Source organism: Orcinus orca, chromosome 3 (genome assembly GCF_937001465.1).
Source record: "Orcinus orca chromosome 3, mOrcOrc1.1, whole genome shotgun sequence".
In the NCBI taxonomy this organism is placed as follows: Eukaryota; Metazoa; Chordata; class Mammalia; order Artiodactyla; family Delphinidae; genus Orcinus; species Orcinus orca.
In genome coordinates, this window is record NC_064561.1 from 149,206,740 (window position 1) to 149,321,541 (window position 114,802).

At 38.1% G+C, this 114,802-nt stretch overlaps 4 protein-coding genes, 1 long non-coding RNA gene and 1 pseudogene across 11 annotated transcripts; 4 read left to right on the top strand and 2 right to left on the bottom strand.

Annotated features, from left to right (window-relative positions):
- Positions 1-12,927: 12,927 nt before the first annotated feature.
- PAIP1 (poly(A) binding protein interacting protein 1) lies at positions 12,928-42,438 on the top strand. 4 transcript variants are annotated; one of them, XM_033421167.2, is made up of 11 exons: positions 12,928-13,068; positions 14,407-14,576; positions 20,945-21,130; positions 24,501-24,613; positions 28,364-28,475; positions 30,107-30,232; positions 31,392-31,498; positions 34,373-34,490; positions 35,247-35,301; positions 39,681-39,774; positions 41,237-42,438. In XM_033421167.2, the coding sequence occupies exons 2-11, from the start codon at positions 14,478-14,480 to the stop codon at positions 41,328-41,330; spliced, it is 1,104 nt and encodes a 367-aa protein (XP_033277058.1). In that variant the 5' UTR covers positions 12,928-13,068; positions 14,407-14,477; the 3' UTR covers positions 41,331-42,438. The 4 variants fall into 4 exon arrangements, with proteins under 4 accessions (XP_033277058.1, XP_033277057.1, XP_004265995.1 ...); XM_004265947.3 differs by lacking the exon at positions 12,928-13,068 and adding an exon at positions 13,169-13,818; XM_004265948.4 differs by lacking the exon at positions 12,928-13,068 and adding an exon at positions 13,178-13,572.
- On the top strand, positions 31,660-34,366 carry LOC105747801 (phosphoglycerate mutase 1-like; annotated as a pseudogene).
- A 4,900-nt stretch (positions 42,439-47,338) lies between the features above and the next one.
- On the top strand, positions 47,339-79,637 carry C3H5orf34 (chromosome 3 C5orf34 homolog). The gene is made up of 13 exons (XM_004265949.3): positions 47,339-47,458; positions 50,963-51,196; positions 51,349-51,438; positions 53,761-54,404; positions 56,492-56,593; positions 60,096-60,219; positions 65,738-65,829; positions 67,007-67,076; positions 67,729-67,899; positions 69,562-69,656; positions 71,007-71,105; positions 74,129-74,169; positions 79,235-79,637. Exons 2-13 carry the CDS (start codon positions 51,002-51,004, stop codon positions 79,426-79,428), a joined length of 1,917 nt encoding a protein of 638 aa, XP_004265997.1. The 5' UTR covers positions 47,339-47,458; positions 50,963-51,001; the 3' UTR covers positions 79,429-79,637.
- On the bottom strand, positions 47,452-72,148 carry LOC125963925 (uncharacterized). 2 transcript variants are annotated; one of them, XR_007476376.1, is made up of 3 exons: positions 71,947-72,148; positions 71,721-71,805; positions 47,452-49,467 (listed from the first exon to the last, which is right to left on the bottom strand). It is a non-coding gene; the product is annotated as an uncharacterized LOC125963925 (long non-coding RNA). The 2 variants fall into 2 exon arrangements; XR_007476375.1 differs by lacking the exon at positions 47,452-49,467 and adding an exon at positions 54,194-54,328.
- Positions 79,638-81,370: 1,733 nt separating the features above from the next.
- Positions 81,371-112,658, top strand: TMEM267 (transmembrane protein 267). 3 transcript variants are annotated; one of them, XM_004265950.3, is made up of 3 exons: positions 81,371-81,528; positions 93,556-93,943; positions 111,102-112,658. In XM_004265950.3, exons 2-3 carry the CDS (start codon positions 93,632-93,634, stop codon positions 111,435-111,437), a joined length of 648 nt encoding a protein of 215 aa, XP_004265998.2. In that variant the 5' UTR covers positions 81,371-81,528; positions 93,556-93,631; the 3' UTR covers positions 111,438-112,658. The 3 variants fall into 3 exon arrangements, with proteins under 3 accessions (XP_004265998.2, XP_033277064.2, XP_033277062.2); XM_033421173.2 differs by lacking the exon at positions 81,371-81,528 and adding an exon at positions 81,651-84,590; XM_033421171.2 differs by lacking the exon at positions 81,371-81,528 and adding an exon at positions 92,420-92,816.
- LOC101283721 (kinetochore protein Spc25-like) lies at positions 88,795-89,987 on the bottom strand (the record flags this gene model as incomplete). Its single annotated transcript, XM_033421142.2, is given in 2 exon segments — positions 88,795-89,402; positions 89,404-89,987. Coding segments are annotated over 2 exon segments (753 nt in total), but the record flags the coding sequence as incomplete, so codon positions are not given.
- Positions 112,659-114,802: the final 2,144 nt, after the last annotated feature.

The following is a 114,802-nucleotide window of genomic DNA, read 5'->3' on the forward strand; positions in this document are numbered from 1 at the left end:
GCTCCTTTCACAATATACCTAAGTCACATCATTATGGTGTACCCCTTAAACATATGCATTGCTGTGTGTCAACTATATCTCAATAAAACTGGGGAAAAAACTAAGGTAGGTTTAAAACACGTGTTGGAGGGTGGAGCAGGGGTTTGCTTCTTTTCTCTCCCAAGGCTTAAACAGTGGTTCCCAGCTGGGGACAATTTTATCCCACAGTGTCAGGAGACATTTTGGTCATCACAGCTGGAAAGGGGAGGCATCTAATGGGTAGAGGCCAGGGATGCTGCTAAACACCCTATATTACACAGGATAGCCCCTTACAACAAAGAATTATCTGGCCCCAAACTTCAACAGTGCTAAGACTGAGAAACCCTGGCTTAAATAAATGCTCAATGGCTTATTTAATTTGATTTAATTTGTGATTATGTGACTGGACAGGAAATCCAACGATGATATATCGATTTTCACTTTTTCTGTTAAATAGTAAGTATATGGTAATTTTATTTTTTTCATTAATTTATTTATTTTATTTTATTTATTTTTGGCTGCATTGGGTCCTTGTTGCTGCGCACAGGTTTTCTCTAGTTGCGGCGAGCGGGGGCTACTCTTTGTTGCGGCGCGTGGGCTTCTCATTGCAGTGGCTTCTCTAGTTGCGGAGCACGGGCTCTAGGCACGCGGGCTTCAGTAGTTGTGGCTCGTGGGCTCAGTTGCTCCGCGGCATGGAGGATCTTCCAGGACCAGGGGTCAAACCCATGTGCCCTGCATTGGCAGGCAGATTCTTAACCACTGCACCACCAGGGAAGCCCAGTGTATGGTAATGTTAAAAATTCATTCTGCTCATTTGTCCAACATAATTTGAGTGCATTGCTCCAGATGAAAACATTTGTCATTTGGAGGATTCTGTTTTAGGCTTTAAGCTCCTACATAATAATAACAATATGGTCATAGGAATTACCAAAGAAAATAGGAGTATTTCCAAAAGTTTGTTTTAAGTTAGTTGCTTCTGAATCTTAGACGCTGTCTTGTATAAAATTTTTGCAAAGATTTTGTATCCCCTATTAGGTGGTGAGGACTTTGTCCATTTTGATATCTGCTCCTTCCTCCTTGGCCTTCTCAGCCTTCAACCCCACTTAGAACAGTACTTCTCACATATATGCAAGTTTTCTTTACAGATTGTTCTGTGATTGGACATTTTAATTTTAAATATATTTTTAAAGCAAGATACACATCAAAACTTAAACCCTCTAAAATTTAGGAGACTTTGTACACACAAATGCTTAAAGATATTATTTAATATTTAGTCCTAATCTATCCAAAGCAAAAAAGATTTAAATCTTTAGAAGAGTGTGACACACCATTAGAGTCAACTTTGAAGCCTCAAACCACAGAGGTGTCCAATAGCCAAAAATCAAAATGTGGGCTAAGCCTGAGAAAATGTGTGATCAGAAACCGAACTCTAAAGATAACATGTTACCAAAACCCTGCATCTAGTTAAAACCAGGCCAGAGAACAGGTCAATTTAATGTGTTTTCATTGTGGTTATTACTTTAAACAGTTATCAGCAGTTTGTTTTTTCAAACTTCCCTTTTATAAGTAATTATAAAAAGTAAACAACTCCAATGAGGTGATATGCTTAGACTCTGGGGATTTTTAATTATACAGACACTTGACAGGTTTTGAAGCAACCATCACGAACCTCAGTCTCAGCCCTCTTCTCTCAGGCAGACCAATCAGAAGTGTGTTTGATTGTAGGAAGCAAATATTAACTGACTGAATGAACTTACACTAATCAACATTAATTGGAAGAGGATAGAGGAGAACTGACAATAAGCAGCCAGCACAAAGTTAAATAATTGGCAATTTAAGTTAAGTAAAACAAGTTTGCATTGAGAACTGTAAGCATCTAAAACACCAGCTCTAAGCACACCTTTGTTCTCTCCATGTAGTAAGTGCCAGTGATAAAAATCTATGTTTTTTTTAATGAATACAAAAAATTATATTTAATGATATCTTTGTGGGCCTGGGGAAATGGTGAGGGGTAGGAGCTATATTAATATCCTAGGGCTGCCGTAACAAATTACCACAACCTGGGTGTCTTAAAAATGACAGAAATATACTCTCTCATAGTTCTGGAGGCCAGAAGTGTGAAATCAAAGTGTCAGCAGGGTTGATTCCCCTGGAGGCTCTGAGGGAGAAAATATCCCATACCTCTCTCCTAGCTTGCAGAGAAAGCTTCTGGTTGTCAGCGATCCCTGGTGTTCCTTGGCTTGTAGACACATCACTCCAATCTCTGCCTCCTCTTCACATTGCTGCCTTCTCTGTGTGTCTCTGTGCCCAAATCTCCCTCTTCTTCCTCTTACGAAAACATCAGTCAGTGGATTTAATGTCCACCCTGAATCCAGGATGAGATCCTTAACTAATTACGTCTGCAAAGACTGTATTTTCAAATAAGTGTAGTCACAAATTTTGGGGACACACTGTTCAACCCACTACAGGGGCAGTCTGTGTGTTTAAGGGTACAAAATGTAAAGACGGGTTTTTGTTGTTTTTTTAACATGGGTAGATTTACTAGCTCTTGAGTTTAAAGTGAAAGTTCAAATTATTTGGGGGAAATTCAGGTGAAAGTTGTTTTGTATTAATAATTAGAAGAATTTTCCTATAAACTTCTTTGCTTTTTTAATACTCAACCTAATTGAATTTTTTCTTCAATTTTTAAAAAAATATAACTATATATTACACAGTTACCATTGTCAAACTACTTGATCATAAACTCCATAACAGCAGTTAACATGTTTATGCTTAACTTTTTATTTATTTTATTTTTTTAACATCTTTATTGGAGTATAATTACTTTACAATGGTGTGTTAGTTTCTGCTTTATAACAAAGTGAGTCAGCTATACATATACATACACCCCCATATCTCCTCCCTCTTGCATGTCCCTCCCACCCTCCCTATCCCATCCCTCTAGGTGGTCACAAAGCACCGAGCTGATCTCCCTGTGCTATCTGGCTGCTTCCCACTACCTATCTATTTTACATTTGGTAGTATATATAAGTACATGCCACTCTCTTACTTCATCCCATCTTACCCTTCCCTCTCCCCATGTCCTCAAGTCCATTCTCTATGTCTGTGTCTTTATTCCTGTCCTTTCCCTAGGTTCTTCAGAACCATTTTTTTTTTCTTTTTAGATTCCATATATATGTGTTAGCATACGGTATTTGTTTTTCTCTTTCTGACTTACTTCACTCTGTATGACAGACTTTAGGTCCATCCATCTCATTACAAATAACTCAATTTCATTTCTTTTAATGGCTGAGTAATATTCCATTGTATATATGTGCCACATCTTCTTTATCCATTCATCTGTCGATGGACACTTAGGTTGCTTCCATGTCCTGACTATTGTAAATAGAGCTGCAATGAACATTGTGGAACATGATTCTTTTTGAATTATGATTTTCTCAGGGTATATGCCCAGTAGTGGGATTGCTGGGTCTTATGGTAGTTGTATTTTTAGGTTTTTAAGGAACTTCCATACTGCTCTCCATAGTGGCTGTATCAATTCACATTCCCACCAACAGTGCAAGAGGGTTCCCTTTTCTTCACACCCTCTCCAGCATTTATTGTTTGTAGATTTTTTGATGATGGCCATTCTGACTGGTGTGAGGTGATACCTCATTGTAGTTTTGATTTGCATTTCTCTAATGATTAGTAATGCTGAGCATCCTTTTTGTTGGCAATCTGTATATCTTCTTTGGAGAAATGTCGATTTAGGTCTTCTGCCCATTTTTAGATTGGGTTGTTTGTTTTTTGATATTGAACTACATGAGCTGCTTGTATATTTTGGAGATTAATCCTCTGTCAGATGCTTCATTTGCAAATATTTTCTCCCATTCTGAGGGTTATCTTTTCATCTTGTTTATGTTTTCCTTTGCTGTGCAAAAGCTTTTAAGTTTCATTAGGTCTCATTTGTTTGTTTTTGTTTTTATCTGCATTACTCTAGGAGGTGGGTCAAAAAGGATCTTGCTGTGATTTATGTCATAGAGTGTCCTGCCTGTGTTTTCCTCTAAGAGTTTTTAGTGTCTGGCCTTACATTTAGGTCTTTAATCCATCTTGAGTTTATTTTTGTGTATGGTGTTAGGGAGTGTTTTAATTTCATTCTTTTATATGTAGTTGTCCAGTTTTCCCAATGCCACTTATTGAAGAGGTTGTCTTTTCTCCATTGTATATTCTTGCCTCCTTTATCAAAAATAAGATGACCATATGTGTGTGAGTTTATCTCTGGGCTTTCTATCCTGTTCCATTGATCTATCTTTCTGTTTTTGTGCCAGTACCATACTGCCTTGATTACTGTAGCTTTGTAGTATAATCTGAAGTCAGGGAGCCTGATTCCTCCAGCTCCATTTTTCTTTCTCAAGGTTGCTTTGGCTATTCGGGGTCTTTTGTGTTTCCATACAAAGTGTGAAAGTTTTTGTTCTAGTTCTGTGAAATATGCCATTGGTAGTTTGATAGGGATTGCATTGAATCTGTAGATTGCTTTGGGTAGTATAGTCATTTTCACAATGCTGATTCTTCCAATCCAAGAACATCGTATATCTCTCCATCTGTTTGTACCATCTTTAATTTCTTTCATCAGTGTCTTATAGTTTTCTGCATACAAATCTTTTGTCTCCTTAGGTAGATTTATTCCTAGGTATTTTATTCTTTTTGTTGCAATGGTAAATGGGAGTGTTTCCTTAATGTCTCTTTCAGATTTTTCATCATCAGTGTATAGGAATGCCAGAGATTTCTGTGTATTAATTTTGTATCCTGCAACTTTACCAAATTCATTGATTAGCTCTAGTAGTTTTCTGTTAACATCTTTAGGATTCTTTATGTATAGTATCATGTCATCTGCAAACAGTGACAGCTTTACTTCTTCTTTTCCAATTTGGATTCCTTTTATTTCTTTTTCTTCTCTGATTGCTGTGGCTAAAACTTCCAAAACTGTGTTGAATAATAGTGGTGAGAGTGGACAACCTTGTCTTGTTCCTGATCTTAGAGGAAATGGTTTCAGTTTTTCACCATTGAGAACGATGTTGGCTGTGGGTTTGTCATATATGGCCTTTATTATGTTGAGGTAAGTTCCCTCTATGCCTACTTTCTGGAGGGATATTATTACTTAACTTTTTAAATGTTGCATTTGATGAAAACTCCAGTTCAAATACTTTTAAAGCAGTTTTGTGAACGTCATCTCTTTGTAGATCTCTTTTTAATGCTAGATGTTACCCATAACAAAAAAGCAAAAACCAGATTCTGGTTTTCATTGGTTTTCATCTTACCACTTTCCTATCTGCTCCTACTTCTTTAACCATTCTTTCTCAGTTCTTTCACTGCTTAAATCTGCAAATGTTCTCTTGGCCCTCTTTCCTTCTAACTCTAATATTGTCTTCCTTCCAGTTTAATGTCAACTGTGCTATCACAACTCCCAGAGCTTAATGTCCAGCCCCAATCTCTCTCCTAACCTCCAAACTCATGCAGCCAACTGCCTGCTGGTCATTTCCACTGAGATATCCACATATATCTTAAACTCAATATGAAAAAATTCTGTCCTGATCTACAAAGGACTTGTATTTAGAATATATAAAGAACTCTCACAACTGGACAGTTAAAAAAAATCCAAATAGAAAATGAGCAAAAGGCATAAAAAAAATTTCACCAAAGAGGGATATAAGCACATGAAAAGATGTTCAACATCATTAGCCATTAAGGAAATGAAAATTAAAACCACAGTGAGGGCTTCCCTGGTGGCGCAGGGGTTGAGAGTCCGCCTGCTGATGCAGGGGACACGGGTTTGTGCCCTGGTCTGGGAAGATCCCACATGCTGCGGAGCAGCTGGGCCCGTGAGCCATGGCCGCTGAGCCCGCGCGTCCGGAGCCTGTGCTCCGCAACAGGAGAGGCCACAACAGCGAGAGGCCCGTGTACCACAAAACAAAACAAAACAAAACAAACAAACAAACAAAAACCACAATGAGACATCACTACACATCTATATGAATGTCTAAAAAAAAAAAGATAGTGACAATACCAAATGCTGGTGATGATGGGGAGAAGCTGGATCACTCACACATCATTAATGACAATGTAAAATGGTACTCATCACTGGAAAACAGTTCAGTGGTTTCTTAAAAAACTAAACTTGCAACTAGCATATGACCCAGAAATTATACTTCTGGGCATTTATCCCAGAGAAATGAAAATTTATGTTCACACAAAAACCTGTACATCAATGTTCATAGTAGCTTCATTCATAATAGTCCAAAACTGGAAACAACCCAAATGTCCTTCAACAGGTTATCCTTACAATGGAATGCTTTTCAGCAATGAAAAGGAATGAAGTATTGATACACACAACAGCTTAGATGAAACTCCAGAGAATTATGTTGAGAGAAAAAAAGTCAGTCTCAAAAGGTTACATACCTGTATGATGCCATTTATAAAACATTCTTGAAATAACAAAATTGTGGAAATAGAGAACAGATTAGAAGTTTCTAGAGTTAAGAAGGAGGGTGGATGTGACTATAAAAGGGCAACAGGAGAGATCCTTATGATGATGAAGATGTTCTGTATCTTGACTGTATCAATGTCAATATCCTGGTTGTGACACTATACTATAGTTTTGCAAAATGCTACCATTGGGGAGAAGTAGGTAAAGAGTACAAATATTCTCTTTGTATTATTTTTTACAACTGCACGTGAATCAACAATTATCTCAAAATAAAATATTTAATTCAAAAAATAAGCCTGGCAGGTGTAGTAAAATATTAATGATAGAATCTAGATGCCAACAGAAAGGGCAATGAGTACACTGTGCCAGAGATAGGGAAGCAGAACATGCCTCATACTTGACATTTATACATTAAACACTGACATTCCTAATTGTTTTTTGAATGCCAAATTTCAACGCTGAAAATAGCATTTCCAGCTATTACATTACCTTCCTGCTGGCCAGCAAGCACTTCAGTTCAATTAGTTGAATTATACAATTAGTAGAATATTGTACGTTGTAACTATTCACCAGAACTTCCTCTAAAATTTTTAACTCTCATGTCTCATGCTTGGACCACCACTTTCTTTCCAACTCCTTTACTTCTTTCTTTTGATCCCCCTTTTCCTTCCAATCTATCACCCTCATCTTCAACCCTTCCTCTAGCTAGCTGAAACCATGAACAGCCTGTCAGCCCCTTCTGCCTTTATTCTTCTGCCTTAACTGCATCATGAAATTACACTCCCACTAACAGGCTTCTCAGTTTCCACATCAGGTTGGGAAGAGTTGCTAGAGAAAAGTCACGTAATTGTTCAGAGTGTTGCCCCTACAAGTCCCTGGTCTCCAACCTCAGGGGGACTTTCGGTACCACCCAGCTATCTTCCTGTGAGCACTCCCCCTTCCTCATCAGCTTCCTCTCCCAGAGCAGCTTTTGCAACTGTTGCCACTCTCCTCAAGTCCCTTCTTTTATGTCTCCCACCCTCAAAGTAAAGACATGTCCTTCTTTTTTGCTGAGAACATGGAGACCGTCTGAAGTTTCCAGCACCTTCCCTCTCCTGCAGTTTATCTGCATTTGCTTCCATTTCTTAGTGACATAGTTTTCTCCCATCTCAAATTATGCCTGCTGCCTGTACTTTGAGTTTATGAACTGCTACCTCCTCTGGTCCTTTAATCTCTCAATTTCCCCCCCTTTTTCCTGATGTGTTCCCTTACCTCATTGTCTTTGGCTAACAAACTAATCTTTCTCCCATTAAAACAAAACAAAACAAACCCATAATAGCAACAAAAACGTCCTTAATACACTTGTCTTGCAAACTTCTCATCTCTCTCCCATTTATTTCACAGTCAAGCTTAGAGCTGTCTATACATCCTAATACTGGCAATTGCTTGCACCCAAATCACTCACAAATCTATATTATTCCAATTGCTAATATCACTGGAATGCCTATTTATTAATTTATAGTGAGAAATATAGCCCAGACAGAATAGAATGTTTGTATCAGTGTCATCCACTTATTCTGGAGATAAAGTATAGCATATTGTCTCAGTTTGTAGACTCTTAATAAAACTGAGTTGCTCATTAACTATGTGATCTTAGGGAAGTTAATTAAAGTCTCTGAATCTCAGTGTTTTTATGTATAAAATGGGGTAAGTAATAGAACCTACCTCATAGGGTTGTTTTGAAGATTAAATGAGATAATTCATGTAAAATGTACTTGGAACAGAGTTGGTGCTAAATATTAGCTATTATTGTTGTTATTTTTCCTCTCAAAATGCAAATTTATCCAGATAGTCAAATTATAGTCAGAAGATGGCTTGGTGAAGGAGGGTGTGGTTCCCAGAGGCGGTTGTTCATTCAGCTCTGTAATGACCTCGGACAGCACACAGCTGCCTAAGTGACTTCGGGGCTCAAACTCAGGGAGGGGGTGTGCTTTCCTGGATTCTTTAGAATCCTACTTTTATTTGACATCTCCACACAATTTGACACTCTTGGGCTTTCCGTCTTTAATCTTCTATTCCTCACTGTCTTCTCACAGTTTTTGTCCTATGTAAACAGAGTAAACAGATTCCTCTTCTTCAACCTAACCATTCAGTTTGGTGCTTCTCTTTCCTCTTCTGCCCTATATACTTTTTCCTAAGTTACCTCATTTCTTCCTGTGGCTTCAGCTATCAAATCTCTAACTCTAGGCAACATCCCTCTGAACTCCAAGTCCATGACTTAACTGTTGACTGAACAATTCCACTTTGACACTCCGGGTGCCAAATGAAATGTCCAAAATGGAATTAGTGAGAGGCCCCTGTTCGGTGAGAGTCTGCTTTCCTCTGGTTTTCTCACTCTTTGGGACTGAGGCACCAAAGCCAGAAACCTGGGAGTCATCCTTATCTCAGGCCTCTCTTTAATGCCTTATACACATCTGTCAGCTTCTTTCTAACATCTCTTGCATTTGGTCCTTCTCTCCAACCCCACAACCATTACCTTAGTAGCCATTATCACTTCTCACCGGAATTTCTGCTACAGCCATCAAACAGGCCTTCCTGCTTCTAGTTTCATACACTTCACAGCTACTAATCTCACACCGCTGAGTATCCTCACACCTAGAACAGTGTCTGGCATTTAGTAGACATGCAATAAATATTTCCTGAAGGAACAAATAAATGAATTCCTATCCTCATGGAGTTATACTCCAGCTAAGAGATCAACATTAAACCAACGTGTTCACTAGATGTTGGGGGAATCCCAGGCAATCTCCTGGCTCTTGAAGATGGAATGGAGCCCTGATCCAGATGGGAGTCAAGTGCTGACTGGCTGGGGCTACATTTCATAGCAGGCCCAAGAGACTAGGAGAGGAAGATAATTCACACAAATGAGACCCAAGAGAACAAACACATCAGTTAATTCTTCTCTCTGTTAATGAGGCCCCCATTAATTTAAAATGATATATAAGTTGCCATGATGATTTGGGCAGGGAAAAGTGAACAGAATTAGCTAGGAAAGAGTTGGGAGTGATGGAATAAAATGAAATAAGGCTTATTTTTTAAACTTTTTACTTGGAGACAATTGTACATTTACATGCAGCGGTAAGAAACAATAGAGAGAGATTTCATTTCCCCTTTACCCAGTTTCCTCTGATGGTAATATCTTACATAACCATGCATTACTATAATACAATATCACATCCAGGAAACTGACAACATACAATACACCCACCTTAGTTTTACATGCACTCATTTGTGTATGTGTGTGTGCACACATGTAGTTAGTTCTATGCAATTTAATCACATGTGTAGATTCGTGTGATCACCACCAGTTAAGATCGGAATAGTTCCATCGCAAGGATTCTTCATACTTTTAATAGCCGCACCTACTTCTCTCCAAACCCCACCCCCTCCTTAATCCCTGGTAACCACTAAACTGTTCTCCATCTTTATAATTTTTTCACCTTTATAATTTTGTCATGTATAAATGGAATCATACAATAACCTTTTTGCTGTGGAGCACAGGCTCCGGACGCGCAGGCCCAGCTGCCATGGCTCGCGGGCCCAGCCACTCCGCACGCGGGATCCTCCCGGATCCTCCTGGGATCCTCCCGGGCCGGGGCACGAACCCGTGTCCCCTGCACCGGCAGGCGGACTCCCAACCACTGCGCCACCAGGGAAGCCCTACAATAACCTTTTGAGATTACTTTCTTTTAACTCAGCATAATTCCCTTGAGAGCCATCAAAGCTGCATTTATCAGTGGTTTTCTTGCTGAATAGTGTTTTATGGTATGAATACCACAGTTAAACCATTCACCCGTTAAAGAATTTATGTTGTTCCCCGTTTGGGCTATTACGAACAAACCTGTTATAAAAATTGGGGTACAGGTTTTTGTGTGAACATAAATCTTCATTTCTCTGGCATAAATGCCTAATTTGGGCTGCTTTAACAAAAATACCACAGACTGGGTGGAAGCACATCACTTAGCTGGTTTCACAGGTTCACAGCTGGAGAGGATCTTCGCCACTTTATAATAAGGATTGCCTTTTCTCCGTTGTCCAAAAACATCTTCATTTCTGTTTGATACCTGATCAGAATCACCTTTAGTGTCCATATTTCTAACAACATTCTGTACATGATTATTTGTATACTCTAAGAAGATGGAAGCTTTCTCTACAGCTCTCCTCTTTTCCTTTCTCAGCCCTGACCAGCATTACCATTAACAACCCCTTCATGGCAATGTTGACTTTTTCTAGCATGCATCAAAAACCACTACCAGCCTATACCCATTAACCAGTTCAAAAGCCTCTTCCACATTTTTAAGGTATTTGTTACAGCTGCACCCCACTTCTGAATATCAGATTCTTTCTCAGGGTTCTTCAGAGAAAGAGAACTAATATATATATATATATATATACATATATATATATATATATGTGTGTGTGTGTGTGATTTACTATGAGGAATTGGCTTATGCGCTCAAGGAGGCTGCAAAGTTCCATGAGTTAATGTCTTCAAGCTGGAAACCCAGGAAAGCTAGTAGTGTAGTTCTAGTCCGAATCTGAAGGCCTGAGAATCAGAGCAACAGTGTAAAACAGTCCATCCATGTTGTCTGCAAGTCCACTTTTCATATATCATGAGAATAGGGCTAAAGTTATATAACAGTTAATAGGGAGAGGCAAAGGACAAGATCTCAATTATCTAACTTATCTAACAAAAGGGACTGTAAAGATACCCTGATGTCACCATGGATGCAGAATAGCCTCAACCTCAGATAAATAAGTCTTAGGTAAGGAAAAGGAGTTAGCCATCATAAAAGTTCTAAGGGGAAATAAAGGGTGGTGAATGCAAACAAAAGCCTGGGACAGGATTGGAGCATCTGCTTTAGTGGAACATACAGGATAACTGTTGTTGAGCGTACAGTTTGTGGGGCTTTCTTATGCAATACAAAAGACTGGGCAAGAAGTGACTGATGACTACCTAAAAAATGGATTTTTATGTTATTAGCATTACCTCATCTAATTTTTAAATTGTAATCTTGTCCTGTCTTTGTAATATATGCTCAGTGCTACAACATACTTACTTTATACATGAGGAAACTGAGGCCCAGAGAAGCTAAATCCCTTACTTACCCAAGACCGCACAGGCATTAAGGGTCTAGGCCAGGATCCAAAGTAAAGCTCTGGCCTACTTTGAACCCTACATTCTTTTTTTTTTTTTCCTTTAGCCGTACGCGGGCCTCTCACTGTTGTGGCCTCTCCTGCCGTGGAGCACAGGCTCCGGACGCGCAGGCCCAGCGGCCATGGCTCAGGGGCCCAGCCACTCTGCGGCATGTGGGATCCTCCTGGACTGGGGCACGAACCCGCGTCCCCTGCATCGGCAGGCGGACTCTCAACCACTGCGCCACCAGGGAAGCCCTGAACCTTACATTCTTTCTCAACACCAAGGAACCACACTTTTTGCTGGCTTCCTTCCCTGACTTCATTATTTTTGCCAACCATCAACAGCATGAATCAGTTATTCACGATTGCCTTCATTAGAGCCATTTTCCTCTTTCAGTTGGGTGAAGATGTCAGTGTTTTCTTCATTAGCAAGAAGAGAAAATGGTTAAAAAGAGTTTTCTTAACTGAAATGATTCTCAAGATGACAATGGTGAAAAACATTAAGGCTTGCTTAAAATACAGGGCTACAATCAATTTGTGGAGATGTTTCAACCTAACAGTAAAGAAATCATTTTTCCCCTCCTTTTCATTACTTATATTCATCCTTCATTTGGCTTTAGTACCATCAGGACTGATTAAAACAATAATTTACACATAAATAATGTCTAGAACTTTGTTGTGCAATGCGGTAGCCACTAGCCACAGGGGGCTATTGAGCACCTGAAATGTGCCTAATCCCAAGTGAGAATTGCAGAAAATGTAAAATACACTTTGGATTTTGATTAGTATGAAAAAAGAGAAACTCTCATTAATATCTTTATATTAATTACATGTTGGAATGATACCATTTGGGATCTACTGGGTTAAGTAAACTATATTATGAAAATTAATTTCACCTGTTTCTTTTCACGCGCGTAATGTGCCTTCTAGAAAATTTATAATTACATAAGTGGCTTGCATTTGTGGTTCGCATTATATTTTGATTGGACAGCACTGGTAAAAGATGAAAAGGAGGAGAGTTTCACTGAAAGGTAGGGTATTTTCTTAAAATTTCTGGAGGGGAAGAGAAAAGGGAAGAGAGTAAAGCTTGGTCACAGTGTGACCTACTGTGATAAATATCTACAGTGAATTGAGATGGGCCGGGGTGGGGGGCATTTTTGATTCTGTTCCTACTCCCCTCCCCGCAGCTCACGTAGCAGGTGGCAGAGCAGCTTCCAGAGCCCCCTTCCCGACTAGTCCTCCGGTCTCGCAGGCGCCGGGTCATTGAACACACCTGCGCGCCCACGGAGGTGCGCGTCCACGAACCCTGGCTCTGGCTCCACGCCCCTCCCCCCGTATTTTTATTTTCCTGGCATCAACCGTCAGTGACTTCTCTCCATAGAACCTCATGTAGGCCGGGCCCGCCAGGGGTAAGCGAGCCCGCCCCGGGAACCGACATGCCCTCGCCCCGAGCCCGGCCCTCGCCCGACATGCCCTCGCCCGGCCGGAGGCGAGGAGGGCTGTCCAGCGGTCTAGCTGCCCCTCTCCCGGCAGCCTGCAGGACCGCGGCCGCCGGCCCGCCGCGAACGGGGCCTCCGGGCCGCGGGGGGCCGCTGTGACCCGCCTTCGCCCCCGACGCGCCGAAGGCGGGGGAGCTGGGTTTTGGGGGAGAATCAGAAAGCGGAGGGTAGCCGTGGGGGCCGGGCGCTCCGGTGCGGCGGCTTTGGCGGGTGCTCAAGCTGCCGTCCGCTCCGCCGAAGCGCGGAGGAGCCGAGCAGGGGCCCGCCGCCCTCCTCCATGAGGCCCCAGTGAGCTCGGCGGCGAGAGCCGGGCTGCGACGCCTCTCCCGGCGTCCTCTTCCGAGCGCAGCGGCGGTGGCCCCCGCAGGAGGAGGAGGAGGAGGAGCATGTCGGACGGTTTCGATCGGGCCCCAGGTGCTGGTCGGGGCCGGAGCCGGGGCCTGGGCCTGGGCCGCGGAGGGGGCGGGCCTGAGGGCGGCGGTTTCCCGAGCGGAACTGGGCCTGCTGAGCGGCCGCGGCACCCGCCGCCGCCGCAGCCCAAAGCCCCGGGCTTCCTGCAGCCGCCGCCGCTGCGCCAGCCCAGGACGGCCCCGCCGCCAGGGGCCCAGTGCGAGGTCCCCGCCGGCCCCCAGAGGCCTCCCCGGCCCGGGGCGCTCCCAGGTACGGAGCCGCTCTAGGGGACCCCGTCCTCCTGGGCCAAACGCTTCCCCACGGCCCTCCGCGCGCGCGCGAGGGCGGCGCTCTGTCTCCTCTTTCCTCCCGGTTCCCCGAAAGCATTCCCCGAGGGACCCGGTTGTTACGGGGTGGGGACGGGCCCGGAACGGGGTTTGGAAGGTGGCCGCTGGAATCCTTTGTGCGCCCGGGCTGGGGGAGGGGTCCGGTGCGCGGTCTCCTGAGTTCTGTTGTCCCGGGAGGAAGTAAAAATCGCCTCCCCCTCCCCAGCCCCCGAGAGGGAGGCCTTAGGCGGGCAACCATCTCTTTTTAACCGACTTTAAAAAGAAAAAAAAAAGGAAAAATAAGCCCTCAAGTGTTTATTAAGGAAGCAGGTCTGTTCATAAATGAGCTAAAGCAAGTCTATTGTTCCTTTTTGTAGGCTCTCTGCGCATATCCTGGCGATAACCTTAAATTTCGTGAGGGTTCTTGTTTGACTTAAAAACCATCCCTGCTCAGATGGCTTCTCAGTGTACAGTAAGTTGTTATACAAGGGAATGAACGCATCTAACACCGATTTTTTTTTTCCTTTCTCAGAACAAACGAGGCCCCTGAGAGCTCCACCTAGTTCGCAGGATAATAGCCCACAGCAGAATTCGGAGTCAACAATGGCTAAACCCCAGGTGGTTGCAGCTCCTGTGTTAATGTCTAAGCTGTCCGTGAACGCCCCTGAATTTTACCCATCAAGTTACTCTTCTAATTATACAGTAAGTACACTTTTACTGCAACTCTAGGTTAATATTATTGGAATAATATGGTTGCATCATTTATCAATATACTGGTGTGCTTTCTGTACCACACATAAAACATTGTATGAATTTATTGAAATCATGAAACAAAATTGATTCAAGAATGTATTTTGTAGTTATTATTTTCAAGATATCAGAATGTAAGCTTAAGAGTAGACAATCTTGTCTATTTTGTTCACTGCTGTATTTCCAGCATCTATAGACCATCTCTAGTCTAATAAATTTAAGGTGGTCAAGGACATCTTCAGTCTATGAAACTAAAGTCTGTGTCCTGACTTTATGGACAACCTATAGAATAGTGGCCTGGCAAAGTTAATTTTTGATTTTAGTAGGACAGCTGAATATTCATTGGTAGCTTTAGGGTAAATTATCAGTGGTTTTGCTGCAGACTAATTCAGGTAGGTTTTTGAATGTTGAGAAATACACATCTGGGCTCTGTTATGTTAAAATAGAAGTGTTTCTGGTTCTAATTAACAGTTATGTAGAAATGTAGGGAGTTTTGATGAAGTGTTTTAAACTTTTGATAAAGTGTTTTAAACTTTCAGAGTCATCTTTGTCAATAACGTAAGAATTTTAGAAATTGATCACACTTAAATGGCAGGAAAAAACACCAAGCACGATTGGGATATATAAAAAGGAATTTGTTGTGCTATGTAAATGCATAGCAATTAATTATAGATAAGTAGGGCAGGGACCATTCTGGATTGAAGAAATGATAATACTTTAGCATAAGTCCTATTTTTCCGGTCTTCATTTTTTGACATGTAATATACAGAATAGTGTACATTAAGTTATCAACACCCCCAAAGCCCGCTCTGTCCCCTTCTAATCATTACTGCTCTCCAAAGGTAACCGCTATTTTGCTTGAACAGTTTTGCCTCTGTTCAAAGTTCATATAAATGGAGTCATATAAAATATATTTTTCTTTCATTCAATATCAAAAGTAATCCATATAGTAGCATGTAATTGGAGGTGACTAATTCTCATAGCATTCCATTGTGTGAATATTTGTCTGTTGATGAGCATTTGGGTAGCTTTCAGTTTGGGGCTTTTACGATTAGGGCTGCTATTCTTGTCCATGCCTTGGTGGACATTTGCCCTTGTTTCTGTTTGGTATATACCTAGGAGTGGAGTTGTTCGGACTCAAGGTAGCCAGCTTTAATAGAGACTGCCAAATATTTTTCCAAAGAGACTGTTCCAATGTATGTGTTGAGTACTGTTTGGTTTCCAGTCGCTTTAATTCCTTGTCAGCACTAGGTATTTGCTATTTAAGTTTAGCCATTCTGGTGGATGGGTGTTAGTTTTTTAATTTGAATGTATCTGATCAACTAATGGTGGCACACCTTTTTTTGTTACTTTTGGGGCGAGGATGGGGGGACTTGACTTTCATATTTGATAGAAAGCATGGGAAAGCTTTATTCCATATTTTAGAAACTTCATGCATCTTAGACTGCATTAAGAAGAACCTTGGGGCTGGAGAGGGGAAAATATAGGCATAGTAGGAAGAGCAATTGATTTGGGGTGGAATGGGCCATCAATCAGGTAAAGTAGAAATGAGAGCAGCTGGATTCTTGCCCCAAAACTGTATTTGGCTTAGAGAAGAAAGGAACCATTGGAGAGCTGTGAGTAGTTGAATAACTCTTAAGGATACTTACCTTAAGAACCACAAATGTTCCTCATTTGTTTGTCTTGCTATTGATTTGGGCTATCTTATGGTGGGAGGGATGCAATTTTTTTTTTTTTTTTTGCAGTTCTTTGCCAACTAGTTTTATACATAGTTCAAGTGATTCCTGAGAGCAGTGTGTTGAGCCATGTTAGTCCACCTCCTTTGAGCCACGGCCATCTTTTAGGTGCTCCTTGGTCTCCTGAGATCCTGCTGCACTCATTTTGCCAGAAAAGATTGCAGACTGGAAGCCTGTGGCTCACGTGTACCCTGCAGGTGTGTCTTTTTTGGCCCTGAGTTTTTTTAAAAGGGGCTTTATAATGTACCAGTACTTAAATTAGGTATTGCAAATCTGAATTTTTTGGTTTCTTTTGAAATCCGTAAGATCTGGCCATACTGGACTGCTTTTTTGGTAGAGCAGAGTTGGCTGGAGCTGAATAGAGGCAGCCCCTTTATATAGAATGTGTAAGCTGTAATTTGCTCACTGGCTTACTTCATTTGCCTATAATCCACCTGGATTCTATAAGCATTCAAGCTTGCTACCCCTGCCCTGATAAATTTTCGGGCCTTACCCTTTTACCCTCTGTCAAAGCTAGGAGTTTTTCTCAATCCAGTTAGTCACAGAACAGCAAAATCCTTGTTTTTCCCAAGTCTTAGGATAAAATCTGGTTATGAGAGAAACTTTTCCTTGTAGTAACCGTAATCCAAAGTCACTCACTCATTAAGAAATAGTTGAGGGCTTCCCTGGTGGCACAGTGGTTAAGAATCTGCCTGCCAATGCAGGGGATGCGGGTTTGAGCCCTGGTCCAGGAAGATCCCGTATGCCGTGGAGCAACTAAGCCCATGTGCCACAACTACTGAGCCTGCGCTCCAGAGCCCGTGAGCCACAACTACTGAAGCCCGCGCGCCTAGAGCCCGTGCTGGGAAACAAAGAGAAGCCTCCACGATGAGAAGCCCATGCACTGCAATGAAGAGTAATCCCCACTCGCCGCAACTAGAGAAAGCCTGCGTGTGGCAATGAAGACCCAACGCAGCCAAAAATAAAATAAAATAAAAGTCGAATGCTTACCACGAGTCAAGGGCTGGGGATACAGCAGTGGATAAAATGGACAAAAATTCTTGTCTTTGTAGAGCCTCTATTCTAGTGGTCTCCTAGCTGGGTTTCCAGAAATTCCTTGAGTCTGCTTTTGTTACACACATGAGAAGCTATTGCCTGGTATCATTGAGCTGGATCTGCTCTCAAGAATGCATGCTTTTTAAATTTTTTCTGATAGTCTTTTGCTGTGCTTTCATAACCCTTCTAAAACTCCAAGCCTTTTATCTTCAATCCTTCCTCTAATCCCACTGCTAGAATTTTACTGCTTACCATGCCTTCTTACCAATGAGTTGCTGTATCCATCTATTACTGGCCATTGCTTCTTCTCAGGTAAGCCATTACATCTTGAATATTTAATCATGGTTCACTTACGAGAACCAAAAATTCCACATAGGAGTTGATAAAGCATTCATTAAGAGACAACCCGCCTCCCCCCCACATGCACAAAAAAATCCCAGCTTTTGCTAAGAACATTCTCCTTCAACTTACTGCCCAGTTTTTCTTCTGCCTTTCAATAGTGATATTCTCCAAAATGAAAAATTATTCACTGTTGGTACTACTTTACTTCTCACTGACCGTTCAAACCTCTGCAGACTGATCCTCTTAATTGTACTGATATTATTTTTGTGACAGATGCTGATGTTGTTTGGGTTTTAAAATCTATCGTCCTCTTAAACCTCATCTACATAGACTTTGTTGACCACAGTATGATCTATAAGGTTTAATTCCCAGTGTGGGTCCTGTTCTAGGTGCCAAGGGTACCTTTTCAGTCTTTCAGGATTTCTTCCTTTTTATAAAAACTGAATATTTAAGATACTAATTTACTCAGGTTTTTTCTCTGTGTGCATAGTTCTGATTCCTAAGACTCTGCAACCATCATTCTCTCAGATTTTAACCAATGACATTATTCTGTAGCATTTGCTATTATGAGCACCTCTCCTCATTTACCTTTTCCTTTGGCTTCTGTGGCAGTACTTCATCCTCCCAACTTTGAGACCATTCCTCCTTCCCTCAGACTGCAGGCTCTGAGGTTCTGTCTTCTGTTTTATTACTTCCCTTAGTGATACTAGAATCCCCTAGAATCTGACCATCACCAACCTGCCTGTTGATAACTCTGGAATCTAATTCTTCCTCTTAACTCCAGGCTTGTGTTTCCATTTGTCTTGACCTTTTCTGAGGATCTCACATTCAAACTCAAGAACGAAAAAGAATTTATCTTTTGCAAACCTCTTCTTATACTTTTATATTCTAACTAGCTGCTCAGGCTAAAAGCTTGTGGTGTATTGACTCACTTTCCTCTTTCACACTCTTGCCCGCTTCCAATCAAGTTAACTAAAATAGTCTCGACTATTCCACCTAAGTGATCATTTCCTTTTATCCCACTGCTTTGGATTAGGTTCTCATCTCTTGACAGTGTATTCAAAGTACCTACTGGGAAGTGAGTTTTCTTTTTTGTTTTTTTTTAATTAATAGACTGTTTTTTAGAGCAGCTTTAGATTCACAGCACAGCTGATTGGAGAGTACGGAGAGTTCCCATATACCCCTATCCCCCCATATGTACCGCCTCCCCCCGGAAGTGAGTTTTCTAGTTGATGTCCCTCCTAACCTCTTGTCACAGAACTCTTTCTAAGAAAAATAAAACTTAAATATTCCTCTGCTTGGAAGCCATTTGACTTCACATTGAAGACTGAAGAAATGTATACTTTAAAAAATCTGGTACTAGAGAACTAATACAAGCTTTAATTCAAACACATTGGAGTGCTCATCTGTTCAGAATACTGTGTCTCCCTTTTTGCTTGAAACAACAGGCCCTGAATCCCCTTTTCAGCTTTTTTCAGAACAGCTCTACTTTCCTCTTTTACTTTCACACTTCAAATTCTCTTAAAAGAGTTATGCTTATTTGGAAAAAAAAAAGACTGAAATCAGTGTTCTAAACTGCATTTTGCCACAATGAATGATGTTTGATAGGAACAGTTAAGAAATCAGTACCATCAACTGGGACCTGTAGACTTCCTGCTTTTCATTGTCATTAATAGTAGGATACTACAAATCTGTAAAACTCTAAACTGTATATCAGAAACTTAAACTAGTTTTTAATTGTAAAATTCACACGTTTGTGGTTAACATTAAGTAATTATTTAATATACATGCATTTATAATGCTTAACTGCTTTCACAATTTCATAATAAAGGGTCTGTATTTATAACATAAATCTTTCCTCACTCCAGATGTAACTACTATTATCCCTTGTCTGTCTTCCCAGAAATTTTTATTGGCTGTAAGTCTCTCTAAAAATTAAATAATACTAAAATATGGTTTTGTGTTCTTTTAATTAAAAGGTTGGGAACTACTTAAAGGTGATAGTGGTATATTTAAAAAAAATTTTATTGGCGTATAGTTAATTTATAATGTTGTGTTAGTTTCAGCAAAGTGAATCAGTTATACATATATTCACTCTTTTTTAGATTCTTTTCCCATGTAGGTCATTACAGAGTATTGAGTAGAGTTCCTTTTGCTATACAGTAGGTCCTTATTAGTTATCTGTTTTATATATAGTAGTGTGTATATGTCAGTCCCATTCTCCCAGTTTATCCCTTCTCCCTCCTTTCCTCCCTGGTAGCCATAAGTTTGTTTTCTACATCTGTGAGTCCATTTCTGTTTTGTAAATATGTTCATTTGTGTCATTTTTTTAGATTCCACATGTAAGTGATATCATATGATCTTTGTCTTTCTCTGTCTGACTGACTTCACTTAGTATGATAATCTCTGGGTCCATCCATGTTGCTACAAATAGCATTATTTCATTCTTTTTTATGACTGAGTAATATTCCGTTGTATATAAGTACCACATCTTCTTTATCCATTCATCTGTCGATGGGCATTTAGGTTGCTTCCGTACCTTGGCTATTGTAAATAATGTTGCTATGAACATTGGGGTGGTAGTGATAGATATTAATTGGAAACTGTTGCTACTATCAAGATTGGCTGGAAACTTGGACATAGCAAGTCTCCTACCACTGTACACTATGATATTTTATAGTCACTTAACTATATATTTATTTCCATGTCCTTGGGGATTGACAGATGACAAACTTCTTTTTTCAATATAGAAATTGTCAAATATCTACAAGGATAGAGAATGGTATAATGAATGCCCATGGCCTCAGTAGTTAGCTACAGGTGGCCATTCTTGTTTCTATATCTCTGGTCCCTCTCCCCCTCCCATTTTGAAACAAATCCTGGATCTTATTGTATCTATAAATCTTAATTTTGATCTTGGTATTATAATGAAATGTTGGTTTAAACTTTATTTCTCAGCTGTCTTGTAAATCTACCAGAGGTGAGAAGACAATTCTCTACCCAGCGAGATGAAGCCCTTCTATTATAACATTTTGGCTATTGGGCAAGGAAGAAGTGGACTTAACTTTTTGAAGAAAATAACACATTTTATCAGGTTAAGGATTCTTAAAAATATAATTTGAGCTAGAGACATCCCAACTCAAAGCTGCTTCATGTTTTTTTAGCCAGTTGCATGGATTAATTTATGTTTAACCTTTTGATCTATAGGAATCCTATGAGGATGGTTGTGAGGATTATCCCACTTTGTCAGAATATGTTCAGGATTTTTTGAATCATCTTACAGAGCAGCCTGGCAGTTTTGAAACTGAAATTGAACAGTTTGCAGAGACACTGAATGGCTGGGTTACAACAGATGATGCTTTGCAAGAACTTGTGGAACTCATCTATCAACAGGTAGGTTGGCTAATAGCATGGGGCAATCACTGGATAGCTTCCTTGATGCCCAAAGGTGGTGGCTGCTCCTTGAGGGAGGCCAGGTACGTGTTCACCAGCCTCCACACTCCTTGACTCTTTATGGTTCATGAGAGCTTTTAAGTCTCTGTTGTACAGAATTTCTGTAATTAGGGATCCAGGACTAGAGCCAGACTGCAAATTTTCCTGTGTAGCCAAGGCTCTGTACAGGCAGTTGGAAGGAGCTTTGGACACTTCTGAGGCCACTACATGAGTATCATGCCTTTTTTCCAAACCCCTGTTTTATAAGGATCTGCCATTATTGGAGTAGGGGAGAAAAAAAGTCATGGGAGAACTTTTTTGCCTCACAAATGATTCTTTATTTAAAAAAAAAAAAAAAAAGGACCACAAAACACCTTGATTTAAGTCTTAACATTTCTGCTTGTCTTTAAAAATTTCAAGGATTTACATCTCAATTCCTTTAAAAAATCTAATGTCAGTCTAGGTTGTTCACACAAAGTTTAGTTTTAATTCTAGCATATTGGTCACTGACACATTAATGCTATTTTAAGGGGGAAAAAATAGACAACACTCAATTTTGAAGACAAATTTAAGGTCAGTGAGGAGGCTGGCCAAAAACAGAGTAGGAGATAAACGCCACCAAAGGTTATATTTCTGTTTCAGTCATTGCTGAAAGAGCAGCTCAAACTGGGAATATATGTGAGGGTGACTTATGATAGCAGGTTGTTTTTTTGTGTGTTTTCTTAATCCTACCTCATGTTTCATTTGACTACTTTTCCAGTTTGTTCTGGATTGTTACTGGACCTCAGTATTACCTGACCAACTCTTAGATTTCTAAAAATGCTTGAGGTTTTAGGAAGATAGATCTGCTCTATTTGTACTGATTCCTACTTTTGCCATCTAAATGGATTAAAAAGGAATATTAGATAAGAAAATGGAAGAATTTTACTGTTTTCTTTTTGCTTTTCTGGCTCTATTTAGCTTCAGCTCTTCAATAGGCTGCTTGATTATAGTTCTTATATCAGAATTATATTATTATAGTTCTTATTATGCTCGTATTATATCAGGGTTGGTTAGAAAGGCTCTAACCTAACAAACTACAATTTCTGTGATTGTCTCAAAGCCAACGCTTCATATATTTTAAGTTCTACCATTCTATGGTCAGTGATATAGATTTACCAACAGTAAAAAAAAAAAAAAAGCAGATTAAACCTACATACTCAATTTTGATTCCTCACCAAATACTACTGTAAAATGACAGTGTGGGGATTTTAGAACACCAAAAGCCCATAAGGACTTATATGGCGAAAGGAGATAGAAGTACCCATTTTGGAGACTAGAACGCAGATGGGTGAGTGGTAACTGACCTGGCGGATTTTTTTAAAAGTTGAATTCCAAGCCAGTGGGGAAAGTCGAGAATCGCCCTGATTTATGATGCAGAATCTCCAAAAAGGTTCTAGGATAAGGATGGAATGAGGCTAAAAAGATTGCTTGAACATCTAAAAAAAATTAGACTGTCTAGATCTTTTTGCACTGAGTAACCAGTTTGAAGTTTTATCATAATCCTTCTTGAAGTTATTGAAGGAGGTACTCCACCAAAAGGAGGATTTAAGGATGAAGACATGGGAACTAGGAAACAGGGAATTTTACAGGAGAAGCTAAGTGAATCATCCAGATGATGGTGAAGGGAGATCCCAAGATAGTAGCCATGCACATAGTAGGCCTAGAGGTACAAGGCTTCACTGGAATCGGGCAGAATGCTCCAGGAGAGACTTCCCTGGTAAGATGAGGACACTCCCTTATGTTTGAAGATATTAAGAAGAAAAAACTAATGAGAAGTCAGTGAGAAATATATTTAAAAAGTAGAAAAAATTAAGTCTAGGGAAAACAAGGTTGTGCAAGAGAGGAGAAATCAGCATAATACATGGTACAACTGTAAAGGGAAACACAAAACTATTTAAAAAAATCATGGTGTATCTACAGTTATACCATAGTGGAATGAAGTAAGGTTAAACAGGGTGAAAAGTAAATGCTTATCTTCCTTCGTGGGGAGCTAGTAAGAAATGGCTAAACTCAAATCATGGAGCATGGAGATACGGAGGTTAAAACCTTTTCAGCTGAAAGAATTGAAAGTGGTTGTCTATGGAAGTAAAATTGAGGTATAGCAGGGAGGCAGGAAACTTTAATGACCAGCCTTGTTGTCTTTAAATTTACTTTAAATTTTAAAAGTAAAGGAAAACAGGCAATGCCAATAATGGGAAAAGTATAAATTTTGAATTTCAAGTCTTTTGGGGTACATACATGAATGTCAGGAGGAATCAGTCTTTCTTCCTTGCTGAGAAATGTACAGGGTCCTGTGTGAGCAAGGAAATAATTAGAAATAAAAAGTTCTAACTATAAAGTACTTACTCCATGCCAGGCAATGCTAAACACTTGACCTGTAGTTAACTCATTTAATCCTCAGTGGTTGCAAGGTATTACTCTTATCCCCATTTTATACATAGCTTAACAGAGGTTAAATGACTTGTCTAAGGTTGCACATGAGTAACTAGACCCAACATAGGATTGGAGGGGCATCAGGCCATTTGTTAGATCTAGACTCTGGTAAACTACTACCTTTGTGAGATTGGCCAAGTCCCTTAACCTCTTAATGTGTGTATTCTACTGTTCTTTAAAAACTGCAGTGAAAGTTAAACTTCCTGAGTACTTCTTTGGCTATGTCACACAGTCTTTGATACTCAGTGTTTTTCCACTGTCTTCTTATTAAAAATAGCTTATTTCTTTTGATTTCCTCTTTTATTACCCCAAGTGTTTGGAGTGTTGTTGAAGTGTTAATCTTTTGCATCAGGTACCATTAATTACCTCTTTAGGAATCAAGAAACTGAAGCTCAGGGAGGTTTAGAGGTATCCAGGGTCACAAAACAGGCCTGGGATTCTTGTTCTGGACTGCTAGATGCCAAAGTTGGTGCCATCCTATTTCTGAGAAATGCCACAGATCATTAGTTTGGCAAATATACTTCATAATTGGCACTATGCAACTGGGTACATGTACATATTTTGTGCAAAAATTAGTTGGTGTAAAGAGAGATTTATCTCTTTGCTTTCTGCTAACCTCGGGTAAATGGTGGGGAGAGCTTACCTTAATGTTTTTCTTTGTACTTATTCTGGTTCTTGGTGTAAGGTTGGGAGGGAGAGTTAATATCCTTATGCCTAACAATTACAAATGACTTGTACATTTTTCTGTACAGTTTTGGGGGCAGGAATGTTTTTCCTCTTTAGAATATTGCTGTTAAGTGTTTGCATTAATAACTTGATGTGTCTGTGTCATATAAAACTTTTTTCTTTTTGAAAGGCCACATCTATCCCAAATTTCTCTTACATGGGAGCTCGCCTCTGTAATTACCTGTCCCATCATCTGACAATTAGCCCACAGAGTGGCAACTTCCGCCAATTGCTACTTCAAAGGTTAGTGTGTATATATGAAATTAAAGGAAAACTACTTCTAAATGTACTAGAATTTGACCATTCTTCTTTGCTAAAGACTGTTCTTTATAGAAAGTTGCAGGGGAGAATAGGGCAGCCATTCTTTTTTTTTTTTCTTTCTTTTTAAAATTTATTTATTTATTTATTTTTGGCTGCATTGGGTCTTCGTTGCTGTGCAGGAGCTTTCTCTAGTTTCAGTGAGCAGGGGCTACTCTTCGTTGTGGTGAGCGGGCTTCTCATTGCAGTGGCTTCTCTTGTTGTGGAGCACGGGCTCTAGGCACGCAGGCTTCAGTAGTTGCAGCTCGTGGGCTCAGTAGTTGTGGCTCGCGGGCTCTAGAGCACAGGCTCAGTAGTTGTGGTGCACAGGCTTAGTTGCTCCGTGACATGTGGGATCTTCCTGGACCAGGGCTCAAACCCGTGTACCCTGCATTGGCAGGTGGATTCTTGGCCACTGCGCCACCAAGGAAACCTGGCAGGTGGATTCTTAACTGCTGCGCCACCAGGGAAGTCCAAGGGCAGACCATTCTTACTTGTATAGTATTAAGTTTATAGTCATGTATATGCCTTTTTCTTATGATGGTCTCTGCCTTTGGTTTTGTGCCTAGAAAGGTCTTTTCCTTTTCCAAGATCTTAAAAATGGTCACTTTACATATTTTTTTAGTACTTTTGGCTTGAGTAAGGATCTAATTTCATTTATTGCCACATGTTTAACCAATTTTTCCCATACCACTTTTTTGAAAGATCCATTCCTTATTAGAACTGCTGCCTTTATCACACTACATCCTTATATTTGCATTGATTCTGGACTTTCATTCTATTCCATTCATTACTTGTTCTCTTCCTGTTTTATTACCAGGCTATTAAAAAACTCTCATTTTTTCACACTAGTCTAGTTAGTTCCCCATTCGTTTGTGTGTCTGTGTGTGTGTGTGTGTGTGTATAGTCTTCTTTGCTATTCTTGCATGCTTATTTTCTCTGAACTTTAGAATCAGCATGTGAAATTACACAAATGTTACTTATTTATGTTTTGGGATGACATTGAATTAATGAGCTAATGTAGGGAAATGAATTTTCTTATAATCTGAGTTGTTTTATTCAATAACAAGGTTGTCTTTGAATTTATTAGAGATTGCCTGTTAGTTCTTTAAAGATACTTTTAATGGTTGCAAAGTATTCCATTGTGTGGTTAAACTGCACTGGAACAGAATAAAGACTCCAAAAGTACACTCCAGAGACACTTGAAAATTAAGCTTTTAACGAAGGTGACACTTCAGATACATAAGTAAAAGACAAATTGTGCTGCTGACATAACTGGCTAGTCATTTGGGAAGAAAAAAAACAAAGATGGGTTCCTGTCTCATTCTTTACACCAAAATATATTTCAGATATAAAACTGAAACAGTAAATACTAGGGGAAAAAATGACAAACAAAAATATTAGGTTGGTAAAGCCATTTTAAGCAAGACATGATACCTACAGGCCCTAAAACAAGAGATTAAACTTAATTTCATATAGATTATAATATTGGAGGGGTCATAAATTTATAAGAAGTGAAGTAAAAATAGGGACATTTGTAACAACATGGCAGTGAGCTCATTTATTTAATATGAAAAGAGGGGCCTCTTAGGAATGAGTAAGAAAAAGGCCAGAAATATTTCTATTTTTAATAGAAGTATTTGGAATGACTCTGGATAGGTGCAGTTTGGAAAAATATAAATGACAAAGTTACAGAAATATCCAACCTTACCTAATCATTAAAGTACAAATTATAGCTTTTGGAAAGATGTGAAAGTTGGCACTTTGAGGAGGTAGGATGGTAGAAAGGCTTGCTTATCTTCCCTTGTGCTACTCACCCCTGGCTCCGCCTTGGAGTTACCTAGAGACTTAAAATGGAGCTAAGCCCCCAGTCTTGGAAATTCTGATATAATTAGACTGAAGGAGAGTGTGGGCATGGTTTATAAATCTCCCCAAGTGATTCTACTATGTAGTCATGGTTGAGAATCACTCTTCTGGCTCTTTTGACTCTGTATCCCCTGTGTGTGCTTCTCTAGTACTAGGATACTGTCAAAGCTATCAACATGGAAAAACACTAATCATATAACAAGTGAAAAGATCATAATTCTGTTAACTTAAAAATGTAGAATACTTTGAAACAGATAGAAGTTACCTTCACAGCAGTTATTTCTGGGCTGCAGTGTCTTTATTCTTTATATTTTTCTGTTTTAACCTTTTTGAAATAGCCATGTATTACTTTTATAATTGAAAGTCTTTAGCTTAAAGTTTTAGAGTCTTTCCTCTCACCTAGATAATCAACCATGTACAAGGGTAGGGATTTGCATTTGTACGTACATTAACATATATTAATATATAATCTAATAGTAATGGCGTTGATAAAACAAAAAGGTCATTTCATCGAAGCTCTTACCTGAAAAGTCATAAAAGGAAAGACAGAAAGGAAAGCAGCCAACAAGGTGCTTGGATAACTGAATTGGCATTAATTAACTGATCCTTTCCATTATTAACCAGTGTTCTATTTATAGATATCCCAACTTTTTTTCTGATGAGGAATTAATATGTATGAGAAGATGACCAATATCTTTCCATGTCTGACTCAAACAGCAGATGTTGCTCATTTAATATAGCTTGTAAGCATTGGCACAATAAGCTAAGCTGGGTTTATGATTGATACATAAACTGAACCAAGGTAAATTCTTGGACAAGAAATGACTTTTTAGGTTCTTTTTGAAAATTTTTTTAAATTGGTACCTCAGGTATGAAAGCCATTAAGCCTTCATAAGCTGCTCCCTTGGTCTTTAAAAGGAGAACTATCAAAATCATTTTTATAAAACGCATGACTTTTCTAGAATGTTCTTACACCTTATCAATAAAAATAAAAAAATCTTAACACCAAAATGGTGAACATTAAAAGTAAATTTTAAAAATCCGTTTTAGTAACAGCTGACACCATAATTCATTGGTATAGACAATGACAGGCTTATTGTGATTATTTTAGATAATAAGAGCTATGTAAGCTCTAAGGTGAATGCACCAAGTCAGGGAGAAATCAAACAAGGGAAAATAAATTGACTCCTTTAGTCTCTATTAGAAACAAAGACCCAGACAAAGACCAGATTAATTGCCTTCTATGTTTCTGTGTGGTTTCAATTGGGGACTTCCTCCTCTTACTTCACTTCTCTGATTCGTATAATAGAAATTCTAAGAATAATGGGCTTAATAAGAATTCATTTTCAGCTTAGTTGGACGTCATCTGTATTTATATATCTTTTTTAAAGCTCTGTTCAAAGTTCGTATTTCAGCAAGAGCAGAATATTTTAGGGATACTTCGCATAAAAACAGTGCTTTCTTAAAAAGCCTATGAGACAATAAATAAGGTGAGGCAGTGAGGGTTTTTGTTTTGTTTTTTAGTGCCAATATACAACGAACCTCATGAAATCTATGTAGCTGTAACTTGTTACAATTTGTTCTAGTAATAGGTTTATTTTCAACTATTCTTATCAGTTTCTTAAAACTAGGAATCTTTGTATGAAAAGATAGTACATATTCTGATTGCTACAATAGACAGGAACACTTTTTATTACAGAAAATCAGAGTGTTGGTGCATTGTACTTGCCTCTGTATTGCTTGTGAACAACCAAACTGACAAATGGTCATCTTGTTTGACTATTTAAAAAACAAAGCAATGTGAGATTACAAAAGGTATGTCTTTATTAGATGTCGGACTGAATATGAAGTTAAAGATCAAGCTGCAAAAGGGGACGAAGTGACTCGAAAACGATTCCATGCATTTGTACTCTTTCTGGGAGAACTTTATCTTAACCTGGAGGTGAGGAGAAATTTTTCTTTTTAGTACTGACAAAGCCTGAGAATATAAATTGATCTCAATAAGGAATTTGTGTTTACTCTTTTATAACATTAAGAGTGAAATGGGAGATAAAGAAAATAGTCTCAGTACCTACTCATGGTAGTATCTGTCCTCAAATGGAACATATGTACCATTTTGTCTTCCTGTTCATGGGCAGTGTTGGGAGATAGTTACTAAGCTATGTACTTTTGGAAAGCCATGGTTTACATGTGATTTCAAGCTTTTGGAATACAGACAGTCACACCTTTTTGAATCCTTGTATCATAAATATTAGCACATTTAGTATGTTGACTTTCAGATGGTGACCCAAAAGCAACTTGCCTTGCAGAGCATAAAACTTTGAAGAGGGGAGAGACTAGAGTTTCTGTGTTTTTTGGGTTTTTTTTTTCACCTAATTCACCTACAGTAGTTCTTTTTGGTCCTATTTTATATATTAATCTTCTATATAGAATGTATTTGTACAAAGTCTACAGCTAAATTGGTGGCATACTTGAGTATATGCTTGTTGGGAGGCAACATTAAGTGCTGAATATTACTTTGTAATGGATTTGCTTGATTTTTTTTTTTTTTTAACTAGTTAGTCCCAGATATCGGTATACCTTCTTAAACTCTGATTTGAGGACTTAGTATTGTAAATACCACTGAAAAGACACACGAATCCACCGTCAAATGTACATCTCAGTCAGTGCATCTAAAAGGTTTTTGTGCAATCTCGTGCCTAATTTACTATCCCTTTTTACCACAGATAACCTTAATTTTTAAAAAAATGTCATGCCGTAATCTTTCTCAGTTTATTTTTGTATAAGCCAAATAAGAACACCAATATAAAATGTACCTTAAATGAATTGTCACTTTAAGAACGCAGTTGAACCTCCTATGTAGAAGTCATGATATGTGTGGTGGGAGTTATAAAGATAAGGCATGGCTCCTGAACCTACAGTTCTTCAAGCCAGAGAGCTGAGATACATGTTGTATTCTGATGCAAGTTAGAGTATTTTTAAATAGTATAAAAAGCAGAAAAAAGCTCTGTGTTCCCAAAAAGGTGTTAATAGGCTAGAGACTGCTTTATGAAGCGGTAATATTAAAGGAGGCTTAAATTATCCTGACCATATATTTTTTTATATATATATAAATTTATTTATTTATTTTTGGCTGTGTTGGGTTTTTGTTGCTGTGCGCGGGCTTTCTCTAGTTGCGGCGAGCGGGGACTACTCTTCGTTGCAGTGCGCGGGCTTCTCATTGTCATGGCTTCTCTTGTTGCAGAGCACAGGCTCTAGGCGTGTGGGCTTTGGTAGCTGTGGTACGTGGGCTCAGTAGTTGTGGCTCGCGGGCTCTAGAGCGCAGGCTCAGTAGTTGTGGAGCATGAGCTTAGTTGCTCCGCGGCATGTGGGACCTTCCCCAGCCAGGGCTCGAACCTGTGTCCCTTGCATTGGCAGGCAGATTCTTAACCACTGCACCACCAGGGAAGACCCTGACCATATGTTTTGTATTGTTTAACTTAAAACACTTATTTTGCCAGCACTTTGTTAGACCATTTGTATATCTGTGTTATATTTTGGCATAGTTGCTTTTCATTTTCTTCTCCCCAAAAGATCAAAGGAACAAATGGGCAGGTTACAAGGGCAGACATTCTTCAGGTCGGTCTTCGGGAGTTGCTGAATGCCCTCTTTTCTAATCCTATGGACGACAACTTAATTTGTGCAGTAAAATTACTGAAGGTAGGTTTTACTTATTTTTTTCTTAAAATGTAACTGTTTCATCCCTTTAGTGTATAATTTAGAGGAAGGAAAGTACATATAATGCACAAATAGATCCAAGAGTTAGTTATTTAAGTTAAATATTGACATTTTACTTTACTCTCAAATTTAATATTGGAAAGGCAATATATACTTATTGTTTAATATAAGAAATTTAAAAGTGAAAAATGGAAGTCCTTCACTCCGCTCCATACGTAAAGTCCCTTTCTTTCCCTTCCTCTATCTGCATGTGTGCTCTCGTAAGATCTTACTCTGATGTGGCTGGCTTTTTCGCCGCCAAATGAAGGTCTTGGATTTTTGCATGGCTCTTTCCTCAGTAGCTTCCCAGTGTTCCATTGTATGCATGCACATTGTTTATGCATTCCATCCTTGAGCAGTTATTTTCAGTTTAGCCACTGTAGCACTGTCAGTAATCTTTCATTGTATCTTTATATATGCAGTTGTTTATGTAACTTAAATTCTTACCCATAGATTTGGTGGCTCAGTGAGCATGTATACCTTAATTTGATAAGTAATGCCAAATTTCCCTTCCAAATGCTGAACCAGAGTGTGTTCCCACCAACAGTGAATGAGTATACCTCTTTTCCCATATCCTTATCAGTGATGGAGAGAATCAATCCTAGGTTTTATTTTGTCATCGTGATGAGTAAAAACAAAAAGCTCATTTTAATTTGCATTTCTGTGACTAAAATCACTAGTGAATTAAAGCCTTTTTTTGTTTGTAAGCCATTTTTTTAGTTTCTGTGAATTACCTGCTTATATCCTTAACTCATTTTTTCCTGATTGTGTTTTTTAAATTCTGAGTTTCTACACTTGTTGGATGTTGCATATTTCAAAAAGTGATATGTTGATTAAAATTTTATAGCCTTGGTCATATAGCAAACATGCCATACAGTCATTGGCATATAAAGCCTATGATTAAACTTCTGCTATAGTTCATTCCTTTTCCCTGTCAAGAAAAAGTATACCGATTCCTGAATATTAGATGGTAGAAAATAATTAGGAATATTTAACTTGCTAAATTCATCTTATTTAAAGAATGCTTGAACTACTACTAATATCTTTTTAGAATTTCCGTACTTTATTGAATTCTTTATTTTACTGATACTTGCTTTTTTAGTTGACAGGGTCAGTTTTAGAAGATGCCTGGAAGGAAAAAGGAAAGACTGATATGGAAGAAGTTATTCAGAGAATTGAAAATGTTGTCCTAGACGCAAATTGCAGCAGGTAGGAAAAGAAGTAATATAGACAGCCAGTAGATCTCAATTCCTTGCTTTTTCTTTGGGGTTGTTTTTAATCTGTTGTGCTTCATCAGAATACTCTTTATAGATCTACAGAAATTTTTTTTTACCTATGGCTTCTGCTCACCTAACCACTTTTCTTCAATTATGCTTATGAATGGAAGAAGTTAAGATATTCCTGGGGGAATATGAGTCCATTAAAAATAAAATGATTAATACTTTTAAGCTCAATAAATATTTGGGTAAAGTACTACTGTAAGTCCAGTTGGAGGTATAAAAGTGTTAGCAGGATCGCACTGCCTTTAAGAACCATATATAGCCACAGTTACATGGAATAAATTTCAAGCCTGTCTTAAAAAAAAAAAAGACAGCAGGAGCCAGGCAGTGGGCTGCGAGCATGTAGACTTCACCTCAGTGCGTAAGAGAGCACGTCAGACCCTCTGGACAGTGCTGGGTGCCGTTGACCAAATGTGGCTCTCAGAGGCGAGGACAGGCTCCTCAGTGGGCGGCAGTGAGGGCTCTGGCCTCAGTAAAGCAGAAACCACTGCCAAGCGCAGCGAGGCCCAGTGAAGATCTGAAGGCGCTCCTCTGAAGTCCCACTACCTCCAGTGGAGCCCAGTCATCCCTTCCACAGCAGCATCAGTGAGAATCGAAGGCATGGAGACCTCACTGCAGATTAGCTACCCTCCCGTGAGAGTCTGAAGGATACTATTACCAGAGCTCTGCCCTTTTGGAAGGAAGAAATAGTTTCCCAGATCAAGAAGGGGAAACGGGTATTGGCTGTAGCCCACGGCACCCGCCTCCAGGGGCATTGTCAAGCAGAGAGGGTCTCCGAAGAGCTTATCATGGAGCTGAGCCTGCTGACCGTGAATTGGACAAGAACATGAAGCCCATCACGCCTGTGCAGTTCCTGGGGGATGAGGAGACTGTGTGTAAAGCCATGGACGCTGTGGCTGCCCAGGGCAAGGCCAAGAAGGGAGGGCGAGCAGCAGACAAACTACTCCCAAGGACACCCTCCCTGCCCATCCCATTCCTCTGCACTTCTCCCCTACACATATCAAACTGACCGCATCTGTAAGTTGTAGATCCAGATGGGGACCAGTGGCTCCCAATTTCATATTAGCCATTTTTTTCTCTTGGACCCACTCCCTTCATGCAGTCTAGTCAGAATGCATCTCTGGGGCATGGTTGTCAGTCCAAGCAAGGGAAGACTTGTCCAAGAGGGTGGACAGGAAGTAATTCGGGGGCGGGGGGTTGCTAATGCTTTGTCTATTACTAAGGATCTGCTTGAGTAAGGGTTGGGGGAACCATGTTAGGCGTGACCAATGAGGGAAAACAAGAGAGCCTATTTATGTTCCCAGGGGCCGGTCCTGTATTATTCTGTAGTCAGGTGACTGGGTGGCTGTAGTCATTCCAGTGGAGAATGAATGTAATATGCGTGGCGATTGAAACAAATATTTCCTCCCTGCCTGCAGAAGATTGGGATCAATCCTGGATGTTTATGTGTTGTATTTACTTTTACAAAAAAGTATATAATTTTTTTTAATTTTTAATTTTTTTAACATCTTTATTGGAGTATAATTGCTTTACAATGTTGTGTTAGTTTCTGCTGTGTTACAAAGTGAGTCAGCTATACGTGTACGTATACCCCCATAACCCCTCCCTCTTGTGTCTCCCTCCCACCCTCCCTATCCCACCCCTCTAGGTGGTCCAAAGCACCGAGCTGATCTCCCTGTGCTATGCAGCTGCTTCCCACTAGCTATCTATTTTACATTTGGTAGTGTATATATATCAATGCTACTCTCTCACTTTGTCCCAGCTTACCCTTCCCCCTCCCCGGGTCCTCAAGTCCATTCTCTACATCTGCGTCTTTATTCTTGTCCTGCCCCTACGTTCATCAGAACTTTTTTTTTTTAGATTCCACATATATGTGTTAGCATATGGTATTTGTCTTTCTCTTTCTGACTTACTTCACTCTGTATGACAGACTCTAGGTCCATCGCCCCACTACAAATAACTCAATTTCGTTTCTTTTTACGTCTGAGTAATATTCCATTGTATATATGTGCCACATCTTCTTTATCCATTCGTCTGTGGACACTTAGGCTGCTTCCATGTCCTGGCTATTGTAAATGGTGCTGCAATGAACATTGTGGTACATGTCTCTTTTTGAATTATGGTTTTCTCAGGGTATATGCCTAGTAGTGGGATTGCTGGGTCATATGGTAATTCTATTTTTAGTTTTTTAAGGAACCTCCATACTGTTCTCCATAGTGGCTGTATCAATTTACATTCCCACCAACAGTGCAGGAGGGTTTCTTTTTCTCCACACCCTCTCCAGCACTTATTGTTTGTAGATTTTAAAATTATATAATTAAAAAAAAAAACCTTCTGGGGTTTCTGATGACTGTTGAAATATTCCCACGTGTGGTCATCAGAAAATGAGCCATTCCTTACACCAACATGGGATAAGCTCCTTGATTTCCAAGGTGTAGGAGTTCATCCTCTCACGTGTTAGAATCCCTCCGCTGCCTTATTATTTTATGGTAGTGAAATGCCTCTTGATCACGTCCAAGTGTGTCTTTCACTGTGCCAGATTTCTGAATCATGTTCCAGTTGCTTGGCCTGCCACTTGGGCCCAGTACGCATTTGAGCATAACTGTACTAGATCCTTTTTTCCAGATCAGTATAGTAAAGGAGGGATGTGCATTTTTTTTAAAAGATAAATTTGTGTTATTAAAGGAAATGTCTAGAATATCAAAGCATGTTAAATTTTTGAAACAACGTTTTAGGCATCTGTGATATATTAGAGCACAATGACACTTGCTCGTTTTAACTCATTTTCAACTTTTGTCTGCAGAGATGTAAAACAGATGCTCTTGAAGCTTGTAGAACTCCGGTCAAGTAACTGGGGTAGAGTCCATGCAACTTCAACATACAGGGAAGCAACACCTGAAAATGATCCTAATTATTTTATGGTATGCCAGTGTTTGCATTTTAAATTTGGTTATTGCTTGAATTCAATTTTGGCAATTTGTAGATAAGTTACATAAACTTATCTCAGAATTTAATACCTAATAACTCTTTTCACTGGCTTAGAGTCACATGGCAGCCATGGAAGGAATCCTCAGTGAAAGGGTAGACTAGACAAAGAGCCATTCAATGGCAAGGGAAATGAATAAGGTTTGACTTGGACTTGGGTGAGTGTAGGGATTCCTCAAAGCAGTTTTTCCAGAGAATTCATGATCAAAGGCCTGCATTTCAAACTTTTACTTGGCATTTTGTAGTAAAGTAAATTAAGAAAACGAAAATGGTTACCAGGCCAGTGATGCCCTGAAGCTCTCGACAGGATCAAACGGAAAGAAACTATGGAGGAATGCTCTTACAATCCAGTCTTGGAAATACTTAAAGAAAAAAATGGTTGCAGGGGGTGGGAACCACAACTAAAAATCAGCTGACACTAAATCACAGTGCACGACGACGCACCAAGTCACCAAGGGTGTGACAGGCGGCAGACGGTGGGGTTAGACCCACAAGAACTTGAGATAATAGAATAGTAATCTGAAGACCATAGACTTTCCCAGTGAAGTGAAAATGGCTGCTAGGAATTTAGTTTTTTGCTTGTTTTTGTATTATCAGGTACAGATGAATGAAATCAGCCATGCTCAATTAATGTGCTTTAAAAAAGCAATTCTGAAATGATAACATGTTTTAATCGCTCTGATTCCTCCTAGAATGAGCCAACATTTTATACATCTGATGGTGTTCCTTTCACTGCCGCTGATCCAGGTATGTTGTCTCAGTCATTTTCCGACCATTTTTTGGTAAGATAGTAAATTACGGAAAACCATACCCTCACTGGCACAAAGTTGTAGCATTTTGAAGAGTTCACATCGTTCTAAAATATAGGGTAAAGGTTTGTCTCACTAGAATATTCTTATAGTTACCACTTGGAACCATTTCACATCGAACATTTGATTCAGTATATAGTGTCTTGTCACCCTAACAGTGAAGGATTGGAAGAATCCCTCAATTAAATGCAAGCATTTTTATTTTATATTTCCTCTAATATTTTGTTTTTATACTCTAAACTTTCAGGTAGTTAAAGCGGAAGGTGTAGTTATACTATATAGTTGACTATATAGTCAGCAGCTTTCATTGGTACAGGTTAATACTTGCAGATACTAAAAATTGTGAATCTTATTAATATTTGGTGGGTCAGTTAATTAAAATCTAAATCTCTGCACACTTCCCTTCCCAGAAAAGAGCCGTTTTATAGAATGAGTGCTTTAATTGTGATCAACAGAACTGCACTGTGAGCAAGAGAACATTTCCCCACTTTGAACAAACTTACAACCAGCTTATCAGAATTTTCCCATTTGTTTCCTCTGGATAGCAGGCACTGACTGTCCTGTGCCTCTAGCACAAAGGGGTAGAAAGAAGAAGCACTTAACTTCTCAATTTTAAATTATGAAATATTCAAAAATATTAAAACCACACACAAAAAAGGGCATATTGATTCACTGTCAAGATTGAACCAATTTCACTTATCAATACATACTTTGGGTCTTTTCAAAGAAATAAAACCCTTTATAGATAGTAATAACCATTCTCTGTTTCTATAATTGATACCTCAGCTTCAAGTCCAGTCCTTCCATAACTTCCCCCCACAGAGGTAATTACCGTCCTGACATTGGTGTCCTTGTGCTGTCTTTTTACTTCATGTATGACTGTAAATGATAGGTGTTGCCATACACAGCAGTATTGACCTAAATGGTGCCTTATTGTGCACATCTTTTTGCAACTTATTTTTTATTCAGTATTTTTGGTGTTCATGTTGATTGATATATATATAGGTTTAGCTCATTCATTTTAAATGCCAAATAATAACCTACTCAGAGTAAACCACAGTTTATGGATCCCCTCCCACTTGTGGATGGTTGGTTGGTTCACACTCGTTACTACCCACAGTGCTGCGCAAACATCTTTAAGAATCTTTGTGCACATGCAGGAACTTCTTTAGGGTAACGAAGTAGAATTGTTACATTATAGGCTATATGCATCTTCAACTTCACTAAATGTTGCTAAACTGCTTTCCATCATGATTATACCACTTAATATTCCCACCAGCAACATGTGAAAGTTCCTATTTCCCATTGTTGGCAACACTTATTGATACCAGACCTATTTTTTTGTCAGTCTGTTTGTATGAAATTGTAAACTGTTATTTCCCTACTAGTGGTAGTGAATTTCTTTTCATGTTTCTATTGACCTCTTGATTTCTTTGTTTGAGCATCACCTGTTTGTGTCCTTTGCCTGTATTTCTGTTGGATCATTTGTCTTTCTCACTGATTTGTAATTACTTACATGGCCTGGAAAGTGATCCTTAGTTTCTCCTAGTATGTGCTGTCTTTCCATTTCATGTGTTGTCACTTAGAAGCTTTGAGTGTTAAAGTCTTGTTTGTGCTCTCTGTGACTTAGTTTCCTTACTATGATCAAATTCCATTGTCTTCTAAACCTTGTTGCTTTTTATATTTAGGTGATTAATCCATCTGGCTAGTTTTTATATGTGGTAAATGGTAGGACTTAAATATTCTATAGTTACTCATCTCAGCAACAGGTCATCCTTCCTCTCTTGGACAAAACGTTCCTCTGTGTACCATGTAACTCCCTGTAGATTTGTGTCTTATTCCTGTGTCCATGAATGTGGATCTTTCTTCTTGTTTGTCTTGACACCAATACTGCATTCTTAATTATTCTTACCTACTGTAAATCTTGCTATGTCTGGTGAGACAAATTTCCCTTCGTCCCTTATTCTTTGAGGCTACCTTGATTCATTTTGGTTCTTCGATCTTCATCTTTGTCCAATCTGTTTTTCCTACTTATTTCTAGTGGCTGTTTTATTTATAGAAATTCAATTTGGTTTTCAAACTGAATTTTGTTTCTGCATTTTGTTCAAAGTATCTTGATCTTAAAGTTTTGAGTCCTTTTTTTCTCATCATTCTAAACATGCTTATTTTTGCTTCATATTTTTGTTTTCTTTTAATTCTAACCCTGTTATTTCTAATTGTCATATACAAAATGCTTTATGTTGTGTTCTTGTTTTGCAGTCTCATATTTAACTGTCTTCCTTAAACTTTTTTTGTGGAAGTGATTTCAAACTTACAGTAAAGTTATAAAAGTAAAAACTGTGCAAAGAACATCCATCTACCTTTTACTCAGATGTACCTTCAACAGTTTACTCCATTTATTATTTGTTCTCTCCACACTCACTTTTTTTTTCTAAATCATTTGAAGTTAAGTTGCATATACTATGGCCCTTCATGACAGCTCCAGCGTTTTAACCGCCTGTTTGTTTTTGTTTATGAAAACTTGTGGCTTGGATTGTAGGAACATCTCTCCAAAGGGGGGTTTATATTTGCTTGTGCCAGGAGCCACAGCGGTAATACTGGCTTGGAACAAGTTTCTATTTTCTTGTCGTAGGGATTCTTTATGTGGATAATAGAAATTTGAAGTGCAGGCCCATTGTTAAAAATTCTCTGGGGAACCAGTTTCTTCAGAGTACTTCTGTCCTCACTCCAAACCCAGGCAGAGACAAGCAAGCTTCTTTGCCATCTCCCTTTGCCACCGAGGTGTTTTTTGTTTTTCCTTGGTTCACCTTTTGCTTGCAATACCAGTTCTTTGAATGTTCAGCCTTTGTGTTGGTGGGATGGACTTGGGGCATGAATTCCATCTCTCTGTTTCACATGGACTCAAGGCCTTGCTTTCTGACCTTCTGTGGGTTTTAAAATCGAAACCCTTTGTTCATAATACCACCTGGTCTATCAGCCTCCCAGCTGCAGTAGTTATGTATGGCTTTCAGTTCCCTTCTCGTTTCTGTCATCTGGTGACTTGATTGTGTGTGTGTGTGTGTGTGTGTGTGTGAACTCATTCGTACATTTAAAAGAATGTTTTATCTGTTGCCTTAAGTATTTGTTGCAGGAAGGTTTTATAGTTAAAATTGTCTCCAAATTGCCAAGATTGGGTATCAAAATATCACTAACCCTTTAAGCTAGAATTAGAGTTTTATAGAGACTGACAATCTTGGAAAAACATGGTCTCTATCGAGTTAAATGTAATTACATCATCCTCTCAAAATTTGAGGTAGCTGTTGTTCATAAGAAACTAATTGTAAGATAACTAGTTTTAATATACACTGACCCATTTTATTATTCAGAGGTAAGGACTTCATACACACATGCTAATCTTAAAAGATACTCGGTAACTCTGCTTAAGACAGTTGGCAGATGGAGAGCTATAATATCACCTGTTATTGCCTTAGAAGAGCCCAACCAAGGGAAAGTTAGTATAGCTGAAACATTTATCAGGTATCTACGTTCCAGCTGTCTCTAAGGAGAGGGAAGAAAAGAAAATCTCCTATGCTCAGAACATTTGCTAGGTTAGCCTCCTCTGATTGAGAAACTTCAAGCAATGATGGCTCTTACCTGCCAGCCAGGTAGCTCACTTTACCTCCTTGGGAAGGAGTAATGGGGGAGCCAGAAACTAGGAGGTTTGATTGAAATCCCTCCTTGTGGAAGGAAAAACAGTAGTATGGAAGAAACATGTTCTTCCCCAACAAGTTAGGACAATATCTTGTCTGATGGAAAGAAGCAGCAGAGAGTGTAAACAGCATGCACACTGGGTGTGAAATGTACTCTGTTATGTTCATAGTGGCTTTGATTTCCATCTTATATTTAGAGGAATATTAAATATACATTTGACCCCTGAACAACACAGGTTTGAACTGCACAGGTCTGTTTATATGTGGATTTTTTCTCTAAATATGTGCTACAGTACTTACACAGGGTTGGTTGAATCGCGAATACAAAGGAAACGTGTGTAAGGAGGGCGGGCTAAGTTATATGTGGATTTTCGATTGTGTGGAGGGTCAGTGACCCTAAAGGGCCAACTGTATAATTTATGAGCGTATTTTAGGGGCGGGGAGAGAGAAAGCAAGCCAATTAGAATATAAGTTTTGTAAAAGATATTCTTAAATATGTAGTTGGAACCTTGCTGTTATTTAAATGTATCTGCTTAAATGAAAAGCCATAATATTAAAAACATTTTTAGGGATAACTGGCCATTTCATATGAATATTTTTCAGCATTAAAATTTTTTATTTTTTGTAGATTACCAAGAGAAATATCAAGAGTTACTTGAAAGAGAAGACTTTTTTCCAGATTATGAAGAAAATGGAACAGATTTATCAGGGGCTGGTGATCCGTAAGTTCTGTTTAGCTGCTTTCTTTTTTGGGGTTTTTTGGGTTGTTTCTTGGGTTTTTTTTATTGGTGGGGGGGTTGTTTTGCTTTGTTTGGCCATGCCGCCTGGCTTGCCAGCATGATCTTAGTTCCCCAACCAGGGATTGAACCCGGCCCCCCTGCAGTGGAAGTGTGGAGTCCTAACCACTGGACTGCCAGGGAATTCTCATCTTTAGCCGCTTTCTTTGTGAAATTTCTGTGGCCACAGTTTGTAGATGGAGTTTAGACTAGAAAAGATGATGAAAGAACGTGCATTTTGATTTAATGGTGTTATAGTGGTATATATGTAGTAGTTATTTACCAAAAATTTTCAGAAAATCATATTAGAGAAAACACCATGGTTCTGAAAATTAAATATAGTTAAGGTGGAAAAACTATTAATGTAGCATATTCAAACAATTAGTTTTTATAAAATAAATACTATTATTATACCTAAGACTTTAAATAAGTAACTAATGCTGTAAGATCTTAGGTAAGTTCTGTGCCTGTTTCTCCATCTATTAAATAGGAATAGTAGACCCCTCCTTGAGTTTTTTTGAGAACTAAATGAGATACATAAATACTGAGACAGCCCCCTGGCACATAGTAAAAGGCTCAAAGCTTAGCTGTTAAACGATTAAAATTAAAACATAGATAATTATATAAAAATGTTTGGACTGATAGACATATATAAATTATAGTCCTGTTCTCATCTCTCAATCTTCATCTGCCATTCTTTGTAATAAAATAAACTTTTACTGTATTACTCATTTATCGTTAGACCGTACTGCATTTTGTATATGGAAGGACCAAGAACTTACGAGGTTTAGTTCCAGTTCTGTTAACAATTCATGTGAATTTGGACATGCTACTTGGATTCTCCTCTTCATAAGTGGAGGGTGGAAATAAATTAAGTCTGTGGCTTCAGTTTTTCTTATCCCATCTCATGTGTTGTAGGTTTAAAAAAAAAAATGAACCACCTTTATTCTGTCTCTAAGTAGTAACATTTTAATTATAAGTCAGTGTAAGATTTTCTAATGTTAACATACTTTTATGTACTAGTTTAATAGAAAAAAATACAGGGATGTGCTTCCAAGCACAATTAGGAAGGTTCAACCCTGCCGAGAGTATACTACTGGAAATTAAAGTTGCCCTTGGCATTGAATTTCAGGTTATCCTCTAAAGTTTTGTTTGGTAAGCATTATATTCTCTTTGCCCTAATGAACTTGTGGCATTTCAACATATGGCCTTGTACTAGAAATGGGAGAGGAAGAAGGAGAAAGACCCATCAGCAATTGGTAGGATTGGCAAGATAGTTTTGTCACATGTTGGTAGAAAGGGTCATGGGGGGGGGGTGAGGAGACACATATTTACTTTCATGGCGTAGTATCTTAGACATTTTCTGAATTAAAAAACATTAAACTTGTCATATATGCTTCTTTCACAGATACTTGGATGATATTGATGATGAGATGGACCCAGAGATAGAAGAAGCTTATGAAAAGTTTTGTTTGGAATCAGAGCGTAAGCGAAAACAGTAAAATTAAATTTCAGCATATCAATTTTATAAAGCAGTTTAGGTTATGGTGATTTAGCAGAACACAGGAAAGCAAGAAAATGTGTCACACTTATACCAAATTAAGGATGTTGAGTTATGTTACTAATGTATGCAACTTTAATTTTGTTTAACACTCTCTGCCAAAATAAACTTTATTCCCTATAACTTAAAATGTGTATATATATATAATAGTTTATTATGTACAGTTAATTCCACTGTTTTGGCTGCAATAAAATCGATTTTGAAAAAAATGAAAAATGTCGAAAGTAAATTTTGCTAGCTGGTTAGAAGCTTATCCTTTAAATTGTACTTTCCTTGAGGGAAAAATTCTTAGCCTGGAAATACATATTACTGCAAAATGTAGCATCCTTTTTTAGATATGAGTATTATAGCTTTCACTTAGTTTTACATTTAGTGTCTCAATGAATTGAGTTTCAAATATGAATCAGAATCATGAATATCTTTAGCACTGAAGTCTTAGAATATATCATTAACAACTGATTCACATATCCAGATGCTATTTGAGACCAAGGGCTTTTAAAATGGCTTAAAAAAAAAAGACTAAGAACTCCCAACTAAACAACCAAGATTCTTCACTGAGGATTTACTGCAATTCTAGAATTGGTTTTTTTCACCTAACCTCACTACCCTAAAGCCTGGAACATTATTCTGCTTTATTTATATGACTTTCTCATTTTTGTTTTATAGCATGAGTTGCATTGACTTTTTTACTAGAGAATTTTACTAGATCTTTGTCACTCAAGTTTTCATCTGCTTTATAATTGCTATACCTTGAGAATCACTTTTCTAATACTTTTATTACTATAATGTGGTACCACCTCAGCCCTACCTAATTAATATTTTTACCAATGTCAAAAATCTTTTTCCAACTAACTAAAAGTAAAACTTAATGTACAAAAGGATTGCTTGTAAATATGCATGTAAATAGTTCTGTTAATAACCCACTGTTTTACATTTGGTACATCTGTGTCTGCCTATACAATCAGCTTTCTCACTTTTCTGCTTGTTTGTTTGGTCTGGATTAAAATTAGACTTTAAAAATAAAATTTAAATAGTTTTGTTTCCTCTAAGTTTTTGGAGTGGTATCCTGGTATTTTAAAGAGTTTCTGTTGAACTTTTTTACATGACATCATAAAGTTCAGATTTGAAATCAGAGAAACTATACTAGGATAGAAGATATTCTTTGAACAAGAGTTTCAATAACATATACATCTACTCAGAAAAAAACCAGCAATTATAAAACATTAAAATTCTTTAGTGTCCTTATTATAAAAGAGAAATATATATGTAATTGGGGCTTTTGGAAATTGTAATAGTCAGAATTCTTTTTTTCAAAATGGCTCCTAACATGGTGGCTAGTACTTTAATCTGCAGTTCTCTAAAGATTGTGCTCACTGTAAGTCTGAGGGATAGGGGGAAGGGGGTGTAGGGAAAGGGGCCCGACATTAGACTGGGGCCAAGAATATGCTAACTGAATATACTTTAAACTTTGCCCAGTCGCTCTGTGCATAACCACCCAGTTTATCTGCTAGCTCATTGTCACCAACTACTGCTGTACTCAAAACAGCTACCAACAGGATCAGTATGTTCCAATTACTAGTGCTACTTAAGTAACCACCCAAACTTAGTGTCTTCAAACAATAAGCGTTTTATTATGCTCATGCTTCTGTGGCTCAGGAATTTGGACAGGGTACAATAGGGGTGGCTTTTCTCTATCCTGCAGTGTTTTGAGGCCTCGGCTGGGAAAACTAAGGACGAGGGGTGGCTCCAACAGCTGGAGGCTCTAATCATCTGGGGTCGTCTTGACTCACATGGCTGATGACCGGGCTGAGATGACTTGAAGCCATCACTCGACCAGACCCACCTACACAAGGCCTGTCCACATGGCTTGGGCTTCTTGCAACATGGCAGCTGGGTGTTGAGGGGCCATTGCAAAAGACCTGGAAGAAGCTGCCTTGGAAGCTGCGTGCAGCATTACTTCTGCTACAGTGTCTTGGTTCTAAGTGAGACGCTTGCTATAAAGCTGTATCAGATAGAAGGCCTTCAAAGAATGTGTGGACATGCTTTAAAGCTGCAACAGTACATACTGAAAGGAAGAGTTGGCCGTGTGCCACGATAGTTGGCCTTTAGGATTGCCATATCTTCAACAGAAATATGGATCAGTAAGTCTTTTGTAACAGGGACTATTAGTACAAATCTTCAATGAGCAAGGACACAAAGGTGCCAGTGAATGTTAGTCTTGTGTCTGGTAACAAAGTGCAAATATTAGTCTGAACCTGGCAGTTGTGTCATCAACTCAGATCCTCTGTATTGCCAGTGCTCTTCAGCCAAAGACTATCAGGACCATACCTGTACCTGAATGTGCTGGGTTTAGCACTTGTTGTCGTGAGGCAGAATTTACACCATGGGGAACTGTGGGGTATGTCAGTAAGAGGGTGTTCAAAAGAACTTATAGGAAAAAAAAAAAAAAAACTTACAGGATTTGGGCTTTGGTTGGATAATTTGGGAGAGGGCCTAAGAAACCGGAGGTACACTAGCTTAGATGCTGTCAGAAAGCAGGGGCAATTCTATGATTAGGTATTTCATTCAATCTTACCTGTAGGGAGGACAGTAGAGTATGGATTAAGTTGTAATTTGTTTAATAAAAAAAATCGTCACATTTATCGAGAGAGGATGCTTGGTGTAAAAGAGTAAAAACCTGTCCAGGACTGAAGGACTGAAAATTAGCCCGTACTGAAAAAGAAGGAAGTAGCCCTGCCTATTAATCAGTCTGGGAGGACAGACACAGGTAAAGCCAGCTGCAAATTTAACAGGAAACATTTTTCCCCAAGGCCATGACCACCTCTTTGTGTGACCGCTGCTCTGTTAACAATGATGTCTCCAGACCTGCTTTGCTATCCTCTCCCATCTTTTACTGGGGATACCCAATTGCTAAACTGCATTCACCTCATGATAACAGCCAGTCCCTCAGTTAAACCCTGCTTCTAATCCTGTGCAGAAACAGCATCCAACCAGGAAGTGGTCTCTCTTCCCTTAGAGCTTCCTCAGAATTCTTCAGCAGGAACCCAAACCTTACAAGAATGACGCCCTCCTCCCCCTGTGGAGAGCACCATTTGTGTTTCCTCTGAAGTGTGCTTCCTTCCTTACATGTCAAATATTTTGTCAGACTACAGGCTTGAGCCTGGTGGTCTTTGGCTGACTAGACTTTAGCAGATGTAAATAATTTAAGGTCATGTATGCTACTGCTGTATTGTGTAAGCCTAGCAAAATGCCAGCCCTGGACGAACTGGACACTGCTGCTGCATCCAAGCATCTGGAGGTCATGTTTCTGGTAGGTTTGTACTGCTATAAATTCATAGTCACCACCTTCATTTAGGCTGTCAGTGCTGCCTGTAATCTTACTATTTCTTCATTCTGTTGTTTAATTCAAACCCTCTCTACTCTGCTTGCCCCTTTATTCCCTAAAGACTTGCTTCACTGGAAAAAAAAAAAGCCACCAGACAAATGTATACAAATGCATCTGCATGTACTTCATTCCTCCTCTTCCTGTATAAGAAGTATCCCTTCACCTATTAAAAACCAGTTATTCAACATGTGCTTGAATCCCATGCCCTCTCACTCTCATGAACTCTATATAGTTACTTGGTCTGTAATTTTTTAAAAAATCTTTCTGCATCGGCCCTTTGCATGAGCTGTTGACCATGCCATTCCTCTCATCAAAAGAAATCTGGCCCTTACATTTCTCTCCAGTTACAGTCCTATCTTTGGTTCCTAGTCAGACTTCTCAAGTGTTTTCCCTTTTTTTTTCCATTTCCTTACCCATTTGCTCTTCAAACCCACTATAGCTTCTGCCACCACTATATACAACAGACCTCATTAGTCAATAATGACGTCCATGTCATTAAGTTGAATAAAGACTTCATTCTTTAGGTTGTTCTCTAGGCAAGACACCAAAATTGAATACACCCAGGCATCTAGAATACAATAGCTTGCTTTCTAGCTTTTGTGCTGTTTCTCAGTGTTTGGGGGGATTCTTTTCCCTTACCTAATCTGTAAGAACTGGTGTTCCTCAAAGCTCAGTCCTAAGCATTCTTTTCTCATGTCACAATATCCTTGGACTATTTCATCTTCTGAAGCTTCAGTTAGCATCTATCACCATTGACCTCCATATTTATTTCTAATCTCCTGATTCTAGACCTTTACTAACTTGTTTCCACTGGGAGGTCTCACAAAATTTGTCATACTATTCCTTAAATTTACTCTTCTTACATTCCCCCCTCGTTGATCGCACTGACACCTACTCACTTTCCCCAATCAGAAACCCCTGGAATTGTTTTTAACTCCTACTCTTAAATCATCCCCAAGACCAAAGAGTTGATCTCCTGAATATTTCTTGGAGCTATGCTCTCCATTCTCACTGTCCAGTCTTGAGTCTGAACTGCCGTCATCTCTCCTTTTGCTCTTTCAAAAGCCTTTTACTGGGCTCCACACGTCTGTTCTCATATCCTACAATCCACTCTCTATTCAGCAGTTCCAGGAATTTTTCTAAAGTACAAAAAGCACCACAAAACCCCTCTGTAGTAGACAGAATTTATATATAGGAGGTTCTTATACACTGGAGGGGGAAAAGGTGGGAGTTGGATAGGACCTAAGTTAGCACTGTGTAATAAAACTGATGTTACAGATCAATGAAAACATGGCTGTCTGAGGATGCCCTTATTACACTTTACATAAGATTGAGGTCAATTTGCATATCAGACTTTTAAAAATGGAGATGAATTTAAGGAGCTATAGTTCAATCCCTTAGTGCTGCCACCTTTTGCTTAAAGCCCTTGTAATAGTTTACCACTGCTATTAAGATAAAGTCCATAATTCATAAATCTGTACTACCTACCTCTATAGCCCAATTTCAGGCTTCTCTCCCCTAGGAAGAGCCTCTCTCTTCTCTTTAATCATTCTTAAACCAAACTGGCTTTTTTTTTCAGCCCTTTTAAGGGGCCAGATCTTTCTTTGGGCCTCAAAGCCTTAACACAAGGCTGTTACCTCTGCTTGAAACACTTTCCCCCTCTACTTGGCTAACACCTACTTAGCCTTTGGATTTCAGTGAAAATATTTCTTCAGTCTAGGTCAGGTCTGCCCACTACATACTCCCACAGACCTCTGTATTTTATCTTAGGAACACTTATCACAACTGTGATCAAATTATTGTCCAGCCGTTTCTTTCCAGTTAATCTCTAGCCCCCATCCTCAACCCTGGGTCTCATTCGCTGCTTTATCCCCAGCACGCCCAGCACGTAAAAGGCTCTCCATAAATACTTGTTTTAATGGAAATAAATAAATATAGCAGACGCGTCCACTCGCCATTGTAGAAAAAGATTTAAAAGGTGCAGAGAAACTGTTGAAAGTCATTTTCTGATACCAAACTAGGAAAAGAAGGTCTCTATCTTTGCCCAATTTTTTTAACAGCTTTATTGACGTATAATTGCTTAGATTATTTAAATAACCATTACTCCACTAAATTATACCTCTGTAGCTATCTCGGATAGACCATCAGAATGCAAGTCCCAACCAGGTTTGAAACAACCAGGTCAGACCAGCTCCTGGTGGGGTACCGGAAGTAAAAACCGGAGAGGAGGGGACCAGCTTCCGGACTGGGAGCCCCCGCCTCCCCTACTTCCGGTCCCGTCCCCCGATGCGAGCGGGGGGCGGGGTCAGGTCGGGACTTCCGGTCTTCATTTGTAAAGTGGGGCGGCTTTTCTAGGATGCGGGAAGGTTTGAATCGCAGTTGTTTGCCTTCGCTTCCTCTCCGGGGTCAGAGCTGTCGATGCTGCTGCCGCTGCTGCTCCGCTCCTCTGACTCGACGAAAGACCGCCAAATACTCTCCCTGTCGCCTTATTCCTCTCGGTTATGATTGTTTTCTTTCATCGAGAAACATAACTTGCTGGTAATTTGTTAAACTCAAAACAAATTCCTCGAGAAGCAGTTGTGGGCGGGCGCAGACGTTTCTACTCCGACCATTTTGGCAAATTAAAAGCACAAGGGCCGTTGATTGTCCTCATTTCCACTTTTCAACTCAGAACTGCTTGCTGTGTGAGTTTAAGATGTTGGTGGTTGTTTTGATGAGGCTTTTTCTGTAACTAGATAGCGCATTTTGAAAAATGAGGTTCCCGTTTATGTCAAGAACAAACTTGTGGCTTTTTGATCGTTAAATGTACTCGGACGTAATGTGCTGGGTAGTGAAAACACAAACAGGAATAAGACAGTAGAGATGAGGCTGGAAATTTAGGTTGGAGCTGGATTATTTTTTTTATGATGCCAGGAACTTTAGACATTTCTACTGTTTCTTGTGTATGCTTGATTATTTAAATAATCTAGACAACAATTATACCCCAATGAGCTGTTAAAAAAAAAAAGAAAACTTGGGTAAAGATAAAGACCTTTTTCCAGTTGTTATCAGAAAATATGTTTTCCAACTGTGTATCTGCACTTGTATTTTCAGAAATAGCAAGTTGATATCATGCATATATATGATACGTATAGCTGCAATATAAATATATTTATTGCTATGAATATTTATTGCCGTTTAACAAGTATGTAGACAAGTGATGTAAAGCGGTTGGTATGGTCGGGTTGTGGAAAGTTACTTGTGAGGGCAGTACTGGAAATGGATTGGAGAGGGGAAAAATTGGAAAAAGGTCCCAGACAGTCTACAGGAATGGAGGGGAAAGTTGAGGCCTGAAATAGGAAAAGGAGGAGCCAGATTTATGGGGGAGACTGACAAAATCAACAGGACTTGTTACTTGGATGTTAAGGGAAACACTGAGAAATCAAATATTGCTAACATTGAGATGCCATTAACTCAAATTGCAAATTCAGGAGGAGCAAGAATTTTAAAATTCACTTATATATTCTTATATATTACTTATATATTTATCATTAAAAAAAATTTATTGCACCCTTATTATTGGCCAAGTATTGTTTTAGGTGCCAGGGATAGAACTGTGAATAAGACAGATGAGGGCCCTGCTCTGATTGAGTTTATGTCCTAGTGGGAAAAGACTAAAAGCAAGTAAATAAATAGAACAGTTTTGATAGTAATAGATATTATGAAGAAAAACGATGAAATGGTTAAAAAGTGATTGGGAGATGGTTGGGAACAACTTTAACTGGTCAAGTTAGGCCTTTGAAGAAGTTAGATATTTGTGCTGAGATATTAACGGTGCCAAAGAACCAGCGATGTGATGAGCCAGGGAAAGGACATGCTAGGCGGAAGGAACAGTGCAAAGGTTCTGACATGTGATACAGCTTTCTTAAAAAAACATTAAAAAGGCCAATGTAGCTAAGTTGTCCTGAACAAGGAGGAGAGGGTTAGGAGATGACATTGGAGAGGTAGAAGATGACATTGGAGAGGTAGATGGGGGCAGGTTGTATGGCTTTTATATGCTGTGGTTAAGAATTTGAGTTTGGGGCTTCCCTGGTGGTGCAGTGGTTAAGAATCCACCTGCCAATGCAGGGGACACGGGTTTGAGCCCTGGTTCGGGAAGATCCCACATGCCAAGGAGCAACTAAGCCCATGCACCGCAACTACTGAGCCTGTGCTCTAGAGTCCGTGAGCCGCAATTACTGAGCCGGTGTGCCACAACTGAAGCCCGCGTGCCTAGAGCCTGTGCTCCGCAACAAGAGAAGCCACCGCAATGAGAAGCCTGCGCACCACAACGAAGAGTAACCCCCGCTCGCTGCAACTAGAGAGAGCCCATGCACAGCAAAGAAGACCCAATGCAGCCAAAAATAAATAAATAAAATAAATTTAAAAAAATTATTCAGGTTTTATCTAAGTGCAAATGTTGGGTTGTAAGTCAAGAAGGGTTAGATCTCATTTTTATTTTAAAAGGTCCCTCTAGCTACCGTTTGTAGACTGGCCTCCAGGGAGTTGAGTGAAAGTGAATTAGGGGGTATTACTGAAGTCTGCTTTTGGTGGGAGTGATTAAGTTCCATTTTAGTCATGTGGAGTTTGATGTATCTGTGGAACAGGGACATGAAGAGAGGTCCTGCAGGCAACTGGAAGCTCTGGAGAGAGGTCAGGTAGATTTGGAAGTTCTCTAGAGAAAGAAAATGATTAAAGTTGTGTGAATTTCCTCAGGAGAGATCATTTAATATTGGTTTAATATTTACTTATATGCTGACATATTCTGCAAAAGATTATAGGCTATATCATATGTAGCTAATTATATACATTGAAAAGGGGTAAGATTTTTTTAAAAAAGCAAGGGTGGGCATAAAAGCAACATGAGTGTATCTAGTAAGAAGAGATGAAATGGGGACTAACTAAGGTCAGGTGCTGATGAATCCTTGATTTGAGAGAATGGTGAAGAAAAGGAATGATTAAACTAAAAAGAGCAATAGATATAGAGGGGGTGGTGGAGGAGGGACCATGGCGCACCCCCCACCCTTTTTTTAAAAAATAAGAGGCAGAGGAAGAGGAAGTTTGGTGCAAGGGAAGATAGACAACATTGTCACACGTTGACCAGTTTAGTAGGGTGAAGACTGAAGTCATTGGGTATAGGAAGATACTGGTAACCGTTGTGAAACAATTTCAGTAGAGAGGTGGAGGAGAAAGCTGGATTGCAATTCATCGAAGATTGTTGGGAGAGAAAGCTGACACTGAGTGGATACTATACCTGAGAAGTTTATTGGTAGGAAATAGAGGTAAACTGGGGAAAGTGGTATCCATGGAAAGTTTTTTTTTTCTGACAGGTGAAACTTTATCACCTGAGTAACAGGAGGAGATGATGTCCTGGATGGAGTTAGTTTTAGAAAGAATCATAAAATTTACTGAGCTCCTACAAGGCAACATTCACACTACTGGCACTGTCATACATGTTGTCTCATTTAATCCTCACAACGATCCTGTTACCCCCATTTTACAAATAAGGAAACAACCAACCCAGCCAACCTGTGGTTTGTAGCTATGAGCTAGTGGAGTTGGAACCCAGCCCTCCATTCCCCTTCCGTCACACCTATATGGGAAGTGTAAGTGAAAATAGAGAGACATTTCAGAGGTAAAGAAGAGGAAATTGAATTCAATGAAATAAGGATGAATCTAACACACTAGCTGGTTAATTAGCTTTCTGAGTCGTGACATCGATCTACTTCCTTAATGGCAGGCTAGGGGCAAGAATCCAGGTGTTCTTTTCCCTTAGGCCTAATAGTTACTTTTCGCCTGCCTTTTACATGTCCTACAAATGATTTGATGTATTCTTTTTGCGAAGATGGAATTTGCTTGTTATTTGAAATGAGATACTGAGCATACAATTTTCAGAAGTTAAACTTCAGAAGTAAAGCTACTAAAATGATAAGGGCATTTATAACTTGGTGGGCCATCTCCCTCTCAGTTGTCTTCCACACTGAAGTAGAGCCCTTGGGGTTAATGAAGGCATTCAGATCACATAAGCATGTATAGCAAGATAATCACTTTTCATTCAACAAAAGTAAATGCAATGGCAATTTTGTGTTTTGCTTATGTTCACTTATTTTGATAGAACTTTTGTACATGAAGAGAACTATTTGGTGCTACTGTATTTCTTATTTCCTCAGCCTTTGCCTTGGAAGGACATTTTAGCCATAGTCACAATAATGGCGGCTGAAGTGCAAATAGTACTTTATGAAGATGACTCAGTGGAGGTACAATATGTTGATGGTTCCAGATTGCAGCTTTCTCCCTGTGGCTCTGAATTTTTATTTGAAAAAGCACCTCCTATTTCAGCACATCCTTTACAACAACCAGAAAGAATTCGCCAAAGGACACACTTTGTTATTAGCACGTACCGAGTAAGTAAAGATGACACAAAAACTACTCTTTTTAATACTAAAATATTGTTGAGGTGGCCAGAATATGGAAAGTAGTTAGTATTCCGGATTACTGTCATTCTAAATTGATTTTCAAATCATTTTTTTAAATTACTTTGTATTTCTTTTTGTAGGAGCAGCTACAGCGAGCCCTAGATTTCCGTAACTCCTTTGCTACTTGCCCTTTTTTATCTGAAAGCATCATACCTTCTGAAAGGAAAATGGTAATATTTTTTAAACTTCATTTTTAAAACAAATATTTGAGGACAAGTAATTACAAACAGGTAGTTTAATATTTAGTCTTTTTCTTCATGACACTTTGAGCATAGACATGTTGCTATAGAACACAGGCCTATATATTTCCACAGACTAGGGTGTTTTGATATTTTGTACATTGAGACACAGAAGTTATATAGTTTCTCTCTCTGCCTTTTTTTTCCTTTAACATCTTTATTGGAGTATAATTGCTTTACAATGTTGTGTTAGTTTCTGCTGTATAACAAAGTGAATCAGCTATACATATACATATATCCCCATATCCCCTCCCTCTTGCGTCTCCCTCCCACCCTCCCTATCCTACCCCTCTAGGTGGTCGCAAAGCACCGAGCTGATCTCCCTGTGCTAGGCGGCTGCTCCCCACTAGCTATCTATTTTACATTTGGTAGTGTATATATGTCCATGCCACTCTTTCACTTCGTCCCAGCTTACCCTTCCCCCTCCCTGCGTCCTCAAGTCCATTCTCTATGTCTGCATCTTTATTCCTGTCCTGCCCTAGGTTCTTCAGAACCATTTATATGTGTTAGCATATATATGTGTTAGATTCCATATATATTCCATATATATGTGTTAGCATACGGTATTTGTTTTTCTCTTTCTGACTTCACTCTGTATGACCGACTCTAGGTCCATCCACCCCACTACAAATAACTCAATTTCGTTTCTTTTTATGGCTGAGTAATATTCCATTGTATATATGTACCACATCTTCTTTATCCATTCGTCTGTCGATGGACACTTAGGTTGCTTCCATGTCCTGGCTATTGTAAATAGTGCTGCCATGAACCTTGGGGTACATGACTCTTTTTTTCTTTTTTTTTTTTTAATTTATTTTCTTTTTGGCTGCATTGGGTCTTTGTTGCTGAGCGCGGACATTCTCTAGTTGTGGCGAGTGGGGGCTATTCTTTGTTGCGGTGCTCAGGCTTCTCATTGCAGTGGCTTCTCTTGTTGCAGAGCATGGGCTCTAGGCGCATGGGCTTCAGTAGTTGTGGCACGTGGGCTCAGTAGTTGTGGTTTACGGGCTCTAGAGCACAAGCTCAGTAGTTGTGGCGCATGGGCTTAGTTGCTCCGCGGCATGTGGGATCTTTCCAGACCAGGGCTCGAACCCGTGTTCCCTGCATTGGCAGGTGGATTCTTAACCACTGCGCCACCTGGGAAGCCCTGTGCCACACTTTAGATTCCACATATATGTGATATCATATGGTATTTGTCTTTCCCTTTCTGACTTACTTCACTTAGTACAGTAATCTCTAGTTGTATCCATGTTGCTGCAAATGGTATGAATACTTCCCTTAATTTTAGCACACTAACATCTGTACACATAGATAGCACTGTAAATTTACCAGGCTTTCTTGACAGTAGTTTTCGTAAATCTAAGGTTTTATATAAATGGAAGGTGAAATGTGTAAATTGGCAAAAGCTTAACTGATTAAAAGACTGTTATGTGACACTTGCCATTTTTATCTTATATGAAAAGATGCAACAGGCACTGTTACCTGTTATGAATCTGTTTGCTGTTGGTCCAGATCAGTTTACCTTTGAGTAATTCGGTTTTTTTAAATGTTACCCTTTAAGGCACCCGGAATTTAGTGTGTGCTGTACCTGGCGCTATGTAGGACGAGTACCTTATACATGTTATCCTATTTAGTCCATGTGATAATCCTTTGAGGTAGCATTTCCCAAATGCTGTTCAATAATTTCAGTACCATTTATTAAATATGTAATTCGCCCTTTCCCCCCTTGTTTTGAAAACCTTATGTTATCGTATGTAACATTTTGAGATATGGTTGAGTCTGTTTCTGTGTTCTCTAAATCGTTCTGTCAGTGATTGTTATGCTGGTTCCATACCATTTAGGTTATGATTGCTTTTCATACAGTAGTGCTGGTCTTCCCTCATTTATATTCTTTTTCAGAGTAGACTTTTGGAGAGGGGCTGCAAATCTATTTATCTCTGATGCAGTGTACACTTTAAATCAAAATACGTTTAACATTAAATATAACCAAGATGATTTTTCTTTTCTGTCCTTTTTGTCAGAGTGTGTGTGTGTGTGTGTGTGTGTGTGTGTTTTATGTCTACTTTTCTAAGAAATAATCTTAACAATATCAAGTGCTCTCTGGAAAACCATATATAGGCTGACATTTTTCATTCTTTCCAGGTAGTAGAACACAAAACTTTAAGAGCTTTCTTAAGTAATATGTAAGTATCAAATGTATGGAAAAAATTGGACTGTTAACAGAAAATACCATCCCTTTTTCTCCCCTCAACTCAGCGTATCTTCACTGACATCTCAGAAGTAAGATGGCCCGATCTTGATACTGATGGTGGCATGATATGTATGCAGAGTGGCACCGTGAAGATATCATCTTTAGATGGTCACGCATACCTTTGCCTGCCCAAATCTCAGCATGAATTTACAGTACATTTTTTGTGTAAAGTAAGCCAGAAGCCAGACTCATCTATAGTACTGTCAGAAAAAAATAATAAAGCCAAAAAGGACAAACTAGTTGAAAAAGCTGGCAAAATCTGTACATATGGAAGTTTTTCAGGACAGAGACTGAAGAATAAAGAAAATGAACTTTATTATCAGATCACGAAATCCAAAGAACCTTTAGAGAAGAGTTGTGTAAATGGAACTGAAGGGAGGGAGGCACTGTCTTCACCTGGGACAAAAGACACGTGTGTATACACGTGGGTAAAGCAGTGCTGGTCAGTGGCCTCCTGTCCGGAGGAATGGGAATATCCTTTGTCTTTAGCACTTCGTTTTCATAATAAAATCAGCAATATGTCTGGAACTGATGCAGATATCACCCAGAAGAGAATTTTAACTTCTGACGTTTCTGAGGAAAGAGGAAAAGAAGTTTCTGTTCTTCCCAGGGCCCTGTTACTAAGCTGTCCTGTCCCACACCTGCACAGGTAATGGAAGAATGACTTATTTGTCCTAATGCTTTTGTCAGAACCAGACCTACCTAAGGATCATTTTTCTTTCGGAATCATCTGATACCATTCATAAGGAAAGTTCAGTTGATCTAAAACTTTGCTTGTAACGGATAGTAAATAATGTCCCCAGCTAATGTGTTGCTTATATTTCTTACTTCACATCCATGCATTGGATGTTGGTGGAAGGCTGACTACACTGGGTACTTTGTTAAGCATGGAGACTGTAGAGATGAAGAGTCCCTGCTTTCTAGGAGCTTAGAGTCTAGTAAGGGTCACTATCACTGAAAAGATTATTAAAGTGTGGTAAGTGACGGCACAGAGCTCTGTGGGAGCGAGCCCTGGGAAGCATCCGCTGCTGCTCAGTGGAACCTGTTAGTTCTGTTGCTGGAGCATGGACCTGACGTGTGTGATCATGGGTTCTTTCTTTCATACATAGCCTCAGAGGACACCCTTGTCTTTGATTAACTGACTGTAAATATGTCCATCTTCAACAGGGATAAACATGGAGAGGCTTCTGGCTGGCTAGGTACAGACCTTTTACCTTCACTAAGAAATGAATAGCCTAATGGTTATAGATTTGTAACATGAACTCTGCATAAGTAGTGTAGTAATAATGATAATAGCTAACACAGAGCACTTACTTTGTGCCAGGCATGGTTATACTTTACCTATTTTGTCCTCATAGTAACCCTATGAGGTAGGTACTATTATCAACCCCATTTTGTAGAGGAACTTGAGACACAGAAATGTTGAATAACTCAAGCACGGTCTCACACCTAGTGCTTGTAGAATTGGGATATGATCCCAGGTAGTCTTCTGAGTACATATTTGTTATTGGAAACAAAAAATGGGAATGATTTTTAGCCCTGTCATGATTAAGTAGTTAGAATTGGGAATTCCAGTATTATAAGTACACATCAAAAGAGATTTATGCTTCTAAATTAACAGTTTTTCAATAACTTGCCACTGGCCTTGATTGAAATCCATTATCCTTAGGCATGGCTTAACAGGCCTTCTGTTATATGGTCTTTTCGTGGGTCTGTAATCCTCACCACTCTTGCCCTTGCTTTCTCTACTCTTGCTAAACTGGACTTCTTGCGGTCCATAGAATTCTTGCCCAAGCTTTCTTTTACCACGGCACCTACTCTTTCCATGCCAGGAACACTCCTTTTATCTCTCTCAGCTCGCTAACTTATGCTCATTTTCAGGTCTTAGCATAAATAAGCCTTTCTTCCTTAGGGTCATTATTCTGAAGTCCCTAGATTGGATTAGGCTCTATACAATCCCATAGCATACAGTAATTCTCTTTTCTTTATGTTCAGTATCTACTACTTTATGTCCCTGCTAGACAGAATCTCCATTGAGGGCAGGGACCATGTCTGCTTTCTTGGGTGTCATATCCATAGTGTGTATTGCACAGTGCCTGGCTCACCATAGATATTTCAGTAAATATTTATTGTTTGAATCCTAAATTTTAAAGGTTAGTGAAACTTAATTTATGTATTTATGCTGAGATTCAATAATGAGATTATTAAAAATACTAAGAAAAATACATGGAAAAATAAGATTACAATTGACTCTTGGACAACACGGATTTGAACTGTGTGGGTCCACTTATACACAGGTTTTTTCAATAAATATAGTGCTGTATTTTTATTTTTCAGATCTTTAAATGAACTAAGTATGGGGGGAAAGTTTGTGTTCGATTAGAGATCACAATTTGGGGAATCAACAGAACTAGGGTTTGAGTGCTGATTTTATCCAAACTGTTTCAGCTTCCTGCCCTTGGGTGAGTCATTTATAAACTCCTTTGTTTTTGAGGCAGAGATAACAGTACTCGGTTTTCTACTGCACTGGGGTTAGTGCCCCCAACCCCCATGTTGTTCAAGGGTCAACTGTAGTTTTAAATTTCATTAATGCACTTTCATATTAATTTTTACTTTTCTTTGATCTAATGACTTAAGCAAGAAATAAATCTTACTACAGTAGCACTGTTCTGTTCACTTCTAAAGGTAATTATGTTAGGCAACCAGAATTAATAGCTTGTATTTTGTCCTTCACAGGTGGGAGTTTTGTGATTCGCTTTCACAGAGACAATTTGTTGAAGAAGAATATTCCTATCCTGAACTAGTGAAAGTGGTTTGGTACAAGGGTATTACCTATAGGTAAGGCACTTGTGTTGCATTGGGAGCTATTTAGCAATGTCACAGAGGGTATAGGACTACCCTTGTGGATAGACTCCCCCGTGAGTACAGTTTTGCCTAGGGCCACCATTCTCCTGTGTTTGGCCCTGAGTTTTACAGATCTCTATGTGTACTAATAAAATTTCAATTAAATTAAATTTAAATTTAATTAAAACTGAATAAAATTTAATTAATAATTTTATTAGTCCACATAGATGTCTTGTGACTAATTCACATTAACCATATTCACAAGATTTTTGTGACAACTCCAAAGCCAATGAGGAATTAGTTTTGCTTGTGAATGAAATATTTTGCCAGTTATTTAGGATACCCCTTCTAAGCAATAGGGGATCTAGTCATCTGAATTAGTCACGTCAGAAGGATGCCTGTTGAGCATGGAATTAGAGGAGAAGTTAGCTAGCCTAGAAGAGATTTCAGCCACTATTCATGCCACAAATATTCACTGAATGTCTCCTCTGTGTCTGCACTATTCTATTGAATTATCCCTATTCTACCACAAAGTACACCTCGCTAGTGACTGGAATACTAGTGTTGGCTAGATTCAGAGTTTCACTTCTGTAAATAATGCTAGAAGAGATCTGTGAAATTTTTGTTCTTTGGGGTCTCCTTTTCCTGCATGAAAACCACCCCTTTCTCTTTTTTTTTTTGTTTGTTTTTATTTGTTACTTTTATTTAAAAAAATTTTTTATTGAAGTATAGTTGATTTACAATGTTGTGTTAGTTTCAGGTGTACAGCAAAGTGATTCAGTTATACATATATATGTATGTGTGTGTATATATATATGTATGTGTGTGTGTATGTATATACATATATTCTTTTTCAGGTTCTTTTCCCTTAGACATTATTACAAAATATTGAGTATAGTTCTCTGTGCTATACAGTAGGTCCCTGTTGGTTATCTATTTTTTATATAGTAGTGTGTATATGTTAATCCCAAACTCCCAGTTTATCCCTCCTGCCCTTTCCCCTTTGGTAACCACAAGTTTCTTTTCTATGTCTGTGGGTCTGTTTCCGTTTTACAAATAAGTTCATTTGTTTTGTTTTGTTTTGTTTTTTAAGATTCCACATGTAAGTGATATCATATGATACTTGTCTTTCTCTGTCTAGCTTACTTCACTTAGTATGATAATCTCTGGGTCCATCCATGTTGCTGCAAATGGCATTATTTCATTCTTTTTTAAGGCCAAGTGGTATTCCACTGTATATTATACCACATCTTCTTTATCCATTCATCTGTCAACGGACATTTAGGTTGCTACTGTGTCTTGGCTATTGTAAATAGTGCTGCTGTGAACATTGGGGTGCATGTATCTTTTCAAATTAGAGATTTCGTCTTTTCTGGATATGTACCCAGGAGTGGGACTGCTGGATCATATGGTAACTCTATTTTTAGTTTTTTAAGGAACCTCCATACTATTCTCCATAGTGGCTACACCAATTTACATTCCCACCAACAGTATGGAGGGTTCCCTTTTCTCCACATCCTCACCAACATTTGTTATTTGTGATCTTTTTGATGATGGCCATTCTGACTGGTGTGAGGCGATACCGCATTGTAGGGTTTTTTTTTTTTTGTTTTTTTTGCGGTACGTGGGCCTCTCACTGTTGTGGCCTCTCCCGTTGGCGGAGCACAGGCTCCGGACGCGCAGGCTCAGCGGCCATGGCTCACGGGCCCAGCCGCTCTGCGGCATGTGGGATCTTCCTGGACCAGGGCACGAACCCGTGTCCCCTGCATCGGCAGGCGTACTCTCAACCACTGCGCCACCAGGGAAGCACCCTCATTGTAGTTTTGATTTGTATTTCTCTAATAATTAGCAATGTTGAGCAGTTTTTCATGTGCCTGTTGGCCATCTGTATGTCTTCTTTGGAGAAATGTCTATTAAGATCTTCTGCCCATTTTTTAATTGGGTTGTTTGTTTTTTTGATATTGAGCTGTGTGAGCTGTTTATATATTTTGGAAATTAATCCCTGGTCAGTAGCATCATTTGCAGATATATTCTCCCAGTCCATAGGTTGACTTTTCGTTTTGTTTATGGTTTCCTTTGCTGTGCAAAAGCTTTTAAGTTTAATTAGGTTTAGAGAAACTTAGAGAAATTAAAGAAACAATTCCATTTACCATCACATCAAAAAGAATAAAATACCTAGGAATAAACCTACCTAAGGAGACAAAAGACCTGTACTCCGAAAACTGTAAGACACTGATGAAAGAAATTGAAGATGACACAAACAGATGGAAAGATATACCGTGTTCTTGGATTGGAAACATCGACATTGTTAGAATGACTATACTACCCAAGGCAATCTACAGATTCATTGCAATCCCTATCAAATTAGCAATGGCATTTTTCACAGAACTTGAACAAAAAATCTTAAAATTTGTATGGAGACACAAAAGACCCCAAATAGCCAAAGTAATCTTGAGAAAGAAAAATGGAGCTGGAAGAATCAGGCTCCCTGATTTCAGACTATACTACAAAGCTACAGTAATCAAAGTAGTATGGTACTGGCACAAAAACAGACATATAGATCAATGGAATAGGATAGAAAGCGCAGAAATAAATCCATGCACGTCTGGTCAATTAATCTATGACAAAGGAGGCAAGACTATATAATGGAGAAAAGACAGTCTCTTCAATAAGTGGTGCTGGGAAAACTGGACAGCTACATGTAAAAGAATGAAATTAGAACATTCTCTAATACTATATACAAAAATAAACTCAAAATGGATTAAAGACTTAAATGTAAGACTGGAAACCATAAAACTCCTAGAGGAAAATATAGGCAGAACACTCCAAAGAGTGTTCAAAAGATAAGTTGCAGTGATGTCTTTTTGGATCTGTCTCCTAGAGTAATGGAAATAAAAACAAAAATAAACAAATGAGACCTAAACCCACCCCCTTCTGACAATATGTTCTTCATATATGTTTCGATAAAATTGACTTGGCTTAAGTTTTTATAAATTATATACCCAATACCTTGGGTATTGGGTATATACCTTGCAGCCAGGTACAGTCACCTTCTCTTAGGGGTGGCTCCTTTTACACATGGCTAACCTCATCCATCAGGTATTGATTCTACTAGTTTCATTTTTACAGAATAATATTATTTTTAGGCTCTGGAGTTGTCATATTTAACTCCTATGCAGTGGGCATTGCTTTGATGACTATAATGTACCAGCCACTGTGAGTGGCAGCGGGATACCAGGATGATAAGACAAGATGCCTGACTTCTAGAAGTTGAGCTTAGTTGAAATAGATACATTAACCAATTCTGGGTGTTCTGTTTATTTTTTTCAAAAAAATTAATTTAGCTGGTTGATGTGCAGAGTATGAAATTATCCATTTTTTTTAGATAGGCAAAAAAAACCCTCATACTACCTTTTTTTTTTAATATGATTGCCATCATCTATATGTTAATCTCAATGAGAAAAATATTTTTTTAATGATTATTTCTTTTCCTTAGACTTACCCACAAAAATATGAGCTCAATAGAGGTTTATCCTGGAGATGGATCTGTTTTCAAATCAGAAGGAGCTTATTTGGGAAACTATTTTATATATTATTCCATTCAAAAAGGATCAGAAGAGGTAAGTTGACAATGAGGTCTCAGCTCAAGAAGATTTTTGGTACATGGCTGTTTATAAATAATTCTGACTATATATATATATATATATATATATATATATATATATATATATATATGGGAAATTTGATCTTCTATAAAATTTCTTGCTACTACTTCTTAGTCTAGAGAATTAATATAATCTTACTGCCAGCATTGGCACAGTAATTACTAACCGCCTTATTTTTGCTGTATTCTTATCCAGTATTCTGTCATCCATTTGCCTAAGCAGTTTGTTTTTAAATCAGAAATTAAATTTCTTCTGTCATAGAATTTATTAATAGGAAACACTGAAACCAGCAATATTATTTGGAATCAGTATATTTCTTTGAATTAATATTTGCATATTAAAAAGCACATTCTTTTCTCTCCACATACAATTGCTTGCATATTTAAAACACCTCTTAACTCCTAAATCTTCATATACAATTAGAACATTGAACAGGATCGTTCTGTTGTTGAAAACAGTGAAACATAACATGATCTATTTAATATATCAGACCAAAATGTAATCATGTGGAAATTTTGTTAATAGTCTAAATTTGCTTGTTCCCAGTCTGACATTTGAAATCCACCCTTTTATAGGGATTACTATAGTATCACACAGCTTTGCTTCGCAGGATGGAACATAATATGTTTTCTTTCTCTATTACAGAGTATTTGAGTGATAAGATTATCACGGTTGCTAGGAAGAAGACTTAAAACTAGAGCAGATTTTTTTTTAACTAGGGAAAATTTCAAACATATGCAAAAGCAGAAAGACTGGCGTAACAGACCTTCATGTACCCATTACCCAGCTTGTTCCATCTATACTTCCCACTGCCCCCTCCACTTCCTATTTATTTTTAAGTAAATCCCAAGTATCATTTTATTCATAAATATTTTAGCATATATTAGAGCAGATTCCCTGCTGAAGTCTATTTGTAGGAAAGTATTTATTCAATAAATATCAATTGAACATTCATAGGCAGGCGCTCTGTTAAGCACTGGGTAAAGATGAAGCGTTCTTGCAGTCAAGAGTTCACAGTCTAGTAGTCAGTCAGGCAAACAGGCAAATGAGATGAAAGCATGACCAGTAGTGTGTGTGTGTGTGTGTGTGTGTGTGTGTGTGTGTGTGTGTGTGTGCACGCACGTGTGTAGTGCATGAGATGATTCAGTAAACAGGCAAATAGAATGGGTATGCATATACATCCACACTACTGACTGCTATGTATCGAGAGTTCAAAAAACTACAAGGCAAATACAGAACATCTTCCTGGAGCTTCAGTTTTACTCAAAGGTGTCGTGGGGAGGGGGTGATAATTTTTATACTGAAGCAAACATATCACATGTGCTTTGGAGATAAAACAAAACTTCCAGACAAGTTAGTTGTGCCTTTGTGGTGGACTGCTTTGGGCTTTACACACTCAGACCCCAGTGAGCAACACATTCATTCTTCTCTGTCTACTTGAGTGAAAAGATTTAGAAACAATTTGCTTTCTTTTGGGAGTAAAATTGTTTGCTCCTTACTTTAACCCATATTCCAAAATAAATTCCAGGTGGATTAAAGGGCTAAATGTAAGAAACCAAACTTTATATTTATTAAAAGAAAATAGAAGGACAGTGTTTATAGTGTTGTGATAGGGAAGGCCTTAAGTACAATACACAAAACCAGAAGGCATAAAGAAAAGTTTGATCAGCTTGAAATTTTTAAATGTATGTTAAATTTTAAATATTTAACTTTTGTTAAATTAGATAAAGTAAAAAAGACAAAGGCCTGGAAGAAAATATTGTACACTATAAATCATTAATAAAAAGACCAGAAAAAAACCTAACAGAAAAATGAGCAAAGGATAAGAATGATTATGCCATGTAACCCATAGTATTTGAAAACATGTTCAACTTTACTACTTGCATCAAAGAAATGCAGATTAAAATAACACTGATATAATATTTTTCACTCATCAAATTGTCAAAAGGTTGATAATATCTACTGCCAGCAAGGGTATGGGGGAAAGGGGTGCTTTCATAGTGTTGATTGGAGTGTAAATTGATTCAGCCTTCATGAAGGCCAACTTGATAATACCAAGTAAAATTGGCTAGAAATTCTGCTTCTAAGGTATCTATCCTAGAAAACTATGAGCACATATATACAAAGAAGCATGGCCAAGGATGTGGACTGTGGTCTTGTTTGTAGTAGTGAAAAACTGGAAGTAATCTAAATGTTCATCAGTAGAAAATGGTGAAATAAGCTGTGGTGATCAGGTCATGGGAATGTTGGAAGCAGTTTAAAAGAATGAGGAAGATGTAGACGCATAGAAAGACAGATACTGAAAGATCTCCAAAATGCTGTTGAGTGAAAAAAAAGTTGCATGAGAAGATGTACAATGATATCTTCTGTGTAAAGAACAAAAAACAAACCCCAAACCCAATTATATTACTGTATATAATACACGTGTAAATGCACAGGGAAAGATCTGGGCAGATAAAAACTAAACTGAAGTGGTTACTTTTGGGGAGGAATCTGGGATTTTGTGAGGGAGGAAGAGTCGGGAGGGGCTGAAATCTTATATTTTTGAACTCTTCCCCCCCCCCCCAAAATGTAGTAATGTATCATTGCTTGTATAATTAAAAATTTAAAGAGGAAAGATTGACAGGGACTGACAGTGCTTCCATAGAGATAAACACTTGGTGCTTTGGGTCCACATAAGGAAGGGTACCTGACCCTGTTTGGGAGGCTCCAGGAAAGCCTTCTGGAGGAAGACATGGCAGGAGGAGTTATACAAAAGAGGGATGGATGTTAGAGGAGCATATAGCTAAGGGAACACTGTTCTTGCTCAACTCTTTGCATGGCTGGCCTTTTGTCATTAGAATTTCTATTTCAATGCCACCTCCTCAAGGAAGCTTTTCCTGACTATCCAGCTTAAAGAAGCTACCTATGACACTCCCTATCAAGGTACCCTCCTCTTTTTTTCTTCTTGGCATTTAGTACTTTGTGACATTTTCATATTGATCAGTGTTTGTTTACTAACTAACCCACCTAGAGGTAAGCCTTGTCTTGTTCAACACACTATTTTGCTAGTGCACAGAACAGTAGATAAATGTCATCTAACTGGAGGCAAGAGTCTGGGGCCAGTATGGAATGTTGAAGGAAATGAAAATGCTGTGGTAGGCTGTAGTAGACTAAAACAGAGGTAGAATGGTGGGGGAAATGTCCACAGAAGAGATTAGACCAAGTTGAGCCAGTTCACTAATGGAGCATGAGAAACCCTATTGCTTTTGGAGAGCCACTGAAGGATTTAAGTAGGGAAGTGACATCATATTTTTGTTAGGTCTTTTCAGAGGAAGGTGAACTGAGATGGGGAAGCAGTGGCACTTCGAGCTGTAGAACCAGTTAGAAGACATGTATAGTAGTGCAGAGAAGGAAGTATTAGGGCCAGGCAGTGGTAATGAGAATGGAAAGATAAGAATGGACCCAAGAAATATTAAGGAGACAGAACTAATGACTGAACGGGATATTGGGGATGGGGAAGGAGTTGAAAATGATGCCAAGTTATTGAATTAATCAGTGAGTGGTGGTACCAGGCACTGGATTAAACCAAAAAAAATTTTAAACCGAAAGTGTATTGATGATGGCATTTTTTGAACATACCAAGAGATTTCCATAAAAGATTTAAATTCTATTATAGTTCAGTCCCATCTGCCTGATAGTAATTGAAAGAAACTCTTAATTGTAAGATGCATCTTTATTTGAGAGAGGTTAAATTGTGAAAAATAAGCATTTTAGAATTGATGAAATTAAGCAGTGGAAAAAGACAAGAACCTTCGAGGGACTCAGTATCCGATAGAGAAGGACATAAATAATTAAGGTGTGATATTTTGAGTGCCTACCATGTGACTTAGCCCACTGTACTAATAAATGCTGAGGATACAGAGGTCAGCAAAACAGATTCAGCCCCTACCTTCATGAAGCTCCATTCTAGCAGAGAAGACCAACATTAAGTATAAAACATTAAATTGAAATTGTAATGGAAACCAAGAAGCAGGAATAGAGGTTTTCTGTGCTTGTAGACATAACTAGGGGATTTCACCTAGCGTATGGGTCCTCCTTAATGGCTTCCCTGATGCTGAAGGAAAAGTAGGAGTTAGTCAGACAAAGGGAGGCAATGGAGGCAGGGAGCTGAGTTCTAGGAAGAGGGAATAACATGTAATGATTGACATACCAGAGGTAAATATGAAGTAGGAGGGAGGGAAAAAAAATGCAGATTTTGAAGGGAAGGTAATTCCATTTTGACATGTTGAAGTTGAAATGTCTTTGTAATATCCGGTAGAGATTTAGATATTCAAGTCTACAGTCCAGGATAAAAGAGGAGAGATTATTTTTTGAGTACCATACTATAGACTAAATTTTGTCCCAGTTGCTTTATATATGTATTATTTTATTAATCCTCGGGACAATGTGGATGGTAGGTAGTATCCCCATTTCATAGGTTGTAGGCACTGAGACTTAACACAAGTTTGTATAACCTGCCCATCATTATAGTAGTAAAAGGCACACCTGTGATTTGAATCCAGCTCTGACTTTGAAGCTTATTTTCTCTTACTGATGGTAGAGTATGGGCAACACTCTCTTGTGGTTCAATTCAGACCTCTACTACTACTTAGCCCTCAAGCCTCAGTTTCCTTATCTAAAAAATAGACATTAATATTTCATATCTCTCAGGATTATTTTGAGGAGTAAATGAGATAATCCTTTGTAAACTACATAGCATAGCACCTAGCACATAGTATCATCTGTTTAATAAATGTTAGTTGTTGCTGTTGTGATATTTATTATGAACACAGTTTTGGACCCTCCTGGGATTACCCAAGAAGAAACAGGAAATCAGAAGAGAAGGCTGGAGACAGAGTCCTGGTAAACACTAGCATGAAAGAGTCTCAGAAAGAGGAAATTCAGAGGGAATAACAAAACAACATTTTTTTCTAATTCAAGAAGTTGAGCTTGTAAATAATAATATTGTCTTACACAAACTAGCAGTTGTTCTTCCATTAATAAAATACAACAAAACGATATAGCCATTCAATTAAAATAGTAATTAAAACAGTTTTTTAAGCCTATTTAGCCGCCGCCTTCTTTTTTTTTTTTCTGTCTAAAGGGAAAAAGGGGCTTATGGTAGGTTTCCTGTTAATGCACAGGGAAATTAGTTTGTTAATTTGAGTACAGCCAAGATTTAAATTGAGCAGTAAGTTATAGGCTATTAGAATGTAATTTTTGAGTAGGATAACTTTTGATAGGAGGAATTCTAGACTTTAAAAAAAAAAGGGAAAATGGAAAAGCATCATAAAATACCTTTTAAAGTTACCTTTTATGGGCTGTTGATTAACTTAAAAAACTGCTTGCCTTTTCACTGTATAAATACATATTTTAAGGAAAAAAAATAGCTAAGTAATAATGGCCAAAATTTATTATTGAATCTTTTTTAAAATTTTAAACTAATTTTCAGAGAGAAGAGAAAACTTATTCAGTAAATAACCTTCCTCCAGATAGACCAGGAAGTCCATTTTCTGTTTGTTCTCTAATTAAACAGGCAACCAGGTAAGTGCTTCACGTTCAACTGAATCAAGTGTTATGTGTCTGAGACACTTGATACATTTTCTAGTGGTTTGGATGAGATTAAGAATTGGTGGGTACAGTGGAAATGTCTTTAGTAAAATCTGTCAACTTTTCTGGTCTCATCATTTATAAAATAAAGTGATCACAATGTCATTATAAGAGTACTTCTTGGCATTTCCCTGGTGGTCCAGTGGCTACCACACTCCCAATGCAGGGGGGCCCGGGTTCGATCCCTGGTCAGGGAACTGGATCCCACGTGTTGCAACTAAGAGTTTGCATGCCACAACTAAAAGATCCTGCATGCCGCAGCTAAAGATCCCACATACCACAACAAAAATCCCTTGTGCCACAACCAAGACCCGGCACAGCCAAATAAATAAATAAAGATTAAAACAACAGCAACAACAAAATCCCAATTATTTAAAAAAAAAAAAGTACTTCTGGCTTTGAAATTTGAAGTTAAATATGGAGAAACATCCACATATGGCAAGCAACTGCTGGAAGAAAATAAGTGCCTTTTCTCTAGGTAAGTGTGGCATCATTATTGTTCCTTGGAATCAAGTTGAAGATTTGATGATACATTTGAATTTTCATACTTCTTTATTATCCTAGGAGTAATAACGATTTCTGAGAATGAACAGAAGGTGAACTGTAGTTTGGTTCTTTGGTTCATATGTTTTTTAATTCATTAATCAGTCTGTGGCACTGAGAGGAATGAAAGTGGATTGTTGAATTAAATTATTTGTTTTATAAACTTATGTTTAAGCAACTTCTAAAGTAGATTTGAAGGAGCAGAACTGGTCATTTGATTTTCTAGGGACAGTTGATTCACATCCCCACCACTCTTAGACTATGCTAAACCTTTCAGGTGCTGTGAATCTGTCACTTCTTAAAAAGGAGCAAATTCTGAAAATCCTCTCCATTTGGAGTCATTTCATTGCTAAAAATTAGAGGAATAACCTTAATTATGTAAGATTAGCACAAAGGGAAGCAACAGTAGTAGTTCCCTTCTAGGGGCTTAAGGAAGAAAGAGGTCCAAACGTATTTTTGTGGAAACGAGTTACTTGCCTAAAATGTTGTATAGCAGTGAGAATGGGTTGCTAGAATTGGAAAATGACATTATTTGCAAATGTTTACGTAGTATTTTTCTTGTTCACAGAATTCTTCAGCATTGTGCCAAGATGAAGCTTTCTTTAAGCCATAACTATCATATATGCTGCTGGAAAATGGTATCTTAAATTATTTTAAAAGCAAGATATTTTTAATTGCTTTATTATTTGTATACATACATATAAGTTCAAATTACTTTCATCTAAGTCATGTGAGAAAGTCTTTGTAATATTAATACTGGTTTATTTAAAAAATCCATTTAATAGATAAACACTGCAAAACTGGGCTTTTATGTTATACTTTTACTGTATATAGTTTGTTGTTTCTTTTTTCTTAGAGGGGGAGCACAGGGGAATTGATTGGATTTGAAGTATGTGAAAACATAGTTATTTTGAAACATATTACAGTATTCATTCTATTTCCATAACTGTAAAAGTAAATTTTTTTTAATGCTGACTTGGAAGAAGTGATTCTCAGACCTTGATTTCTGTATCTATACTGCTTTGATTATAAACCTATATGTTGCTGTAGTTCCTAATCTTTGTCTATTTTCTATGTAAAGTTCAGCAGAATGGTGACTTTCCAAAGGTATTAATCTGCTTACAATAGACTCTTTTGGGTAGCCACTTCTGGAAAAGTCAAAACATCCATAAGGGTTCTACAATATTCAACTTCTGAATGAGAATCTGAAGTTGCCTCAGTGTTCATTAATCATTTCAATCTTATTAGTGGATAACTGTCTTTCCTGCTATTTTTATTTTCTGGTTTTAGGTACCTGGGATAAATGATAGCAATATACTGCCTTTGCTTTTGAGAGAATCGTTCATACCCAACGTGGGAAGATTTCTTGCATACTCTGATGACAAAGTACATGCTGTCTTTTTAGATGGCATTACTCTAACCCTGAATTGGAATTTCAGCTCTCTTATTGAAAAGAGACAGGTAATTATACTTCAGACTGAAATCTATTTTTTATTTATTTATTTTTAATCTGTGGAAATAGAAAATGAAGTACCACAGTATCTCTATTTTTTGAAGTATAAAATCTGTCAAGAGGCTTTACTGATCTCATTGGATTTCCTAGCAGAAATCAGAAAGGTGTGACAAATCGTCATTTTTATAAATGTAACTCATTATAGAGAGAGGGACTAGTATTTTTGTTCTTTTGATAATTATCTATATAAGGGTGGTGGTTAAATAATACCCATATCCCATGTAAAACAAAACTTTTTTTTTTTTTTTTTTGCTAGAAAGGAATTAGCAAAGGAAAGAAATCAGAGATTAGGTCAGAGGGAGAAATGTGAAATCAGGAACTATTAATCTGACTTATTTTAAAGGATCACTTCAGCTATTAAGAATAAACTAGAGTCCATAGAGAGAAGTATGGAAAACAGAAAATGTTAGAATAAAAAAGAAGCAAAACATCATGGAGCATTGAACCAGGATGGTAACAGTGAAGGTGGTGAGAGGTGGTCAGATTCTGGGTATGTTTAAAAACAGAGCCTGCCTGGAATTATTTCTGCCTTGCAGCACAATGTGGTGGGACACAAACAAACTTTGTTTCCAAAAAAGACTTGGGTTCAAATAGCAGCTCTACTGCTCATTAAGTCTATATTACCTTGGCTATCAGCTCTCTAAATCTCAGGGTGGAGGTCTATAAAATAAAAATAGAATTATATACTCTAAAGCATTGTTGAAAGGATTAAATAATATGCATAGAGCACATAGCAGGACTTCAACAAACGTGAGCTCTTTTTCTTCCTATTATTATTACTTGTTGGAGACATATTTAAAATACAAAAGGCCCAGGAAGTCACATCTGGTGGACATTTCCTGGAAGAATTTTTAATAAAAATAAGTTTCCAAAATAAAGTGGATATCCATAAAATATGAAAGATTAGTGCATCTTTTGGTGTTCTGAAACTCAATTTCCAATGTGTATGGGGTGGGTGAGGGGCTCCCCACACTAACGACAATTCTGACATGAGCAGAGTTCCCAAGAATTCAACTGAATTCTGATACCATCTACACAGAGATCGCATAAGATTCCACAAGTTAAGAGTTCAGTCCTATAAGACTGCCCCCATCTCCCTAACACTTCAGATGCCAATTGTAAGCCCATGTTATTACCTGTGCTTCTGACTGATGGGGCTAGAGATTGGGGGTTCTAACATTGCAACATGGTATTGTTACCTGTACTTCTGACCAACTGGCTATAAATCACAGGTTCCCGCAACCTTCTCCTTGGGTTCAATTAATTTGCTACAGGGGCTCACAGAACTCAGAGAAACATTTTGCTTACTAGATTACTGATTTGTTATAAAAAGATATAACTCAGGAACAGCCAAATGGAAGAGATGCATAAGGTAAGGTATGGAGAAAGGGCACGGAGCTTCCATGCCCTCACCAGGTATACTACTCTCCCCAAATCTCCAGGTATTCACCAACCTAGAAGTCCTCAAACAAAACTTTTAAGTTAGTCAAAATAAAGTTTTAATGATTCATCTACTTCTTTTTTTTTTTTAACTGAAAATTAATTAAAAAGAAGGTTTTGTTTTTCAGTTCTAGAATACTAAAACTTTCCTTTCCTCCTTGCTTCTTAAGGTAAATCGAGGTCTCAATTTATGTTGGTGTAAGTTAACTTTTCCTGATGGACAAAATCAGTTAATTCAGATTCAACACCCTGGACCATATGAAAGGTACTGGAAAGCAATTAAAAAAATAATTTCATGTTAGTAAACAACTTCCTTTTAGAGAGGAAGCATAAAAACATTATTTAAATGTTGTATATATTTTTAGTTTTTCCATGTGGAAAATGCATAAAGTCATTTCAGCGGGTTTCAGTAGCTGCATTGTTTTTGTTTTTGTTTTTGTTTTTTTGGCCATACCGTGTGGCTTGTGGGATCTTAGTTCCCCAACTGGTGATCGAACTCACGCCCCCTGTAGTGGAAGCGCAGAGTCTTAACCACTGGACCTCCAGGGAATTCCTCAGCAGGTTTCAGGGTTTACAGTTATATTGGTCTCTAGCATAACTAAATAGATCAGGTCAGCTTTAATCATTTCCATTTGTATTCTAGTGATTTTTCAAAAGAAATGTGTTATAGATATAACTGGCTTGCTGTGGAGGTTGGACTGTGGTCAGCTGTGTTAACCAGTTAACTAATTAATCCCCTAACCAATTTAAACTAAGGCTTACAGCCACAAATAACTAAACTTATGTATTATTTCTGTAAAGTGAAATCAAACAAACTAGCTAACGATTATTCTTAAGATGGAGAAGATTCTTGAAATCAGCTTTTTATGAATATGCTTTTTCTCTTTTGGCTTATGTAATTTGTTATAATAATCATTCTCTTTGTGATGTTCTTGACATGTTAGTGATTTTACTTGAGGATGTTCACAAAACAATTGCTTTTTTTACCTCTTGAATTTATTTTTCTGTTGGGAGTTATTGCATTTTGGTTTAAATGCTCCAACATTCATTGCTAGTTTGAATAATTTGCCTCAAAAGATAGTGTCTGTTTAGCAAACATTAACTATTTATTTCAGCCAGTCACTCCAAATCATTCGTTTTATTGAACTTGATACTTGTTTTGTGTGTTTGATGAGTTATGTAATTCTGGATGTGTGTGTGTGTGCATTAACAGGTGTGTTCTGGTTTAAATTTTAGAAAGCAAATGCTCACTTAGTCTTGTGTGTAAAGACATTTTCATGATAAAATTTAATGAAATTCATTTTACTTTGAAAAACTAAAAGGAGAATTTAGGTATTAGAACTTTGAATGAAATCCAAGTGTTAACCTGTGTTCTGATTCTTAAATCTCATCTTTATTAATCATATATGTGAGTAAATCATCTTATTCCTGATGAATGAGAAAAGCTTGCTTTTTCTTTTTCCAATGAAAACGATTTAAAAATTGCCCTACTTTAGAATTTTTTCTTTATTCTTTTTTCCCAAACCATCTTAATGATTTTTCCAATTTTTAAATGCTTTTATAAATATTCTACAAGTTCGTTTTTCAAATATCTGTCTTAATGTATTCAATCTAGATATGTGACAACAGTAATATCATGGTGCAGAAGACTGACCCAGACTAGTCAGAAAGAAATGCCTACACATCCTTCATCTTCTGTTCCGGAAGAAAACTGGTATTTGTATTTATTTTAAACTTAATCTGTGTAGAAGAGCCAAGTAATCCTCAAAAATTAAAATGTTAAAAGGTAAACTGACTCTTTTTCCCAAAAAAACTTTCTCTTAGTTAAATATATTTAACTCCTATGATGTTTTGATAGCTTAAATCTTGAAAATATCTTTAATTGGATATCTCACTTATTACCTTTCATCATAGTATATTTCATCTGAAGATTTGAAAACTTCATATCAAAATGGGTGACTCTTTTAGTGTAATAAATTCATCCTGAAAACTTTATGGAAAAATTTAGAGGATATATATTTTTTTTATCTTAGTAATATTAAAGGAAATAAAATGTTGACTAACATAACAAGCTTTCAGGAAAAGTTGATTTTTAAATAATTTCTATTATATTAATTGCCTCCCCCAAATTAATTGATAAATCAACAAATAAAGCAAGATTTCAGTCCCTCCTGTGTGCCTTTCAGTGTGTAGGGGACTAGAACTGGGCTCCGAAGGAATATTTAGGGAAATTAAGACATTTTAGGGAGGAAGCAAGGGCAGAGGTAAAAAAGGGTATTTTGGCTTGTGGAGATAGTAAGAAGTTAGTTTTTATGGAGCAGACACTTACCTGCTTGGGTGTAGTGTGACTCTGATGGATAGGAATAGACCTTGTAATCAATAGAGGAGTTCAGACTTCATAGAATTACAAGTTCCTATATGGAAAAATGACAGGAAGAAAGAGCCTTAGGAAGGTTAGTGTCACTGCAAGAGTATAATCTGATTATATTGGAAAAGAAGGATATCAGGAACAATTTAGGAAGCTTTAAATTAAAGTAAGTTGTAAGAGGACTTACCTGGTGGTCCAGCTGTTAAGACTCCGAACTCTCAATGCAGGGGGCCCAGATTGGATCCCTGGTCAGGGAACTAGATCCCACATGCCGTAACTAAGAGCCCACATGCTGCAGCTAAAGATCCTGCGTGCCGCAACTAAGACCTGGCACAGCCAAATAAATAAATAAAAAGAATAAAGTAAGCTGTAAGGTGTCTTAGTGCATGGTGCATGGTGAAAAAATATATATACAATAAGCTTGATTCTTATCACCTTTTCCTAAGTTACTTAGAGAAAGAGGTACAATCAAATCAGTAGATGTTATCTGAATATCCAGATATCTTAAGGATTCAGCTTTCCAGGTCCCGCTCTTCAGCTACAGTTTAGGAGCAGAAAAGTTGCCTTAATAGCTAGCAAAAAACATAGTTGGGAAGAAAGGGAAATTGTACATGGCTATAAAATTGGTTACTTCATCATTGCTCAGCTGGCAAAGTTTGTAAAATGCTAGGCTTTTTATGTGAAAGCTTAGAAGAGGTAACTGTCAAGACAAACTGAGAAGTGAGGGGGTAAGAGAAGTACAGATTGGTGAAAGCAGCTATGGGTGGAAGCAACGCGGAGCAGAGGGGAGACAGGAATTGAGGAGTGGGGAGGGGAGATACAGCACTTGAACAGCTCCATTCCCCTCCCAAAGCCTAAGACATCTCCACAGAATCAGATGATTCTTGTTTTCTTGTCAAAGTGGATAGGTTGAAGGGAGAGAAGAGATCGCATAATAAACAGTTACCTAAATTGTATTTCAGCTGTAAACATAATATACAGCTACCTAAATTGTATTTCAATATTTTATTTCCAACTCACCCTATATTATTAGCTTACTCGTTCAACTTTTTAATAGGAATGCTTGTCAAAAAATAGTACAGGAGATATTTTATAAGACGTTGGTTTATCATATGAGTGACAGCATTAAAGGTAGTTTGTATGGTTCTGGGTGTACCCAGAAAATGTGTCTCATGTTTAAAAAAGGCAGGGGGAGTGTGTTTTGCAATGATGAAGAGTCGGCGGGTTTTGGAGTAAGTCACATCCAGGTTTTTACTACGGATGCTTAAAATGATGAAAGGTCTCTTTTATTCTCCGTTCATAGGCTGGAGTACAAGGAAAGAGTGCAGGCTGATGAGGTGCATGTGGTCCATTGTGTATGGTCCATTGTCTGCCAGTAAAGCAGACAAGTCGTATACCCTATTATGAGCTGTGAAAAGACTTTTCTAGTGACTTGAATAAAGAGATGTTTTAGCATGAATGTCCTCATTAATTTTGCAAAGCTAGTCCAGTTACACTATTTTCTAGTTGTGTGCCACTGCTCATATTTCATCTAGTGATGAGGGAAAACACAAAGAACACACACGTAAGAGGTTCTGCTGGATTTGTGTACATTTAGCCTTCTATCCCACACCAGTTGCCCCAATATCTGTTTCTGTGGAACATGGTAAGGGCTGATGTTCATATATTAACCCTTCAAGTCAAGAAGAGAATGTTTAGTATACTGTGCTTAAGAAAACAATGAAATGGTAGTCTATTCCAGAAGAAATTTAATAGAAAGTAGTCATTATGTTTTGACACCTAATTCAGTCGTATAAAAAGTTGGCCCTGGAGACCGTCCATTCCCTAAGAGTTCCATATAAATGAGGTCTTAACTATATGTGTAAGATCCCTTCTCCTCCAAAGAAACTATCTAGGTATGAAGATCAGAAAATTAAATAGTCTAAGAGAAAGCATTACAAAGAAGTTTATGATTAATTAACATACTGCTGTAGGAATTCAAAGGAGAGAGTATTTCTTTCATAGAAGTGATGAGATTTTAGTAGGTTTTTAAAGTTTTAGTAAACCTTGAGGAGGAAAGTAGAAGATATGCCATGTCAGTACTGAGTTGTAGCAGGAAGGCTCATTACCTTCAAACCTCAATACTTAATTCAGAAGTCCTGGAGGTGGAGGACTTTTATTCACTTGCCTTACTCATGAAAGGCACTCAGTAAGCATCAGTTGAATCAAGGTGATTTGTTGCTAAATAAAGCCAATATAAAGAGAATTCTTAACCTCTAGGTTCTTATGTCAAAAATTCTAACCTTTATGAAAAAAAATTAAGTATGCTCATTTGAAATATTGTGGATATAAAAGAATCAGACAACTAGCATGAGGTTTTTTTTGCACAGGTCTGTGGCTTCTGAACTTGAAAAGATACAGAAGTTTAACTGTATCCTTTAAACAGAATGTATTGTCCTGCATAATTTCTCTCTTTCCATTGTAGGCTTAATTCATGACTCTACTTTATATTAATTCATACTTATATATTACAGAGCTTTATTGAATAATATTTAAGATTGTAATTTAAGATGTATCTTGTCTATAGGAGGTACATCATGTTAGCATTTGTACTTTTCATTGGGTTTAACTCAGCAAAGGACAGTGAACTGGGGTTAAGATGTCCTATGGAGACTTTCACACTTATATAATTATATTCTAAATTATAACTGAGAAGTATCTCTGACTTCTTTCTTTTTTTTAATTTGTAGGATTTTTATATACTATTATTTGTAAAAAAATTTCAGCTTTATTGAGGTATAATTGAAAAAATTATAAGATACTTAAATAGTATATCATAGTGACCTGACACACATACACATTGTAAAAGGATCACCCTATCTTGTTAATTAACACATATATCACTTCACATATCTATCTTCCTCCTCTCCTCTACCTCACCAACCCTCCCGGGGTAGATGGTGGTGAGAACATCTGATTTCAACCCTCCCAACAAACCTCAGTCGTACAACACAGTGTTATCAGCTACAGTCACCATGTTATACATTAGATCCTCAGACCTTATTCATCTTATAGCTGAAAGTTCATATGCTTTTACCAACCTCTCCCTCTTTCCCCACCCCCAGCCCCTGGCAACTACCAGTCTACATTCTGTTTCCATGAGTTTGACTTTTTAAAAAATTCCACATATGAGTGACACCATGTATTTGTCTTTCTCTGTCTAGCTTAGTTCACTTAGCAAAATGCTGTCAAGGTCCATCCGTGTTGTTGCAAATGTCAGAATTTCCTTCTTTCTCATGGCTGAGTAGTATTCCATTGTGTGTATATATATGTACCACATCTTCTTTATCCATTCATCCAACAGTGGACACTTAGGTTGTCTCCATATCTTGGCTATTGTGAAAAATGCTGCAGTGAACAAAAGAGTACAGCTATCTCTTCAATAGACTGTTTTCATTTCTTTTTTTTTGTTTTTTTGTTTTTTTGGTGGTACGTGGGCCTCTCACTGTTGTGGCCTCTCCCGTTGCGGAGCACAGGCTCCAGATGCGCAGGCTTAGCGGCCATGGCTCATGGGCCCAGCTGCTCCGCAGCATGTGGGATCTTCCCGGACCGGGGCATGAACCCGTGTCCCCTGCATCGGCAGGTGGACTCGCAACCACTGCTTCACCAGGGAAGCCCCGACTGTTTTCATTTCTTTTGGATATATACCCAGAAGTAAGATTGCTGGATCATATGGTAGTTCTATTTGTAAATTTTTGAGGAAACTTCCATACTGTTTTCCACAGTGGCTGTACTAATTTATATTTCTACCAAGGTACACAAGGGTTCTCTTTTCTCCATATCCTTACCAACACTTGTTATGTCTTATCTTTTTGATGATAGCCATTCTAACAGGTGTGAGGTGATAGCTCATTGGTTTTGATTTGCATTTCCCATGATGATTAGTGATGTTGAGCACCTTTTCATGTACCTGTTGGCCATCTGTATGTCTTTGGAAAAGTACCTATTCAGTTCCTCTGCTCATTTTTTAATTTTTTTTTTTTTTTTGCTCTTGAGTTGTATGAGTTGTTTGAATATCTTGGATATTAACCTCTTATCAGAAATATAATTTGCAATATTTTCTTCCATTCCATAGGTTGCCTTTTCATTTTGTTGAAGGTGTCCTTTGCTGTGCAAAAGCCTTTTAGTTTGACAAGTACCGCTTGTTTATTTTTGCTTTTGTTTTCTTTGCTTCTGGTGTCAAAAAGTCATTGCCAAGACTGATGTCAAGGAGTTTATTACACCCTATGTTTTCTTCTAGGGGTTTTTTGGTCTCAGGTCTTATTACATTCAAGTCTTTAATCCATTTTGAGTTGATTTTTGTGTATGGTGTAAGGTAGAGGTCCAGTTTTCCCAACATCGTTTATTGAAGAGTCTATCCTTTCTCCATTGTATATTTTTGACTGTTTGTTGTAAATTAATTGACCATTACAGACATACGTGACTTTATTTCTGGACTTCTTATTCTGTTCCATTGATCTATATTTCTGGTTTTTGCCAGTGTCATACTGTTTTGATTACCATAGTTTGAAATCAGAAAACTTCCAGAGTTGTTCTTCTTTCTCAAGTTTGCTTTGGCTATTTGAGGTATTTTTTGGTTCCATACAAATTTCAGTACTGTTTGTTCTATTTCTGTGAAAAATGCCATTAGAATTTTGTATTGTTCAATACATTGAATATTGTATTGAATCTGTAGATTGCTTTGCGTAGTATGGACATTTTAACAATATTAATTCTTCCAATTCATGAGTATAGAATATCTTTCCATTTATTTGTGTCTTATTCTGTTTCATCTAATGTCTTATAGTTTTCAATGTACAGATCTTTCACCTTTTTGCTTAAATTTATTCCTAGGTATTTTATTCTTTTTGATGTAATTATAAATGGAATTGTTTTCCTACTTTCTTTGTCTGATAATTCATTATTTATTTTTATAAATTTATTTTATTTATTTATTTATTTTTGGCTGTATTGGGTCTTCGTTGCTGTGCGCAGGCTTTCTCTAGTTGCGTCAAGCGGGGGCTGCTCTTTGTTGTGGTGTGCGGGCTTCTCACTGCAGTGGCTTCTCTTGTTGCAGAGCATGGGCTCTAGGCACGCAGGCTTCAGTAGTTGTGGCACGTGCACTCAGTAGTTGTGGTTCATGGGCTCTAGAGCTCAGGCTCAGTAGTTGTGGTACACAGGCTTAGTTGCTCCACGGCATGTGAGATCTTCCCGAACCAGGGCTCAAACCCATGTACCCTGCATTGGCAGGCAGATTCTTAACCACTGCGCCACCAGGGAAGCCCAGGTAATTCATTATTAATGTATAGAAATGCAGCTTAATTTTTATATTGATTTTGTATCCTGCAACTTTACTAAATTTATTAGTTCTACCAGGTTTTTGGTGGAGACTTTAGCAGAGTCTATATATAATATCATATCATCTGCAAATAGAGACAGCTTTACTTCTTCCCTTCTGATTTGTATGCCTTTTATTTCTTCTTTTTTTTTTGTCTAATTGCTCTGGCTGGGACTTCCAGTACTATATTGAATAAAAGGGGTTGAGAGTGAGCATTACTGTCTTCTTATTTTAGAAGAAAAGCTTTCAGCTTTTCACTGTTGAATATGATATTAGTTGTAGGCTAATCATATATAGCCTTTATTATGTTCAGGTATGTTCCCTCTAAACCCAGTTTGTTGAGTGTTTTTCTGCATCTATTGACATATGATTTCTATCCTTTATTTTGTTAATGTGGTATACCACATTAATTTTCATATGTTTAACCATCCTTGTATCCCTAGAATAAATCCCACTTGATCATGGTGTATGACTATTTTAATATATTGTTGAATTTGGTTTGCTAATGTTTTGTTGAGGACTTTTGCATCTATGTTCATCAGAGATACTGGCCTGTAATTTTCTTTTCTTGTAGTGTCTTTATCTGGTTCTGGTTGTCAGGGTAACCGTGGCCTCGTAAAATTAGTTTTGAGGTATCTCTCCTCTTCCATTTTTTGGAAGAGTTTGAGAAGGATTGGTATTAATTCTTGTTTAAATATTTAGTAGAATTCACCAGTGAAACCATTTGTGTTGGGAGGTATTTGATTACTGATTCAATTTCCTTACTAGTAATCAGCCTGGATTCAGTATGTTTCTAGGAATCTATCCATTTCTTTTAGGTTGTCCAATATCTTGGCCTATAATTGTTCATAGTAGTCTCTCATGATCCTTTGTATTGTGTGGTATTGGTTGTGATTTCTCTTCTTTCATTTCTAATTTTATTTGAGTTTTCTTTTTTCTTGATAAGTCTAGCTAAAGGTTTGTCTATTTTATCTTTGCAAAAAAAAACCCAGCTCTTTGTTTCACTGACATTTTCTTTTGTGTATAAGCTCCTTCCAGGGAGATAGCAGCAACCTTGAGTAGGCCAGAGAAAGAATGTGGAGATATCATCTGCCAGCCTCCTGAGTCTCCAGGGAGGATCACATTCAGCCCCTAGGCACGTGCTAAATTAGAAGCTTTTAAAACATGCAAATAGGCATACCTCAGGCAGCAGCTTCTAAAGTATGCAAATAGCCCTCTTTGAGGGAAAGACTGGGAGATGGGTGTTTCTGTCTGCTCAGAACTAGGAGTTTTAGGGGCCTGTCCCACACTTAGGAGTCTTAAAAGTTGGAGCATTAGATCTTGGGGCAAACTGTTTACTCTTCAGGGAGAAGCTGGGAATTGTGAGTTCCCCCCTATTGTGCTAAGGGTGGGGTTTATAGTGAAAGTGTGTCTCAACCTTTCTTACCCATTTAATTGTGTATATATTCTTATTCACTCAGTGTATAGGAGTCACTCGGGTAGTTCCTGGATTTCTGACAGCGAGAATTTCTCCATGTGTAGCTGTAGATTCAGTGTCACATTTGTGGGAGGAGGTGAGTTCAGGAACCTCCTACATCACCAGCTTGGACTGGACTCTTACTTCTTTTTCTTATTAAACCTTTTGTTCTGTACATTCCTATCCCAATCATCTAAATTTCTTTTATCCTGTTATTTTTCCATAATCCTATTCAAATAATAAAGTAGCTCTGCAACAGAGGACAGATTCTTTTCACTCTAGATGTTTTAAGTTAAAAATACCCTACACAGATTGTTTGTATTCCTCTCACCCCTACTTTGGTTCCCTTTTATTCCCATATCACTTCTTCATTTAAAGAAATGTTACTGAGGTTTTAATTCTTTTATTTCCTCCCTGTCACCAAACTTCCATCCAAATACAGACATACATACTCTTTTCCTTTCCCCCTCTTATAGTCTTAACTAGTTTCTTCATCTATAAGGGATAGACTTGATAAATTCTGAAGTCCCAACTCTACTGTGAATCCAAGAGATCTTCCTCCCAATGGAGAAATAATATTTTAATATGAAGGCTAGGCTTTCTGAATTAAAAACAATTATAATGAAAAATATGGGGGAAAAGCTCCTTAACTAAGCAACTTAGTATTATTGGAGAACAGTGGTGTCCTAAGCCAGATTTCTAACAAGAAAAATGAACAGTCTTTGGATCATTGTAAACCAAAATCTTCAGAAGACTTGCTAAAAGAAGTTAATGAAAAGAGTGTATCAGTGGCATTGAAAAAAACCTCTGAAATCCTTCAGGATATTGACTGTCTTCTATCAAACTCTAAAAGGTGAAATATGGAATTATTACAATATATTATTAAACCTTGAGGATGTTATTTCAAGTGACTGGTAGAAAATTACTAGAAAGCCAAGAAATTATATATATGACTTCTGTACAATGATTTTATGAGAAATGACATTTAACTTTGGAGGTATTTTACCTAACTTGTAAATTTTAAAATATATATTTTATTAATAAAGAACTATTTTAAAAATTTGAACAATTTCTTATCTCAGATTTGAGAAAAAATTTTATAAAACTGTAGTTGTTGCTGTTTTGTCTTGTGGAGCATTCACTATTAATCAAGTTTCTTTCATTTTACTTATGCAGAATTGTGTACATTGATCATTTGCTATTTAGTCTCTCTACTCCAAGTATTTTTCAGTAGAACCATGAAAAGAGAATTAGATCTTAAAAAAACAAAACGAAAAACCTTAATGTGGGCAATATTGCTTCAAGCTAAGAATCGAGCACTTTAGCTAAGACTAAATTTTATCTGGACTATCTCATGTACCAGATATTTTCATTTGTTTTGAACATCTCCAAAGATTTATGCTACAAAGTGTATGAAACCAAAAGAGGAATGAGCTCACCAAAAGTGCTATGTATTACACCTGTCTCTTGGGAAAGAACAAAACCATACATCTAGAAAGACTTCAAGATTATACCAGACATAATCAGAAATGTTCAAATTAACTTATGATTTCTTGAAAAGACCAGTCTCTTCACATAAAAGAGAAGAAGCAACAGAGGAAACAACGAGAAAAATAGAGAGCAAAGCAAGCAGAGTGTAGTAGGTTAGGAGAGGTAATGTAAGCAATTTGAATGGGCACAATGCTCTCTTTAGCTCACAGTGGGCTCCCTGCCACCTTCAGGTCTCAGCACAAATATCCCTGCCTCAGAGGGGCCTCCCCCAGTTACTATTACATCACCATGTTTACTTCCTTTAGAACACATATTTCAGTCATTCAACTTACTTCTTTGTGGTCTGTATCCTCCACTAGAACTTGAGCTCCATAAAGTTATTTTATAGTCTTATTACCAAGCATAGTGCCTGGCATATTGAGAGCGCTCAGTATGTATTGTGTAATGAACAGTCCCTTTGGGCAGCAGACTGCCCACAGAGAAAATAACTAAGTTCTGTTTTGGTTGCAGGAAACCACCTATGTTGTCCCTAAATAACTCTAGAAAGCCTAGACTATAAGAAATGCACCCATGCTGCCATAAGGGTAATGCCAAACTGTTACTGCATTCAGACAGAAAATATTTGTTCTTAACATGACTAAAAGCACCCAATATTGTGGTTAATGTGTTCAGTAATATTTTTAATAAGCTTTTAAGCTGTGCAGGTAAAATATGTATAATTTCCTCCCTCAGTTGAGTCTTTCCCGTTGGCTAAGAACCAAGAGTGTGACAAGCAATGAAAAGTTCTGTAACAGAAACTCAGCCACACTTTAAGGTTCCGTGAAAGACCTAGAAGTTTGCTTGAGATAGAAGATTCGGATTCTCTATGGTCTCCTTCAACTATGTACTTAATATAATCCCATTGCCGCCCCTGCATTACATCCAACACTTGTTTTGAGAAACCAGGTAGGAAGGAGAAAGAAATTTTCCTCTTTGAGCCCCCGCTTTTCGCCCAGTGCTTACTAGAGCCACATGTCAAGCTCGATGTCTCCTTGGTGCTCACAGAGCAGCCACCACTCCGAGGCAGGGAGTCGGGATGGGAACTGGCCACAGACCCATTAAACAAGCTGCACCTTGTCCGTTCAGTTAATCAGAGTCAAGCCACCCTTTATGTTGTCTCTTTTTCCGACTCTTGGGCATTCAGTAGTCATGATTAAGCGTTCTAGCCTTCTCACTGCTGTCCACAAGAAAAAGCTGCCCCCAACGTATACCGCACAGCGCCAAAGAGTAATTATCAAGAGCTCCCCAAGGGGGCGGTGGAGCGCCACAGAGGACCGTAAGGTCCGCAAAGTCGCCCGGTCTTGCGGAGTGAAAAACTCTCTCCTACGCCCACCCTAAAGGATCCCATGCAGGAGGTCGGAAACATCTCTACATCTCCGGGACAGCCGGCGGCACCTCTGGGCAGAAGCCCGCGCGTCCCATATTCGGTGAGGTTAATTCGCGTCCCCGGCTTCCCGCCGCCGCGTGGGTGCGCTGTGGACGGCGCCGGCTAAGCCGAGAATGAATCCTCAGGGTCGAGAGAGGGGAACCAACAAGGCACTTTTCACTTCCCACCCGTCGTCCCAAATGTGTCCTTTTGGGGAGCACGACGGTAGGGGAACTCGAGGTACCCAACCCCTCGTCTTAAGAGCCCTCAAGCCGCGTTCCTGGCCGCTTAGAGTGGAACCAGTATCCCGGCGTCCTCTCGGCCTGCGTCGCGGGCTAGAGTCGCTCAGGCCCGCGGCCGGCGTCTCTATGGTACCGACGGAAGCGGGTGTAGAGGGGCGGAGCCGCCGTTCGCGCGGCTGGCTTGTTTCAGCTGAGGGAGCAGACGGTGGGTGCGGCTGATCCTCAGCAAGGGACCGGGCGGGGGGGGTGACTGACTGTATGGACGCTGCGAAACTGCGTCCTGAGGTGGCAGGCCGGAGGCGGGGACCACCTGAACCTGAAGTCTAGAAGATCCAGGTTCCCGATGGGAAGGCGTGGAGGGGCGGCAGTCGCGTGGGACCCGAGAGCAGGCGGGGTGTGCTCGACAGACACTGGCCGGTGTCTCCGGGATCTGCGCGATCCCTGCACGGCCCTCCTGCTTCGTCGCGCCTTATAGATCCCATGGGCGTCAAGCCCTCGCCTAGGCTTCGCGCCCCTGGCGTTTCCCTGGCTCTGGGCGGGTTGCCGGCGATCTTGCCAGAGTTGCCCATTGCCACCTTTCCAGCCACGAGGGCCCTTAAGGCGCCCAGGCTACCGGGAGGGGTGATTGTGGAGATTGTAACTTGTTCCCTTCCCTGCAGACGCCAGGGCTTTCCACCTATTTTCTTAATTGACATTTTAAAAATTATTGAATCATGCCAACCTTAGGAAAGAATGACTTAGGCAATTTGCTAAGACTTGTTGAAATTCAGAATCGTATGTATTTGTAATGGTCATAGGAAAGAAACATTTTACATGCAGGTTACGAAGAGTATCCGTGAAAGTGAGCAAGATTTGTGTTTCCTTTCTTTGCAAATTAGCTGAATTAGACTTGGCATCTGCTTTGAGTACTACAGCATTAAAGAAAGTAAATATAAAGTTTCACAGCAACTACAGTTTATTGAAGAGGACTTATTTGTAAAGCATAATAAAGGCAGTTTTCGGATTCTAGACGGTGCTTTTTCCTCAGGTTTTTGTAAATATTTGTGATGGGGTTTGGGGTGGGGGAGAAGGGGTGAAGCAGAAAAGGACATTTCTGTTGGGAATTTGCTACCTCTTATTTTTTTGGTAGGAATAACGTCAGAGATTATTAACAAACCATGCACAACAGTGTGTAAAGTAACTGGCTAAGTATGTGTTTGTAGAGTTAAGGAAAGGGAGGATTACTGCTAGGTATACTTTGAAGACCCCATAGTTGATGGCATAGTACTCTTATAGGAATGGTGCGTGGCAGAGTTTGGCCATTGCCGAAAATGGCTCCCGCAAGTCATAGAGAGACATTTATGATCTGGGTAACTGGCTGTTATGGCAGAAATCATTCCAAATAATATCTTCAGTTCACAGGCTGAGGATTGCTAACCTGCTTACCCCCTGTATTAGTATAATGAAATATTAAACACCTTGAGCACATTAACTTCATGCATGACAAGTTTAAGAAAATTATAATTACTGCTCTTAATGAACTTACCCAACAAAAGTGAATATGTAAAATAAAGGTATTTTACAGTTTAAGAGGTTCTGGAGTCCATTCTATTTATGCGGGAGGAGCAGGAAGTGGAAAAAGGAAGCAGAGAGAAGAAAAATGGGACACTTAGGTGTTCTAGTCAGAGACAATAAATAAGAGGAAGTACAACTATTAAATTACTTTCTCATACTCAGAATCTACTCTAAATATCTGCACCAGTAGTTGGAGTGGAATAGATGTCGGAACTGTGTTTCTGGGACCATAATTATACCTTTCTTGAAAAGAGAAACTGTTTTAGCTATCCGTGCTGCATAACAAATTACTGTACCCCAAAACTTAGAGGCTTAAAACAGTAAACAGTTATTATCTCACTGTACCTTTGGGCCAGAACTTTTGGAAGAGGCTTAGCTAGATGGTTCTGCTCAGAGTCTCATGAAGTTGTAGTCCAGATGTTGGCAGTGCTGCAGGCATCTGTAGGCTTGACTAGGGCTGAAAGGATCTGCTTCTGAGTTTGCCCAGGTGAGCTTTTTGTTCCTCTCTCATCAAGCAAGCTGTTTAAACTTTCCATTTAAAATGCATTTTGTGCTGCCCCATTATGTGTATCTGTTCCTATTCATAAACTACTACAGTATATAGACATTTGGAAAACAGTAAGTTTTTCTTTTTCACGTCGCTTTAAATTTGGATCATCATTTAAATACTTTAAGTGATCTTTTCATGTTTCACTTTGCTCATGACACTTAATTAGCTACTCGATCCTTTTTTGTATCTGAACTCATCAAGTAAAACATTAGGTGAGTACATTTAAATATATTTAGTGATGACAAAAATTGTTTAGTGAGTAAAAGAAGATGGATGTAATGAAATGGCTTTATAGAGACATCATGCAATTTGCAATTAGGTGTATAATGACCTTTTGTCTGCTTTCTAGGATGACATTTGACAATAAATTTGCAATTAAATGCATACAGAAGCATAGTTTGAGCGGCAGAAGAGCTTTTCTGTTAGGCCTCTGTGTATACTGTGCCCAGCCTACGTTCTCCTCACAACTCATCCATCTGACTGGCCTTCTTTCTTCTTAGGGCTAATTTACAGGCCACGGCTTACCGAAGGAGGGGGATATTGCTCTGCGGCTATACCTCTCTGGCTTGGTCATTAATTCAAGCTTTCTGTGTCCCAGTTCCCATCCAGCTAAGGGGATAATGATATTATCTTTGGTTCAAAGGAATATTTTATAAATTTTAAAATTATATGCACTGAGCCTTTAAACACATTGACTTCTTTATCCATTCAGGTGTCAGATGTTTACTTTGCAAAGCAGAGACCTGATTCATGATGTGTGGAACTATAAATCCTAAGGTATATGGAAAGGATTCATGACCTTGGAGGTTTCTTTTGCATTTTGGTCATATCTCTTGGTTGAAAGTATCTTGAAATCATTATTTCCTAATCCTGGAAGAATCTGTAGACTATAACTCAATCTTAGTGCTTTAGAGAACAATTTTCATTTTTCCAAATGACTAAGAATTTGAGGATGGTTTTAGATTCCATTGTCATTAACAAAATAGTTGTTCTCTGCAAAGCAAGTATTCTTCACACTAATAAAAAAACTTTAAGGAACCTGCATAAGTTTATTTCATCTGGAGATACAGAAATCTTTCATACAGGCTTTTCATGTACCAACTAATACATAAATGTAAATACATTATTTTTATATTATACTATAAATTTGACGTGAGATTTGCATACAATTTTATTAATGTTTATTAATGTTATATATTCTAATATTTTATTAATATTTATAATGTTATAAATATGTTTCTACATTTTTAAAAATTATACTTTAAGAAACTGAGCTTAGCATCATGGTCTGAGTTATTAATTACTTCTAACTTTTCAAAGGAGCTTTATTGGTTTTGTTTTCATGATAGTAACATTAAAAATTTTTATGAAATCAAAGAAAAGGGAAAAAAAGTAATGATCACATGTAAGCCCACTAGTGAGAGATAAGCCAAATGAACAGCCTTCCAGATTTTTTATGCATATGTACATATTTTTAACAAAAATGTAATATTTTACATATTATTTTTAGGCTACCTTTTAAATTTTAGTATCTATTGAGCATTTCCTATGTCAACAAATATGGGAATAAGTATTTTTTTAATGACTGCATAATTGTATGGAATTTATTTCACTAGCCCTGTATTTTGGACACATAGTTTCTAATTTTTCCTTATTATAAACAATGCTGTGCTGAACATCCATGTGTAACTCTTTGTATTTATCTAATTCGTTTCTTAGGATAATTTCCTAGAATTGGAAATCCTGAGTCAAGTGTTTGCTCATTTATTAATCATTTTTGATACATATTGTCAAATTGTCTGCTAGAAGAGTTATACCAATTTATACAACTGCTAATACTGAGTGATTGTTTCCCCACCACAAACAAATCATTAGCAATCTTTCGTCGATCTTATGTTGAAATCTCATTGTTTTAAATTCAATTGATTACCAATAAAGTTGAAATCTTTTAATAGTTTTCTTTGACCGTTTGTATTTATTCCTTTTCCAAATTGCCTTTTCATAGACATTGCCATGTTATAATTGGGATACGTATTTTTTCTTCTTGTTAGTTTTAAAAGCCCTTAGTAAAGTAGGGCTTCTAATCTTTCTCCATCATAAATGTTCAAAATTTCCTCCATTTATTAGTCTTTAATTTTGACATGCAGAAGGCTACATTTTTATATAGTTATGTCTATCAGTATTTTTTTTTTTTTTTTTTTTTTTTTTTTTTGCGGTATGCAGGCCTCGCACTGTTGTGGCCTCTTCCGTTGCGGAGCACAGGCTCCGGACGCGCAGGCCCAGCGGCCATGGTTTACGGGCCCAGCCGCTCCGCGGCATGTGGGATCTTCCCTGACCGGGGCACGAACACGTGTCCCCTGCATCGGCAGGCGGACTCTCAACCACTGCGCCACCAGGGAAGCCCCCAACTCCAAGTTTTGAGAGCAAAGAAACAAATATGCCAAGAATCTTTTATGACAGCAGCAGATAGGGCAGTACTAGCAGCAATGCCAATGATAAAATGTGGTGATGGGTCAGGCAGTGTAAGCTGGGCTCGGGGGCAGAGAGGTCTTCACCATAGGTGTCTGGTGTCATTTTCACTGAGGTGCTTGAGGCAGAGTTTGAAGCCTGGTTCTTGAAACCTGGCAAGTCTGTGATTTCCCAATATCCTTTTAATGGTTTTTGCTTTTACTTAGAGTCCTTTCTCTTCCGTGCACTTAAGAACCCTAACTGACACAGGATCTGAGTGAAATAATTGTTCCTTACCAATTTGGAATTATACATACATTTCCGCCTTCCCCAAACACACACTTGACCTGTCTCAGACTTTGCATTTACCTTTCAGTATTCATATTACTCTGCTTTTGCAAGTTTATTGGCATTAACTCTTTCAAATGCCAATCTGAAAATGTTTTGTGAAGTTGCTAAAAGAAAATCCCTTTTATGATTTTGATGAGTTACATTAAATTTATAGATTAATTTGAGGAGGATAATACCATCCATGTTGTCTTCTTCCTCAGTAAAATGGTCTGGCTCTTGTATCAGTAAAGTTCCATCAAAGGAACAGAACTACTTTGCGTGCTAAGGAATAAGAAGTTTAGACCTGCTGTAATCGTGGGGCTCGGAGGGCAGGCGCTGCAGGCCGTTGCCTCTGAGTCTGTTTTTGAACCTGAAGCTGCAGCAAGTCGGGAGGGGAAGGTAGATGTGGATGAGAACAAGGACAGAATGGAACCTGCACTGGCCTCTCACCAAATCCAGTTTTGATGCTGTGGGTGACCTGCAGGAGAGGCTGGCACTCTTGACCTTGGGGCTGCACATGCAGGCCCAGGATTTGGAGAAGCTGAAGGAAGATATGGTGAAGGCTGAAGGAGCTGCAGGCCTAGCTGCTTGCTCATGCCAGCAAGGTGAGCTGACAGATCAGCAGCAAGACGTGCGAGCTCCATGGTGCGTTTAGCACCAACCTTTAGAGTTAAAAAATGTGGCTGCTTCACTTTTGCTTTCCAAGTCCCATGTACAGTGTCTCCTGTAGCCAGCACTACAAAGAACTATAAAAGGAAGGGGATTCTCGGAAATGTCCTTCCAACTTAGATGCGTTAACATAGCACAAGCTCTAAATAGCACAGAGCTCTAAATAGCTGATTGATAAAGTACAGTTTTGACATTTTCTTCACATGCATTACCTGTTTAGTTTATTCCTTGATATTTGAATTTTTATTGCTGTTGTGAACGTTCATTTTCCTGTATTTTCCCCTTATGATTATTGCTGGTATATTAATAATTTATCTTGAATTAGCCGCCTTTTGCAACTTAAATTCTAACAATTTTCAATTTATTCTCTTGGATAGGCAGTCATTTCACTTACAAACTAATGTAATTGTTTTCTTCCTGATATGGTAATGATGCATTTCTCTCTCCCTCCCTCTATCCCTTCCTTGCCTCATTACATTGATTAAAACTGCCAGAACAATATTATAATAGCTGTACTGTTTTGACTTTAAAGGTAATGTTTCTTGGTTTTCATTCATTTTGGTTTCTTATAACCTAGCAGTTCTTAATGTTTAGTGAACATAAGGATTACCTGGTATTCGCACTTGCTAAAAATGGAGATTTCCAGGAACACATGCTACATTTTACTAAATGCCATTTAATCATTTAATAGGCAATACCTGGTGGATAACAGATACAGTGTATGATGATTTTTATTTAATTCATTCAATAAACACTTGTTGAGCATCCACTGTGTGCTAAAAGATAGTGGTGAACAGATAGACAAAGGCTGCTCTCTGAGCTTTTGTTTTCTTTCCTGAAATGTTTACAGAGCATAAACACTTGAAAAGTAAGCAAGTCTTTTGGCTCTAACAGAATTATTTGCACCACCATTTAAGCTTAGTTTCTTCGAGCTAATTAGGTCACTATTTTTCTTTTAAGCAGTTTAAAAGTGATGAATTATATATTGCATTGTGGTCAGAGAATTTGGCCTGAACATTTCCACTTTTTAGATTTTGTTGAAGTTTTTCTTGTGGATGAGTAAATGTGTAATTAAATTTTATAAATGAGCCACAGACATTTGGAAATAATGTGTATTCTATGTAATATACACAGTTTTAGACCTGTATATGAAATAAAATTTGTAATTAAATTATTCAGACTATCTATATCTTTTTTTTTTGCCACTTGACCTCATTCATGTAAGCACGATTTGACATGTAAGCATCTTCTTATCTAACTTTACTATGACTTGAATATTTTATCCCTTTTAGTCCCACTAAGTCTTTTGCCATAAATTGTGTTTGATGGTAGTATTACCACAGCTGCTTAATTTTGTTTGTGTTTTCTAGGTATGTATTTTCTCATCTCTTTATTTTCTATATTGCTAAGACTTTTTGTTTGAGATGTTTTCTTATGAACAGTAACTTGGGAGATGTTTACTTCTATTCCAATCTGTCTCCTTATAGAGGAATTTAATACATTCACATATATTATAGTATTTGTGTTTGATGTGTTTGTTTCCTTTTTTATTTTTTTGGTGGGTGGGGGTGGGAGTAAAATTTTCTTCATTTTTTTTTTTTCTGTTTTGCTATATTGAGCAAGTTTTCTGTATTCCTCTCTTCTTCCCCTAGAAATTTAGAAGTGCTGCTCCTTATTTTTTCCCCAGAAATCATATACAAAAGTGTTATAATTTCTAAGGTAAAAATCTTAAAATTTGTAGTTGTCACGTAGGGGCCATAATTTAGTTGTTTAGAACCCTATTGTCATAGTCCTGTTCTTCCAGAGCTCTGTAATTGTTGTCCCACAATATTTGGTGTTGATGTTAATCACATTCTCTTTCTTTTGCAGATAACCATTGTTGTTGATGATGATGTGTTTTTTGGACGTGGAAACTCTTAAGGATTTTCTCTATATTTTTATTTTTTTAACGGTTTTTATATACTATTTATACATTAATTATAAACAATAGCAGTAAAAGCTTTCCGAACATTGGCAAGAAAAGCCGAAAAATTGTTGGTCTTCCTTACATTTTCTTGAAATTCTGCTAGGCACTCAAAATGAGGAGCGCTATCTGACACCTCATAGTCCCTTGCTTCATTTAGGCTCAGGGAAAACAAATAGGCTCTCAGGATGCTTAGGGTCAATATTAGTGAATATAAACTGCAACTTACCACCATAAATTTTTCGAATTTCTAGTCCAAGTCGACCTGTATACAGGTCTGCAGATTTCTGTAGCCTTTTCAACCTCTCTTCATTAGCTTTGTTAGCAGTGGAAATAGTTTCCCTCTTCCTAGCATATTCTTCCTTAAGGTCCTGGATATCTGCAGTCAGTGCGTCCAGTTCCTGCTTTTTGTCTTTTACTTCAGCAATCAACTTCAACAAATTCTCTTTCTTTTCTTGAGTGAGCTTATTCTGCCTGCAGATCTGATTTTGATATTCCAGAAACATCTCAATCATTCGTTCTTCTTCCTTTAATTTCACAGCCAGCTTTTCTGCAAATGCTTTAATGGAATCCTTGTAGGTATCTCTTAGGCCCACCATCTGACAGGAGGTGTCACTGACAGTGCTTTTGAATTTATTCCAAAATTCATTTATGCTTTTATCGAATAGTGCCAGTTCGTCCTCTACCACTTTGTAAGACAATGTGATACCAGCCAACAGCGGGTCTCCAGAATCGGATCCCGCAGCCGCGCCAACTTTCCTATTTCAAAACTCTCTTTATTTTTTGAATTTGTTTTTTCTTTCAATGCCCACCTCTTTGTCCTTTTTTTCTCCCTCAAGCTTTGGGAAAATTCTTTGAAAGTATTTTTACTCACTAATTATGTTTTTTGAAGCATACATTTTACTATGCATTGCTTCTATTGACTTTTATTTGGGCCATCAGGTTTTTTATCCCCATAATCTCTTTCTTGTTTTCAGATGCTCCTTTTACATGAAAGGCTGCTACTGTTACTGACAATAAACTGCTTTCTCTAACTTTTTAACATCTTTATTGGAGTGTAATTGACATGTAATAAACTGTACATATTTATAATGTGCGATTTGATATGTTTTGATGTGGGTATGAGACTATGAACCGTGAAACTGTTACCACAATCAAGATGATGAACGTATCTGTCCCTCCAGTTTCCTCATGCTCCTTTTTTTTTTTTTTTTGCGGTACGTGAGCCTCTCACCGCCGTGGCCTCTCCAGTTACGGAGTGCAGGCTCCGGACGCGCAGGCTCAGCGGCCATGGCTCACAGGCCCAGCCGCTCCGCGGCATGTGGGATCTTCCCGGATCGGGGCACGAACCCGTGTCCCCTGCATCGGCAGGCGGACTCTCAACCACTGCGCCACCAGGGAAGCCCTTATGCTCCTTTTGAATCCTTCCTGCCCCTCCGGTCTCCAGGCAACCACTGATCTGCTTTCTGTCACTTAGATTAGTTTGTATTTTCTAGAATTGTATATAAATGGAATCATACTATGTACTCTTTTAAAACAATATTTCTAAATGAAAATTTCAAACATAAAAGGAGTATAATGAACTAAAGTATATCCATTACCTAAATTTAACAATTATAACATTTTCACATACTTGCTTCAATTATTTACTTTTTAAAAATAGACCTTTTTTTTTTTTTTGTAGTTTTAGGTTTATGGGAAAATGGAGCAGAGTAGAGCGTGTTCCCATCTATTCCTTCTACCTCTGCACACATCTCTCCCTATTAACTTTTTGCATGAGTATGGCACATTTGTTACAATTAATGAACCAATATTGATACATTATTATTGACTAAAGTCCATAGTTTACATTAGGGTTCATTCTTTGTGTTATACAGTTCTATGGGTTTTGACTATGTAATCTTTTTTTTTTGGTCTGGTTTAGTGTTATTTTAAGGTTCATTCATGTTTTTGTATGATTCACCTTTTGGTTTCTTTTTATTTCTTTTTTTCCACATTTTGTTTATCCAGTTGGGTTGTTTCCAGCTTGGAGCTAATGTAAAGAAAGCTGCTATGAGCATTGATGTGCACGTCTTTGATGTGCAAGTCTTTGTGCAGATGTTTGCTCTCATTTCTCATAGGTAAATACCTAGGAATAGAATGACTGAGTCATATGGTAGGAGTATGTTCAACTTTTTCAGAAACTGGAAAGTTGTATCATTTTACATTTCCACCAGCAGTGTATGAGAGTTCTGGTTGCTCCACATCTTGTCAACATTTGGAATGGTCAGTCTTAAATTTTAGCAGTTCTAATAGTTATGTTTGGAATCTCATTGCGGTTTTAGTTTCCATTTCCCTAATCATGAATGATATTGAACATATTTCATGTGCTTCTTGACCACCTGTATATCATCGTTGTAAAGTACCTTTTCAGATCTTTCACCCAACTTTGTATCAGTCTGTTTTTCTGTTATCATGCTTTGAGAATTCTTTGCTCTGTGTACAAATCCTTTATCAAATATGAGATATGCAAATATTTTCTCCCAGTCTGTGTCTTGTCTTTTCATTCTCTTAACATTGTCTTTCAAAGAGCAGAAGTTCTTAACTTTGATGAAATTCAGTATATCAACTTTTTAAAACAGATGGAGCTTTTGATACTGACACTAAGAACTCTTTGTATAACCCAAGGACAAAAATATTCTCCTGTGTTTTCTTCCAGAAGTTTTACAGTTTTGTTTTACTTTTAGGTCTGTGATCCATTTTGAGTTAATTTTTGTATAGGGAGGAAGGTATGGATTGAGGTTCATTATTTTTGCATATGGCTATCCAGTTGTTCCAGCACCATTTGTTGAAAGGAATATCTTTGCTCCATTGACTTTCCTTCGCATGTTTGTCAAATAATCAATTGACCATTATGTGTGGATCTATTTGTGATCCCACTCTCTATTCTGTTGCATTGACATATTTGTCCATCTTCATAACGATACCACATTCTTCATTACTGTAGCTTTATAATAGACTTGAAATCAGATGGTGTAAGTCCTTCAACTTAGTTCTTTTTTAAAGGTGTTTTCCTATTCTAGGTCTTTTGCATTTCCCTATAAATTTTAGAATATATACAATGAGCTATGCATAGTTTTTATTACAGAATGGAGGTTGAATCATTCTCAATAAATCATTTAGTTATTCTTTAAGTCTCAGAACTAAAACAAAACAATACAAAAACTTCAGGTATCACACAACGTTGATAACTTTAACTAGATAAGTGATTTCAATATTCTATGCCAGGCAAGCACTCAGAATTATGATTGCCTGTTTATGTCAGTTAAGGTTCTTTGGTTAGAGGTAACAGAAAGGAAAAGGGGGCTTATTGGGAAAATCCTGAGGTAGCTCATGGAAGGTGAAAGGTGAGCTGCAGGAACCAGGGCAGCTCTGAGAACCTTAGAGATTGGACCTGAGTACTTGATGTCCTTATGATTCTTTTTTCCTAGGCTGTCCCATGTAGTGGAGTCCATGGTCTGTAAGAAGAAAAAGAACTTTCCCCATCATCTCCACTAGGGAAAATTCTGGAAGGGAGTCTGATTGGCCCAGCTGGGGTCACCTTCATAAGCAGAGTAATCACTACTATAAAATTATTACTAATTAGTAATTGCTTGTTAATCACTACTATTAATAAGGGATACAGGGAATTCTAATTGGTCAGCTCCAGAGTTTGGGTATTTTGATGAGCAGTTTTCCCAAGGGAAGTGGATGCTCTTATCAGAGAAAGTATGGAAAGCAGTTGCTGGGTACACAGACGCATTGGATCCCCACTACTGTGTAGTACACATTGCTGAAAGAAAGAACTATTTGATGACCTCAAAGTAGAAGATTAGTCAGTGGGCTTTCTTAAATTTCCCTTGATACATGCTACCATCTAAACTGTTGTTCCTACAAAGCTAATCTGTTCTCTTTGGGCCACATGGCATATTATATATAAATGTAAGAAATACCATTTCTTCTAATACGAAAGTTGCTAAGAGTATATCGTAAATGTTCTCATCACACTCACACAAAGGTAACCATGTAAAGTCATGAATGTGTTAACTAACCTTATTGTGGTAATCATTTCACAATACATATGTATATCAAATCATCATGTTGTGTAAGATAAACTTACACAGTGCTATGTACCAGTTATATCTCACTAAAGCTGGAAAAAATAAAATGAAATTACTGATAACAGTTAAAGAAAAAAAGAAATACCAGTTTTTACAACTTGGTTTTATACTTGTAAAATTATTCTCGATATTGTTTTGTTTATATATTATAATGGCAGCCCATAATCTTCATTTTCTCTGCTTTCTATTTTAGGGTGACTGGGAATGTAAACAAGAATAAGCTGTTTGTTTCCTGATGGCTTTTAGCATATACTGACATACCATTTGTGATGGCATCTGAGACTGAGAAGACCCATGCTTTACTCCAGTCTTGTAGCACTGAATCTCTTATTTCCAGCCTTGGTCTGGGCATTTTCTGCCTAGTAGCTGACAGACTTCTTCAGTTTTCCATAATTCAACGAAATGACTGGCTTCGTGTACTCTCAGATAATTCAGTACATTGCGTGATTGGCATGTGGTCATGGGCAATAGTCATTGGAATCAAGAAGAAGACTGACATTGGAGAAATCGTCTTAGCTGGATTTTTAGCCTCTGTTATTGATATAGACCACTTTTTTCTAGCTGGATCCCTATCTTTAAAGGTAAGAAACCTATATGTTTAATTTTTCTGGTCTTTCATTTTTTTTAACATCATTTTATCTTCACAGCATCATTCTACTTAGAGCTAGAGAAGATTAGCCTTATTTTAAAACAGGAAAGCCCATTCTTCCAACTTTTTTGAGCACCGAGTACTTCCCTGAGGGCACAGACATGTTGCTGACCACATTATATGGCATCACAAAGTGCCGTGGAGGCACCCAGAGCAAGGGCTCACTAATTGTACCGAAGGAGTTCCATTCTGGCTTTACAGAGGATGTGTTTAGCCAAGTCTTTTTCTTTTTTTTTAATTTAAGTATAGTTAATTTACAATGTTGTGTTAATTTCTGCTGTACAGCAAAGTGGTTCAGTTACATGTATATATACATTCTTTTTTCTAATATTTTTTTCCATTATGGTTTATCATAGGATATTGAATAGAGTTCCCTGTGCTATAAATAGGATATTGTTGTTTATCCGTTACCCAAGTCTTGAAGGAAAGATTAGCTAACTGCTTTAAAGTAATGGGGGTCATTCTCAAGGCCATCCTAGTCCTTTTTGTATCAAGGTTCTTTCTTTAGGACAACACTTAAAATTTTCCCCTATTCTTCATGTTTTACAGTTAATATGAAGCGTGCCTATGTGCTCCATAACAGCTGAATAGCTTTAAGATGATTCCTAGGCCTGGGGAATGACTATAATGGATTCATTCATTCCTCAAGTCCCTCTTGAGGCCAAGGTGTGCATTTCAGCAGGCTGATCAGGACACAGTCCCTGGTGGAGAAATTGAGGAATTTCATTGAGGCTTTAGGGGTATAGCTTACACAGTGACCTATTAGTATAGCTTATACAGTGACCTATTAGTATTTAAGCCTAAAATGGCAGTTCAGATAATATTTTCTAAGTGTCAACAGATTTACCTACTGTTTGTGTAGTTATAATCTATAAACACATCAGGAAAGAAATACAAACTTGTAGAGCAAGGACTTAGCTTTGTTTACCACTGGCTAGAACACTGTCTGGCTTACCTAGTAGGTGTTCAGTAAACATGTGTTGAATGAATAAGAAATGATCTTTTGTTCTTCCCAGTATGTGTCAAGTCCCGCACCAGGTACTTCTCAGAGGTTGTCTCACTTATTTAGAAATTTAATCAGTAAGGAATCAGTAATTCCTGATTAAAGACAAATTTTAACTTTTTTTTTTTTTTTTTTTTTTTGCTATAAGTAGAGGCAGCATAACATTGCTGTTTAAGATTGGAATCAGAAGACCAGAGTTTAAATCCTAGTATATGGTCTCAGCAGAGCACTTTTCTTCCTTAAGTCTCAATTTTGTCATCTCTAAAATGTGGATTGTAACGTTACTTCCCTCATAGGGTTGTTGTGAGGATTAAATGAGTATGTTAAGTGACACACCCTGGCAAATAGTTGGTAAAAAGTGTGATTTAGGAGAACTGCCAAGATGGTGGAGTAGAAAGATCCTGAGCTCACCTCCTCTCACGAGCACACCAAAATCACAACTATCTGCAGAACAACCATCAACGAAAAAGACTGGAACTTACCAGAAAAGATCCTCTACAGCTAAAGACATACAGAAGGAACCACAACGAGATGGGCAGGAGGGGCAGACTCGTGATACAATCAAATCCCATACCCCCTGGGTGGGTGAACCACAAACTGGAGAACAGTTATACTGCAGAGGTTCTCCCACAGGAGTAAGAGTTCTGAACCCCATGGCAGGCTTCCTAGCCTGGAGGTCTGGCACCAGGAAGACAAGCCCCCAGAGCATTTGGCTTTGATGCCAGCAGGGTTTAATTGCAGGAGCCTCACAAGACTGGGGGAAAGAGACTTCACGCTTAAAGGGTGCACACAAAATCTCATGTGCACTGGGACCCAGAGCAAAAACGTTAATTTGATAGGAGCCTGGGCCAAACCTACTTGCTGGTCTTGGAGAGTCTCCTGGAGAGACGGGGCAGCTATGGCGCAACCTGGAGACATAGACATTGGTGGCAGAGATATTGGGAAATATTCAAATGTGTAAATACTGCTGCTGGGGGCTGCCATCTTAGCTCATTAGTGCCAAAACCTGGCCCCACCCAACAGCCTGTAGGCGCCAATGATGCCTCAGGCCAAACAACTAACTGGGTGGGGAATAGCCCCACCCATTAGCAGAAAGTCTGCCTAAAGATTTCTGACCCAGACACACCGCTAGACATGGCCCTTCCCACCAGAGAGCCAAGACCCACCTCTAGCCACCAGTGGGCAGGCACCAGCCCTTCCCACCAGGAAGCCTATACTAGTCTCTAGACTAGCCTCACCCACCAGGGGGCACACGCCAGTAGCAGAAAAATACAGTCCTTCAGGCTGCAGTCCAAGCCTGCCAACAGCAAGCCAGACCTGACCCTGAGACAAGCTGGGCCCTGCCCCTGCCCACTAGCATGCCAACGCAATCTTTGGGACACTCCACACACTATACCCAACTGTGTCAGGAACTGCCCCCCACCAGCCAGTGATTCGAAACACGCTTTGGGATCCCTGGGCCCTGCAGTCAGACCAGGAACGAGCTCTGCCTGCCAGTAGTCCAGCACTAACCCCAGGATATAGCTTCACCTGCCAGTGGGTAGGCAATAGCCCCAGTGTCTTCAGGACCCTGACTCCGCTCAGCAGTAAGCCAACACTAGCTGCAGGGCCCCGTGGAGTTCTGCAGCCAGCTGCCTCATGACCAGGCCCCACCATAGAGTTCTGCAGCCAGCTGCCTCATGACCAGGCCCCGCTAAACAGCAGCCAGCAGCATCCACACAAGACAGGGCCTGGCAACCAACTGGACTAAGAGCCAGCCAAGCCTACCAGGCCACCCACATAGCCCAACACAAAAGAAGGACCCACACAGCCCTCTTAGGGGGACCCCTAGACCATATAGCTTGGGTGATGAGAGGGGAGTGCACTGCTGGGATGCATAGGATGTCTCCTACAAAAGGCTACTTCTCCAAAGTTGAGAAATGTAACTAACCTACCACATACACAAAAATGCAAATAGCAACCTATGACAGAATGAAGCAGCAGAGGAATATGTTTCAGACGAAGGAACAAGATAAAAACCCAGAAGAACTAAGTGAAATGGAGTAGGCTATCTACCTGAGAAAGTTCAGAGTAATGATTGTAAAGGTGATCAAAGAACTCAGGAGGAGAATGGATGCACAGAGTGAAAAGTTAGAAGTTTTTAACAAAGAGTTAGAAAATATAAAGAAAAACCAAACAGAAATGAAGGATACAATAACTGAAATGAAAAATGCACTAGAAGGGATCAATAGTAGACTAAATGATACAGAAGAATGGATCAGTGAGCTGGAAGACAGAATACTGAAAATCACTGCTGCTGAACAGAAAAAAAGAATGAAAAGAAATAAGGACAGTTTAAGAGACCTCTGGGACAACATCAAATGCACTAATATTCACATTGTAGTGTCCTGGAAGGGGAAGAGAGAGACAAAGGGCCTGAGAAAATATTGAAGAGATAACAGCTGAAAACTTCCCTAACGTGGGAAAAGAAATAGTTACCCAAGTCCAGGAATTGCAGAGTCCCATGCAGGATTAACCCAAAGAGGAAGACACCAAGACACACTGTAATCAAAATGACAAAAATTAAAGATAAAGAGAGAATATTAAAAGTAGCAAGGGAAAAGCAACAAATGACATACATGGGAACTCCCGTAAGGCTATCAGCTGATTTTTCAGCAGAAAACTCTGCAGGCCAGAAGGGAGTGGCAGGATATATTTAAAGTGATGAAAGGGGAAAACCTACAACCAAGAACACTCCACCCAGCAAGGCTCTTGTTCAGATTTCAGGGAGAAAGCAAAAGCTTTATAGACAAGCAAAAGCTAAAAGAATTCAGCACCACCAACCCAGCTTTACAACAAATGTTAAAGGAAATTCTCTAGGCCAAAAAGGAAAGTCTGCAACTAGCAACAAGAAAATTATGAAAGGAAAAACTCATGGTAAAGGCAAACCTACAGTAAAGGTAGGAAATCATCCAAACACAAAGCTAGTAGGGAGGTTAAAAGACAAAAGTAGTAAAAATCATCTGTATCCACAATAAGCGGTTAAGAGATACACAGAACAATTAGACGTAAAATATGACATCAAAAGCAGTAATTGTGAGGGCAGGAGAGTACAAATGCAGGGTATCTAAAATGCATTTGAAATTAAGAGATCAACAACTTAAAACAATCATATATATACATACATATATATATATATATGGAGAGAGAGAGAGAGAGAGAGAGAGAGACTCTTACAAAAACCTCATGGTAATTGCAAACCAAAAATCTCTAATAGATATACACACAAAAAGAAAAAGGAATCCAGACATAACACCAAAGATAGTCATCAAATCACAAGAGAACGAAAGAAGAAAGGGGGGAAAACACATACAAAAACAAATCCAAAACAATTAACAAAATGAGAATAAGAACATACATATAGATAATTACCGGAAATGTAAATGGACTAAATGCTCCAAACAAAAGACATAGAGTGGCTGAATGGATACGAAAATAAGACCCATATATATTCTGCCTACAAGTGACTCACTTCAGATCCAGAGACACATACAGACTGAAAGCAAGAGTATAGAAAAGGGTATTCCATGCAAATAGAAATCAAAAGAAAACCAGAATAGCAATACTTATATCAAACAAAATGGACATTAAAATAAAGACTGTTAACAGAGACGAAGAAGGACACTACACAATGATCAAGGGATGAATCCAAGAAGAAGATATAACAATTATAAATATATGCACCCAACTTAGAAGCACCTCAATATATAAGGCAAATATTAACAGCTACAAAAGGAGAAATCAACAATAACAAACTAATAGTAGGGGACTTTAACACCCCACTTACATCAATGGACAAATCGTCCAGACAGAAATCAATAAGGAAACACAAGCCTTTAAATAACACGTTAGACCAAATGAACTTAATTGATATATAGAGAGCATTCCATCCGAAAGCAGCAGAATACACATTCTTTTCAAGTTGGAACATTCTCCAGGACAGATCACATGCTAGGCCACAAAACAAGCCTCGGTAAATTTAAGGAAACTGAAATCATATTAAGCATCTTTTCCAACCAAAACACTGTGAGACTAGAAATCAACTACAAGGAAAAAAAACTGCAAGAAACAACATGTGGAGGCTAAACAGTATGCTACTAAACAACAAATGAATCACTAAAGAAATAGAGGAAATCAAACAATACCTAGAAACAAATGATAACAAAAACATGATGAGCCAAAACTTATGGGATGCAGTAAAAGCAGTTCTAAGAGGGATGTTTATAGCAATATAAGCTTACCTTCAGAAACAAGAAAAATCTCATAAATAACCTAACTTTACACCTAAAGGAACTAGAGAAAGAAGGAAAAACAAAACCCAAAGTTAGTAGAAGGAAAGAAATCATAAAGATCAGAGCAGAAATCAATGAAATAGACATGAAGAAAACAATAGAAACGATCAATGAAACTAAAAGCTGGTTCTTTGAAAACGTAAACAAAATTGATAAACCTTTAGCCAGACTCATCAAGAAAAAAAGAGAGAGGGCCCAAATCAATAAAATTAGAAATGAAAAATGAGAAGTTACAACTGACACAACAGAAATACAAAGGATCATAAGAGACTACTATGAGGAACTATATGCAAATAAAATGGACAACCTCTAAGAGATGGACAAATTCTTGGATAGGTACAGTCTCCCAAGACTGAACCAGGAAGAAACAGAAAATATGAACAGACCAATCACCAGTACTGAAATTTAATCAGTAATTTTAAAACTCCCAACAAGGGACTTCCCTCGTGGTCCAGTGGGTAAGTCTCCACGCTCCCAATGCAGGGGACCCGGGTTCGATCTCTAGTAGGGGAACTAGATCCCGCATGCATGCCACAACTAAAAGTTCGCATGCTGCAACTAAGTCTGCATGCCGCAACTAAGAGTCCGCATGCTGCAACTAAGAAGGCCACATGCCACAACTAAGAAGGCCTCATGCCACAACTAAGAAGCCCGAGCCTGCATGCCACAACTAAAAGATCCCACATGCCGCAACTAAAGATCCCCCATGCTGCAGCGAAGACCCTGTGTGCCGCGACTATGACCCGGCGCAGCCTAAATAAATTAATTAATAAATTAAAAAAAAAAACTCCCAACAAACAAAAGTCCAGGATTAGTTGGCTTCACAGGTTAATTCTACCAAACAAATAGAGAAAAGTTAACACCTATCCTTCTGAAACTGTTCCAAAAAATTGCAGAGGAAAGAATACTTCCAAACTCATTCTATGAGGCCACCATCACCCTGATAACAAAACCAGACACAGATACCACACACACAAAAAAATTACAGGCCAGTATCACTGATGAACATAGATGCAAAAATCATCAACAAAATACTAGCAAACTGACTCCAACAATACATTAAAAGGACCATACACCATGATCAAGTGGATTTATCCTAGGGATGCAATGATTTTTCAGTATCCACAAATCAATCAGTGTGATACACCACATTAACAAACTGAAAAATAACCATATGATCATCTCAATAGATGCAGAATAAGCTTTTGATAAAATTCTATATATATTATTAAAAAATTCTCCAGAAAGTGGGCATAGAGGGAACATACCTCAACATAATAAAGGCCATATATGACAAACCCACAGCTAACATCATAGTCACTGCTGAAAAGCTGAAAGCATTTCCTTTAAGATCAGGAACAAGACAAGGATGTCCACTCTTGCTACTTTTATTCAACATAGTTTTGGAAATCCTAACCACAGCAATCAGAGAAGAAAAGGAAATAAAAGGAATCCAAATTGGAAAGAAGTTAAGCTGTCAGTGTTTGCAGATGACATGATACTATACATAGAAATTCCTAAACATGCCACCGGAAAACTACTAAACCTCGTCAATGAATTCAATGAACTAAACCTCGTCAATTCAGTAAAGTTGCAGGATACAAAATTAATATACAGAAATATGTTGCATTTCTATACACTAACAATGAAATATAAAAAACAGAAAAAAGAAACAATTCCATTTACCATCACATCAAAAAGAATAAAATACCTAGGAATAAACATAACTAAAGAGGCAAAAGACCTGTACTCAGAAAATTATGAGACCCTGATGAAATAAATTGAAGATGACACAAACAGATGGAAAGATATGCCATGTTCTTGGATTACAAAATCAATATTGTTAAAATGACCATACTATCCAAGGCAATCTACAGATTCAATGCAATCCCTATAAAATACCAATGGCATTTTTCACATAACTAGAACAAATAATTTTAAAATTTGTCTGGAAACACAAAAGACCCCGATTAGCCAAGAGTCTTGAGAAAGAAGAACAGAGCTGGAGGCATCAGGCTCCATGACTTCGGCCTATACTGCAAACTCCAGTAATCAAAACAGTATGGTACTGACACAAAAACAAACACATAGATCAATGGAACAGGATAGCAAGCCCAGAAATAAACCCATGCACTTATGCTCAATTAATCTACCACAAAGGAGGCAAGAATACACAATGGAGAAAAGGCAGTCTTTTCAGTAAGTGGTGCTGGGAAAACTTGACAGCTACATGTGAAAGAATGAAATTAGAACATTTTCTAACACCATATACAAAAATAAACCCAAAATGGATTAAAGACCTAAATATAAGACCAAATACTATAAAACTCATAGAGGAAACATAGGCAGAACACTCTTTGCCATTAAATCATACCAGTATTTTTTGGGATCTGTCTCCTAGAGTAGTGGAAATAAAAGCAAAGATAAACAAATTGGACCTAATTAAACTTAAAAACTTTCATACAGCAAAGGAAATTATAAACAAAATGAAAAAACAACCTATGGAATAAGAGAAAATATTTGCAAACGATGCAACTGACAAGGGATTAATTTCCAAAGTGTACCAATAGCTCATATAGCTCAATATCAAAGAAACAAACAACCCAATCAAAAAATGAGCAGAAGAACTGAATAGACACTTTTCCAAAGAGGAAATGCAGATGGCCAACAGGCACATGAAAAGATGCTCAACATTGCTAACCATCAGGGAAATGCAAATCAAAACCACAGTGAGATATCACCTCACACCTGTTAGAATGAATATCATGAAAAAGATTACGAATAACAAATGTTGGTGATGATGTGGAGAAAAGGGAACGCTCATACGCTGTTGGTAAGAATGTAAATTGTGTAGCCACTATGGAGAACAGTATGAAGGTTCCATTAAAAGCTAAAAATAGAGCTACCACATGATCCTGCAATCCCACTCCTGGGCATATATCCAGAAAAGATGAAAACTCTAATTTGAAAAGATATATGCACCTCAGTGTTCATAGTAGCAGTATTTACAATAGCCGAGACGTGGAAGCAACCTAAATGTCCATCGACAGAAGAATGGGTAAAGAAGATGCAGTGTATGTATATGTGTGTGTGTGTGTGTGTGTGTGTGTGTGTGTGTGTGTGTATAGATAGATAGATAGATAGATACACACACAATGGAATATGTCATTTGCAGCAGTATGGATGGACCTAGAGATTATCATACTAAGTGAAGTCAGACAGAGAAAGGCAAATATGTGACATCACTTATATGTGAAATCTTAAGAAAACGATATGATCTTATTTACAAAACAGAAATTGACTCACAGACATAGAAAACCAACTTATGGTTATCAAAGGGGAAAGGTGGGGGAGGAAGGGATAAATTAGGAGTTTGGGATTAACAGATACACACTACTATATAGAAAATATTGAATAGATAGACAACAAAGACCTACTGTAGAGCACAGGGAACTATACTCACTATCTTGTAATAACCTATAATGGAAAATAATCTGAAAATGAATAAATATATGTGTATAACTGAAGTACTTTCCTGTATACCTGAAGCTAACACAACATTGTAAATCAACTGTACTTCAATTAGAAACAAAAACAAAAAAGGAAAAGTGTAATTTATAAATGCATTCATCTAGAATTTAAGTATTTCTACTGTAATTCTTAAAAAACATTTAGGCTGTATACTGTATTTATTCCCTAATTCATTGATAAGCAGTAATGTTAAGAATATGAGTCATAGAGTCAGGCAGATCCAGTATCAGATTCCAACTCTGCCACTTGATAACTGCACACTGTGGGGAAGTTACTTAGTCTCTCTAAGTCCCAGTTTCCTCCTCTATAAAATAATCCCTAACTTATAGGGCTATTTCTAGGATTAAATGAGATACTGTACATAAAGTATAGCATAGTGCATGTATTGATCCTTATATTTTCTTTTAACATCTTTACTGGAGTATAATTGCTTTACAATGTTGTGTTAGTTTCTGTTGTATTACAAAATGAATCAGCTATATGTATACACATACCCCTCTTGCGTCTCCCTCCCACCCTCCCTATCCCACCCCTCTAGGTGGTCACAAAGCACTGTGCTGATCTCCCTGTGCTATGCAGCTGCTTCCCACTAGCTATCTATTTTACATTTCATAGTGTATATATGTCAACGCCACTCTCTCACTTCGTCCCAGCTTACTATTCCCTGTCCCCGTGTCCTCAAGTCCATTCTCTATGTCTGCATCTTTATTCCTGTCCTGCCCCAGGGTTCTTCAGAACTTTTTTTTTTTAGATTCAAAATATATGTGTTAGCATATGGTATTTGTTTTTCTCTTTCTGACTTACCTCACTCTGTATGACAGACTCTAGGTCCATCCACCCCACTACAAATAACTGAATTTCATTTCTTTTTATGGTTGAGTAATATTCCATTGTATATATACGCCACATCTTCTTTATCCATTCATCTGTTGATGGACACTTAGCTTGCTTCCATGTCCTGGCGATTGTAAATAGTGCTGCAATGAACATTGTGGTACTGTCTCTTTTTGAATTATGGTTTTCTCAGGGTATATGCCCAGTAGTGGGATTGCTGGGTCATATGGTAGTTCTATTTTTAGTTTTTAAAGGAACCTCCATAGTGTTCTCCATAGTGACTGTATCAATTTACATTCCCACCAACAGTGCAAGAGGGTTCCCTTTTCTCCACACCCTCTCCAGCATTTATTTTTTGTAGATTTTCTGATGATGGCCATTCTGATTGGTGTGAATTGATACCTCATTGTAGTTTTGATTTGCATTTCTCTAATAATTAGTGCTGTTGAGCAGCTTTTCATGTGCTTCTTGGCCATCTGTGTGTCTTCTTTGGAGAAATGTCTATTTAGGTCTTCTGCCCATTTTTGATTGTTTTTTTTTTTTTAATATTGAGCTGCATGAGCTGTTGATATATTTTGGAGATTAATCCTTTGTCCGTTGATTCGTTTGCAAATATTTTCTCCCATCTGAGGGTTGTCTTTTTCCCTTGTTTGTAGTTTCCTTTGCTTTGCAAAAGCTTTTAAGTTTCATTAGGTCCCATTTGTTTTTATTTCCATTACTCTAGGACGTGGATAAAAAAAGATCCTGCTGTGATTTATGTCAAAGAGTGTTCTCCCTATGTTTTCCTCAAAGAGTTTCATAGTGTCCAGTCTTACATTTAGGTCTCTAATCCATTTTGAGTTTATTTTTGTGGGTGGTGTTAGGGAGTGTCCTAATTTCATTTTTTTACATGTAGCTGTCCAGTTTTCCCAGCACCACTTATTGAAGAGACTGTCTTTTCTCCATTGTATATCCTTGTCTCCTTTGTCATAGATTAGTTGACCATAGGTGCGTGGGTTTATCTCTGGGCTTTCTATCCTGTTCCATTGATCTATATTTCTGTTTTTGTGCCAGTACCATACTGTCTTGATTACTGTAGCTTTGTAATATAGTCTGAAGTCAGGGAGTCTGATTCCTCCAGCTCTGTTTTTCTTTCCTCAAGACTGCTTTGGCTATTCGGGGTCTGTTGTGTCTCCAAACAAATTTTAAGATTTTTTGTTCTAGATCTGTAAAATATGCCATTGGTAACTTGATAGGGATTGCATTGGATCTGTACATTGCTTTGGGTAGTATAGTCATTTTCACAATATTGATTCTTCCAATCCAAGAACATGGTATGTCTCTCCATCTGTTTGTGTCACCTTTAATTTCTTTCATCAGTGTCTTATAGTTTTCTGAGTACAGGTCTTTTACCTCCTTAGGTAGGTTTATTCCTAGGTATTTTATTCTTTTTGTTACAATGGTGAATGGGATTGTTTCCTTAATTTCTCTTTCTGATCCTTCGTTGTTAGTGTACAGGAATGCAAGAGATTTCTGTGCATTAATTTTGTAGCCTGCAACTTTACCAGATTCATTGATTAGCTCTAGTAGTTTTCTGGTGACATCTTTAGGATTCTCTATGTATAGTATCATGTCATCTGCAAACAGTGACAGTTTTACTTCTTCTTTTGCAATTTGTATTCCTTTTATTCCTTTTTCTTCGCTGATTGCCGTGGCTAGGACTTCCAAAACTATGTTGAATAATAGTGGCAAGAGTGGACATCCTTGTCTTGTTCCTGATCTTAGAGGAAATGCTTTCAGTTTTTCGCCATTGAGAATGATGTTTGCTGTGCGTTTGTCATATGTGGCCTTTATTATGTTGAGGTAGGTTCCCTCTATGCCCACTTTCTGGAGGGTTTTTATCATAAATCGGTGTTGAATTTTATCAAAAGCTTTTCCTGCATCTATTGAGATGATCATATGGTTTTTATCCTTCAGTTTGTTAATATGGTGTATCACATTGATTGATTTGCGTATATTGAAGAATCCTTGCATTCCTGGGATAAACCCTACTTGATCATAGTGTATGATCCTTTTAATGTGTTGTTGGATTCTGTTTGCTAGTATTCTGTTGAGGATTTTTGCATCTATATTCATCAGTGATATTGGTCTGTAATTTTCATTTTCTTTCTTTTTTTTTTTTTTTTGGTGGTACGCGGGCCTCTCACTGTTGTGGCCTCTCCCGTTGTGGAGCACATGTTCCAGACGTGCAGGGTCAGCAGTCATGGCTCATGTGCCTACCCGCTCTGCGGCATGTGGGATCTTCCCGGACCAGGGCATGAACCCGTGTCCCCTGCATCGACAGGTGGACTCTCAACCACTGCGCCACCAGGGAAGCCCTGTAATTTTCTTTTTTTGTAGTATCTTTTTCTGGTTTTGATATCAGGGTGATGGTGGCCTCATAGAATGAGTTTGGGAGTGTTCCTTTCTCTGCAAGTTTTTAGAAGGTTTGAGAAGGATGGGTGTTAGCTCTTCTCTAAATGTTTGATAGAATTCACCTGTGAAGCCATCTGGTCCTGGACTGTTGTTTGTTGGAAGGTTTTTAATCATGGTTTCAATTTCATTACTTGTGATTGATCTGTTCATATTTTCTGTTTTTTCCTGGTTCAGTCTTAGAAGGTTTTACCTTTCTAAGGATTTGTCCATTTCTTCCAGGTTGTCCATTTTATTGGCATAGAGTTCCTTGTAGTAGTCTCTTATGCTGCTTTGTATTTCTGCAGGGTCTGTTGTAACTTCTCCTCTTTCATTTCTAATTTTATTGATTTGAGTCCTCTCCCTCTTTTTCTTGATGAGTCTGGGTAAAGGTTTATCAATTTTGTTTATCTTCTCAAAGAACCACCTTTTAGTTTTATTTATCTTTGGTATTGTTTTCTTTGTTTCTATTTCATTTCTTTTATTTATTTATTTATGGTCGTGTTGGGTCTTCGTTGCTGTGCAGGCTTTCTCTAGTTGTGGTGAACGGGAGCTACTCTTCATTGCGGTCTGCGGGCTTCTCATTGTTGTGGCTTCTCTTGTTTCAGAGCACAGGCTCTAGGCATGCAGGCTTCAGTAGTCCTGGCACGTGGGCTCAGTACTTGTGGCTTGTGGGCTCTAGAGCTCAGGCTCCATCGTTGTGGCACCTGGGCTTAGTTGCTCCATGGCATGTGGGATCTTCCTGGGCCAGGGCTTGAACCCATGTACCCTGCCTTGGCAGGCAGATTCTTGACCACTGCGCCACCAGGTAAGCCCTTTTTCATTTATTTCTGCTCTGATCTTTATGATTTCTTTCCTTCTACTAACTTTGGGTTTTGCTTGTTCTTCTTTCTCTAGTTCCTTTAGGTGTAAGTTTAGATTGTTTAGCTGAGATTTTTCTTGTTTCTTGAGGTAGGCTTGTATTGCTATAAACTTACCTCTTAGAACTGCTTTTGCTGCACCCCATAGGTTTTGGATCATCGTGTTTTCATTGTCATTTGTCTCTAGGTATTTTTTTATTTCCTCTTTGATTTCTTCAGTGATCTCTTGGTTATTTAGTAACGTATTGTTTAGCCTCCATATGTTTTTGTTTTTTACGTTTTTTCCCCTGTAATTGATTTCTAATCTCATAGCACTGTGGTCAGAAAGACGCTTGATATGATTTCAATTTTCTTAAATATACTGAGGCTTGATTTGTGACCCAAGATGTGATCTATCCTGGAGAATGTTCCGTGTGCACTTGAGAAGAAAGTGTAATCTGCTGTTTTTGGATGGAATGTCCTATAAATATCAATTAAATGTATCTGGTCAATTGTTTCATTTAAAGCTTGTGTTTCCTTATTAATTTTCTGTCTGGATGATCTGTCCATTGATGTAAGTTAGATGTTGAAGTCCCCCACTATTATTGTGTTACTGTCGATTTCCTCTTTTATAGCTGTTAGTAGTTGCCTTATGTGTTGAGGTGATCCTATGTTGGGTGCATACATATTTATAATTGTTATATCTTCTTCTTGGATTGATCCCTTGATCATATGTAGTGTCCTTCCTTGTCTCTTGTAACATCCTTTATTTTAAAGTCTATTTTGTCTGATATGAGTATTGCTACTCCAGGTTTCTTTTGATTTCTATTTGCATGGAATATCTTTTTCCATCCCCTCACTTTCAGTTTGTATGTGTCCCTAGGTCTGAAGTGGGCCTCTTTTAGACAGCATATATATGGATCTTGTTTTTGTATCCATTCAGTGAGCCTGTGTCTTTTGGTTGGAGAATTTAATCCATTTATGTTTAATGTAATTATCGATATGTATGTTCCTTTTACCATTTTCTTAATTGTCATGGGTTTGTTTTTGTAGGTCCTTTTCTTATCTTGTGTTTCCCACTTAGAGAAGTTCCTTTAGCATTTGTTGTAGAGCTGGTTTGGTGGTGCTGAATTCTCTTAGCTCTTGCTTGTCTGTAAAGATTTTGATTTCTCTGTCAAATCTGAATGAGATCCTTGCCAGTTAGAGTAATCTTGGTTGTAGGTTCTTCCCTTTTATCACTTTAAATATATTGTGCCACTCCCTTCTGGCTTGTAGAGTTTCTGCTGAGAAATCAGCTGTTAACCTTATGGGAGTTCCCTTGTATGTTTTTTGTCATTTTTCCCTTGTTGCTTTTAATAATTTTTCTTTAATTTTTGTCAGTTTGATTACTGTGTGTCTCGGCATGTTTCTCCTTGGGTTTATATTGCCTGGGACTCTCTGTGCTTCCTGGACTTGGGTGGCTATTTCCTTTCCCATGTTAGTGAAGTTTTCGACAATAATCTCTTCAGATATTTTCTTGGGTCCTTTCTCTCTCTCTCTTCTCCTTCTGGGACCCCTAAAATGTGAATATTGTTGCATTTAATGTTGTCCCAGAGGTCTCTTAGGCTGTCTTCATTTCTTTTCATTCTTATTTTCTTTATTCTGTTCCACGGCAGTGAATTCTACCATTCTGTCCTCCAGGTCACTTATCCATTCTTCTCCCTCAGTTATGCTGCTATTGATTCCTTCTAGTGTATCTTTCACTTCAGTTATTGTATTGTTCATCTCTGTTTGTTTTTAATTCTTCTAGGTGTTTATTCTTTAATTCTTCTAGGTCTTTGTTAAACAGTTCTTGCATCCTCTCAATCTTTGCCTCCATTGTTTTTCCGAGGTCCTGGATTATCTTCAGTGTCATTATTCTGAATTCTTTTTCTGGGAGGTTGCCTATCTCCACATCATTTAGTTGTTTTTCTGAGTTTCATCTTGTTCCTTCATCTGGTACATAGTCCTCTCCCTTTTCATTTTGTCTATCTTTCTGTGAATGTGGTTTTCCTTCCACAGGCTGCAGAATTGTAGTTCTCCTTGCTTCTGCTGTCTGCCCTCTGATGGATGATGCTATCTAAGAGGCTTGTGCAAGCTTCCTGATGGGAGGGACTGGTGGTGGGTCGCTACTTCTATTTTTAAGATATCTATTTTTACTTGTATAATTTTATGATATGTCTGTTTTATTATTTATCTATGAATGAAAAATTTGCATGAATATTTTAGAAATTAGGCAAGCAACAGAAACTTCTTGTTTCTTCCTTAGCAACTATTAATATAAATAGACTTCACAAATGAAATTGTGAATAGTCAGTATCCCTCCACACATCCAGAGCACAACTGCTAATCATCTCAACATGAGGCTATTGCTCTCCACCAAGTACTGATTACTGTAGCCCATCCTGCCCCCCATCCCACGCTGCTATTGAGGAGCATGATATATTGTGGGTATATAACTTAAAAACAAAGGTGGAGGCTAAAATGGCATAATACAGAAATGTTATGTGTTCTGACAAAGTAAAAATAAAACAACTAAAAATGTGGAGGAGTAGGGAGAGGTAATTAGGAATGTAGAATAAATAAACTCTTTGATGTTCAGCGGGTAGGTGGGGATTAAAGAATACTGGTTTAAGGAGTGGCTTTACAAGATACCCAGTTTAAGGTTGGTCTGATTTGACAGTGTTGCAAGGTACAGTCTCTTTAATGGATGATTTTTTTTTAATGTGGTGGGAAGGTTGTGTCCTCTATTTTTTAAAAAATAGGAACCTGACTTTTGCCTTTACTACTTCTTTTTTCCCTTTACTACTTCTTTTTTCCCTTTACCACCCGAGTCTCCAAAGGCTACCTCTCCCTTCCTTTGTACCATCTTCTCCTGGAAAACTAATGCTTTTCAGAGCCTTGAATCATGCCCACTTTTAAGTCCTTTCTGTGTAGTTAGTGCTCTTATGTACGAGGACCCCACACTTGGGTTGAACTTTCTCTTTCTAGTGGTAACTTTAGATCAATCTTAGATTTCCCCTCATCTTTCTTCAATGCAGTTTTTTTTGGCTTGAGTGGGGAGTGTGAGAGAGTGCTCACTGACTTGGTGTTTAATACTTTAGAGTAATTGAAGTTTGGGCATTCTCTGACTTCTGGCTATGCTAAGTGGGGCTTGGTATAGTTTTATTTGTCGTTGTTCTGTAGTGTTTTTGAAGATGTGTGGGGAGATTCCAAATCAGGCAATCTTCTCTATCTTCAGCTTTATTTTTATTAGAAATTATCTAGTTGGAAATTAGCCTTTAGAATGTGTGAGAATGAAACCTTACTCATGGATCATTCAGGTGTTAAGCCTGAAATTTTCATTTGTTTAGATATTGATTACATTTTTACAATGGTTTAGAAATGCTATTGGTTTATTTAACTCAACTTTCAAATACTTGTTTAAAATAATATACTGCCTCTAAATGTTGTTATAAATAAATTCTGAAAGTATTCAAGGCTAACATAAAAGGTTACAACAAAAATACTCACCTTTTATGCATTTATTAATTGAAGAATGGGGTGGGGGGAGGGACAAGATAGGGGAAGGAGATTAAGAGGTACAGACTATTAGGTATAAAATAATTAAGATACAAGGATATAATTTACAGCACAGGGAATATAACCAGTATTTTATAATAACATTAAATGGAGTATAATCAATAAAAATATATGTTGTACACCTGAAACTAATATAACATTATATATCAACTATACTTCAATTTTAAAAAGTTTAATTGAAGAATATTTTATTCAGTTGTGAGACTTTTTCAATACTCTTAGAGGTCCCAGACAATTCTTTAAAAGTCCAAGTTTACACTAACCATATATTTAGGATATAAACTGTTTGTATTGTGACTTTTCTAAGTAAATAATAGGAAGCTTTTAAAAATTAATCACATGTTCCTGAGATCGTGATTTCATTTTTAGTGCAAAGTGTTTTTGGAGGAGGTGGCATAGAAAATGTTTCCTTTGCATTTCCAATAGCCTGCAGGAAAACAGATGGTTACAATATTAGGAAGCAGCTATAAAATTTTGTTTGCCAAGAAGGAAATGATACTAGCTACCGCTTTCCCTGTGCAGGCTGCTATTACTCTTCCACGAAGACCTTTCCTTCACTGTTCTACTGTGATACCCGCTGTGGTTCTGACCCTGAAGTTTACGATGCACCTTTTCAAGCTCAAAGATTCATGGTGCTGTCTTCCCTGGATGTTATTTATATCCTGGACCTCACACCATGTTCGAGATGCAATTCGCCATGGCTTGTGGATATGCCCATTTGGAGAAACTTCTCCTTTGCCATTTTGGCTTTATGTAATAATCACATCATCTTTACCTCACATCTGTTCATTTGTTATGTATTTCACAGGGACGAGCCAAGTGATGTCTTCAAAACATGGAAATTATATTGATGTCTGAGATAACCATATGGCAGTCTTAAAGAACCAATGGTTGAGATAATGACAGTCCACATTAAAGTGAATTTTAAAAACATGTTAGGTACTTATATTAATTATAAGATGTATAATGAATGCTAACATTTCTTTATTTCATATATTTTGATCCTGACTGAAGTTTAATTTGCCAAGTGCTTTAGTGAGTTGTGATTACTGGCAGAAACTGCTTTTGTGCACTTATGTTATAATATTCTTAAAAGACAGTAACATTAGACCTAGGTTATTGTTTCAGAAATAACTGTAGGAAATAATTATTATAATATGTTGACTGTAGTAACATTCTACCAAAGTAGTATTTTTTCATTATCTTTGCCCTCAAATCTCATGTGTTGGAGTTTTAACTGTTTGGAAAAACATAACTAAATTTAACAAAATATTTGTTTAAAATTAACATTAACAAAATATTGATACTTGACTCATAACCATAAAATCCACAAAAAAGGACCTAACCAATAATGTCATTTCAAATGTAAACTCCTGAATGTGCCATTAAAATTGTTTTAGTTGCTATCAATTTGTTTACATACTATTCTAAAATATTATACCAGTTAAATCATTTTTTAAAAATTTGCCTGATACTAAGAGACAAAACAATTTTTTTTCAAAAAAGTAGTTTTAGGAAATTGGCTTTTTCCTTTGTTCTTTCAGGTTATCTTCTGTTAAAAATGATTAACCTTTATTAGAGAAGGAAAATGGAGTTGCTGTAAGTTTTACATTTGCACAGTTTAATATACTTTGACATAACAATCAGTGCCCCAAAGGCACCTGTTTTTGGTAGCATTTGTACCAGCTGCTGTCTTCAGATTTTCTTACACATTTGTGTTTGTAATGCTGGTGACTGTGTGCCTTAATCTCTGAGAAGTGATGAAACAGTGCCTTATCCAGAGCAGATTTTTCTCATTAAGTTAAACAGAGTTCTGTAAATTGTTATAAAGGGTCAGCCTCTTTACTTTTTGTTGTTAAGCAATTGGTTGCAATCTGTTATATTTTATAATTTATCAGCTCTTACAATGTATTATTGTCTTTTGAGAGCAATTATTGTCAATTTAGTTGGTTTAATAGTAAACATTATATAGTGGGGGTAAATTTGATTAAGGTAGAGATTTTTAAAAGCATATGATTTCAGAAATCCCTGGAAATAAAGCATATATGTTGTGTAACTCTTTCTGACTAAATCACAAAACTTTCCCTTTTTTAATTTCTCCGTATTAAACAAATGAATATCATAAAAATATAAGGCCTTATTTAAGAATGTCACATTGACATTTTGGGGGTCGTCCTAACTTTATTAGAATGGGAACTCACTTTGACCATGAGTCCTTGCTTAAACAGTAATTGCAAATTTTAAGTGTGGGTTTATCTTTATCTTTGTTCCTACCTCATCAGAACTGTTCCTTGTCCTCTAAGTGGTCTCTGAAAGCTGTAGTTGTAACCTCTAGAGATATAGTAAGCAAATTCCCATGCCGCCATTTTGTCCCTTTTCTTAGAGAAAGAGTTTGCTTCAATACAACTTATGTTGAAAGTTGCATTGTATCTTCTTTGCACGGATGTGTTTTCTCCATTCTCCAGACGTCCTCCTTTCACTTAGCGTTCTCTCTTGGCTGTTTCACTGATCTGACCTCCCGATCTACTGTTTTCTTGAGCCATGTTCGTTATGCTGGCTACTCAGGAGAACTTCCACCACTGAACTATTTTCTACTCATCCCAAGCCTACTTTCTTTTAGTGGTGGGCTAAGAACCTCAGTTGTGTATGGGTTAAAACTCCCATTTATCCTCACCTCCTTTCTTTAACTTAGACCTCTCTTCTCCCAGGCAGCCACCCTCTTTCTCCCAATCAGACACATACTTCTTGGCTCCTTTCTCTTTTGGCTGGTGGAACAATTACTTTGTTTTTCCCATTTTTCCCAACTGAAGGGGAGAGGAATGGGGGCTATTCTGGTACTTGCTCACCACTGTCACAGCTAAACCATTTATCCAACACAATTCTGTCTTCTTCCTTTGATATCTCATTATTCGTTCCAAACCCTCTTCACCCTCACATGCTACCCTCCAAGACTCAGTTTCACCTTCTTTGATGATATGAGCAACTGGATCACTTTTTTCCCTTTTATTCTAACCCTTGATTTTATCCTCAGTCATCAGATGACTCACCTGAAATCGGGACTTCAGTATCCCCTCTTCTTCTGTACCACTAACTCTCATCACATCATATCAGCCATCCACCAGCACAGTAGGCCTCTGTACCTCCTTTTTAGGTGACACTGCTCATCTAGGAGAGCTCCAACTTTGTTTCCTTTTTCTAAACCAGTAGTTCTCAAACTGACATACATCAGAATCACCTATAAGGCTTGTTAAAACAGGGATTGCTTGAGGCCCACCCCAGAATTTTGACTTGGTACGTCCTGAGAATTTGCATTTCCAGCAAGGTCCCAATTGATATTGATGCTGCTGTTCAGGAACCATCCTTTAAGAGCCACTGCTCTAGACACATCCTGTTTAACTTCATTTTTCTCCCCTCCCTTCTCTTCATTGAGCCAACTCTTTGCCTTACTGATATGTTTAATTTTTCTTAACCTTCCTTTGTCAGCAGGTCCACCAGCCCGCTTCTGGGTACATTTAATTCTGTCCTGGCTCCACATATGCAGTGTGTAAGTTACTATGTCAATACCCTAATACCCCAGACTTTCTTGTGTGCTATCCAATTAGCCAACCCAGAATAATCCACAGCCTGCTTTCCCCAGTTCTCCTTTAGATTACATGTCTTTAAAGTAGTTACGGATCCATGCTGACTTGGCCTACTACAATTCATACTATCTAACTTTGGCTGGGTACTTAATAATACTTTGCTCGCTGCCAAACAACTTTTTCCCAAATATTGTACTAGACAAGCCGAGCCTCAGAATATCTGCCCATGTTAGATCCAGCCACAAGCCAGGAAGTTCACAGCATTTCACTGATCTGAGAAACTCTTGTTAATAATCCATCTCCACAGTTACTTTGCACTTTGCATAAATCCAAAGCATTGCCACATGCGTCCCTTGGCATTTCTTTACTTCCCAGGGATCATGATAATAATCAAAGGGTTTCTGAAGCATATTACCCTTTTGACTGATCTTGCAAGGAGTTATTTGGCTTATATACCCAGCAGCACTAATTAATGCTGCTTCAAGGTTTGGGCAGCCTTCTAATTCCGTCTGCCCCATGATGGCCTGAAAAGGAGGGGAATGTCAGATTAGGGCTCTAACACTCTGATATTCCTCAAATACCTGTGTGAGCTCGCAAAGAAAGCACCCATCTGAATTCACACATCCTTACTCATTCAATATT

Bases quoted from the DNA above. Each gene is read 5' to 3' on its own strand.
- C3H5orf34 (XM_004265949.3), top strand. From the start codon at position 51,002: ATGGCGGCTGAAGTGCAAATAGTACTTTATGAAGATGACTCAGTGGAG. The intron at 51,197-51,348 runs GTAAGTAAAGAT...TTCTTTTTGTAG, and splicing joins TTGTTATTAGCACGTACCGA to GAGCAGCTACAGCGAGCCCT. The intron at 60,220-65,737 runs GTAAGTTGACAA...ACTAATTTTCAG, and splicing joins TTCAAAAAGGATCAGAAGAG to AGAGAAGAGAAAACTTATTC.
- TMEM267 (XM_004265950.3), top strand. From the start codon at position 93,632: ATGGCATCTGAGACTGAGAAGACCCATGCTTTACTCCAGTCTTGTAGC. The intron at 93,944-111,101 runs GTAAGAAACCTA...TTCCCTGTGCAG, and splicing joins CTGGATCCCTATCTTTAAAG to GCTGCTATTACTCTTCCACG.
- PAIP1 (XM_004265947.3), top strand. From the start codon at position 13,545: ATGTCGGACGGTTTCGATCGGGCCCCAGGTGCTGGTCGGGGCCGGAGC. The intron at 31,499-34,372 runs GTAGGAAAAGAA...TTTTGTCTGCAG, and splicing joins CTAGACGCAAATTGCAGCAG to AGATGTAAAACAGATGCTCT. The intron at 34,491-35,246 runs GTATGCCAGTGT...GATTCCTCCTAG, and splicing joins ATGATCCTAATTATTTTATG to AATGAGCCAACATTTTATAC.